Raw genomic sequence first — 144,179 nt, 5'->3', positions numbered from 1 at the left:
CTTTAACCATTACTTATAAATACAATAACCCCAACCTCAAAAACCATTGACCATGAAGGCGAAATAGAAGAGAAATTGAAAAGACATTTTAAGACGATTTATAACTCCTTAAATGACACACACTTTCATCATAGGAGAAGTCGTCATTTGAAGCCTTCAAGGACCAATATGGAATACAATCATTATGAGAATTAACATCATGGGCTTCCTTCATTAGATCATCCATTACCTCATTTATCTCTGCATTCTTGGTATAGTTTCCAAAACTATCCTCTTTGATAGGGGTGTCTTCTTGATATAAAGATTCAAAAGGAGGATTGCTTTGAACCTTGAATACTTCATAAGGCATAGATTGCAATTCCATCAAGATAGGGACATTTGTTGATATACCTTTATAGATTTCATTTTCAACCTGCTCATAGACATCTATATTATGTTTTGTGTTCTTTTGTCCCAATGATTCCTCTTCATCACACTCTTCATGAAATTTTCAAATTTCATAGTCAGGTGGCATGCATGATAAAGAATGCATGCCTGATGGTTCATCTTCTTTCACTTGGGGCTGATCTAGAAATTCAATAAAAGTCTCCATTTTTTAAGAGAAAGAATATGTCTGCAAAATTTTACCTATGGTTTCTTCTCCATTGGTTTTATCCATACAAGGTTGTCCGCTAGGTATCATACCTTTGATTTCCTCAGAAAATTTTTCATCTTCAACTGTTAGTGATGGATGAATAAGAATATCTCCTCCATATAGAAAGTCATCATCAGAAGAATTGAGATAACAAGTTGGAATAAAGACTATAGGGAATTCTTCTTCATCCCTCTCCTCTTCATCATTTTCTTGAAGCTTGGGCTACATGGAAGTCTTGAAATCATTTCTTTCTCCTTTAAGCTCCTTGTTTTTCAGGTTCATTGAAGACTTCTTCCTTGCTATGGTAATCTTCATATTGCTCATGGCATACAGGAACACAATCTTCTTTTCCTTCCTCACAAACTTCATCTTGATCTGTGTTTTGACATGTATCCTTACAAGTAGATGTGACTTCATCTTCTTCTGCATATACACACTCTAATGAGATCCTTTCATTACTTTTCTCATAGGAATTTATATTAATGAGAAAATGATTCTCATTCTCATCTTTTTGTTCAATATTTTGCAGCTTTTGAAGCAATGAAGGGTGCACCTTATCAAGATCAAGGTGTCTATTTCCATAGAAGTTTTTCAAAAACTCGATCAGTTTTGAATCATTGAGAATCTGATTTTTTTGAGAAATAGGTGCAGGGGAATGATCATTATTATGCATTTTTTATTAAAGAATACAATCACAAGCAAAAAATTGGTTCTCTCTTCTATCTTTTTCCTCAATCTTTTGCAGAGTCTGGAGTAGAGAAGGATTAATTTCATGAGGATCAAGTTTCTTTCCACTGTAGAAACTCTTCAAGAAGTTGACTTGTTCAGGACCATTAAGACTTTGATTCTTTTGAGCAACTGGTAAAGGAGAAAGATTACTTTTTTCTTCATCTTTCTTGATTGTTTTTTATTTAGGTAAAAGTTCACAAGCAAGAAAACTAATCTTCTTTCCATGCTTTTCTTCAATATCTTGCAACACTTGACATACAAAGGGATGAATCTTATCAAGAGTAAATTGCATGCCACCATAAAAGTTCATTAAGAATTCAACTTGTATGGGCTCATCATGAACTTGCTTCTTTCGATATAAATAGTCTTCATCGTCACTTTCACTGTCACTTTCCAACTTTAGTTTGTACCAAACCATTATTCTAAATTCAATCTTTCAGAAAGAGTCACCAACCTTCATTCTCAAGAAGGTACCTTACAATTTATGAGGAACAAAGCACACTAGTATTTCGCTCCCCAGCAGAGTCGCCAAATCTTGTTGGTAAATAGATTTGTCACTATGATCATTTATCTGAAACTAACCCTGTTTGCCCGATGAGCAGTGACAAACGTTCCAATAGTTGGAGAGATTGGAATAAATGCACAATCTTCCTCTGCGTTTGAGAGGGGTAGCTCCCTCGTATGATGTGGTATTTAGGATTTTGTACTTTTAACCTGTAAGTACATAAAGGAGAAAATACAAAACTAGAGAAATATGACTAACAGGAAGCCCAATGATAGACATACAGAAACCAACTAAGATGCCACAACTAATAATGATTAGAAAGGGGGTTTGAGCACAAAATAAGTATTGATATGAAATGATGAAGAAATAAAGATAACAAATCTTGACATATGAAAAGAGAAGTTATATTGACAAATCTAACAAAAGATACAAGGAAATGATTGTGTTTCATTACAACAAATACATATATTGTTGATAGTTCACGTGAGCACAAAAAGGAATTACAAATTTAATATACAAAAAATCAGTAATGACAACTTAGAAGAACATCAAGTACACACAAACTTGAAAGATTTTTTAATTGTCTTTGTGAGATTATACAATCTCAAAAACCTCTTTGTACATAGTTTAAAATCAAAATTGATTACAAGACTCTAACAATTTCTATAGAGTTTCCTCTTTGTCGAAATTTTCCTCCATACATTACAAATAGCCTTGTATTTATAGGGTTTCCAGAAAAACCAACTTGGTAACTAACTTTGGATAAGTTAATAACTAACTCTTTTTTATGCAAAAAGAGTTTAGTTAGAAACTACTTCACTTTTGCATGATTAAGGTCCACTTTGTAACCTTTAGTTACAATAAGTGACAAAAGTCACTTTTACAAAAATACAAGTTCAAACTTGTAATATCAATGAAGAACCAAGTCATGAGTTATGTTGAGGCATGTTTCCTCGTTGGCATGTGTGTTTCCAGAGCAACTGCAACTTCAACATCTCATGAAACCATTTTCTCTTCAATGCATTGATGAATGTCCATATCTTGTTGTTTGAAGCTTCTTTTTTTTTAAATTGTTATGGAAGAGGTTAAGAATGCTCTAGAATGGAGAATTTCTAACCTTCTTGACAAAAAAGAGTGGGCCCACAAGGTTAGGAAATAAGGTTAGGAATGCTCTGTATGCTTCATTTTGGAGCATTCTTAACCTTTTTTTTTTAAGTGCTCTTGAGGCTATGAAAATGAGCTAGAAATGCTCCAGAATGGAGCATCTTTAACCATTACTTAAAAATACAATAACCCCAACCTCAAAAACCATCGACCATGAAGGCGAAATAGAAGAGAAATTGAAAAGACATTTTTAGATGATTTATACCTCCTTAAATGACTTCACATATTAAAATAAATTTATTTCAAAAATAATTTAAATATTTTAAATTTAATGCTCAGTCTTGAGAAAAATGACCATATCTTCCAAACGGTAGGGAGTTAGGTCCTGAAATTTGAAACACGTGTTGATGGTAGGGAAACAGGTCAACAACATTATTTATTCCTCATCAGGAAACATATAATGAGAGATTTTAATAATTTTTGGGTGACAAACATTGAAATTTGAAAGTTTAATATATGGTAAAATATGAACTGGCTTCAGGCAAAAATTTGCCACATGACACTAAATGATGCTAAGGACATTTCTATCAAATTATTTCCCTCATTCTTGATAATTTCCAAAAGTCATCCATTTTCATATTTTGACTATCAACGACCTTGGATCACATGCTCACTGCTTATGCATAAACACATATATGGGCCTTCATTCAACATTGGGACCAATTTGAAGTTCAAATTTTAGGTATGCCAAATATGGGGGCAACAATGTTACATCCCAATTTTGCTTCTAAGTATTTTATTTTAGGTATGTTACATCCCAATTACTATGAAGTTGGATGGATCATTATTTATAATGTATTATGAAGTTAGTACATTACAAAAGATACAGATTAAGAAGTTCATTATATGTTAAAATTGAAATGCAAATATTATAATTAAAAGTTCTTATAGTGGATTTTGATGTTTCAAATGAAAGTGGACTAACTACGCGTTTGGTTGTCCAAGTCTTATTCAAGAATGAAATTTTTGGGTTCAACCTACCGAAAGAGGATGGAGAGTATCATCCAGCAGAGGAAGATAGAAAAAGGGAAAATAAATCGATATTATCTTGAGACCTTCACACACACTTAAGTTGCATTGGCCATGAGTAAGTGTCACAATCAGTTTGTTATAGGTCAATTCTGTTTTGTATGTTGTCATTGTTATACCTTAGCATTTGACATTGTGTTGGTCTTTTTCTTTGCATTAAATCTCTCCTTTGTTATTACATATAACTATAAATATCATATATATATATCAAGCACCCTTGGTCTCCTTGTGTTGTGCAACACAAGCAACGGGTTTGTGGCATCGCTTAATTACCTCATGTAAATTCTATGTGTCACGCGGTTGTATTGGGCATTAACATGTTGATCTTTTGCTGCAACAACAACCATGTTTCCAACAAGTGGTATCAAAGCTTGGTCACGAGTTCAAACCCCCCACTTGCATTGGGGGATTGTTGCAAGGTGTGTGCCCTTGGTCTCCTTGTATTGTGCAATGCAAGCAATGGGTTTGCGACATGCCTTAATTGCCTCCCATGGATTCTATGTGTCAGGTGGTTGTATCGGGCATTAATAGGTCAATCTTTTGGTGCAACAACAACCATGTTTCCAACAAGATCAACCTATTAATGACTGATACAACCACTTGACTTATAGAATCCATAGGAAGAAGTTAATCCATGTCACAAACTTGAGTGTTGTGCTACAAAATACAAGGAGACCAAAGGTGCACACCTTGCAACAATCTCCCCCACAGCGCAAGCAAGGGGTTTGAACATGTGACCAAGCTCTGATACCACTTGTTACAAGTGTGGTTGTCGTTGCACCAAAAGATCAACCTATTAATGCCTAATATAACCACTAGACTTATAGAATCCATAGGAGACAGTTAAGCCATGTCACAAACCTGAGCGTTACGTTGAACAAAACAAGGAGACCAAGGGCACACACCTTGCAACAATATATATATATATATATATATATATATATATATATATATATATATATATATATATATATATATATATATATATATATATATATATATATAATGAATACATGTATAAATATATAAATGTATATGTGTGTGTGTGTGTGTGTGTGTGTGTGTGTGTGTGAATATATATTACGAGTGAATATATGCACTCATAATATATATATGTGAATGTATATATTAATACATACATACATACATACATACATATATATATAAGTAATGTATATTTGATATTAATAAGACATTTAAAACTTGATTATTATTATTGAAGTATTTTTTTTAAATACACTAGCACTTACACCTTAACAAGGTGTAATAGTTATGCCGATAGTTTGATATAGTTTGGGTAAGTAAACTTCATTTACATTACATTTTTTTAATTATAATGTATTGAAAAATACATCCAACACATTTAGGGGAATATATATATGTATGTATTAATATATACATTCACATATATAAATACATACATATATTTACGTATTTCCTTATGTATGTGTGTGTGAATATATATTATGAGTGTAGCAATAATCAAATCATTACTAAGTCCTATGTCGGTCTCTATGTAGCAAAAATGTTTGTATAGAGTAACTTGCTTCAAAAAAATGTTTCAAAGTGTTTTGAATCCTCCTTTAGGATGCTATATAACTTTGGGTAAACATTCACAAAGGCTTTTACCTTTCTCTCTTTCCATTTCCATCCTTTACAATTTGCAGCGTAGGAGAAAGATCTTGCAAATTCGAGTATTGTTAAACTTTCTAGCTCTAGAGATCATTTGATGTAGGAATGTAAGTAGCTAGATTGGATTTGGCTTTCATCTAATGTTCTTGTTATTCAATGGAGCACTTTTTGACCAGCATTCAAATATGTGAAGGGTTGATTACAAACAACAAGGGGTATTTTTTTAAGCATATGATATGTTTCCTATGCTCCTATATCACGTTCTACTACAATTTATGTCATGAATTTTTGGTATGTTGTTAGGGTTGGGTGATCTATTTTTTGGCTTGTATATATTCTTATTAGCATATCGACACATGTCTCAGATTTTCCCTCTGCTTTTTATGCATACTTGGCAATCTATTTCAGAACAAGTGCCTAAGAGATGACAGGTTGGCAATCTATATTGGCTTTCTAAATTGAGATTATTTTAGGGTTGTGTATGTTTAACCTATCACCATTTCTTGCAGGTTCATATTGTTTATGTTGGATATTATTGGTATATGATGAACTGACATGTTGATATGATGATAATGTATGTTGTCATTGATGTCAATAAGTTCAAGTGAACCGGTATGAAGAGGTATGAGGAGATGCAGGGAACCAGTGTTAGGGTTTCACTAAGTGTGACTACCAGTTGGAATTCTCAGCTCTAGGGTTATTGGTTTGGCAATACAGCTTGTGCGATGCAACTGATGATATTCTATGGTGAGTTAGCCAAGAGATGTCAATGAGATCGAGGTGCCATGTCAACTTTGTGCACATGAAGGATTTCCTTGAGGATCTCGCATGAGAAGATCAACTGCGTGAGAAGTCTACCTTGGGAATGATCATTCTTCTTAGTGGTATGAGAAGAAAGCATGATGAGTTACTGATTCCTAGGTGCGGTGATGAATGAAAGATGCAAATTGTTCTATGATCTATTTGAAATTGTAATACTATATGCAATGTGTTTGGATGGTCAGGATTGGACCGCCTATGTTGTAAACCTAAGTTACTTAGGGTTTAGGGTTTATGCTACTGACCTAACTATTTTCTATAAGGTCGTTGATGTTTGTTATTGTAAAGTTGTTGGAAAATGTTGTGTGTGTGTATCTGAGTGATGAGATACTTGCCAGACTAGTAAGAGGAAAACTACAGAGTGTGATTGCAAAGTAGAGGAAATGAAAAGGATCTGCCTTGGCATGTAGTGTTGTTATCAGATTAGAAGTTTTACCTATTGTCTTATAATCATTTCAATAGTTGGAAAATCCCTTTACCAGGTAGCTTTAATAGGCTTATTGTAAAAACTTTAACCGGGTGACCCAAGATCATTGAGTTCTTCAAATCCTCTAGAGAGGTAACCTTTAACAGGGTATATAGCCATTCCTTAACTAGGTGATCTCTAAAAAGATCAGTTCTTAATAGAACCTTATTGTAAAGTATTTAACCAGACTAGGCTCCTAACAAGGCAAGCTTCAAAAGAGTTCAAAAGCAAGCTTGTGGGTATTCATCTCCACCGTGGTTTTTCCCATTTGGGTTTCCACGTGAAAAATTTGTGTGTTATGTGTTATGCATTTTTCACATCATGTTTATGAATTATTTGGTTGAAAGATTATGCATGCAGAGTTAATAGGTTATGGTATTACTAGTATACCACATGCATATGTTTATGGGTGAATTTGATGTCAAGTATTGATCGTATTTGAAGTATTTAGAATTATCAGTTTATGGTGTCTGATGTCTTACTATGTTTAACCGTTATTTTTGTGGTTAAGTTCAATAATGGTGACAACTAGTTGGTATTGCATGCTATAACTAAGCATATTGAGCTTAAATATCAGTTCTTGAGAGAGAAAGTTCAAATAAGGAGGTTGTACTACAACATGTTTCCAGTAAGGAGCAGCTAGCAAACATATTCACTAAGCCCTTACCGAAGACTATATTTACCTATTTGAGAGGTGAATTAGGGGTTTTTCCCCTTCATGAAGTCAACTAAAGTTGTGTGCTCTGCATCAGTCAAGTACTACAGTGACAAATCTTTCAGGATTGATGTGTTGAAGGATGTTACTCCATAGAGGGAGCAGCATAGTAGATTTTGAAAGCTTGTGCCTCCACTTTGGCATTGTTGTCAAAGGGGGAGAAGATATCTGATGTATGGGGAGAAGATATCTGATGATGAAGATACACTAGTCTATGATGTTTACAGTTGCAATGCTACACTGAGTATTGCCATCAATACCAAAGGGGGGGATTGTTGGATATTATTGGCATATGATGAACGGACATGTTGATATGATGATAATGTATGTTGTCATTGATGTCAATAAGTTCAAGTGAACTGATATGAAGAGGTAGGAGGAGATGCAGGGAACCGGTGTCAAGGTTTCACTAAGTGTGACTATCGGTTGGAAGTCTCAGCTCTAGGGTTATCGGTTTGGCAATCCAGCTTGTGCGATGAAACTGATGATATTTTGTGATGAGTTATCCAAGAGATGTGAATGAGATCGAGGTGCCACGTCAGCTTTGTGCACGTGAAGGATTTCCTTGAGGATCTCGCATGAGAAGATCGACTGTGTGAGAAGTATACCTTGAGAATGATCATTCTTCTTAGCGGTATGAGAAGAAAGCATGATGAGTTACTGATTCCCAGGTGTGGTGATGAATGAACGATGTAGATTATCATGTGATCTATTTGAAATTGTAATAATCTATGCAATGTGTTTAGACGGTCAGGATTGGACCGCCTATTTTGTAAACCTAAGATGCTTAGGGTTTAGGGTTTATGCTACCGACCTAACTATTGTCTATAAGGTCAATGATGTTTGTTGTTGTAAAGTTGTTGGAAAATGTTGTGTGTGTGTGTATTCAAGTGACGAGATACTTGCCAAACCAGTAAGAGGAAAACTGCATAGTGTGATTGCAGAGTAGAGGAAATGAAAAGGATCTACCTTGGCATGTAGTGTTGTTATTAGATTAAAATTTTTACCTATTGTCTTCTAATCATTTCAATAGTTGGAAAATCCCTTTACTAGGTAGTTTTAACAGGCTTATTGTAAAACCTTTAACTAGGTGACTCAAGATCATTGAGTTCTTCAAATCCTCTAGCGAGGTAACCTTTAACAGGGATTCAACCTTTAACAGGGTATATAGCCATCCCTTAACCGGGTGATCTCTCACAGGATTGGTTCCTAACATAACCTTATTGTAAAGTCTTTAATCGGACTACGTTCCTAATAGGATGAGCTTCAAAAGAGTTCAAAAACAAGCTTGTGGGTATTCATCCCCACCGTGGTTTTTCCCATTTGGGTTTCCACGTGAAAAATCTATGTGTTATGTGTTATGCATTTTTCATGTGATGTTTATGAATTATTTGCTTGAAAGATTATACATGCAGAGTTAATAGGTTATGGTATTACTGGTATACCACATGCATATGTTTATGGGTGAAGTTGATGTCAAGTATTGATCGTATTTGAAGTATTCAGACTTATCAGTTTATGGTGTCTGATGTCTTACTGTGTTTAACCAGTATTGCCATGGTTAGGTTAAGTAATGGTGACAACCAGTTGGTATTGCATGCTAGAACTAAGCACATTGAGCTTAAATATCATTTCTTGAGAGAGACAGTTCAGAATAAGGAGGTTGTACTACATGTTTCTAGTAAGGAGTAGTTGGCAAACATATTCACTAATCCCTTACTAAAGACTACATTTATCTATTTGAGAGGTGAATTAGGGGTTCTGCCCCTTCATGAAGTCAACTAAAGTTGTGTGCTTTGCATCAGTCAAGTACTACAGTGACAAATCTTTCAGGATTGATGTGTTGAAGGATGCTACTCCTTAGGGGGAGTAGCATAGTAGATTTTGGAAGCTTGTGCCTCCACTTTGGCATTGTTGTCAAAGGGGGAGAAGATATCTGATGATAAAGATACACTGGTCTATGATGCTTATAGTTGCAATGCTACACTGAGTATTTCCATCAATGCCAAAGGGGGAGATTGTTGGATATTATTAGCATATGATGAACCAGCATGTTGATATGATGATAATGTATGTTTTCATTGATGTCAATAAGTTCAAGTGAACCAGTATGAAGAGGTATGAGGAGATGTAGTGAACCGGTGTCAAGGTTTCACTAAGTGTGACTACCAGTTGGAAGTCTCAGCTCTAGGGTTATCGGTTTGGCAATCCAGCTTGTGCAATGCAACTGATGATATTTTGGATGAGTTAGCCAAGAGATGTGAATGAGATTGAGGTGCCACATTATCTTTGTGCACGTGAAGGATTTCCTTGAGGATCTCGCATGAGAAGATCAACTGCGTGAGAAGTCTACCTCAGGAATGATCATTCTTCTTAGCAGTATGAGAAGAAAGAGTGATGAGTTACTGATTCCTAGGTGCGGTGATGAATGAATGATGCACATTGTCATGTGATTTGTTTGAAATTGTAATACTCTATGCAATGTGTTTGGACGGTCAGGATTGGACCACCTGTGTTGTAAACCTAAGATGCTTAGGGTTTAGGGTTTATGCTACCAACCTAACTGTTGTTTATAAGGTCGATGATGTTTGTTATTGTAAAGTTGTTGGCAAATGTTGTGTGTGTGTATCCGAGTGATGAGATACTTGCTAGACCAGTAAGAGGAAAACTGTAGAGTGTGATTACAGAGTAGAGGAAATGAAAAGGATCTGTCTTGGCATATAGTGTTGTTATCAGATCAGACGTTTTACCTATTTTCTTCTAATCATTTCAATAGTTGAAAAATCCCTTTACCGGGTATCTTAATAGGCTTATTGAAAAACCTTTAACTGGGTGACTCAAGATCATTGAGTTCTTCAAATCCTCTAGTGAGGTAACCTTTAAAAGGGTTTCAACCTTTAACAAGGTATATAGCCATCCCTTAACCAGGTGATTTCTAATAGGATCGGTTCCTAACAGAACCTTATTGTAAAGTCTTTAACCAGACTAGGCTCCTAACACGGCGAGCTTCAAAAGAGTTCAAAAACAAGCTTGTGGGTATTCATCCCCACCGTGGTTTTTCTCATTTCAATTTCCACGTGAAAAATTTGTGTTATGTGTTATGCATTTTTCATGTGATGTTTATGAATTATTTGGTTGAAAGATTATGCATGCAGAGTTAATAGGTTATGGTATTACTGGTATACCACATGCATATGTTTATGGGTGAAGTTGATGTCAAGTATTGATCATATTTGAAGTATTCAGACTTATTAGTTTATGGTGTCTGATGTCTTATTGTGTTTAACCGGTATTGTCGTGGTTAAGTTCAATAATGGTGACAACCAGTGGGTGTTGCTTTAACTAGATAAGTTGTTGAGAAATTTTTTGTCTGTACTAATTCACCCACCCCCACCCTCTCAGTACCGATTGGGGTATTTGTTGTTCATCATTATTCATCAGTTTCTTCCTATTATTGTCACATGTCAATATGGATATAATCTATTCTTTCCACGGAGCTTTGTATCGACACTCTATTTTTTTCCTTCTTGTGTAAGCAAGTTCCCTCTCTACATTTTGTGTGCCTTTGGACAGGATTGATTATCTCTTCATAATCACAAGCAGAGTCTCTAGTGAATATCTCAACTGTGTTAAGCAAGCATGGATCATCTAGTAGAGATCGATATATTGCGGTATTTCTACATGATGCATCATTGTGGTATTTTCAACTAGTTGTGTGTCAGGAAGATTTTGTAAGTGTGCATGGAGGTTTTCAATGGTGGTTGGTATGTTTTCTTCTGCATTTTTTTAAATGAAAGCTGCTGCAAGTCCTTGTCTATGATGTCGCATCATAAGATTGAACATAAAATATCAAAACCTGGATGCCTCCCAAATCTTTGGTCATGAAATCTCATCAAGTGGAGTGCATACTCGTGCATCTGAACATCCCTAATTTGTGGTTGCATTGGTAGTGTAGTTCCATTTGGGAAGAGCATCGGAAATGCCATATTGAGCAACCCTTCAATATTGTATTCATTTATTAGAGATGAATCTATTTGAGGCCAATCAATAATGTTGTTTGTGTTTTCCTCAAGCTCCAATGTTTTCTTAATAAGTTATAGTTCATATAGTTTTCTTGGAAATATAGCAACAAATGATGATGTGTATGTTGTGCCAATTTTAGTTTGATCTTCATTACTGTCCATTTCATAGTTTGGATTGACTATTTCTTCATTCATTTCAATGGTACGTAGCATGTTTGAAATATCTAATTTTTCTTTAGGAATTTGTGCTAAGTATTCAATATTTATGGCAACATCATTATAATATGGGTCATATTTGACTTTGTATTGCAATGCATCTCTAACATGACTTCTATTTTCATAAAAATCGAAAAAATGTCCTTCTGTATGTACTCAAATTATGAGCACATCTAACTCTTATATTCTACATGGTTCAACACTCTTGCAATATTCTTTATGTCTTTTCATAAGCTTATGGTGTGACCACTATATTTGTATTGGCCTCCAAAAGTGTGTGTTACTTGCAATACTGGGTTGACTCTAGCAATGAGCATTTCCTCCACTTGCGATAATCTTCTCAACACAACAGGTTGCTCCCGTAGGTCCATGTTATTCAATAATGAGAATTGATGCATTTGTTGGCAATTGACACTCATCCGATGATTTCAAGAGACTTCTGGTGGTTGATTATTTGTTTAGGGTTGTCATTGATGGAAACTCTTTGTGGTGATTTAATCTGACAGTTGTGATCCAACTTAACCAGAAGATGGAGGTAACAGGTAGACAATTAACCGGTGAAACAAGGTATAACAAGGTATTTTAGTAATGCTTTGATCCAGAATGATCTCCGGTGATTACGGTATTTTCAGTGATTATTTTTCTAATCTTGATGATATGGAAGACCTTTAGGAAGCATGTGGTAATAATTTTTGTGTCCGGTGATATGTTTTATTCATGATTGAAGTTGACTTGATCTACATGTTACACTTATTGAATCCAACTTGAAGGAGATTTTTTTTGTGGTAAGACCGGATATATAAGATTGTTTTGATGATTGATTTTTCGATGTGTTGTATGTGTGATGATCCGTTTTGGTGCGATTAAGCGTAGTTTCACATGCACATTTTTCTTTCAGACCAACCGATAGCTAACTCAGACAGAGACAGAGTATTTAGCATAGCACAGACAAAGATTCAGAGCCTAACCGAAACTCATCTTCGCATAGTCAGATGCTGATTAAGAGTTCATTTCATTGTATTTACACATTGTAAACAAATTGAAAGCCAGTGAGAATTCCTTGAGGTTTGTAATCCTCTAGGCCACTTTATTGAGTAGTGAGCTCTAGGCAATGAGCCTGAATGCAAGTCCATTCCCATCTATGTAATATTTATGTACTCCTGGCCATAGTATATGATGCAGGAGCACCTAGGCTACCATCAAGCCTCTTTGAGGAAAATTTTGAATCTTTTATGTTTTGAAGTATGAAAGTTGTAATAAGGTATTGTAAGGCCATATACAATGTAATAAGACCATATGTGATGTAACAAGGTCAACAAGACCATTGGTTTGTATGTTGAGTCCTAATAGGAGTTATGTTGGCACAAATTAGCTAAATTGGCCTAATATGGGATGTATGCCTCCATAGGTCAAATATGATGTTTGATGATGTATAAGGCTCTTTGTGGTCTATTTGGACCTATTTGTGTCATTGTTAAGTCATTGAAGTCATAGGTTGGGTCTAGGATTAAAGTTAGCCAAAGTTGTCAATATTGTCAAAAAATGCTCAAAGCAACTTTTGGTGTTTAAAGGAGCAATTATGTGTTTCTTGTTCAAACCAATTCAAAAGGCAGTTATAACCAATGGTAGGCTTGAAAGGTGTTGAAAAAGGCCCTTCCCACATATTTTTGGGGGTCAATGATGAATGTAACACGAAGCAGAACAATCAAACTTTGAAATTCTACAATTTTCCTCAAATCACGACATTTGTTCTTTATGTTTCCTTATAAATTTGCATTGTAAACCTATTGGAGATTGTAGGGGCATGAATCTAGTTTTATTTTCTCTTTATCTCATAGATTTTCATTCATTTTTTGAAGACTTAATGTAATTTTGCCAAAATCTATCAAAACCCTCCCTAGGGTTAACAATGTGCAATAAGAAATGCAAACTCTCATGTTTGTTAATGAATAAGCCCCAAATTGGGTATTATTATATATATTAGTGTTTTCTTTCACGTCAAAGTTATTACAAGGTTTATATCAATAATTTTGCACGTGCCAATTGGAAACCAAGTGACTGTTTCATGTCTTAGACTGAGAATCGATAGAGGTTTGGAGTTATGACAAGGTTAAGGATGCCAAGGAGGGAATTGCAAGGGTATTGAAGCCTTAGAGGGGGGTGAAGAAGAGTCCATTGAAGTGATCCAATGGTTAGGAATTGATAAAACTCAGTGAACATGAAGGTATCCTTGACTATCACTAAGACAATGATATTGACTGAGACAAAGAACGGTGTTTTTCTTTTTTTTAACAAGTTGTTGATTGAGATGGGAACTTTGGGTGAAGTAAGAGAGTGGTAAAAATTAAACACAGTGATCATCTGTAGGGTATTTGGGACCCTTGAATGAGTATGTGTCTCAATGCATTTGACTATCCTAATCTTAAGATGACTGCCCTCATATGACAGTGATATGAATAATACCACTATTTGTGCGAACCGGTGAAGGGGTGTTAGTGTGAGAGGAATAAGGAAGGCCTAGGAGGTTCTTGTAAATCCAATGGAGTAGTTGAAATCCCCAAGGGGTGAGAAACATTTGTGAATTATTGATTGTCCTCAAGTACATGACTATCCTAAAACCAAGATTGTCCTAAGGAGCAATCCATTGATTGTAAATGAAGGGTAACCATGTTGGGCTGGTTGGGTGGGTATAGAGTCAAGAATAGGAGTTTTGTGAAGTTCTTATAGGGATTTCCAAGAGTATATGTGGTTGGAGTAGCCATTGTATGTTGGAATGGAGTTAGGAGTCTTAATTGAGCATGTACTAGGGTGAGTGACTAGTAGAAGGTCTTATGGTGTTGGAGTGTTGGAGGACTTGGGGTTTGGATTCATACATGTTGGAAAGGTCTATGTGAGCATGTTCTCGTGAGTGGATGAGGGCTAAGAAGCATGAGTGTGGTTTTGATACATATTGTACCTTGTGAGTACTAATAACCTTGTGAGGGGTCCAGTGAGGTTTTAGAGGGTTATCACCTTATTGTATAGGTGAGTTGGGAGAAAGATCTCCCCCTATTGATTGAGTTTTGTGGATGCTCTACATCAATATTTTAATAATTAAAGGAAAGGTTGATATCCCTTAGGTATAATAATATTTTTTTAGAAAATCATAAAAAAGTTAGATTATTAATGATATTATATTTCCATAATTTTTTTTTGAAAATCATAAAAAGTTAGATTATTAATGATATTAGATTTCCACAATCCTTATTGATTTATGTAATTATTTCTGGATTCATATTAGTATTCTATGGCTCTTTATTACCTGAAGAATGAAACCATGAGAATGACAGCCCAAAGATTCATATTAGTAGTCTATGGCTCCTTTATTACCTGAAGGAAGCATTGAACTTTTTAATAGGTTTTTTTGGGTCTTTCAAATAGAGAATTCTTGCTTCCTGCACAGGGCTTGAGGATGATAAGTAGGCAAAGGAGCATAGGAAAACCATGAAGCCTAAAAGAAAATCCATTTAATACAGCTGAAAAATTATAGCTTGCAGAAAATGATTCATTTCAAGAAAACGTGTCATAGGGAAAAAGGAAATCATTAAAAACAAAACCGAAAATTTTATCTCCACGTGTGTATCTGATAGCGTGGATAGCAAGCTCTATTATGTCTCTGATACCAGTGAGATGTATTTCACAGCCTTAATTTTGGTCTGCCTGTGATAGCTAGGCTTAGTTTTTAATAGTATCGAGAGGTGGTGGAGGGTGCACTCAACAGATTTAATGGATGTCAAGTGTGGGATAATTTTGCAAGGGTAAGAAGCATAAATCTGCTTAAATATTTTCAATCAATATAAACCTTGAAATTAAATTCTACCTAATTTAAAGATCAAATTGAAATCTCTCTTGAATTTATACTTCAAAATCAAGTCCCAAGAAAAGGTGGCACGACCTACTCATAAGGGAGATGGGCAATATAACAATGTGATACGCCCCCCCTTTATATCACCATGACACAATGGAATGTGGGTCACTTTTTCAACATGAGTCGATCCACAATGGTAAATAAATAAGGGTTGCATTGCAGCATAGTTCTTGTCAAATGTTGAGGCATTTGTATAAATTGGTCAAATCAGATTTTGACAAATGAATAAGATGACAATTGGTTAGTTTGGTCTGTAACATTTAGTTTTGTCAAGTGTGATATTTGAATAAATTAATTCTCTCTTAGATGTGATTTTAATTGTATTCCTCCTATATTATAAGTTAATTTGTAAGCTAAGATCCTTGACCTAGATGGGTCCATCCATTTTTTAAATCTTCTCAAAATCAAACTCCTACCTTGCTCTATTTTTTTAACCAATTAGTTTTGTTCTAATTTCTATCAATGCTAATATTAGAAGTTTTTGTTGCTTTTGAGTCACCAATACGGAAGCTATGAATGCTAACACTAGAAGTCCCTTGTTCTGGATTTCCCATTATGCCATATATATGATTCTTAAGTAGGGGTCTTGTGAGATATTATTAAGAAGACATGTTGTATGCCAAAATCAATCATTGCAAGTATGGTGCAAAATGTCATGGTTGAAACACTGAAACCAACTAAAATGAATTATCAAATTATATCTAATATTTCAAGTACAAGATATGGTAGAATGATAAACAATGTACATGATGATTTAGGGATTACTGAGTGCAATTTCAAGGAAGGCTTGACATAATATTTGATCAAGCCTACACCTTGTACACCAAGGCATTGTTAATAAAAACGTGTACAAGATAATTTACGTGCTATTGAATGCAATGACATTTCGATGAAGGTTTGGCACCATCTTTGTATCAAACCTATACCTTATCAAAAGGCATTTACAAAAATAAATAAATACAACTCATAGAATAAATAACATTGTTAATTAACAATGAAGAGAATCATGACTCTCTGGAAAAATTCACCATTCTAATTTTTTCATCATGAAATAATGACTACATCATACATGGGCCAATCTTCCATAGGTTTACTTCAAGTGAAGGAATTCTTAACTAATTATAAAGATTTATTTGTTCTAATAAATGTGGTGGGTCATAGATCAAACCAAATCAATTATCAAACTCTTATTCTTTATTGACTCTCATCAATCCACCCTATAAAGCAACATAGAAAATGATATCAATCTCAAGGTATTTATAACGTCATTCCACCAATCATAGGCATAGTCTAAATGATCCTTTTCAATTTAAAAAGTTTGACTGATGTCATTAATCCAGCCTAATTAGAACTCATCAAAAAAGCTTGGAAAAGCAATTGGATCTCTGTTCCCTTTTATCTAGCCTCCTCCCCCGAAAATAGCCTATAAAAGTACCTGGAAAACCCTAACAACCTTATTCTTCATGAGGGACTTATCGTCCTCATCATGGAACATGCCAAATCCATTGAAATTGTGCCCCCGCTTGTCGAGATTGGTATGTAGATGAAGATCCAAGACGTCTTTGACTTGGAGATGGACCTGGATGATAGTGAGGTTCCTGTTGATGACCCTGAATATGAACCTGTAGATGAAAAGGATAAGATGGTCACTCCTGAGATGCTCGACATCGAGAACCCCCCCAAATGGGCAGCTAGTAAATACAAATCCAACAACAAGTTGATCTCTAAGGTTGAACCCCTCACTAAAAAGAAAATTTTTCCAGCGAAGGATCACAACCCGAAGATTATAGACCAAGGGATTAAACTGGACATCCCTATCAATGTCCAAAAAGATAATCAGGGGAATGATGGTAGTCTGATGAATCTTGTCATGGAAGCCACCAGAAGCCAGAAGCGCTGCTAGGAATGGGTTGAGCGTGAAATTGACACCCTCAAGACGGGGATTAAGGAAATAATCGACATTTTCACTACTTCCCCTGAACCCAACAAGCTGGAAAAACTCATGCTCATGACTCAAAAACTCTCTTAGAATGTTGAGGTCATGAAATGCAACCATGAACAAAGGATTGATAAAGTGAAACAATCCATGGTTGAGATTAGGAAAAATCTCAAGAATCTAGTCGACATTAGTGAAGAAGCCATGAACAACAGCATTGAGGGGCTTGAAAAGATTAACGAGATGGTTGTTGATTACAGATCCTTCCACAGTGACTCGGTGAATGATCTTGGTGGAGATGAGGTGGCTGCTAGAGACAACAAAACCACTAGACCCAGTTTGAGAACCAGAAGCAAAAGCAGCAACGAGGGTACCTCCAGATTCATCATGGAGGAACTTGAGGAAATCAACAAGATTTCCATTCAAAAGAATAAGGATCTGGTGCTATCGCTCAACTGAGAGCTTTTCTTTTTTCGCTTGTCTGTCTATGTTTTTTGTCTCTGTTTTTGTTCGGAGTTGATCCCCTGTTTTGCTGTTGTTTCATGCCAGATTGGTTGTTGGTCGACTGTTGTAAAACTTTAGGTTTCGGGTCCTTGTAAAACCCGTTTACCCTTATCAAAAACAATTATGCTTTCATCATAGAGGATTGCTACTAAACCAAAAACCGAAATGGCGTGTATACGTATATATATTTGGTCTTGACATATTCAATTTCCTCAGTAGTTACCTTATGCACAACATAGAGTATCCATTATTTGGCTTTTACAAAGCCTCTGCTACAATCTATCCAAACCTTCTTATGCATGAAATAACAACAGTTGTACCAAAATTCAGCTAAGTGAAGGTGGGACCATGTCTGTACTATCTATCTTAGCTCTCTGGAAACAAGGAATCAAAATATATATGTACTTTGACCTATTTGACAACCTAGCCTACAAGAGAGAAAAAGAGTAACAATTGAATTCATATATTTTATCATCCTTTTACAATGCAGTTCTTGTGTGAGAAGTCCTTAAAAACCTTTTGGTCATACTAGTAAGGTGGGCTAAGTGTCAAACTGTAAAAAACTAGTGGAGTAAAGTCACGACCCATTTTATCCTAGAAAAGGACCATTGAAAATGCCACTCCAAAATGTATGAATGTAGATGCTCCACATCTATCATTTGAAGATCATCCACAAAACCTTAGGGAATTAGGATCTTCTATTCACCATTCTCAAATATAGGATCTGCCAAGTTATCTTTAAACTAACAATTATGAACAAAGAGACTTTCTGAATTGTGGACATGGCAGTCATTAACCTTGAGGATAAGCTCAGAATTAAAATTGTTTGGCCTAGAAACGCGATTTTATGATTCTTCAATATGTGAATCCTACTTAGCTACAAGGATTTTCCCCTTCTATTTAAGGACATGAATTCATAAATAAAATATACAATGAGCATGTGATTAGCACAATAGTTCTCCCCATTCAAAAAATAGAGGAATCTAACCCTTAGTGGATCCAATATTTAAGACGAGGTTAGAAGAGTTAACAATTGCAAAAGAAATGTTCTTTTCGTAACATGAAAAGGACTAGCTAGTCTTTTAAGGTCTCATTTTGTTGCTTGGATTTCACCTTCAAAGCAATTTCTAAAATCATCTTCCAATAGCAAAGAGATCTACATTATAACAATGATGCAAACAGCTCTACACTCTAACAGTGATGAAAACTAATATTTATGATGAATTTGAAATGCAGACAACTTTAAAATAGAAACTGGCTTCGGAAGATGAAGTGCAGCACTGACATTGTCAGTTGCATTTTTATAAATAACAAACTTAGCATTTATGATTAAGTTAAAAATCTAGTAACTATGGCGTTATAACCAAATCCAGCATAGAAGGAAAATACCAAGGAACCAATAATTTACCATGTTCATACAACAACCGCAAGTAACCACCAATTTACTATGTCCATAGAACCACCATAAATATCCCTTTCCAGGGGTTGAGTGATGGGATGAACACTGTGGTTCATAGAAGCACTGATATCATTTCAGGTGAGATGTCCAGATCACCATGAATTTTGTTGATCCATGTTTTGGATGCACATTACTAACATAATCGTTAACCTTAGTGGAATTAGTTTAATACTTTGTTCTACCTTCTAGACCATGATCTAAATCCTAAATTCAATGTTGAGGAATTATAGTATAAAGCAACTAAAGAGAAAGGCCATGCTCAAGTATAGAGAATTGGATGTTCATACCCTATTTTAAACCTCCCCATTTGCAATGGTAAGGGATGAAGCTCACAAAGGTTGTCAAGTAGATAGCTTACACCTACCAATTGCATTTGTTTGAAAGTTTCTAAAAACCTTTCAATAAATGTTTAATATGCATATCTTGCAATCATTGTAGTCCATGAGACTACATCTCTTTGAGGCATTCTGTCAAACAATTCACCTGTGTTGTTCATGCTTCCACACTTTACATAAAGATCTATTAGGGCAATTGTATCTACATTTGGAAAAAAAATGTATCCTTTATGCCTTGATGGATGCCCGTACCCCATTCCAAATCTCCTATTTCGGCACGGGCATGGAGGATGGTGGCAAAGGTTGTGGAATTTGGCTTGATACCTGCTAATTAAATTTGTTTAAAAGTTTCTGAAGCATTCCCAACAAATCCATTTTGTGCATAGCCTAAAATCATTGTAGTCCACGAGGACAGATCTTTTTGAGGCATTTTGTCAAACAGTTAATGTGCCATGTCTATGCATCTACATTTTGCATCCCCATATCAGCAACAAACCTTGCCTGCAAAAGGAATTAATCAGATTCAGAGGTTCAAAAAAAAAAAGTTGGAAAACGTTTATAGGAAATATAGTGATCAACACATTTTTTTTTTATTATATACTACAACTATGAAATTCTATTTGCATAAATTGTTATAAGTCATCGTTGGGTGTTGCTCAAGCTTCCAAGGTAAGGTAAAAATTCTTTTCCAAGGATAATATATACGTCTATTGGACAAAAAATGATCGTCTGTACAAGCAAATAAATCAAGACTTAAAATTGTTTTCTTCTTCTTTCTAAATAACATATTTTTCAGGCTTGAACATAAAACAACTTAAGCAAAGAAAATATTAATAAGGAAGAAAATATATAGAGACCTACATTTATTAGCAACAAATAAATATATTTGGAAGCCAAAAATAAAAGCCTACCTTTCGAACATCTACACTTTGGTTTCCAAAAGTATCATATAATGCAGGCAAAAATGAAGGTATCTGAGCCATTAGTTCCAATCCCTCTTATAGAAAGAAAGGTAAATGAATTGTTTGATCAACAGTCCACAAATTATGTAAGAGACTAGGGAAGACAACATTGGCAAGTCAAGTTGTTTGATGTGTCGTCTCTGTGGGCTTTCTTAGTTGTTTATATCTTTGGTTGCCCGGTTTTTGGCTTTCTCCTATTTGCATCGTTGTTGTCGGCCTTGTCACTTCTTTCTCAGTATTCTTGGTTATTTCAAATCCCTCTTATAGAGGTGCTCCTGTTTTCTTTTGAGGTGGAAATGGCTGGTGTTGGAGATAAACTTTCTCTTATTGAGGTGGAGCCGGATGCTACGATTGATGATGGAAGGTCCTAGTGGGAGGATAACGATGCTTTGTTTTGTGGTTGGATCGGTACTAAGACTACTTTTATGGTTGTTTTCTCTCCCTTTTTCCATATTGAGGTGGTGATCTTGGAGGGTCTCTTGTGCTCAATGTTGGTCTTGTTCAAGGTTAAGGTTTTGGAAGCCTTTATAAAACCCATGTGGGTCTCTTTCTCTCCTCTTGTCTGTTCTCATGGATCTCTATTTGAGGTTATTTACTCTCTTATGGAGGTGGAGTGGCTACAAGGGTTTTGGGTTGAGGATATTTTTAGGTTGTTGATGTGTGTGTTGCTAGTTGAAGGAGCCTATCAAAACCCTCAGGTTTTTATTTGTAGGATTTTTTGGGCGCCTCATCAAAACCCTATGTCCCAAGAGGTTCTTTCAGGACAAGTTGTTGATGTATGGGCCTTGACTAGTTTTGGGAGCCTTATAAAACCCACTCTTTCAATTTGCATGGGATCCTTGTAAAAACCACTCTCAAGGTTGATAGAGAATAAAATAACCATGCGTCTCGTGTTCTTCTCATGTACATACTAGATGCTGGTAGTTTTCAAGGGCCCAATTTCGCCAGTTTTTTGTTTTTGGTTAGGTTCAAGCTTTGTTTGTTGTGGCCTAAAGATGTTGTTATAGGTTATGGGAGTGTAGGAAAACCCTTCTTGTTGGCTAAGGGTGCTTGATAAACCCTTATTCTCTGTCTTCTAAGGTCTATTGTTTGCTGACTTAAACCGTATGTTTCGGCCAACCTGGTTTGTAATGTTTACCCTTGATATTTGGTTGGCATTTGGTTGGTTGTGGCTACTGCATTTTTTTTGTTTACGTCTTTCACAACCTTTGAGTTTTGGGATCTGGACACCCGTAAGTCCATAAGGTTCCAGGTCCTCTCTAAAACTTGTGGTTCATTGCTAGACAGTCTAGTTTATTTTTCGATCGTAGCTCTCTTTTGTAAGGCTGTCGAGGCCCCTTCAAAACTTATTTTATCCTAATCAAAAATATTGACAAGGCAAGTACCACCACGAGGAGCAACTTTTTGAGATATTATAATGCACTTAATGGATTTGTAGAAATGATTTTCATAATTACAAGGAAGTAATTGGCAGGCGTTTGTCAAATTTGGTGCAGAATCACCGTCATGGTCAAATTTGGTTTTTTGTCTTCTTTTATGTTGTTTTATGTAAATAGGGTCATTTTGGACCATTAGAGATCATATGAGATCATTTTGCGAAGTTTTAGGCCAAGAGGGTAAAAGATGTAAAAGCTGCTCAAATATTGTTAAAGTTGTAATGACAACTTTTAAAAGTTGTAGTTCAACTTTTTAATATGTTGTTAAAGGGTAGTTGTAGATTGGTTAGAGTGATAAAATATTTTTTATGGCATAAATATATCTTGTAACCATGACCCCAAAGGTTGATGAACTTTGAAATGAAGATGGGAGTCAATTTGGAGCAATTTTCCTTATGTTTTCTGGGAATATTGTTGCTATTTCATTTGGTATGGACTATATAGTGAATTTCATGATCTGAGATGTATTTGTTGATATGTGGCAATTGATCATGCAAGTACTATACACTCATTATGTATCATGCATGTACAGGAATTTTTTTTGCCATTTTTTGTTGAAAAAAAACTGACTTTGAAAAAACCCTAAAAATAGTCGACTTTGAGTGTTGCCCTAAAACTTTCTTGTTATAAGCGACTAGAAAGTAAAAGGGCATTGCAATGGTGTTGTACTGATTTATTAGATAATAACATAATATTGAATGACTGTGTTCTATGGATGTATCCCATCTTGGGTGAACCACGTTAAATCTTTGTGCTATATGTGTTATGCATTTTTCTTCATCTTTTGTTTTTGTATCTGCATATAATTGTTAATTTATATTTGCTCAAAATTTGCCTAAACCCTAGAAATTGGTATCAAAGCCATGTATTTTTGTAAATTGGCAAGGACTTTCATATTTGAGTGGGAGCAATGGAAGAAACCAAATTCAAGGTCGAGATGTTCAACGACTAGAATTACCAATTATGGAAAATGTAGATGGAGGATTACCTATATCAAAAGGATCTATGGCAGCCACTGGAAGGAAAGTCAAAGAAACTGACCATGATGTTAGATGATATTGGGATATTCTAGACATAGAGGAACTTGGAACCATTTGGTTGTGCCTTGTACCATCTGTAGCATGCAATATATCAAAAGAAACAACAACTTTAGATATAATTGTGATCCTGGCTAAACTATATGAGAAACCCTGAACTTTGAATAAGGTATTTCTTATGAAGCATTTGTTTAATATGAAAATAAGTAAGGGAGGATCTATAGAAGATCATTTAAATGAATTTAATGCAGTTACTAGCCAATTAACTTATGTAAAAGTTAACTTTGATAAAGAGGTTAGGGCTCTCTTAATTTTATATTCTTTTCCAGAAAGCTAGAATATCTTGGTTATAGATGTAAGTAACTTTGAAATTTGATGATGTTGTTGGTGTTATCCTAAGAGAGGAAATGTGATGGAAAAGCACAAGTGAGACTTCAACATCATCAAGTATTGTTTTGAATGTAGAGAACAAGGGAAGATCAAAGGAAAGAAGAAAAGGATTTGGGTGTGAGAAGTCCTAAGGGAAGTCAAAGAAAGGACGCTCTCAATTCAAAGTAAGAAAGGATTGTTGGTACTATGTAAAGCCACGACACTTAAAGAAAGATTGTTGATCTCGAAAAAATAAACAAGGAGATGTAAATGAAGATGACAATAAGGAAGCTAATGGTGAAAGTAATACTTTACAAGATTCCTTGATTCTGTGTTTAGATAATGTTAATGATTCTTGGGGATTAGATTCAGGGGCTTCATTTCATGCTACATCCCATAGAAAATATTTTCTAGATTATGTTCAAGGTGATTTTGGAAAGGTATATTTGGGTGATGATGAGCCCTAATATATTGTTGGAAAAGGAAAGATAAAGATCAAGTTGCAAAATGGAAATGACTAGTTGTTGCAGGAGGTAAGGCATGTTTCTAATTTGAGAAGAAATTTAATATCTGTAGGACAACTGGGCAGTGAAGGCTGCATAGTTGCCTTTACAGACAATGTCTGGAAGGTCACTAAAGGTGCATTAGTAGTAGCTAAAGGTGTAAAGGTAGGCACATTGTATTTCTGTACTGGTAATACTTATTCTACCTTAGCTCCTACAAAAAAATTTGTTGCAGGGACAATTGCAATAGATGTTGCAAGGACAAATTTAAAACTATGGCACCATAGACTTGGGCACATGAGTAAGAAAGGGATGAAAATCCTTCAGTCTAAAAATTTGTTGCTAGGATTGAAGCAGATTGATTTAGAATTTTGTGAAAATTGTGTTTATGGTAAACAAAAAAGAGTCAAATTTCTCAAGGTTGGGAAAGAGAAGAAGAGTGAGAAATTAGAGCTTGTGCATTCAGATGTATGGGGACCAACTCGGGTATCATCTCTTGGTGACTCTTATTATTATATTATTTTTATACATGATTCAACTAGGAAAACATGGGTATATTTCCTAAAATAGAAATTGGATGTTTTTGAAACTTTTAAGAAATGGAAAGCTTTGGTTGAGTTTGAGACATGAAAAAAGTTGAAGTGTCTCAGATTTGATACTGGAGGCAATTATTGCATTAAAAAATTTGAAGATTATTATTTTTTCAATGGAATCCCAAGGCAGAAAATAGTTCCAGAAACCCCACAAGAAATTGGTGTGTCTGAGAGAATGAATAGGACCATCATGGAGCGTACAAGGAGCATGAGATTGTATGTTGGACAGATGTTGTACATACTACTATTTATTTGATAAACAGAGGACCTTCAAATCCTTTGGATGGTGTCATTCCAGAGGAGGCATGGACTGATAAAAAGGTAAACTATTCTTTTCTCAAAACCTTTGTATGTGAAGCTTTTGTCCATGTTGATAAAGAAAACAAAACCAAGCTTGATGCTAAATCTAAAAAATGTACCTTCATTGGATATGGAATGGATGACTTTGGTTATCGGTTATGGGATTTTGAAAATAAAAAAATAATTAGAAGAAGAAATGTTATATTCAATGAGAAGGTCATGTATAAAGAAAAAATGTAGGAAAAGAAGCATGAATTGGTCAAAAACGAATATGTACCTGATGCTTAGCAAAAATATAATACCCCACAAACTCCTACAAGTGTTAGATGTCCTACGAGGTTAAGTAGACCTCCTGAAAAAAATTCTTCTTCTTTGTATTCTATTTTATTAACTAATTCTGGTGAACAAGAAAGATATAAAGTAGCAATGAAGGTGGATGCCAAAGAGCAGTGGGAGCTAGGCATGAAAGAGGAAATGGATTCAGTGATGAAGAATTAGACTTGGGACTTAGTCCCATTACCTGTAGAAAAAAGAGCCTTTCCAAATAAACAGGTTTATAGGCTGAAGGATGAGGATGGGGGATGAAAAATATATAATGACAGACTCGTGGTTAAAGGTTTTGCACAGAAAAAGGGTATATATTTTGATGAAATATTTTCTCCACTTGTAAAAATGACTTTAGTTAGAACTATTCTAAGTCTTGTGGATGCAGAAGACTTGCATCTTGAACAACTAGATATTAAAACAAATTTTCTCCACAGGGATATGAGGTCAAAGGTAAGGAGGAGTTAGTGTGCAGGTTGACGAAGAGTTTTTATGGCCTAAAGCAAGCACCCCGACAATGGTATTTAAAATTTAATAGTTCCATGGTTGAACAAGGTTACCACAAATGTCATTCTGATCATTGTGTTTATTTTAAGATATTGGATAATGGTAGTTATATTATCTAGTTACTTTATGTTGATGAAATGCTTGTTATTGGGTCCAACATGTAGCATATAAATGAACTTAAACATAAATTAACAAAGGTATTTTCTATGAAGGATTTGGGTGCAACTAAGAAAATCCTTTTTATGAGGATTTCATGGGACAAAAAAAATAGAACATTAACTTTGTCCCAAAGTGAGTATATAAAGAAGGTGTTGAAAAAATTTAACATGCAAAATGCAAAAGCAGTTGGTACACCTTTGGCTAGTCATTTCAAATTGACTAATGAGATGTGTCCAAAGACACAGGAAGAGGTAAATAAAATGTCTAACATTTCATATTCATCAATTCTTGGTAGTCTGATGTATGTGATGGTATGCACGTGGTCATATATTGCACATGCATTAGGAGTTGTGAGAAGGTACATGATCAATTTGGGAATGGAACATTGGAATGTTGTCAAATGGATTCTCAGGTATTTGAGAGGTACTTCTAGCAAGGCATTATGTTTCAAAGTATCAAATGTTTCTCTACGAGGATATGTTGACTCCAATCTGGCATGTGATATTGATACAGGGAGTACTACAGGGAATATTTTTACTATAGGCGGAATTGCAGTTAGTTGAATTTCTAGATTGCAAAAGGTTTTTTTGCTTTCAACCACAGAGATTGAGTATGTAGCTGCTACTGAAGCTAGAAAGGAGATGATTTGTTTACAATGTTTTCTAGAGGAACTGGGATAGATGCAAGAGGATAACCCATTGTATACTAATAGCCAGAGTGTCATTCATCTTGCAAAGAATTATTCTCTTCATTTGAGGACAAAACACATTCATCTCAGGGACCACATCATACGGTCTATTTTGGAGGATGTCCAGTTATGGCTTGAGAAGATTCACACAAGTGGGAATCCTGCAAATATGTTCAAGAAGGTATTCTCACAGAAGAAGTTGATTTCCTCCTCAGTTTCTCTCAGAATTCTTGAATGAATATCGTAGAATTAAGGAACAACCGATTCCATGAGTTTTATCCAGTGGGAGCTGCAAGTTTAGCAGTGTCATCCAGGATCAATCTCCAAGTGGGAGATTATTGATATGTGGTGACTAATCATGCAAGTATTGTACACTCGTTATGTATCATGCAAGTGCAAGAATTTTTTTTTTGCCATTTTTTGTTTAAAAAAATTGACTTTGAGTGTTGCCCTAAAAATTGCTTGTTATAAGCGGTTGGAATGTAAAAGGGCATTGCAATGGTTTTGTACTAATTTACTGGACAATAAGAAAATATTGGAAAATTGTGTTCTATGGATGTAGCCCAACTTGGGTGAACCACGTTAAATCTTTGTGTTATCTGTGTTATGCATTTTTCTTCATCTTTTGTTTTTGTATCTGCATATAATTGTTAATTTGTATTTTCTCTAGATCTTCCTAGAACCTAACAGTATTGAAATTGAAATCCATTTGAATCTACTTTCCATTTCCCTTGGTCTCATTAAATTTTATCTACTATTTTTCAAAGATATTGCATTTTTTGTATAGATAGGTTGAAAGATTTTTTATTTTTTTTGTGTTAACAGTTTGCAAAAATGAACGATACAGATTTGTATGGACTAATATGGATCTTAAACCAATGGGATATTATGGATACATAATTCTACTTTCTATTCTTTTGGTTTTATCAAATTTCATTAAGTTTTGCATGACTTATGCCATTTTTGGTGAGAGTAGGTCTGGGATGAAGCTAGGGTTTCCAGCAAGACAAAAAAATACATAACTTCCTTTCCCACTATTGGATCTTGATAAAAAGTGGAGAAAATATATATATATATATATGTTTTCTTCAATCTCATCGAAGTGATTGGCTTAATTATTTTTTGTGTGAAAGTTATTAATGGTTGTTATTTTCATATTACAGTATGGCAGTTTGAAAATCTAGTTCAATGAGGGTTTGATGTTATAATGTTTTGTTTTTGTTTTTATCATTGGAAGCATTGAATGTACATTAAATCAACCCAAAGGAGGATGTGACGATTATTTCGATTCATTATTTGAGTGTTTGAAATAAACTTGTGCTTGTATGGCCTTGGCCCATTGAAAGTTGTCTTCCTAGAATGAATATAAAAAGAAGTGTCATACCAATGAATAATTGCATTGTAGAATGTCACCAAAAAGGAGTTTTCTATGATCATTTATTCCTCACAAAAAAAATTTCCATGTCATTTGAGACTTACAAAGCCAATATGTTCAAGGATTCCAAGTTAGGTAAATGGTAGTGGTCTAGAGAAGAGCACCTAGTTTGCACCTATGCAGGAGTTGGTGAGAACCTCTAAATTTTTTGTGTATTTAACAAATTAGAATTTATTTCCTCTACATCAAAATCCCTTTCTCTAACCCTAAATAAGTCAAAAAAAAGCATCAAAATTAAATGTGTCAGCCTGTATGCAAAGAAAATAAAAAACCCTAAACTCAAATAATGAAAGTTGTAGAGATAAAGAGAGGCGTAGATCATAAATCATAAATCTAGAAACCAAGTTAACATTATCCAAAAATAAAGTATCAACTGGAATGAGGCAAAACATGCATATAAATTGTGAATTGATTTTTCGATGGTGGTCCTAAATCTGCAACAAACATGAGATTGCCAAAATGCAAAATGAGAGAGATTCATCTCATGATAAATTGAGCCAAAAAAAAGTACAAGCCAGCATATCCAATGCCAACTAAATTTAAGAGATCATAGAAATTGCACCTTATTTCATGTTTGTTAGAGATTGTTGGACATTTCTGTTGCTAGCTGTAGCGTCTTAAAATTGCGACACTTGAAATTTCGACTGCATTTGGGTCTTCACGATGGCGGCGCAATGTTGAACTTGAATGGAGACCCCGAAACCTGTTTGCGACACCAAAAACTGCATCTTTTTGCACCTTGGCCTGATCCCTCCTTGCACCCTACTGTCCCGGGAGGTGGGACCATGGCGCCTAGCCCCCTGGTCCTTCAGGACTAGGGTGCCCAGCGCCCTGGTCCCCCAGGACCATGGCGCCCAGCGCCCTGGTCCCTGGCCCTATTTTGGGCCCGGTCTCTTGTTGGGCATCGGGTCTTTAAGTTTGCAAATTGGAAAATAATGTTTCTAGGTCGGCCTAAGGTCGGGAAAATCAGTCTCTCAACCCTAATCGACAAGTATATAAACTACTTTTTCTCTCCTAGAAAGGGAGGAAGGGAATAAGCAAGAGCAAGACGCGGAAGCGATATTCAAACATTCAAACATTCAAGCATTCAAGCATTCCTTCAAGCAATTGAGCACTCTAAGTCTCCATTCAAGGCTAGGTGTTGCATTCAAGACAAGGATTCAACCATTGAAGAGGAGATCACTTACAACACATAACATACAACATACATTACACCTTCGCATGTAAGAATACAAACATTCTTACAACAAGGTATCAGTACTTGTTTACATTACAAACATTTACATTTATAGCATTCTCATTTCTTGGTTAATTCCAAAACCGGGGTTTGACCTAAAGGCAAACCCCTAATCCCTAACCCCCCAATCGTCCTCTCTTTTCTATGTGTAGGTTGTAGGTATGCGGCTGTAATTGAAGATCTAGAATCCTTGTGCAGAGACGAACAGATCCCCCTTCGTTTCGCGGATTTTTCGGAGCACCGTGTGCACTCCGGGAGCCATCGTCTCGTCAAATTTCGCTCAAATTCATAGAACAACATCATCTCGACATTTTACTGCTAATTCCAAGTCCGTAGCTTCATCCTGTATCCCTATCTCTGTTTACAGGCGAATCTTTCTTGCTTCTACATACATTCCTAGTTCAATCATTCCATCTACATTCTTTACAAAAGAGGGTATCATTGTTATCTCAACCCTTGAAACTCATTTAAAATCCAGTCTTGCAGTGTGTGAGATTGGATCTTGTGGGTTTCAACCCCTCTTTTGAATGTAAAGTCTCTCCTAAGTGAAAACCGTCAACCCTAGTGACCTCCCTTTTCTCTCCTTGGAGTGGGGGGGGGGGAGAACAACTAGGGTTCGATTTTTCCGCTTTACATTTTGGTGAACCCGGCGTGAACATCCTAATTCTGATTATTCATGGTTAGATCTGAAAAATTTGCTTCCTTAATTACATTTCCATGTTTGATCTTTTGCAAATTTTAGAGGTTAATTGCATAAAAACCCTAAATTTTCTTTTTAGTAATTGAGCTTGTGAAATGTTTAATTGTTAATGCTTGTTTGTGCTTTAATTCTAAAAATTAAATGGTTAAGTGTCAAAACCCTAATTTTTAAAACCTTCTTGATTCAACCTTTGACTGATAATTTCATTGATCAAAACACCTCCAAACTAGTTGTAACTTTGGATTCCGCAACAAAATCACAATATCTCTCATCCCTGAAAATTTGGAAAAAAGTTGCGAGGACCGTGTGCACCCCGAGTGCCATCGTCCCCGACATTTTTTCCGAAATTTCGGGAGCTAGATCTTACTGTATTTTTTTGCTAAAATCCAGAATTTTGGCTGATTTTATCAATTCTAACACTTTCAAAATTAAAGTCAAAGTTGGTCTAGTGATTGCTCGGATAAAGGCTTATAATCATTCAAAAATTGTTGAAATTAAAATTCATATCAAAATTGTGTTTCTTATAGTCCTAAATCTGAAAAGTGTGTTGACATTCATTCGAAATTTCAGTGCTTTATTCAAATTTTTACAATTTGTGACTTTTGAAATTAAGTGTTTAATTGCGGCAACTTTGATTTCCGCTTTCAAATTTGAATTTTGCATGAAATTGAGTCAACTTTTAAATTTCAAAGCCTACATTGCTTTCAGCATTCCCTCTAAAATCATAAAATTCAAAATTTTAGTTTCCCTCTCTTTTTCAAAATTCAAATTTTGCATTTTTCAACAATCTTGGTAGGGTTCAATTTTGAGATTGCAACTTTAATTTGGCTTATCTACAGATCGTAAAATCACTCAATTTTTTCAGATTAGCTTTAAAATCATCATAACTTTCATCCCTGAAAATTTTGAAAAAAGTTGCGAGGACTGTGTGCACTCCATTCGCCACGGTCCCTGACATTTTTTCCAAAATTTCGGGAGATTGTCCTGATTGTATTTAAGAGCTTAAATCTAGGAGATTGGCTGATTTTATTGAAATTTGCTACCTCTAAAATTCAAAATCTTCTCTCTCTCTTTAGTGCATGATTTTTACAACAATAAGCCCTACTTACACTATTCGTGTTAGACGAAGCCTTAGAATTAAGTCCTTCCAAGGTTTAATTACTGAGGAGATGGAACCTAATTTGAATGGCCTTTTTAATGAGGACATGGGTAATTCCTCTAATCCTCTTAATGATGAAGAAGCTCTCCATGAGGTTTCTGTAGAACAACTTTCGAAATTGGATAACCAATTTGATGATTTTTGACAATGGATGTCTCAAGAATACCCCGATAGTCAAGCTCTTTCATTAATTGAGGGTCTAAAACATATGGTTCAAAGTGATAAGAATGGAATTGATATTTTGCGTGGTATTGCACACAGTGTGGATTCAAATGTGATGCCTATGAAGAGTTGTGCCGAAACTTCAGGTTATACACAACCTCCTACTCAAGTCAATCATTCTATTCCTTTGACAACTCCTATTGCTAGTATACCTACTTTTACATCAAACATAATGACTACTTCAATACAAGACATTCCACCTATGATCACGAGTCATGGGGGCAATCCTTCTTCTTCAATCAACCCTCTTCCTTCATTCAATCCAACTTCTTCATTCATTCCTTCAATGAGTGTTCCTATTTCATCTCCACAAATAAACACGATGCAAGGGGGCAATTCATTTAATTATTCCATTCCTCCTTGTAGTGTTCCTCCTTTCCAATCATCTCCTATGACTAACTATCATAGTGTCCCACCACGTTACTCTCAATCAATACCTTCTTTCAATAACATAATACCTCCATCACAATCTAACACGTCTAATATGAACTCTTCGACTGAAGTGACCATTAACAATCTTGCACAAACTGTCTCTTCTTTACAACAACAAATTGCCTCTATGAATCAATCTAAGTTTAGTGTGCCCACATTTGATGTTGCGAGCCCACTTTCTCTTGACATTGTTCGAGCTATCCCCCCTAAACATGTTGAAATCCCGCATTTGGAGCTTTATAATGGTAAGGGTGATCCTCTAACACATGTTAAGACCTTTCAAACAATATGTACTGATTTTGCTTGTGACCAAAGGTTGCTTGCAAAACTGTTTACTAGAACATTAAGAGATAAAGCCCTACAATGGTATTGCTCGTTGCCTTCTTATTCTATTAATTCTTTCGAACAACTTGCAAATGCTTTTATTCAACAATTTCAAAACAATATAAGTCCTAAAGTTACTTTGATTGATTTAATGCATTGTAAACAAGGTGTTAAAGAAAAAGTGACTGATTTCATTGGTAGATATAAGCATTTGTATGCTCAAATTTCTTTTCCAGTACCTGACAATGATATTCAAAGAATCTTTATTTCTAATTTACAAAAAGATATTAGAGAAAAACTTCTGTTTTCTAAGTTTACTTCTTTCCAACAGTTGTGCGCAACTCTTCACAATTATCAACTGACTGTGAGTCAAATGGAACAAGCAAATCCTATGGCTCCGAGTGATAAGGGTGATAGTAGTCAACAACCATTTGGGAAGTTTAAACCAAACAGAGAGTCCATTAAGTTCAATGAAAACATCATCAACAACACTGTGAATGCAGCATCAGGTGTGCCTCCTATTTCTAATATTTTCAAGAAAGAAACAAAGTTTACTCCTTTGAATGAATCATTGCATAGTATTATGAACAAGTTATTGGAACAAAATGTGCTTACTCTTCCTCCTATAAGGCAAATAGATCCTGCAAAGATTAATTCACCCTATTTTGATAACAAATCATTTTGTCAATTCCATCGTCAACCTGGGCATGATACTGAAAAATGTTCTGCTTTAAAGGGTAAAATTCAAGATTTAATTGATAATAATACTATCTCTGTTCCTGGTGTGAATGATAAAGGCAACACATCGGTAGCTCCTCCTAACCAAAATCTTAAGATTTTTACTGATTTGTTACCTTCTCATACCTCTAATGTGATTGAGACTAATGATTCCTCTTTCTCACCTGATAGTCTTGTGTCTATAACTCCGAATGTGATTAACTTTGTCGAACAGTAGAAAATCCCTAAAGAACCTTCCATCACATTTGATTCTAGTGAAACTATCAGGGCACCTGATGGTCCTTTATATATAGTTGTAAAAGTCAAGAATACACCTTGCCGTGGAGTGCTTATTGATCCTTCTTGTATAGTTAATGTCATTATTGAAGAATTTCTTTTTACTTTGCAATTGAATCAAGTGATCTATGATGAAACAAATGTGGTTGTGAAACTATTTGATGCATTTTCTTCTCCTGCAATTGGTTCTATTACATTACCTATTGAGGTCCATAACAAATCCCTTGATGTGGATTTTGCTATTATTCCATCGTCCGAACAATTTCGTGTGAAGCTAGGCTATCCTTGGCTATCTTCCATGAAAGCTATTGCTTCTCCTATTCATAAGTGTTTGAAATTTCCCCATAATGGTGAAGTTGTTACTGTCAATCATAGTCTCTTTAAACCAGCTAAAAGAACTTCTAGCGTTCCTATTGATTATTTTTGGCCTAAACAATTCCAATCTCTTCCACCGTGGAGTGATCATCTTTTCAAATCTTATCAAAAGTGGAAAAAAGATATGATCCTATCTCTAAGTGAACCTAGAACACCCAAACTTGATATTCCTATCATTCTTGAGAAGGAAGTTCTTCCTTTGAAAGATAAAACTAATGTCTTTCCTCAAGAAGATTCCCAACCCATCCCTATGAATGTGACTATGCCTATATCTAATAAACTTTCTAAAAGTAGACCTATACCTCCTCGTCATGATGGACTTGGTCTTCTTCCTAAACCAAATATTCCTCCTTTATATGGAGCAGTTCCTCCTCCTTCCTCTCATAGAGAGAAGAGACCTTCCTCTTCTCCTATTATTCAACCTAAGAGACCACAACCTAAACACCCAAGTGATAAGGATGAGAACATTCCTCCTCCTCAATCCTCTCAACTTCCTACTAAGACTAGACGAAATCGTTTTGCACGTGAACGCCAATGAAAGCGTCGTCTTAGAGCTCAGGCAGCTACTTCTCAAACTTTGCAATCCCCAAAAACACCTTCAGCTAGTATTATTCCATTTTCTCCTCAGCCGAAAATTGAGCCAAAATCTCCTAAACATAAGATGCATGATGGTCTTGATCCTGTGCGAGTTAAAGATCCTATTTTTATAAATCTTGATGATGATATAGATGGAAATGTTATTCATGATGAAAATGTTACTCCTCTTTCTTCTGATAGTGAATATGAATATGTTGATGTTGATAACCATTTATCTAACGAATTTTCTAAAGCACTTATCCTAGCTCCTAGACAAGAACAACGTGGCTTGGAACATGAACATAGCCCTTGTTTGGATCTTGTGATAGCTCCATCTGCTGTGTTGGATGTTCCTCCTCTAGCGTGTTTCCTGCCTTCCCGAAATATTGATCAGCAAGATCAGGGGGTAGATGACGTGCTAGACTAGTTTCATTAGCATAGCAGACTCTCTCCTCCTCTCTTGATCTCTTTTGTTACTTCTTCTATGTGTTACTCTCATTCTTCTATTTGTTGTCCTTAGTGTTCAAAACATTGAGATCTCTTTTGGTCTCTCTCATGTTGACTCAAAAGACACATGTGTTCCCTTCTTCTAGGTGACCTTCCTTGATTGGGGAATGAAGAACAATTATGCATACATACATATGATATACATGAATTATCATACAGTATACCGACCCCGAGGAAAGTGAAGTCACCTCGTGCTTTGTGTTTTGTGTCTATTATCCTTGGGCTTATCTCACACTTGGGGGCTAAATCCTTGTGATAACGTGCTCCTTTCCCTTTTTCATTTCTTATATGTATCACTACCTTAAAGAAATCACTCCCGGTGAGGCATGTGCGATCGCTTTAACGTAGGGGGGCATACATCCCGTTCATATCTTTTCAAGATACTTGAAAGTTTCTTGGTGAACTTAGCTTTGCCTTGAAAATTTTTGATATTTTTCTTGCATGACTCAAAGTGAGGGAACCTTACTACGGACAGTCATGGTTCTCCCTCGTGATCTTCCCTTTTACTTTGTCAATTGAAGTCGTAAGATCCTTAGTCCACTGGGGGCTTGGTGTATCTTGCCTCCTTGACGTTGTGAAAGTTTTTCAATGTTGTTTCCTTGTACTTTATTGGAAGTATGGGCATATGCTTATACTCCCACTAAAGTGGGGGCTAAATGTAGCGTCTTAAAATTGCGACACTTGGAATTTCGACTAAATTTGGGTCTTCACGATGGCGGCGCAACGTTGAACTTGAATGGAGACCCCGAAACCTGTTTGCGACACCAAAAACTGCATCTTTTTGCACCTTGGTCTGATCCCTCCTTGCACCCTGCTGTCTCGGGAGGTGGGACCACGGCGCCCAGCACCTTGGTCCTTCAGGACTAGGGCACCCAGCGCCCTAGTCCCCCAGGACCATGGCGCCCAGCGCCCTGGTCCCTGGCCCTATTTTGGGCCCGGTCTCTTGTTGGGCATCGGGTCTTTAATTTTGCAAATTGGAAAATAATGTTTCTAGGTCGGCCTTAGGTTGGGAAAATCAGTCTCTCAACCCTAATTGACAAGTATATAAACTACTTTTTCTCTCCTAGAAAGGGAGGAAGGGAATAAGCAAGAGCAAGACGCGGAAGCGATATTCAAACATTCAAACATTCAAGCATTCAAGCATTCCTTCAAGCAATTGAGCATTCTAAGTCTCCATTCAAGGCTAGGTGTTGCATTCAAGACAAGGATTCAACCATTGAAGAGGAGATCACTTACAACACATAACATACAACATACATTACACCTTCGCATGTAAGAATACAAACATTCTTACAACAAGGTATCAGTACTTGTTTACATTACAAACATTTACATTTACAACATTCTCATTTCTTGGTTAATTCCAAAACTGGGGTTTGACCTAAAGGCAAACCCCTAATCCCTAACCCCCCAATCGTCCTCTCTTTTCTGTGTGTAGGTTGCAGGTATGTGGCTGTAATTGAAGATCTAGAATCCTTGTGCAGAGACGAACAAATCCCCCTTCATTTCGTGGATTTTTCGGAGGACCGTGTGCACTCCGGGCGCCATCGTCCCGTCAACTTTCGCTCAAATTTGCAGAACAGCATCGTCTCGACATTTTACTGCTAATTCCAGGTCCGTAGCTTCATCCTGTATCCCTATCTCTATTTAAAAGCGAATCTTTCTTGCTTCTACATACATTCCTAGTTCAATCATTCCATCTACATTCTTTACAAAAGAGGGTATCCTTGTTATCTCAACCCTTGAAACTCATTTAAAATCCAGTCTTGCAGTGTGTGAGATTGGATCTTGTGGGTTTCAACCCCTCTTTTGAATGTAAAGTCTCTCCTAAGTGAAAACCGTCAACCCTAGTGACCTCCCTTTTCTCTCCTTGGAGTGGGGGGGGGAGAACAACTAGGGTTCAATTTTTCCGCTTTACACTAGCATATGTTGCTGTCATTGATGTCAACATATTCTTGTGATTTTCTCTTGTGTTTGCAGATTGCGAAGATCTTATGATCCAGTTTGGAGTTTTTTTATGGGTTAGTGTAGGATCATGGGGGGCCAAAAAATGGCGATGTGAAAAAAGGAGCCTTTTCCACTCACCTAAAAACACAAAAAACCGCGTTGACTTTTTTCTTGGCCTAGGTGTCAATACACCTTGGCATGGTCAACACCTGGGCAAATCAGATATCCGATACAATTGAATATCCCATTTTTATAGGTAATTTTAAATTAAAAAATAAATTATATATTATATATAATAATATATTATATATTATATAATATTTAATATATAATATATTTTTATATAATATAATATATAATATAATATAATATATAATATAATATAATATAATATAATATTATATATTATATAACATATTATTATATTATGGCTTAAAGTACAAACTTGTGCCTCACTTTTATAAAGGAAAAGGCTAACAACAACAAAACAGTTCAACTTCAATGGCACAAAAGTGATATTTCTATTTGGTATTCGAAGATGATGTAAACTGATGAAATGTGTAAAGTTGGATGAAGTTTATGCCTATTATTTTAAAAAACATTTGAAATATATATTCTTTAAGATGACTCTCTCCTCTAGTGTTATATATAATTTTTAAATTTTTCTAATATGATTTACTATTTTTTTTTGTTTTTACGAATCAGAGTCTTCTAGAATGTTAATATAGCTACCTGTAGTATTTTGTAATTTCAATATACTAATTCTAATTGCAATTCTATAAAAAATATATGTCAACGTTCCTCATTCCGAGCTCTCAAAAGGGGTATTTTAGATTTTAAAAAATAAAAATAAATTGATGGTCTAATTCTTAGCAGAACTTGAAAGTTCTACAAATTGGGGGGCTTTTGCTAAGTAGGCTTCCATGTGGGATGCCACATAGGTAGCCTCGACTCAACTGAGTAGGTCTTGGTCGAGTACCCCAAGTGACGGGACCCTCCGCAAGTGGTCGCGTGGCGAAGCGACCACTCGCTTCCCCACCCTTTGCCTCATATATTAATAAGGTGATTTTTTAATTTTTTAAAAACAAAGAACACAAAACAATTCATGAAATCTTCAATTTTTTTCTAGGAAGTTTATTTTTTAAGGAAGGAGGCGATTTTTTGAAGGAGGTGATTTTTTCCAAAGGAGTTGATTTTTTCCTTAACCAGTATTCACTTACGATTTTAGGAAAGAAAATTTCAATACTTTGTGTAATGGGGAATTAAAGAAATAGAGAAAAAAATATGATCGTATAAGGGATGATTCAATGAAAGGTCATACAAAACGTAATCAAGAGAAACCTATTGATGTTGAAGATGATGCAACTGAAGTAGCAGAAGAAATTGTACTAGTCAAGGTAAGAATTTTTCTTTTGTCATGAGAAATTTGATGGAGATGAATGGGGATTCTCTTTTCAGTCAAATTTCATATGAACACATGGTACCTGAGAGTACAATTAAAATGCATTGCAAAAAAATGTGGAGGACTATTTTGAAAAAAAATATATGGTCGAGAGAGCACAATTATTTATTTGTAAAGTTATTCAGGAAAAGGGAAATGACTCTTGTTTTGGAGTTGTCGGGTGTCGATAATAGGAAAAGCTTAGGAGGTCATGTAAAAGAAACAATAGTTGAAAATTTGCAAGATGCATTGAACCTTATTGATATCACAAGTGGAGAAGTTGATTCAAGTGTTGAACATAGAGCGTTGATGACTACGATTTCTAGTAAGAGGTTGTCACATAAAAGACATCTTACAACAATTTATGAATTACTGCATATATCTAGAAAATCTATTCAAAGATATATTAGGAGGAGAAATATGTTAGATGAAAACATTGAAATGAATTGGGTAAATATTTGTAGACTTCCTCGAAAAGAAAAACTTTCTAAAAATGCAAGAAGATTGGCCATTGAATACTGGACCAACCAATCCTATGTTTCTTCCCATAGAAGGGACACTATACTAAATGAAGGATGAAGAGATCGACATGAAGATTTCACATCCTAAACATTTTGTAGATACAACACAAAGTGAACTATTTGAAGCATTCAAGGAAGAATTTTTAGATGTGAAAATATGTCAGAGAATGTTTGAGAAGTTGCACCCTTGCTTTGTATGCATAAATAAGGTACGTGAAACTTGTTGTTGTCAAAATCATGTTGAGTTTCATCTATACTTAGAGTCATATAAAAAAAGTATGGCAATACTTAATCCAGATATGGTCATCCCTTGAAGTACAACACAATTTTTTAAATCAATTTTATGTGATAAATCAGAAGATTTAGATGACTTCAATGTACAGTGTATAAAAAGTACATGCATTGATTGTGGAGATTTGCAAAAATTTCCATTAAAAATTGAGAATATTGATGTTTCAATGCCAGTTTTGTGGAAGAGATTTCAATATGAGACATATCAAATTAAGATAGGAGATGAATCCAAAAAATATGCATTGAAGGAGAGTGAATTTCCCTACCTTGAACTTATGAACAGATTTTATATACTATGATTTATCCACATATCCATCATTTTCATGGTGCACGATGAAAAGCTAAACAATTGCATGATTCCAAAAATTGTTTTCCACCTAGTTGTATTCTTTCAATTGTAGATTTCTCCGAGAACTATAGATTTTCCCCTCAATCGTAGATTCAAGCTCAATATTATCATTTTGATCAAGTTGCAATATTTGTGCAAGTGACCTATAGATATGCACAATTTGATGTGGATGGGGTAGAAAACTGTACTGATTCAAATGAACACATTATCATCAAGGAGGCTCATTTCTATATCAATGATGATAAGGTTCATGATAGGATCTATGTAGCTCAATGTTTTGTAATATTTTTTCAAGATCTTGCAAATCATGGGATAAATGTTTCACAACACCAGATTTGGTCGGATGGTTGTGCAGGTGAGTACATAAGTTTCAATTCATTATCATTTATATGTAAATTTGTATTTGATTTCAATTTGATAAATTTTATTTTAAATGTTCAATTGTACATGTACATGACATACAACTTTATGGAGGAAGACAATTTAAATCTGCAAAAGCCTTTAATTGGCTATCCTTGCAACATGCTAGACACAATGTTAAGTTTTTGTGTAGCTTCTTTGAAAGTGGACATGGAAAAGGATATCATGATGGAGCAGGAGCATGTGTCAAGTGTGCACTTCGCCAACATGAACTTGCAGGTACTGTTAATTTTGTTTTCAATTTGTTTGTATCTATTTCTTAATATAATTTCTTTTAAAAAGAAGTGCACATAACAACATCTCTAAGTTCTTTTATGTAGGTAATACCATAGAGAATTCAAACAAAATTGTGTAATGGTGTCAAAGTCATTTTACTAGTTGGGACATACCATACAACAAATGTTATTTTTGGGAAGTGAAAGGTAAAATATTTTTGTTCTCAAGAATTCTTAAAAAAATTCACCAGCTCTGCATTTCACTTTTATCCTAAAGTTCTTGATCTTCAAATGTGCAAATTTCATTTCATATTTGTAATAGGTATTGATCGATCTAATCTTGACAATTGTCAAACAATTGTTGGTATTAGAAGTTTACATCAAGTGATGACTATAGGACACCACAAGCCTCCATTGATTCAAGTAAGAGAAAAATCATGTTTTTGTGCTGACTATGTTGAGGACAATCCAATGAGTCAATGTGAGAATATTGTAAATGGATATGTCTCATAATGGGATATGAAAGAGTTAATCAAAATGCCTCCTTATGAAGATGATGAAAATGACATAGACATTCATGATCCTACATATTCAGCTGATTATGAATGTGTTTATGATTTAGTCATTACAAGTGTGTGTGTGCATACATGTTCTTTTATTTAGTTTTAATTTAGATCATGTAGTGACATGTTCAAATTTTATGTACATATTACTTTTATTTAAAATTTATATGGTGTCATTTGGATGTACATACATGTAGGTGATATTTTTGCTATGGTTGTGGATCCTGACAATGTGGAAGGTGTAGATTATTATCTACTAAGATGCACGAAAAAAAAATTCAAATTGCCAGAAGTAACTGTAGACAGTGATGGACAGTCATATCCAACTGGTTCAGTTGTTATAAAAGGTACCTATTATCATCAAACTAAGATAGACAAAAATGGTGTTCAATTTATTGAATGCATGCTCGGAAAAACAGTTCTACATTATAGTGACTTGGTTATAGTGACAAAGCTACAATTTGAGACATTGCCAAAAAAAGGACGTGGCAACCAAAAATGGAGGTTACCTTTTGAAGAACATGAATTTTTTTAGGAGATAATTAAAGATAGAGAGGATCTAGACTATATGTATTAGGAGCTAACTTAGGCTATCTAACTTGTTTTTGTAGCTCATACTTTTATATTGGATCATATCTTTTTTTTTTTTTTGACATGGTGAACAATGGTTTTCATATAATGTTATGCATGCTCAAGGTTGAAATGCTTTTATATTTATGATTTTATGTATTCTTGAATTACATACATATATGCTTTTACTTGTTATGCATCCTCTTCAGACATGCACTTTGGACATCCCCTTAAGACATCCTAATAGGTCCTAACTTTAGATCCCCTTATGTTAAGTATGCTAAATTATATAAATTGTTACGTATGCATGCTTGGTTGAAAATCTTTTAAATGTATTCTTTTATGTTACATCCCCTTAAGACATCCTAATAGGTCCTAATTTTAGATCCCCTTATGACCTAAGTATGCTAAATTATATATACATTGTTATTTGATTTTTCATGAGTTCACACACAAATTCAATAATAATGAGTTCGAAGAAATTGAATACTAATCTAGCATGTATTATGATCCCCTTAATACATCCTTTTTCGACTAAATTATGCACTAAATAATAAATTATAAATATTAAGGAAAGGTGTTGATGAATTAGGAGAGAGAGTGTGCGCCTAATTCCAAGTTAGGGCACATTGTAACACATAAAATAAACATGTACAACACATGAAATGACTATAAACATGTAACACATGAAATGTCTAGATAAACATGTAACATGTATTAAATGTCTAGGTATAATTTCTAAAATAAGGATACAAATGCAATGTCCACAGTTCATGTATAATACCTAAATGTCCACAACATATATAATAGAAATCGAGTGCATAATAAAAATATAATGTTCACAACATGTATAATAGAAATGTCAGATCTAAATAATAAAAGAAGCAATCATATATATAAAAATAATGAGCTATGTCATGTCCTGTCTCGATCCCCGATCTGATCCGTAGCATGCTCCAGGGGCCTACATTGTGTACACAATTTTCATGTTAAAAAAATTATATATAGTGGATCCTGATGAATGCGAAAAAAATAAGACACATCAATTTAAATAAATTTAAATATAAATTTACTTGTGTGTCCTAATGAATAGGATGACCAGGTGCTTACAAATCTTCATATCTCATAGCCATCATAATCTCCTATAATATATATTTAAAATATGTCAGTGGTAGTGAATACATAGAAACTTTATATATACAACTAAGCTAAAATCAAATTTTGGTTTCTTACCTTATTCCTCTCCTTGAATGTATGCCCGATGCTAGATATCTCCGAAGAGTGTAATGACACAACATCTAGATCGATAAAGTCATCCATAAGAAGAGATGAAAAACTTCATCACCGAACTCTTGGAGTCTGTGGTGTAGGATGCACTTTAGTATCGGGAGTTGTAGGAGGTATCAAAATATCCTCCTGCCTAGAACTACCAGGCTCTGAATCTCCTCCACCACGACTGGTACTAATTGAGGATCTATAAAGTACTTGTCCAATGAACTCAGGTAGCTATTGAGGAGTGGTCCCATGTAATGTAGAGAGATCCTGATAAGCATCCACAAGATCACTCACTAAATAGGATCTCATCTTGCATAGATGATCCTCCAGTAACTATGCGATCTCTGCAGGCAACGATAGCTCATAACAAATATATGGGCCATAAAATGGATCAGTCTCATCAATAATAGGGGTAGTACAAGAATGCAACATATATCCCCTCAGGTGATCAAAATTCATCTCATCAACCTGAGAAAAAATATTGGCAATGCTAGAATACATGCCAACACGTCCCTCCTCAGCTGCCATATCACTAGCACCACCTATGACCAAATCCAAACCTTTCGAAAAAACCCAAAGGTTCTAACCCACCATTGCCCTCTTACTAGGGGGTTGTGTATCATGGTGTCTAAATTTGTCTGTAAATCTACCCCTACCCTACCCAACATGTCGTGGAAAGTCTGTGTAATCAACATCATATCCTAGATGAAATTCTGCATACATTTGTTTGTAGAAATATTGTGGTAGTTCATCCTTCTGCGACCACCTATGATGTATCACCAACCATCTAGGATATATGAATGGTGCGAAAATAGGATCCTCATATATAGTGACCCAATATCCTCTAACCATAGCCATTTCCATGTAAAATGGGAACATGGATTTCACATTCACTACAGAAACATCTCTATCAATTGTTTTCCATTTAATCCCGCCATAGACAATGTGAGATAAATTCCTATAAAATTATTCAATGTGAGGGTCATCATATGGGTTCAAGCTCAATAATATGCATCAACTCATCTCTAATACATTCTAATTTAAACCTATTGGCCAACACATGAGTGTTATATAAAGTTTGTTGTAATTGTGCTAGAGAAAACTGCATTCTCAAAATAGTCTGAGTACGAGTAGTCACAGAATTCTCATGAGTACTCTCAGGAGTCTTAGACCTATGTGAGGTCTGCTAAGGATTAGGATACACATTGTGCTAAGAAGAAAAATGACGTGCACTACTAGAAGCCATATCTAGATGTGATGTAAATTGTATGAATGTGTGTGTGTGTGTGTGTGTGTGTGTACATTAAATTGAATTAAAAATAAGTTCATATACAATGGATGCCACAAACAAGATGAAACATTGTATAAATATGAAAGTTAAACATTTTAAACAAAATGAATCAAATGAACTGCGACCTAAAGACATTAAAACTTAAAGATTATATTGCAAAACCATTGAACCAAGAAGCGCTAAGGAGGATTTTGGTGATGATCATTGGGTTAAAGCTATGGAGGAGAAATTGGATCAAACTAAGAAGAACAACACTTGGACCCTGGTACCCCGATCGATAAACAAGAATGTCATAGGTACTAAATGGGTGTTCAGAAATAAGTTAAATGAGGATGGTGTTGTAATTCACAATAAGGCTAGATTAGTTTGCAAGGGTTATGCAAACGAAGAAGGAGAAGATTATGGTGAAACTTTTGCACCAATAGCAAGACTAGAAGGTGTCAAAACTTTACTTGCATTTGCATCCCATAAGAAGTTCAAGGTATACTAGATGGATGTTAAGTCTTCCTTTTTTAATGGGATACTAAAAGAAGAGGTTTACATAGAGCAGCCAGATGGTTGTGTTTTCATAGATGAGAAAGAGATGGTATACAGATTCCATAAGGTTTTATATGGATTAAAGAAGGTACCTAGAGCATGGTATGAAAGGATTCATACACATATGATGAAGATAGGCTTTGTAAGAACCAATGATAATAGTAACATTTATCTCAAGTCTGAAGGAGATGAAATACTCATTAGTGAAGTATTTGTTGATGACATTATATTTGGTGGTAATGATGTCATGAGCAACATTTTTGCGGATGAAATGAAGAATGCACTTGAAATGTCTTTAGTAGGGGAAATAAAAAATTTCATAGGCTTGCAGATACAACAAATAAAGAATGGTATTTTCATTACTCAATCCAAGTCGATGAAAGAGGTTTTGAATAATTTTGGCATGAGTGACTATAAACCAATTGGAACGCCAATGATTAGAGGTTGTAAATTATCCAAGGAAGATGGATCTAAGTCTATTGATGAAAAGGAATACAAGTCAATGATTGGAAAATTACACTATGTTGTTCACAATAGCTTGGATATTGCACATGCAGTTGGTATAGTTGCTAGATTCCAAAAGAATCGAAACGAAGCACATCTGATAGAAACCAAGAGAATTTTTAGATATTTGAAAGGTATAGTTGACTATGAGTTATGGTATCCATATGGAGGAAATGTTGACTTGAAGGTGTACACAGAAGCTGATTAGGAAGAAAATGTTGATGACCAAAAAAGTACTACTGGTGGAGCATTCTTTCTAGGAGGAAGGCTTGTTTCATGGAGTAGTAAGAAGTAGAGTTGTACTTCACAATCTACTGTTGAAGTTGAGTATGTTGCAACATACATGAATTGCACATAGGCTATTTGGATGAGGCACATTCTGGAAAGTTTTAAGATGAAAATCTTAGAAGCTATAAAGATTTTATGTGATAATACAAGTGCCATAAATATTTCTAAGAATCCGATTTTGCATGCTTGCACCAAGCACATTGAATTGAAGTATCATTTCTTGAGCGAAAAAGTTCAAAGCAAAGATGCTATCTTAGATCATGTTTCTACCAAGGAGCAGCTTGTAGATATTTTTACCAAACCTCTACCTAAGACTACATTTGAATGTCTTAGAAGACAACTAGGGGTTGTACCCCTTCATGAGGTTAGTTGAGGATGATGCTGATTGCATCAATCCCTGAATTACTTGCATAATTTTACATGGATTGATGTAGAAGTGGATGTATTCCATAGGGAGAGAATCAAGTTAAAGTATGTTGTTGATGCATAGTGAAAATTTGCAATTACATATTTTACTTTCATTTTGGCATTGTCGTCAAAGGGGGAGAAGAATTATGTGATTAGGAGAAGAATTATGCGATTGATAAGGTGAACCGGTGACAAGATGATGACAGACAGAGCATGGTGAATACTTGGTATGTAAACTAGGATTTCTATTCACTAATCATGGCAGCAATCAGAGGCATTGATATTTGTATTGCCATCAATACCAAAGGGGGAGATTGTTGGCATTTTGCAAAAAGATTGCATTAATGATATGTTGTCATTGATGTCAATTGAACCGGTAATGGTATTTGTGATATAGCTAATATTGTTGTTATTATTCCTATTGTCTTGTAACCATTAGGATGAACTTTATGGAAGATTTTATAAATTGATATGTATCTTTGTGAGTTGAACTGGTAAACTAGTGTATAAAGTTAAACCCTTTCTATGTTATGTAACTGGTAAACCCTAATCGATCAAGTTTGTTGGTTTAAGATTTGATGATGAGCGGTAATGATGGTGACACATGTGGTAATTGTATGAAGATAAGTTCAAATTATTTTGGCGCATTTGATTGTCTATGGAAGGAGAAAAGTGGATTGCATCTAATGCAAAGCGCGTGATGAGTTACAAGTCCGATGAAGTGGTGATCAAGGAGTGGTTGAGGTTTTCTTGATTGATGTGAAGAGATTGTTATGAAATCTAACGGTCATGCTTGTACCAACTTTCTTGTAATCTTGATGATAAGAGAATTAGGTTTTTGTTGTGTTACCAACCTAACTAATTTGTATTTAAGGCTGATGGAGTTTTTTTATTTTGGTATTGGCAAAAGTTGGTAGAAATCAGTTGAGTGTGTGGTTGCCTAATCAGAGAATGAATCTGCAGTTTGAGTAAAGGCAAATTGAAGCTTGAAAGGGATTTGATCAAGAAAATGTAGTGCTATTCAAATATATCAAGAAAAATTTGTTGTTTTCTAACAATCACAACAGAACTGAAATCCCCTAACCGGGTAAGCTCTAACAAGCTTGGTTACTTCTTAGATCCTCTAACAAGGTGATCCATTAGCTTGGATCCTCAAATCCTCTACCAAGGTTACTCCTAACAAGGTATTTTTCTTTTCATCAAGGCATTGTGTAAATCCCTTAATTGGGTGATTCCTAACAGGATCAGTTCTTAACATGACTTGTTGTAAAAGCTTTAACAGGCTTGGCTCTTTACAGGGATAACTTCAAAAGAGTTTAGATAGCTATCTTGTGAGTCTCATCTCACCATGGTTTTTACCTATTTGGGTTTTCCACGTATAAATATTTTTGTCATGTGGTGAATGCTTTTATGGTTATGATCTTATTTGTTGATTTGATTAACTACTTAACTATTCTGATAAGGCATGATAACTGGAAGCATTCAGAAGTTGAATATGTTGACATATGATTAAGCATTTGGATGTTTACAAGATTGAAGTTTTTTTCCGTTAAGTTTCTATAACAGTCAACCGGTAATCTTATGAGTATTGATCTTGACAGAGTTATTTTATTGATAAGTATACTTTGAGTATTTGAGTTTGAGTTTGGGAGTTTGTATCAGTTTTTCAGTTTACTGATTCACACCCCCCCACTCTCAGTAATCTACCAAATACTTATTCTTTCATCATACCTTCAATTTTAAATTAAAAAATAAATTATATATTATATAATATATAATAATATATTATATATTTAATAATATGTAATATATAATATAATATATAATATAATATAATATTATATATTATATAATATGTAATATATAAAATATTATTATAGTATATTATATATTATATAATATATAATATATAATATAATATAATGTTATTTTAAAATAATTTAACTATAAAAATCGAACATCAGATATCCGATTTTCTGAGACAATAAAAGTGGATTGTGAAAGCCCATGGATTATTTTTCACCCACGAGTTGTGCGGATTCTATCAAATTCAATATCTGGTTGGACCTAATATCCGATTTCGTGACCCAAATTTGCAAAAAAATCCAATATACAGTAGGACTTTTATTGTTTATCATCATTTTCATTCAAATTTTTGTATTTTTTTAAATGTTTATTTGTCTTTTCATTCAAAATATGTTTTTTTCATGAAAACTAAGTTTTTAAAAATCAAATACAAAATTGTTCAAATTTGTTAAGAAAATTTAATTGTTTACATTCAATTAGGTTAGAAATGGGGGATAACAATGAAAACATTGATCAACCACAACCGCAACAACCAAACCCTCCTGCACAAAACCCTCCTTTGCCAACCCCCCCCCACTTCAGGATTTAATTACACAAAATTTGAACCAATTGATGGGGATTGCAAATGTCTATCGTAGGATCCTTGGCCTGAACCCAATGTTTGATCCCCTCATGTCCATCATAAAGACTATAGAAACTGTCACTAAGGAGCACAATGCCGCTCTTTTGTGGCGAGATTCTATGAGGGAACAATATGCTAATGGCTTGTCCTATAATGAGATCAAGGATCTTGAGATATCCAAAGATGCTATCATTGCATTGTTTGTGAATCCCCGCATTGGTAAACCTGTAGACCCCCAAAAAATAAAAGTTTCTATTAAATGGTGCACAAATGATGATATTGTGAAAAACTTTTGGGATCATTGGTGAATGGTTTTTGATAAACCACCCAACAACAATCTTTATGTCCCCTTCTACTTCATCAAAAAAATTGTGTTGAGTTTATTTTAGGAATACATGTGAACTAGTTTGACATCCAACCTTTCCAGGGTGTGGGTTTAGGTATGCCTAAAAATAGACCTAGGGTAGTTAGAGTAGTCCAGGGCTCATATGTCTCCCCTTTCCTATTGATCCCCCACCTCCAGTGCAGCATCCAAATATCATTTGTGAGGCGGCATCACAGACCATATCGACTATTCACTCTTTGAGTATTCTTTTGGTTTCTCTGGCTAGGGCAGTAACTCAGCCTCCTTTTGATGGTAGAAGTGCATCTAGTGGTCCTAACACATCCTCCTCGACTCCACACATTTGCATGCCCCATAGTTATGTCATGTGTGGGCACCTATGCTTGGGTCTTATCGGACAACCTGTTGATCCCCCTGCGCATACTACAGATTATGAGGTGAATGAGATACATGATGCACCAGATGTTATGACAGGGACTGGATGATACCCTAGAGAGTCCTCGCATGCTAAAGGCGAGGAGGCACCTTCATCATACAATGATGATGTAGTGTTAAGATTTGTATTTTCACAGTTCATTCTATATTTTAAGTTTTTCTCTTAAAAACCAGTAAGAAGATAGTAAGAAGAGATTTGTAAAATTTTGTAACCGGTATGTAGAGTTTGAGAGTAAAACTGGTGAACCGGTATGAAGGGTTAAACATGTCTATGTAATGTAACCTGTAAACCCTAACCTGTTGCTAAACCCTAACCGATCAAGTTTGTTTGTTTATTACCTATTGAGTGGAAATAATGGAGACACGTGTGATCATTGTATAAGGATAAGTTCAAATCGATTTAGCGCATTTGTTTGATTTCTTGGAAAGGAGCAAAGTTAATTGCATCTAATGCACAACGCGTGATGAGTTGCACCAATGGAGCGGTGATCATGGAGCGGTTGGAATTGTCTTGAAGAATGTGAGGAGATTGTTATGATTTCTAATTGTCTAGATTGTACTGACTTTTTTGTAATCTTAATGATGAGAATTAGGTTTTTGCTTATGTTACCGACCTAATTGTTTGTGTATTTAAGGTTGATGAAGTTATTTGTAAAAGTGTTGGAAAAGTTGAAAAAATTGGTAGAAACTTGTGAGTGTGTAGTTTCCTAATTGGTGGATGGATCTGTACTTTAAGTAAGGACAGATTGAAGCCTAAGAAGGATTTGATCAAGCAAATGTAGTGCTATTCAGACAAATCAACAAAAACTGTTGTTTTCTAACAATTACAACAGAAGTGGAATCTCGTAATCGGGTAATCTCTAACAAGGTGGTCCATTAGCTTGGATTATTAAATCCTCCAGCGAGGTTACTCTTAACAAGGTATTATGCTTTTTGATGAGTTGAGACTTTGTCATATTTTGATCCTCAAAACTCTTGAGTTTTTGTCATATTTTGGTTTGCATAGTAGTAGTGATGTATTTAAGGTTGACTATATGTATTCCATATGTTAAGCCTGAACTTATTAAATCATGTTTTATCTTTGCCAGTTTATTCCTGCAGCTATGCCATTTATTCTTGCAACCATGTGGTTTGTTCTTGTTGGAATGCGGATTATTTAGGGCAATATCATATGTGAAATTAATAGATGTGCTGATTAAATAAAATGCGTATGTATGTTCTTGTATGTTATTTCTTTTGTAGTTCAAATAATAAATGATGCTCCGGTGGACATTTGCCTATCCCGCCTGATGAAGGGAAGGATACGCAAGAGATAACTGAAGATCAAACCATAGAAGAGCTGAGCAAGTGTAAGGGATGACATAAGCGGAGCAATCAAGTGACACTACCAATGTCTAACTTTAGTGGGCATTGAATTTGTAAATACCGCCACATCATGTAATGAATGTGGTTCGGTTTAGATCCACATTTCCTATAGCATAACTCCAATTACCTCCTTTCTAAGTCAATCATCCGCCTCTTTTTCTCGATGTGACTTGTGTTGTCTATGGTAGTTGATTCCTTTTTAATAATAAGCTCTTCTTCTTCTCAGGGGTTAGACAGAAGGGAGAAGAATAGAGAAAAGGATTTTTTATAAGCATTCTTGAGTTTCTTTTCATATTAAACTATGTAATCACTTTCAAAAAGCAATGATTAAAATTAGGTTATTTTGATCTGTTAAGAGTTATTTTCGGGAAGCCTGGTATCACTCATCCAAGGGGGCCCACTTGGTGAGTGATCTTGTGTGTTCATTAAAATTAGTTTTCTTTCGTTACCTGTAGTAGAAGTTCTTGCGTTGATTGTTCTTGCAGCCACTAGAAACAGATCCACTGATTGTTCCTACAGCCAAGCCAGAATAGAGTAATTTCTGTTTATCAGCATTTGAATTTATCTAGCATTTCTTTTATGAATTTATGTAGAAGTTTTCCTGTAGCCTTTCCATAGTTTCCATTCTTATTTACATTTTCCTCATAATGTTAGTTGTTGCAGTAATGTAGAATAACTGTTGTAGGAACTTAGTGCATGTATAGTGCAGACCCATTTCAAGTATTACATCCCTGGGTTGACAATCAAATGAACACTAGCTATGGAAATAATGACTTTACCAAAAGAATGTCCAAACTTCGGGTTGAGAATTCAATTAGAGTTATTATTCTTATTGTGGGGGTGAACATTTTTGGAGTCGTTGCTGGGGATGGTGTCAAACTAAGAACCTATTATGGTTATTATCTTTTCCATTTTTAGTTAATTGTTTTTTTGTTATACCTGATTGTTCGAAAAATTTCATGAATCTGCATGCATAGGCGAAGAAGAGATGTCCGAGGTAGATTTCTGTCCAGTCATCCTAATCATGCAGAACATAATTTCCTAAATATAAATCCTTTTGCTAAACTTTACCAAACCCCAGAGAATTTGAACCATCCCGAATCTGAATTTCCAGAAGGTAGTCTTCAGTTCCTCTTTGGAGCTCAAGAAGAAGAATTTCATATAGTAACAACCCTCACAATTCCAATACAAGTGAACCCACCTCTTGGTGGAAATAATCCACCCCCATCACCACTAGACCCAACATTTGAGCTCCCCATATCTGATCAACATGATAATTCTAATCTCAAGAACATTCCAGCATCTTCCCTTCCTAAATTCTATGGATTGGTGACAAAGGATCCAGACACATTTTTGTTTGAGTTTGATGTTCTCTGTAGGAGTTTTGACTATACTACAGATGCCCATAGACTCAAAATATTTCCTGCAACCTTAAAGGAATCATCTTTAAGATGGTTCATGAGCTTGGGTAGTAGCACAATCAATACATGGGATGAGATGAAACAATTGTTTCTTGCAAAATACAAAGATTATTGTAGAGGCATTGATCGTCATGGGGATGATATATTTAGAATGACACAGAAAGAAGATGAGAGTCTTGAAGATTATCTGGAGAGGTTCCTATTTAGTGTCAAAAAGTCCAAACATAGTACTCTCAATGAAGGTTCCCTCAAGTTGATATTTTTGAGGGGAATCAGTGATGAATGCACTAATTCTTTGGATATTATAGGAGGAGGTGACATTACACAGTCCACTTGGGCTGAAATAGGACAAATTTGTAAGAAGTATTCCAGATCCACTTCTAATAAGAACAGGTGTTTCAAGCCAGAAGCACCATCATCAACATCTGGTACTAGAGTTTCTAGATTGGAACTTAGCCATTTATTGAAGGACTTTAAGGAGGAAATTTTAAATAATATGGCTACTCAGTTGGATATACTTTCAGCTAAGAAGAAGCATGAAGAAGCTGATGCATTTCTTGCAAAATTTTGCCCTCATTGTAGACAATGAAAGAAGGATTGCAGATGTAAAATGGTTGCAAATGTGGAGGTTCCTAACTTCAAGCCAATACAAGGTGAGGATGAGAAAGTCTTATATGTTGCTCAGAGAAGGCCAAATTTCCAAAGACAATGTATGCCTCCGGATCCACTTTCTTTTTCTGGTTATAGTGGAAATTTTTATGTACCAAATAACCAATGGCAACCACCATATGCTCAAAATTTTGGTAATTATCAAAACTGGTATGGTTCTCAAGGCCAAGGACAACATTTTGCTAATCAAATGCCACAGTGGCAATAGCCACAAGGAAACTAGTACCCACCTCAGGGCCAAGGAAGTCAGTTTCAAGGGAATTGGCAACCTACTTCTCAATGGAGGGGGAGTTAGCCATGGACTGCCCAATCTTCTAGTTATCAGTAGCCTATTCAGTAGCCCCAGCCTCCTGCACTATGATGAGTACTAAGAGCGGGGGTGAATTAGTATGCCAAAAATACCGTAAACAAACTTTTAAACAATTTAGCAGATAACCGGTGCAGAAGATTCACTAATAAACCGGTTCAGATAAATGCAAACCAAATAGAAAACAAAGCATTCACCCACAAGAGCACAATCACCATAACACAAGATATTTGATGTGGAAACCCAAATGGGAAAAACCACAGTGAACAGAAACTTACAAATTACTATCTACAGAATAGTAACCAGACCGGTTAAGGTTAGACCGGTTAAGGTCATACAATGGTCTTCACTAGAACAAATCCTATTAGGAATCTAGATCTATGTTAGGAGATAAGTCCCGTTAAAGACTACCCATTAGAGGATTTAAGATCCATAGTTGTGAACCACCTTGTTAGAGGATTTACAAAGGCTTTGTTGAGCCTACCTGGTTAAGGGCTCTAGACTTGTCGAAGATGTGAGTAATCAACAAGTGAATGATCTAGATGCTAGCACAGTATGCTTAATTAGATCCTTGACAGCTCCTTGTTAATACATTTTAGCATTACTTTAGTCTTCTATATCTCCACCCTCTATCTCTTCACACAGACCTAATCTTCTCTTCAATGATCGCACATAACCTTTTCTATTCTATATCTCATACATGCAAACCCTAGACATGATATCCTTATAAAAGAATCTGATTTCATGTCAGTCCAATAGGATTAGACTACAAGTTCTTAGGTTCAATGCATCTAGACACATTTGGTAACATGACACAAAAAACACCGCCAAAGTGTTGGTGGATGATAACTCATCACACATTACAGTAATACCTGTTGGTAACTCATCATATATATATACCATTTAATATAATATACCGATTACCGGTTGTCAAAAATGAAGACTGGTAGAATGTAGTGCTCTGATCAAAAGTTAACTACCACTTGTTTCGTTTGTACCGCTTGAGATCCTTGAACTAGTTGGGATCCTCATACCACTTGGGGTCTTCATACCGCTTGTGGTCTTCATACAATCTATGACTGGTAAACCATTTTCTGCAAAATACCGATAGTCTAAAGACTATACATTTCAATAATATACAATACCGGATGGAACAATTAATGGTTGAGCATAACTCATACATCAAGAAAGTGTGTGTCCATCAATGATAATCAAAAGATCATCAAAATGCCAACAATATCCCCCTTTGGCATTGATGACAACAATTAGGAAAATTTTGACATCTAAGTGTTTTTACAACAATAACAAAAAAGATGCTATAATCAAAATTACTCCCCCTAAGCATATATACTCCTACCTTTGCAAAAAGTACAAGTGCATGAAATGGTAACATTCACCAAAATTTTAATGTACACTACTCCCCCTTTGCCAACAATGACAAAGTAATGCAGAGTAACCCCTTTTTCCTTATACAATAAAATAGAGTAGATGTTTATGACAATAAGGAATGAAATTTCTCAAAAATAGATTTAAAGTTCTGCACAAAAGTTTCCATGTCCAATGTCCATGACTCAAGTAATGAGGTAGCAACCTCACTTTCAGTCTTCATCTAGAATGCCAGTTCTTCCATTGCATCGATGGTACTCATCTCTAGAGTTACCGTGATAGCTTCCAGGTTGAAAAAACATTTCTGAAGAACCTGTAGTTTTGGCAATAGGAGAAGTTGAAGCTCCTGTAAATCTTGAGTCTGGTTCTTGATCTCTTAGTCCATCTTGGTAGTCTGATACTGAAAATGATGAATGGTTTGTCCATAGGCAGTGAATAAATCATAGGGCATCTTGAAGTTGTTGATATATGCCTGTAACTCTGATTGGAGTTGAGCTTTTTGTTTGAGCACATCTTCACAAAACAAATGGGGTTGGCAGATTTTACTTAGAAGTAATTTACCCTCACCCATATAAACATTGATATCATTCTGTTGCTTCAGTATTTGTGTCCTGAGTTCATTCATTTTCTTGAATAAGGCAACATTGAGTGCCTTTTCATGGTTCTTCTTTGCAGTTGCTTGAGCAACATCTTCCAAGCATTGTACCTTGTCCTCCACTACGGTACAAAGAAGTTTGAGCTTGGATAGAGAGGAATTGGTACCGGGGAGGTTAGTACCAGGAATTAGACTGGTAAGGGTGTCAACAATAGTTTGTATGACATCCTGTTCTTTCTTCCTCCGCAATTCTTCCAGTCTCTCCTATGCAAGTTTGATGCTTTGTAGCAACTCAGACTCATCTGTTGATTGAGTTAGACATGCAAGAGTTAGATCAATAGGACTGGTGGTATCAACCTATTTGGTTTGATCACCAGTTGCCTTAGGAGTCTACCCTCCTTCTTTTGTCTTGATCTCCACTTGTTTTCTCTTCTCTGCTTCCTTCTCCTCTTCCACTCTTTTCTTTTCTTCTTCTTTCTTCTTTTTCTCCTCTTCTTGTTTCTTCTCCATTTATTCCTTCTTCTTATCCTCTTCCTGCTTTTTCTTCTCTTCCTCCTTCTTGCTTTCTTCTTCCTTCCTCTTGTCTTCTTCTTTCTTCTTCTCTTCTTCTTTTCTCTTATCTTCTTCTTTCTTCTTCTCTTCTTCTTTTCTCTTTTCTTCTTCTTTCTTTTTCTCTTCCTCTTTTTCTTTCTCTGCTTTCTCTTTGTCCTATTTCTCTTTCTTAGCTTGTTTTTTGTCAGGAGTGACATCCTCAATATCTAATGCATCAACACCAATAGGATCAATTTTTTTTGTCACTCTTTCACCTTGACTGTCAAATACCTCATCCGGTTTGCCTGAGGATAGGTCAAGTTCTTGTTCAACCTTCCTAGTGGATTTAACTACTCGATGTATTTCAACAACAACTTTAACATGTATATGTGTATCCTTTTCTACTTCAAAAGTTTTACCTTCTAGTAGCCTAAGTCATCTCCTTCTCATGAAGAAGATGCCTTTGTTCTTATCCATAATCTCAAATAACTTAGAATTTGAAGCATCAGGAAAGTATTGTGCAAAAATTTTCTCCCTCATCTCTTGTTCTCTTTCAATGGCAATGTGCCATTTATTATCCAAAGAATTATATAAAGAATTTGGAGTAAAATATTTAATCTCAGAAGGTGACCGATTATTAATACATAAATATTTAATGACCTCCTTTTCTACTTCCTCTTTCTCACTATCATTGAAATCATCAAAATGTTCCTTTAAATCATCAAACAATTTCCTCCTAATATCCTTTATTGTCCTTTGACAATGTGTCATTGGCTTATAAGAGGTAATATCTATATTTATCAGTGCAGATGTTGATGGTACATTACTAGTAGACTTCATCTTTTTGCTTGATTGCTTTGGCTTCTTTGTTTTACTCTACGGTTCAGTGTCCTTTGACTCTGGTGAGTGATTCCTGGATTTCCGCTTCCTTTCGAATACTTTTTTCAGAATAGTCTCAGGTTTCTTTTTAGCTAGTGACCACTTGGTCACTTTCGGACTGGCAGATGTAACTGGTGCAGATACCAATGGCACTGCTTTGCCTTTTTTCTTCTTTGGTTCTTCAATCAGTGTAACCCTCTCCAAGTAGGTACCGGTTCTTTTCTTCTTTGCATTCAATGGTGAGGCAAGTAGGGTAGAGGCATACCTTATCAATATGTCATTCACCATTTCATATCCCATAGGGCCAACTACTTCCTTTCTGGGTTCCACCACTTCCATTATGCAACCATCTATCCTTATTGTGAAGCAGATGTCATCTTCATACTTCTTCACTATATCATCAGATATCCTCATTCTCTGGTTCATCTTCTGCTTGAATTCATCAAAGTACTTATCTAGAACCTCAGGATACGCATTTCCCACTGCTTGTAGACTCTCCTTAATCTGTCTGGAAACTAGTAGGTTAGTAGACCATTGAAAATCACCTACTCTAGGGAAATAACCTTGAAAATAGAAGAATAGACTGACCAGAAGTTGGACAAACCTGAACCTCAATGAATTGTCTTGTTTGAAGGACTTTAGATTCAACAATAATTGTTTCTGTAAACAGGTACATAGGTCAAATTTAGTATCCTCCTTGATCATCCTGTAAGCAACACTCACCATAGCAGTAGGGACAAAATTCATTCTGCTAGCATAAAATATCTTGTAACGAATCACCATGCAAGCATTTACCAGATCATCAAAAATGGTGTTGATGGTCATTGTCCATTGGTCACTCACAGAACTGGTGAGCTCTGTCATTTTGGTTTTGGTGACCTTCTGTAGAGCTGGTGCTTCTCCAACATTGCAGAATCTGGTGATGGCATGAATCGCTTCCGATGTGATGTCATGGGTCCACTCGAGATACATCTTGTCACCATGCACTCTGCTGAGGATGATGCAAATATGTTCTTTTGTAAACTCTTCCAAAAAGTATACCGCATTGTGTAGTTTCATCTTCTCAAGGAAGCTATACTCTGGTTTGATCTTCTTGTCATCTCCACAAAACAAACTTAGCTAGGAGTGAATGACTAGGGATCCTAGGTCTTCCAACTTACAGTCTATATACCCTAAAATATCTCCCTCAAAAATAACTCTAACGAGAATTTGAGATAGGGCATTGTATCTCATTTTCTTTTGAAGAAATTCAGGTGTATCTACAAGTGCACTAGAACTAGAATGCAATGTAGAAGCCATAACTGAATGATAAGAAATAATTTCAGAAAATACCTTCACAATCTGAAATTTAGGTTTTCCAATATCACGCACAGTACACCACTTCGGTTGCTAGTTCACCACTTAGAGCTCTTCACTGATTGCTTGAAGATGGTTGCAAGATTTTGCACAAGATTCTGTCAAATGCTAAACAAATCACTCTGGTTGCTCTACTCTTAAAAAATTCTTCTTTCGAAAACAGATAAGTAAAAATGATGACGAAAATCCCTTTTAAACAAACTCTCACCGACCATAATAAATGCATCACCGCTAGGGTACAAACCCTAATTTTACATTTTATTGCTTCAGTTCTTCTTCTGTCTAACAGGTAACATATACCGGTAAGGGTCTTTACCGATATAAATCAGGGGTTCAAAATATTTCACTGATATGCTCCCCCTAATCTTTTTTGAAGCTCAATTTGTTGGTTCAAAGACTTCCACACTAGGTGTAGAAGTAGGTTCATCCTGTGACTCTCTTTCTGATTCCTTTTTCCAAGTTTTGTTCATTTCCACTTGAATGGTTTCAACATCAATCTTCCCTTCTAGAGTGATTGGTATATCATCCGATAGGTTCTTTCTCAGTCTGCATGTTCTGGTAGTGTGTCCCAGTTTATTGTAATGATAACATACCATTCCAGGTGTTCTCCATGGTCTGTTATTCATACTTCCATTATTCCTTTTGCATGTTGCAGCAGTGTGACCACTACCACAATACATCATACAAGTTGCTTTCCAACTAGTTGCCACTTGATAACCAGTTGACCGATGGTCATAGGTATTGTACTAGTTGGGATTTCGATTCACAGGAAGTTCCAGAATAACTCCTTGAGTCCTTGGAGGATATCTCCTGGTGTTGTGCAAAACTGACCTACATTCAAATGCTCTATGCCCAAACTTGTTGCATGCATAACAATTTCCATTGAATCTATTAGATCTAGGCATATTATTTTAAAAATAAGGAAAATTGTTGTAGGCCTTGCTTCTACACACATTGGCAGTATGTCCTTCTTTGGGGCAATTAAAGCAAACAGGTTTAAATTTTTGCTTACCTTTATCCTTGGATGTCGGTTTCTTCTTTGGTGTTTCATCTTTTGTTCCAGAGGTCTCACCTTCCTCATACCCAGAGAAACCAAGTCTAGTGGTATCCTCTATTGGCTTTGCTGATTCCAGCTTTTTCTCTAGCTTAGCAACACTCTGATTGAATTTGGCAAGTATTTCCTTTGACTCAATAAGTTCCTTTGAAATAGCAGCATTGGACTCCATCAAGGTTGCATTCTTAGAGATAGCCATGTTTAGTTCACCTTGCATTTCTTCTTTTTCCACTTTACTCTCTGGAGATGAGCGATAAGGGTACTAATTTCTTGCTTCAGCTTGTAGATCTCATGATCATTGTGTTTTACCAAATCTTCAGCTTTCCTTTTGTTCTCAAGCTCCCGACTCATTTTGATAGTCAGTCCTTCCAACTCCCTTCTCATATTGACTTTAGATTCATTCAGTTTTTCAACTTCTTCAACTAGGGCATCTATGTCGGCTTCATCAGAAGAGCTATTTTCAGTGAGTTCCATCAGTTTCTCAGCATGCTCTCTTCTCTTGGCCAAAGAGGCTTTATACTTGACTTTGAGTTCATCATAGGCTCTCTCAGTCTGAGTGAGATGATTAGTAAGTTCCCTCACATTGTATTCCCCCATATCTCCTTCCAAGTGGTTAGACTTATAGAAAGGTTGGCTTTGATACCAATTGATGAATACTAAGAGGGGGTGTGAATTAGTATGCCAAAAAATACTGTAAACAAACTTTTAAATAGTTTAGTGGATAACTGGTGTAGTAGATTCACTAATAAACCGGTTAAGATAAATGCAAACCAAATAGAAAACAAAGCATTCACCCACAAGAGCACAATCACCATAACACAAGATATTTGATGTGAAAACCCAAATGGGAAAATCCACGGTGAGCAGAAACTCACAAGTAACTATCTACAGAATAGTAACCAGACAGTTAAGGTTAGAAAATGTTCTTCACTAGAACAGATCCCGTTAGGAATCTACATCTCTGTTAGGAGATAAGTCATGTTAAAGACTACCCGTTAGAGGATTTAAGATCCATAGTTGTGAACCACCTTGTTAGAGGATTTACAAAGGCTTTGCTGAGCCTACCTGGTTAAGGGCTCTAGACTTGTCAAAGATGTGAGTAATCAACAAGTGAATGATCTAGATGCTAGCACAGGTTTGCTTAATTAGATCCTTGATAGCTCCTTGTTAATGCGTTTCAACATTACTTCAGTCTTCTATATCTCCACACTCTATCTCTTCACATAGACCTAATCTTCTCTTCAATGATCGCACATAACCTTTTCTATTCTATATCTCATACATGCAAACCCTAGACATGATGTCCTTATAAAGGAGTTTGATTTCATGTCTGTCCAATAGGATTAGACTACAAGTTCCTAGGTTCAGTGCATCTAGACACATTTGGTAACACGACACAAAAAACACCACCAAAGTCTCAGTGGATGATAACTCATCACACATTACAGTAATACCGGTTGGTAACTCATCATAGATATATACCGGTTAATATAATATATTGATTACCTGTTGTCAAAAAAGAAGACTGGTAGAACATAGTGTTCCGATCAAAAGTTAGCTACCGCTTGGTTCCTTCGTACTACTTGAGATCCTCGAACCACTTGGGATCCTCATACTGCTCGGGGTCTTCATACCGCTTGTAGTCTTCATACAATCTGTGACCGGTAAACCATTTTCTACAAAATACCGATAGTCTAAAGAATATATATTTCAATCATACACAATACCGGTTGGAACAATTACCAGTTGAGCATAACTCATACATCAAGAAAGTGTGTGTCCATCAATGACAATCAAAATGTCATCAAAATGCCAACACACTAATGCCTCCTCCTGCAACCACTGTTGTCCCACCTAAACCAATGCAGTTGCCTACTCAACCAATATCAAATCCTAATATTAAATCTAAGCAACAACAACAAGCTTATTCAGCTGATCTTAATCAATACCCAACCTATTCTCTATCTCTAAGTGACATTCATCTCCGATCTGGTACAACTCTGCCTAATCCATCTCCTCCAGTTATCACTGAGGTACAACAAGAACAAGAAATATCTAATCCAATAGATACAATACCTTAGAAGTAGATATTACCACCATTTCCCCAGAGATTACAAGAAAAGGAAGTTCCCACAGAACAAGAGCAAGGCTTTGATATTATAGATCAACTGAAGCATGGTTGTGTTAAAATACCATTGTTGCAGGCAATAAAAGATGTTCCTATATATGGTAAGGCACTGAGAGAAGCTTGCCTAAAAAAACCTAGCAGGAAGAAGAAGGATCCACAAACAGTGCATGCTATGGGTCAACTAGTAGATATTATGTTAGGCAAGGTTGCAATTCCAAAATATTTTGATCCAGGTAGTCCTATTGTAGGTATAGTCATTAATGGAAGCTAGAAAAGAAATGTTTTAATTGATCGAGGGGTATCCATTAATGTGATGACAATAGAAGTAATGAAATAACTTGAAATCAATAGTCTAAGGCTTACACCCACCGTTCTACAGCTTGCTGATAGCTCTATAGTGAGACCTGATGGTATGATTGAAGATGTAGTGGTTATTTTGGATTCCTAGGAATACCCTGCAGACTTTATGATTCTATCTTTAAAGGCAACACGAGGATATCTAGTGATTTTGGGAAGACCTTGGCTTGCCACAACTGATGCATATATTGGATGTAGATCAGGAGATATGACTATTTTAGATGGGAACTCTACAAAAACATTAGCCTTGTATTCTCCTGCACAACCCCAACTTGATCAACAACAAGCCATTTGGCCTATTTTGGGAGAAGAATCTTAGGGAGTTGACTCTATTATTTATAAAATTCTGATAAATGAGTTAATACAAGAACAACAATTGTAGGAGTTGGTACCAAATATTGCAGGTTTGGACTTTCCTTCATCCACTGAGATATTGCATACTATGTTGCCGCATGAAGTCTCTTCTTCTCATTTTTATGATATGAACCAGATTGATCTTACTGTCAATATAGAAGTTGAGTTGAATAAAAGTTTGAATATCAATAGAGATCTTTCTGATACTCAAAAGGAGGCCCTTGTGGACTTGCTGAAATGTCATAAAAATGCTTTTGCATGGGATTACAAGGATATGCATGAGATAGATCCAATAGTTTGCACCCACCATATCTATATAAAAGAAGAATGTTTCCCACTTAGACAGCCTCAAAGAAGAATCAATCTTGTATTAAAAGAGATAGTTAAAGAAGAATTGCAGAAGTTGTTAAGGCCGAGTTTATCTATCCTATCTTTGATAGTCAATGGGTATCACCTTTGGTCATAGTCCCTAAGAAAGGAGGAAAATGGAGGGTATGTGTTGATTATAGAGCCCTGAACTTAGCAACAAGAAAAGATCATTTTCCATTACCATTTGTGGATCAGGTATTGGATTCTTTGGCTGGTAAAAGATTTTTTTCATCTTGATGGATTTGGTGGTTACAATCAGATTTAGATAGCCCTGGAGGATCAAGAAAAGACAACATTTACTTGTCCTTGGGGCACATATGCATATTTTGTTCTTCATTCTGGGTTGTGTAATGCTCTAGCCACTTTTCAAAGAGCAGTGATCGATATCTTTTCTGATATTTCTCAAGACATCATGGAAATGTATATGGATGACTTTACAACTTATGGTTTTGAATTTGAACAAGCATTACGAAACCTAGAAAAAGTTTTTCTGTGATGTGAGGACTATAGTTTGTCATTAAATAGTGACAAATGCTTCATCATGATGCAAGAAGGGTTAGTCCTTGGTCATCATATCTTTGTAAAAGGAATACAGGTGGATCCATCAAAGATTGAAGTCATTTAGCATATCAATGCCCCTGTGAATCAAAAAGATGTAAGAAGTTTCCCTGGTCATGCTGGATACTACAGAAGGTTTATCAAAGATTTCAATAAAATTGCAAGTCCCTTATATTCCCTGCTTACCAAAGATATGGAATTTAAATGGACCTCAGCATGCAATGAAGCTTTCTTGAAGATTAAGCATTCTCTAACTCAAGCGCCAATTCTTAAAGGTCCAAATTGGTCTTTACCATTTCAAATTCATATAGATGCATCTGATTATGCAATAGGAGCAGTATTGGGACAAAATATTGACAAATTGGAAAATGCGATCTACTATATTAGCAAGAACTTATAGGGACCTGAGTTGAATTACACAGTCACTGAAAAGGAAATGTTAGTTGTTATATATGCACTCAACAAATTCAGGCTCTATATCACAGGATATCTCATATTTGTGCATACAAATCATACTGCAATCAGATATCTCATGAATAAGCCTTCAATTACTAGCAGATTGGCTCACTGGTAATTGTTGATGCAGGAATTTGATATCACTCTTGTTGACAAATGAGGGAAGTCTAATGTGGTTGCAGACTATCTTTCAAGACTTCAGTTACAAGAAGATTCTACAGTGATAGATGATGCTTTTCCAGATGAACATTTATTCCTTATACAAGATCACACTCCCTAGTATGTTGATATTGCCAACTATTTAGCTGATGCTAAAATGTCAATTCATTTCTCTCCTAAGGAAAGAAGGTTGTTAGTTGAAAAAAGTTTTAACTTCTCATGGATTACTGATTGTTTGTTTTATACTAGGCTAGATCAAGTCATGAGAAGATGTGTAAGGGAAGATGAAACATATGATATCATGTATGCATGTCATGATGAGCCATGTGGAGGACATTTTACTGCCAAAAGAACAACACTCAAAATACTAAATACAAGGTACTATTGGCCCACATTACACAAGGATGCAACACAGTATACAAGGAAATGTGACAGATGCCAGCGAATGGGAAGACCTTTAAAATCAGATGAGATGTCGTTATATCCATAAATATCAATTACACCATTTGATAAATGGGGATTAGATTTTGTTTGTCCAATTGATCCACCTTCTAATGGCAAATCCTACATTTTGGTATGTACAGATTATGTAACAAAATGGGTGGAATCTCATGCCATGACACATGCAAGAGATAATAAGGTGGTTGAGTTTCTTTATGAAGAGATATTTACAAGATATGGAGTACCAAGAGAAATATCAGACCAGGGCCCCCAATTTACTTCAACATTTATTGCAGCTTTGGTAAATGAATATAATATAAGGCATAAAAAGTCTATTCCATATCATCCACAAGCTAATGGGTAGGTAGAAGTTACAAATAGGGAGCTTGAGGCTATTTTTACCAAAACAACATCTGTTCATAAATAACACTGGTCTCATAGGCTTTCATAAGCAATTTGGGCATACAGAACGACTTGGAAAACACCAATTGGTTTTACACCTTTTGAGATGGTTTATGGAAAAACAACAATGATGCCTATTGAATTTGAGCATAAAACTCCAAGGACAACTTTGCAATTATATATGACATTATCTGAAGCACAAAAAGAACATATTCAACAATTGAATGCTTTGGACGAATGGAAGAAAATGGTTGTCCAATAGACAAAACTGATCCAAAATCAAAGATCAAAGTGGCATGATAAATTTATCAAAGAGAAGAAATTCAAAGCCGGTGATTGGGCACTATTGTATGACTCCAAATATAAAGATTCTATGGGAAAGATGCAAACCAAGTGGTTAGGTCCATATGAGATAGAAGAAGTTTTCAATAATGGAGTTGTTCATTTGACCATAATTGACCCTGTTCGATTTAAGCTTTTAGTGAATGGTCATCGACTGCATTTGTATCATAAGTCAACCACTAAAGAGGAGTTCCTACAACAATTTGACCAAAAGGGTGAAACAAAAGATCCTACAGCAACTAACAAAGTTCCTGCGACAACTAACAAGGTTCCTGCAGCAACCGATCAGCTTCCTATTGCAATTGAGAAAAGTAATAAAGGTAAGGTTCCTGCAGCCACTATAGTGAACATGCTTGCCACTTCATAATTTTTCTCGCATCATTTCACAATAAATATTTCCATGTCATATGGGAATATTCTTCTCCATAAATAAAATTCCATCCATGTCATTCCATCCCACTTTCTTGTTTGTCATTTCACTTCATTTCGCCATCATTTTCGTACGACTACAGGTATGTACATATTATATTTTATTTTAATTACGCATTTATTATTTCATTATGATTATGCCTATTTAAATCCATGTACACTCCCTGAAATCTCATCAGCTTGTGTGGACATGTGCTAGGTTAAGTTGGTGGGGGTGCTTTATGGTTCAGTTTCCAAAGTTATTGATTATTCATCCTTTTCGGATTGATTGCCATCATTGTTTTAACAAGTTATTATTTCACGCAAGGAAATAATAAATTCTGCCACTGAAATTGAGATATGTATGGAATTTTCAATTTAGCAAGTCTGTCAGATATTTTGGTCCTCTGTTTCTCAGCTGTAGAGTGTTCTATACTAACAGAGTAAGAGATGGGTGGTGATCTAATCTGCCATGAGCCAACAATTCATGAGGTGTTGTTGCAGGATGCTCTTTGTGAGCATTATTTTAGACACCATGGCTGGTTGGATTACTTTTTGAAAATCAAAGACTTTAACGAATAAATTGCTGCAGAATTTATGCATTCCTTCAATGAAGGAGAAGCTACAGTTAAATGTTTAAGGGTTATTGCTACGGAGTAGTGCATAGTAGAAGTAACAGGGTTGCCGTAGGAAGGGGAACTATTTCTAGAATCAAAGGATGCAAGGAGTGCCAGGGAAGAGTTCACAATTCCCATAGATGGACCTCTAACGGTGGACAAGCAAGGAACTAGAAGGGTTTCCCTACCCGCAGAGTGACCTCAGGTAGCTTTGTATGTCATGAAATACATTACTTGTGAAGGGAGATATTCAAATCTACATTCACCACATATTAAATTACTTAGTCATTTGTGGCATGGTCGAAGGGTGAATGTCCCTAATTTTCTATACCACCTGAATTCTACAAGTGCTAAAGAAATGCGGAAGAATAGAAATCGCTCTGTCAGCCATCATGGTTTGGTGAAATTGCTTGTAGAACATTCTCTTAGAGATGTTTCACAGATGGAATGGGGGGTATTTGAGGATATATTGCACTTTAGGGTGGAGGATGCTTCCATTGCAGAGAATTCACCAGTTGAAGAAGTAAATATTGCAGAACCCTCTTCTCCCGTAGTTGTTGCACAGGATGATTTTCTTGTTGCCGAAGGAGTTGCAGTTATTATGGAGGAAGAGATGGTAGAAGCAAATGTGGAGCAACCCTCTACTTCTCTTCAAAGAGAGTCACCAATCGCTAAGAGAAAAGGGAAGGAGTTGAAAATAAATGAAACAGATGAAGAACCTTTGGCTTAGCCACATGCAACTCAAATTTCTCCTACAGCCAAGAGGCGTAGGTCAAAAAGAAAAACTCCTGCAGCAACTAAAACCATTCCTGCAGCCACTCCAAAGGCTTATGTGAGAAGAACACGGAGTAGGACATAGAAGGCCTATCCAGCAGGTGATTCGATAGAGGTTATTGCAGTGGAAACATCGGAAGAAGGAAGCCCTACAAATATTGAAATGCAAGAAGAAGGAAGCCCTGCGAATGTTGAAATCTAGGTAGAAGTTGATGAAGATAGACTGTCAAATCTTGCTTTTGTGGCACAACAACTTGAGGAAGATATTGAAGAAAATGCACAACAACTTGAGGAAACTGTTGGAGATATTTAACAGCTAGATGAAGAAATTGTTGGAGAGATTCCACTACAGTTTGAGGAAAATGTTGGAGAGATACCAGTACAAATTGAGGAATTTATTGAAGAGATCCCACGGCCTAAGGTAACACCTATTAGACCTCCTTCATCCCTAAGTAGTTTATCTATTGCTTTAACATTTTATAGACAATGGGAAATAGAGAGGGATAGATTGCAAGGGATTATTGATAAACAACAAAAATAAATTTAAAAGAGGGATAACAAAATTGAGGAATTAGAGGCTAAGGTTGAAATAATTGCTGGTATGGTCCTGAGTTGATCCAATGTAGGGCACCTCCAAGGGTTTATGTTGTGAATTTGAAGGAGAGGTATTTAAATTTCAAATTAAACCACTTTGTTAGGGACCTTAGCCCCTCTTTAGAAACCCTTGAAGAATTCTTTTATGCTTACTAGACTTCTCCAACAGCTGTAAAGAATTTGCTATGTGAATTTTATTTGCATAACTATGTTGTACCCTCAGACAGTGAGTGGAACCCTTTATTATATATTGGAGATATCCATATCAAAGCTTTAATGTCATGGATCCAAAATGAGATTAGCATGGGGGCACAAGCCAGGGCATATAAAGATTTAGAGTTTGACTATACATTGTCATTGAGGAGGGAAGCAAAAGAACCAAGAGTTATTTATTATGAATGGCAGAAATTATTGGAAAGAGATGATGTTAGGAAATTAGTGCTTCCAATGACTACTAGGCATATGAGCATTTAGTTCAAACTGATAGGGAAACTGCAATAGAAGGGTTAACTCAGTGCTAGAATAACTTACCAGAAAAGTTGAAGCAGGGAGAACCTTATTCACTGCTAAATTTTTGGGCAGCTATGCAAAGAGCCCCCAGATATATACAACTAGGTAGAGAGAAGACCAACAACTGGCTACCACTAATCTTTTAGCCTCCTATTCTTATGTGGCCACTATTGGGATGTTAGCCTATGGATCATCCCTATGATGCAGTTACAGAAGAATCAGCCAGATGGACCAGGCTGGAAAAGATGAAAGGATTCTATTGGAATTTGGCTTTAGGAGGAACAGGTCAGGGAACTATTGGTGATTTGAGAATTAGTGCAAGAGTCAAAAAATTTTAGCAAGCTCTTAAAGTTGGGGGGCATGATGAGTTGAGACTTTGTCATATTTTTATCCTCATAAATCTTGAGTTTTTTTCATCTTTTGGTTTGCATAGTAGTAGAGATGTATTGAAAGTTGACTATATGTATTCCATATATTAAGCCTGGACTTATTAAATCATGTTTTATCTTTCCAAGTTTATTCCTGCAGCCATGCCATTTATTCTTGCAGCCATGTGATTTGTTCTTGTTGCCATGTAGATTATTTAGGGCAATATCATATGTGAAAATAATAGATATGTTGATTAAATAAAATGTGTATGTATGTTCTTGTATGTTATTTCTTTTGTAGCGCAGATAATAAATGATGTTGTGGTGGACATTTTCCTATCACGCCTAATGAAGGGAAGGATACACAAGAGATAACTGAAGATCAAACCATAGAAGAGCTAAGAAAGCGTAAGGGATGACATAAGCAGAGCAATCAAGTGACACTACCAATGTCTAACTTTAGTGGGTATTGAATTTGTAAATACCGCCACAACATGTAATGATTGTGGTTCAGTTTAGATCCACATTTCTTGCAACATAACTCCAGTTATGTCCTTTCTCAGTCAATCATCCGCCTCTTTTTCTCGGCGTGACTTGTGTTGTCTATGGTAGTTGATTTCTTTTTAATAATAAGCTCTTCTTCTTCTCAGGGGTTAGACAAAAGGGAGAAGAATAAAGCAAAGGATTTTTTATAAGCATTCTTGAGTTTCTTTTCATATTAAACTATGTAATCACTTTCAGAAAGTAATGAGTAAAATTATGTTATTTTGATCTGTTAAGAGTTGTTTTCGAGAATCCTGGTATCACTCATCCAAGGGGGCCCACTTGGTGAGTGATCGTGTATGTTCGTTAAAATTAGTTTTCTTTCCTTAGCTGCGGTAGAACTTCTTGTGTTGACTATTCCTGCAACCATTGGAAACAGATCCACTGACTATTTCTACAGCCAAGCCAGAACAAAGTAATTTCTATTTATCTGCATTTGAATTTATCCAACATTGCTTTTATGAATTTATGCATAAGTTTTCTTGTAGCCTTTACATAGTTTCCATTCTTGTTTACCTTTTCCACATAATGTTAGTTGTTGCAGTAATGCAGAAAAACTATTGTAGGAACTTAGTGCATATATAGTGCAGACCCATTTCAAGTATTACATCCTTGGGTTGACAATCAAATGAACACTAGCTATGGAAATAGTGACTTTACCAAATGAATGTCCAAACTTCGGGTTGAGACTTCAATTAGAGTTATTATTCTTGTTGTTGGGGTCAACACTTTTCATCAAGGCATACTTGTAAATTCCTTAACTGGGTGATTCTTGAAGAGGAATTAGTTCTTAACATGACTTATTGTAAAGCTCTGACAGACTTTGGCTCCTAACAAGGCAAACTTCAGAAGAGTTCAGATAGCTATCTTTGTGAGTCCCATCTCACCGTCATTTTCACCTATTTGGGTTTTCCACCATATAAATGTTTGTGTCAAGTGGTGAATACTTTCGTGGATGTGATGTTACGTGATTAGATTAATTTCTAATGAAGCATTGAAGGTTATGTTTAAGCATTGTTGATTTACATAAAGGTTTAAGTTGTTTTAATGTTAATTTGATATAGCTACCAAACCAGTTAATGACAAGTATTCTTATGACTATTGATTTTGATTGAGAACATTTTACTTTGTGAGATTGAATTTGAGTTTGGGAACTCTGTATCAGTTTTTTAATATACTGATTCACCCCCCCTCTCAGTATTCTACCGGATACTTATTCTTTCATCATACCATCATACATGTCTACTTGGCATGTATATTTTGTATATAGACATACATTTTATTTGATTTGGTGTTTATGTGATATTTGTGTATGGACATACACTTGTAATCATTTGACATTTTCATATATACAGAAGTTGATATTTGATCATATAAATTGTTGCTCATGTGTGCATGGTGTTATCATTTTAAACTTTAATCTTCAATCCAATAATTAACAATGGTTAATAATGGTTATTTAATGATCAATACAATTCATTTCATTTCATCATAAGTGTTTTTTTTATAATCTTCATATTATATATAATTCATTTCATCTGAATCGTAAGTGTTAAAATTGGTTGCCTTCGGCAACTTCACCAAATTTAATGACCTTCTTGATCATCAAGACTCCACAAGGTCAAATTTGAAAGAAAGTGTTTTGATGGATTCTCAATTTAAATAAGGTGAAATATAATCATTTTTTATGTAATAAAGTCATCTAGACCAATATTTGTTATTTCTAGTCATAGGTTACTCATATTGTAAAATTGCTTAAGATTGTTTTTCTTGTCATGATCTCGTTCTGCTCATCATGATCTCGTTTTTCTCATTGTGATCATGAAGTGTCAGTTCTGACATGTCCAGTTAGTCATTCTTACCCTATGCATGCTCCTATTTCCCCCCCCTCCGCACTGGGTTGAATTCTCGGGGTCATACCCTACCGGCATCATCCCTTGAGCACCGTAAGTGCTAAAAAATGTCAAAGTTTAATAGGCCCTAGCTAGGAATATATGGCACCTTTAAATGATCTATTTGAACCTACAAGGCCACAAGAGGGGTCCCTACAAAATCCTATCTTGGTTTTTCTAGATTCCCTACAGTTTTATTAGGGCAACATTTTTTAGTTGGTGAAAAAATTGTCAGTCTCATTCAATCAAATGTTGTCACGTGCCCAATTTCTCGTTTTGATCATCGTGATCATGAACCATTGGTTCTGACATGTCCAGTTAGGCATTATTACCCTATGTATTCTCCTATTTTATCCCCCCACTCGGTCGAACACTCAGGGTCATACCCTACTAGCATCGTCCCTTGAGCACCCTAAGTGCTAAAAATTGTCAAACTTTGACGGGCCCTAACTTAGAATTTGTGGTACCTGTGAATGATCCATTTGAACCTACAAGGACAAGAGAGGGGTCCCTACAAAAGCCTATCTTGTTTTTCCAAGATTCCCTACAGTTTTATTAGGGCAACATTTTTTCAGTTGGCAAAAAAATCGTCAGTCTCATTCAATCAAATGTTGTCGTGTGGCCAATTTATTGTTCTACTCATCATGATCATGAACCGTTGGTTCCAACATGTCTAGCTATGAATTATTACCATATTCATTTTCCTATTCCCCCCCCCCACTTGGTCAAACACTCAGGGTCATACCTTACCAGAGTCATCCCTTCAGCACCCTAAGGGCTAAAAATTGTCAAACTTTGATGGGTCCTAACTTGGAATCTATGGTACCTACAAACCATATATTTGGACCTACAAGGCCATGAGAGGGTTCCCTATAAAATCCTATCTTGGTTTTTCACTCATTCAATCAAATGTTGTCATGTGGCCAATTTATCATTTTGCTCGTTGTGATCACGAACCATCGGTTCTGACATGTCCATATAGGCATTATTACCCTAATCATTCTCCTATTTCTTCCCCACCCCACTCAGTTGAATGCTCAAGGTCATACCCTACCAATGTCATCCCTTGAGCACCCTAAGTGCTAACAATTTTCAAACTTTGATGGGCCCTAACTCGGAATCCATGACACTTGCGAATGATCTATTTGAACCTATGGGGCCATGAGAGGGGTTCCTACAAAATCCTATCTTGGTTTTTCAAGTTTCCCTATAGTTGTATTAGGGCAGCATTTTTTCAGTTGGCGAAAAAATCATCAATCTCATTCAATGAAAAAATATAGATAAACAAGCATTATACTATAGACACATAATGATCATCAATATTTCCATGTATTGTATACACATAATTACCTTTACACTTGCATGTGACATCCATGGGCGAATATGCAAGCATGATTTTTCATAATTATCAATACAACTACACCAATGTAATCATGTACATATAGATTGTATATCATCAATATAACTAAACCAATTTGCTCATGGACATCATATATCATCATAACAAAGTTGCATCAATTCAAATCTATAAACAAATACAACATCCCACTTCATCTGCATCAGACATCCTTATGTCCTAAGAGAAAATCTTACATAGAGCAATGCCTACATATAAATAAAGACCAAAATAAACAAACTTTTAATGCGGAATGAATGTGCTACAAGAAACAAATTATAACACTTAATACAAATTATTTTGTCAAATTATAAATAAATCAATTGAAACATTTTTAAGATGTACAAGATTGTATAATTGTGAAACTTACCAGTTTCTCTATAAAGTCTATAAGCATAACTGGTCCAGGGGTACCTCTTCAACAAGCAAATCATGGATCTAATGATGAAGATTAGGATCCTTGAGTCATTGTGAATGTCTTTTGTTTTTGAACTTTTCATGTATTCAACAAGGACCCCACCATGTAAACCATTGTCACAAATTAGGCAACTTGATAAGCTAATTTGGACAATTTGGTGTATAGGGGTATATTGTTGTTTGTTTTGGTGTTTTATAGGATTTTAGGGTCACTAGGTGATGTTTGGTTGATCCAAGTTGTGTGGATCCCAAACTTGTGGTGTTTGCCAGCTTTTGTGAAAAAATGCAACTTTTGAAAGCAAAAGTGCAACTTTCCAAAGTTCAGTTGATGTAAGCCTCTCAAAAGCTCCAACCTCCTCAAAATTAGGTTGGAAACCATTGGAGAAGTATATAAGCCTTGTGGACATGATTCCCAAGGTTAGAATTGTTGTGGATTGAAATTTGAAGGCAATAAAACACTAAAAATTGAGTTTTTCTAGAAATTATGAATTTGCAGAGGTTGTACGTTCTTGTATGGATTGAATTTGACAAAATAACTCATGGAGTAGATGGAGGGTTGAATCACCGAAAAGCAAGGGTTTGGCTAGGGTTTTGACCAAAAATGGCCATATCTTGCATTCTTTCCATCTAGAAGTTTCTTCCTTTGGTGGAGTGTAGGATTGGTCAATTTATTTTAGGTTTTTCATGGGATTTTATAGGGAATACTTGTTTATGAGGAGAATGAGATAAATCTAGGTAGGCATCTCCATGTGACTACTTTAGGCAAAATTAGGACAGTCCCCCTAAAATATTGTAGCGGTAGATTCCAAGCATGAAACCCTGGAATTAGAGTTTATTTACCATCCCCCACATTCTCATGAAGTTGGTTTTTTAGTTGGGAATCTAAAAAAGGGTGTTTCTTTGTAAATTAGGCCTAATCGCCCTAATTAGGTCTCTAGGCTTCTAAGGGGTTCAAACCACTAGAGTGTAGATCTTGCCAAACCACTTTGGGGATGAATGTAACTCTATAAAGGGTATTTGGAATGATAAATATTTTATTATGGTATGTGCAATATTTTGGATTTAAGGTCAAGATACTCGCTAAATAGGGCTACTAGCCAGAGGGGTAGGTTTCCAAAGGAGGTATAAGGCATTGAAGCCTAAACCTAAAACTAATGTTTGGAACCATCTTTAGGAGTCATGAATTGACCAATTCCAAATCCCCCAAGAGAAAGAGTCATGGAGAGGTGTGTTGGAGGTGTTGAGACCTTTTACTCAATTTGAGTAAGGGCTAGCCCAGTGGATTGTGAGTAGTTCTATCCTTAAGGTGTGGAGTTCTTCCTTGTAAGATCCTTGTGGTCATTTAAAGGGTCAAACAAAACTAAACCTATTGGACTTGACCCTAGGTGTGAGAAGGGATCTACATCAAGTGGTATCAGAGCTTAGGAGTGTCCTTTGGATAGAAGGAGAACACAAGATGTCAGAGGAAGAGGGATCCCAAGATGTCACATCAAAGATGATCAATGCTGAGTTGAATGTTCTGGTGAAGAAGCAGATTGCAAAAACTAGAGCAGTCAGGGTTGAGAATTAGGCCTTGAGAGATGAAATGGACTGGTTCAAGGACAGAGTGGAGAGGGGAGAGAGAAACTTTGGAGATGTTGAAGAAGGGGATGAAGAGGAGATCCCTAGGCAGGAAGAAATAGAGGTTCATGTAGACCAAAGACCCCTAATGAATGTCCTCAAGTCCATGGAAAGAAGAACAATGGATGTGAAGTTGGATCTGCCAGTGTTTGTAGGAAAGATGGAGCCTGATACAGTGATGGAGTGGATAGACTCCTTGGACAATTTCTTTGAGAGTGAAGACATACTAGAGAACCAAAGGGTGAAGATGGCCCAATCCAAAATGAAAGAGGTTGCACTAACTTGGTGGACTTCCATCCAAGATGAGAGGGTGAAAGAGGGAAAGAGAAAAGTAGCTACTTGGAAGAAGATGATTGCTTTTGTGAAGGAAGCCTATGTTCCAATGGACTATAATGTCCAATTACATAAGAGAAGACAGAACTTGAAGCAGAAGGAGATGGACATGAGTTCCTAAATAGAGGAGTTCATGAAGTTCTGTGTGAGGACTAGGGTAAAGGAGCCTGAAGATGAAAAAGTGGCAAGAGATCTCAATGGACTGAGATTTGCCATCCAAAAATATTTGAATCTCCACACCCCGAAGATAGTCCAAAAATGTTTTCAGTTGACTCTTAAGGTGGAGGAGAAGCTAAAGAGAAGGCAGGAACAAAATAGAAGAGGAAAAGGGAGATAGCAAAGAGGGGGAAGATGCCCTTTCAGAGGTAGAGGAAATGGTTTTGGATAGAAAGGTGAGTCTAATAATGAAGGCATTAGAGGAGAGATCAATTACAACCAACGAGCAAGCTACAATAAAAGAGGGAACTTTAGGAGTAGAAGACAATCCTATAGAGGAAGATCCCAAGGAAGAGGACCTCCTAGATGCTACAATTGCAACCAAGAAGGGCACATGGCCAATAGGTGTCTAGAGAAGGCTACAAGCTCCATGGGAGAAAGGAGGAGCAATTTGGTGCAAGAATCTGATTTCCAAAGTGTGGCAAGTGCAAACACCTATCAAAGTGTAAATGCTCCTAATAGCTATGGCTACCCTGAAAGAGGAGAGGCTCTAATGATGAGGAGAGAAGTGACCAACATGAAGGTACCTGATAAGGATCCCTCACAAAGAAAGTCTCTTTTCAAAACTACGTGCAAGGCAGGAGGAAACGTATGCAAGGTCTTGATAGACTTCAGGTCTACTGAAAATTTTGTGTCACTTGAAATGGTAGAGAAGCTTAAGTTGAGAAGGTTGCCACTTCCTTACCCCTACAAAGTCTCATGACTCACCCAAGGTCAGCAAGAAGTGGTAGAAGAGCAGGGCTGGGTAGAGTTTCATATTGTATCATACAAGGATAGATTTCTATTTGATGTAGCCAAGATAGATTGATGTCATCTCTTGTTTGGAAGACCATGGTAGTTTGACTTGAAGGCTCATCATGATGGAGTTAGAAACACCTATTCAATTACCAAGGATGGTAAGGTGATAGAAATTTTACCTCTGATATAGGAAGAGATGGAACCAATGGGGAAAGATGCCAAAGTGTTGATGGTAGAAGGAAAGCAGTTCATGAAGGAGATTGCAGAGAAGGTGCAGTTTTCTATGCCCTCATTCCCAATTACAAGCTGACAAAGAAGGAGCGGTTTGCAGAGAGGAAGGAAGAAGGACAAAAGCACATAGACCCTGCAGTCAAGCAGTTACTTGACAAGTACAAAGGTATCATCTCATATGGAAGTCCAATATCCCTGCCACTGGTAAGAGACATTAGTCATTGCATATATTTGATCCCTGGGTCTACCCTACCAAAAAAAGAAGTATACAAGCTTACTCTAGATCAGAATGCAGAGATGGCAAGACAAATTGAGGAGTTGATAGAATCAAGGCTAAATGGCAAAATTTTAAGCCCATGTGCAATACCAGCTATCCTTGCACCCAGGAAAGAAGGCACTTGGAGGCTTTGCATAGACTCAAGGGCTATAAATAAGATAACCATAAGGTATAGGTTTCCAAGCCCTAGGATAGAGGATTTACTTGATTGCTTGGGAAATGCAAAATATTTCACCAAAATGGATCTAAAAAGTGGATACCATCATATTAGAATATGGCCACGGGATGAATGGAAAAAAACTTTTAAAACCAATGAGGGGAATATGAGTGGAAAGTCATACCATTTGGGTTGTCTAATGGCCCTAGCACCTTTATGAGGTTGATGAATGAGGTCTTGGTGGAGTTCATAGGCAATTTTGTAATAGTATACCTAGATGATATCTTGATCTTTAGCCATGCAAGGGAAGAGAACCTCAAACATTTAGATATGGTCCTCAAAAGATTACATGAAGAGTAGCTAATGATAAATTTGGATAAGTGTTTGTTCATGTAGGAGGAGATCATTTACTTGGGTTTTTTAATCTCACAAGGTGAGTCAAGAATGGACCAAGAGAAGGTAAGTGCTATTCTATCTTGGCCAACACCTAAAACCATGAATGATGTCTAGAGTTTCCATGGTTTAGCAAATTTTTATAGGAAGTTTATACGGGGATTTTGTCATATTTGTGCACCAATGCTTGACACCATAAAAGGAGGACAAAAGTGCAAGATCAGTTGGACCAAGGAGGAAGATGACTCATTTGAAACTTTGAAGAAGAAAGTTGTAGAACAACCAGTCCTTGCCCTACTAGATTTCAACAAGATATTTCAGTTGGAATGTTATTCAAGCCACATGGCTATTGGGGCAGTGCTCAGTCAGGAAGGAAGGCCAATTGCCTTTTTTTAGTGAAAAAATAAATGATGCCAAGAGGAGACACTCATCCTATGATTTGGAGATGTATGCTTTGGTTCAGTCATTGAAGAAATGGAGGCACTATTTATTGCCTAAAGATTTTATATTTTACACTGATAATCAGGCACTCAGTTTCACAAACAATCAAGAGAAGTTAAACCATAGGCACATGAAGTGGGTAGAGACCCTACAAGACTTCACCTTCACCCTCAAGCACAAAAAGGAGGTCAAGAAGAAAGTTGCAGATGCCTTGAGCAAGAGGGTCTTAACCACCAACCAAATCAAGATGGAAAGTGTTGGCATTGACTCCTTGAAGAACATGTACGATGCTGATGAAGATTTTGGAGAAATCTACAAGGTATGTGAGTCTTTTGGTGAGAGGTATCATGTTGAATTTTTTGAATTTCTGATACAAGATGGATTTCTATTCAAGGGTGGACACTTATGTATTCCTAAGTGTTCTATGAGACTAAATATCATTAGGGAGAAGAATTGTGGAGCAATGGTAGGTCATTTTGGCCTTGACAAGACCCTTGATCTTGTGAAAAGACACTACTACTGGCCTAAGTTATAGGCAGATGTCAAGAGGTTTGTAGAAACATGTGTAATCTATTAGAAAGCCAAAGAGAAATCCACCAATGCAGGTTTGTATCAACCTTTACCCATTCCTTCTAGGCCACGGGAAAGCATAAGCATGGATTTTGTATTGGGACTGCCTAGGATAAGGAAGGGGTTTGACAATGTTTTTGTAGTGGTGGACAGATTTAGCAAAATGGCTCAGTTCTTTCCATGTAAAACCTCTTGTGATGCCTCATATGTTGCAGACTTGTTTTTCAAAGAGATAGTCTGGATACATGGGTTGCCTCTAAATATAGTTTCAAATAGGGATGTGAAGTTCATAGGTCATTTTTGGAGGACCCTTTGGAAGAAGTTGGGAACCAACCTAGATTTCTCATTAGCCTACCATCCCCAAATGGATAGGAAAATTGAAGTTGTCAATAGGTCCTTGGGGAACCTATTAAGATGTTTGACAAGAAATCATGGAGAAAAATGGGACAATATACTATCATAGGCAGAGTTCTCATACAATGACACCATAAATAGAAGCACTGGGAAGTCTCCTTTCCAAATTGTGTATGGAATCCACCCAAGGGGTATATTAGAGTTAAGGGATTCTCCCAAGGAAGAGCCTATTAGTGCAGATGGTGAAGCTTTTGCATCAGCCATCAAGGAGGTACATGACCAAGTGAAGTCTCATCTCCAACAATCTGTAGAGAAGTACAAGGCTTATGTTGACAAGAAAAAGGGGGATGTGCAATTCGGTGTTGGGGACTTAGTATGGGTACATTTTAAGGAGAGACTCTCAAAAGGTAAGCACACCAAGCTCATGTAGAGGAAGATTGGACCATGTCATATTTTGAAGAAATGTGGGCAGAATGCTTATGAAATCCAACTTCCTCCTGATCTTGGATTGTCACCCATTTTCAATTTGTGTGATCTTACACCTTTCAAAGGAAATGGTAATGAAGAGGAGGAACCAATACCAATACAGGGTGCAGCAGATAATGATATTCCAAAGCATGATTCACCAAAATTGATAAAGCTTCTAGACACTAGAGTCACAAAGAAGATAAGGAACAAGGAGTACATAGAGTATTTGATGGCTTGGCAGGGAAAACCAGACTCTAAAGTAGTTTGGATGATAGACAAACAAATTTCAAACCATGGTGCAGACCTCCAAACTATGATCTCAAGTGGGCTTGAGATCTTTTCTTCTGGGGAGTATGGTGCAGGGGTACCTCTTCAATAAGCCAATCATGGATATGATGAAAAAGGTTAGGATCCTTGATTCATTGTGAATGTATTCTTTTTGTGAACTTTTCATGTATTCAATAAGGACCCCACCATGTAAACCATTGTCACAAATTAGGTAACTTGATAAGCCAATTTGGATAATTTGGTGTATAGGGGTAGATTGTAGTTTCTTTTGGTGTTTTATTTGATTATAGGGTGTGTAGGTGATTTTTGGTTGATCCAAGTTGTGTGGATCACCAACTTGTTGTGTTTGCCAACTTTTGTGGAAAAATGCAACTTTTGAAAGCAAAAGTGCAACTTTTCAAAGTTCGGTTGATGTAAGCCTCTCAATGGCTCCAACCTATTCAAAATTAGGTTGGAAACCATTGGAGAATTATATAAGCCTTGTGGACATTATTCCCAAGGTTAGAGTTGTTGTGGATTGAAATTTGAAGGCAATAAAATATTAAAAATTGAGTTTTTCCCAAAATTTTTGAATTTGCAAAGGTTGTGTGTCCTTGTACGGATTGAATTTGACAAAATCACTCATGGTGTAGATGGAGAGTTGAATCACCTATGTTTTAGTGGTGGTATGGGGTCTTGATCTTTTGTGAGTAGGGATAACTCTTCAATTTTCTGAATGTAACCTGGAAAGCAAGGGTTTGGCTAGGGTTTTGACCAAAAATGGCCATATCTTGCATTTCTTCCATCTAGAAGTTTCTTCCTTTGGTGGAGTGCAGAATTAGTCAATTTATTCTAGGGTTTTCATGGTATTTTGTAGGGAATAATTGATTGTGATGAAAATGAGATAAATCTAGGTAGGCATCTCCATGTGACTACCTTAAGAAAAAATAGGGCAATCGCCCTAAAATCTTGTAGCGATGGATTCCAGGCATACAACCCTTTAATTAGAGATTATTTATCATCCCCCACATGCTCATGAAGTTTTTTTTGCAATTAGGAATCTAAAAAAGGGTGTTTCTTTGTAAAATAGGCCTAATCGGCCTAATTAGGTCTCTACGCTTCTAAGGGGTTTAGACCATTAGAGTGCAGATATTACCAAACCATTTTGGGAATGAATGTAACTCCATAAAGGGTATCTGGAATGATAAATATTTTATAAGGGTATGTGCAATATTTTGGAGTTAAAGTCAAGATACTCACTAAATAGGGCTATTAGCTAGAGGGGTAGGTTTTCAAAGGAGGTATAAGGCATTGAAGCCTAAACATAAAACTAATGTTTGGAACAGTCTTTAGGATTCATGAATTGACCAATTCCAAATCTCTTAAGAGCAAGAGACATGGAGGGGTGTGTTGGAAGTGTTGAGGCCTATTACTCAATTTAAGTAAGGGCTAGTCTAGTGGATTGTGAGTAGTTCTATCCTTAAGGTGTGGAGTTCTTCCTTGTAGGATCCTTGTGGTCATTTGAAGGGTCAAAAAAAACAAACCTATTGGACTTGTCCTTAGGTGTGAGAAAGGCTCTACATCAATAACTTTGAAGAAAGACGCATGTTGATTAAAGCCCTTCTCGTTGTATTTCTCTTCATGGTTGAATACGATGGTAGATATTGTCATTTCTAAATGGAAATACATTCACTTGACCTAGTGTGTGAAAGTTTACAATATTTAATCACATTGACAAAGTGGGGGACTTAGTGTTTACACACAAAATTTAATCTCATTAATGCACACAAAGCATACGGTGTTGTGTTTGGCTATAAATTTATGCAATTCTTGAAAAGAAAACTTTAAAAGTAGCTGAATATTGATAACCCCAAGGAAAATGTACCATCACCAAGAGTAAAAGTCAATGATGAATGATCTAGCATGAACCTGTATTTTTAAGAATTGTTAGTCTACACATAAAATGCATGCATGATCATAAAGGCTTTATGATAATCACTTCAACTGAAATGCATGATAATAAATGAAAAGGTGGGATTTATATACCATAAAAATATGCCCCTTTGAATTATATCAAGAGAACCCACTATGTTTATGCAAAAATCATAATGCGATAGTGTTGTATATCATCAAAAATACCTGCATAAGCATAAAGGTTTTGCGATAATTATATCATCAAAAATTGCAAATCTCATCAAATGCATGATAATAAGCCGTGTTGCCAAAATACGTCCCTTCAAATTATATCGAGTGGACTTGCTATGTGCATGCAAAAACTGTGTTGCGAAAAAAATGTTCATCAATAGACTTGCATTTGGAACACATCCTTAATATACACATAACAAACTTGAACATTAAGGTTTTATGTCATTGTTTGAAATGAAATACATGATAAAAAAATAAGGCACCATTAAAGACCTATTACTCAATTATGTCTGAAGAGTCATCTCTTTGCTTAAGAGTATACAGTATTGCTTCATGATCAACAATAATCCCTGTCCATAGGTCTTTGGTCTTTGGTTTTCCTTGATGCTTAACAAACTTGACATTTGTAGCTATAATAAGGTGTGAATACATGAGAATGGTTTTGTGTCTCTCATAGTCTTCAAATGCAGGTATGTCATTCTTTCTAATCATGTATGCTCGCAACCAAGTTCCTGTTGGCATTCTTGATGTTTATGTTGTGATTGTCATTGATGGACACACACTTGCATTGAGATCTCCTTTATATGTATAAGCTTAAGCTCAACCAGAATATGTTCCAACCGGTATGTTGTATAATAGTCTTTAGACTATTGGTGTTTTGCAGAATATGTTTCCCGGTCTGAAGTGGTTCATGGATCCCAAGCGGTATGAGGGATTAAAGCGGCATAACACATTTTTACCAGTCTTCATTTTTGTCAAACCGACAACCGGCATTTTTCTTGAACCAGCATATTGTATGAACCAGTAATACTCTATGATTAGTTACCAACCGGCATTTTGTGATGAGTTACCATCCACCGATTGTTTGATGGTGCCGACATGTTAACGGTGATTTTTGTGTCATGTTACCAGATATGTCTAGATGCATTGAACCTAGGAAATTGTATTATAATCCTATTCGACCGACATGAAATTAGATTCCTTTATAAGGACATCATGTCTAGGGTTTTAGGTTGTTGTTGTTGAGGTTGATGTTGTTGCTAGGGTTCAAGGTGGTTGAGGAGTTAGAGAAAGTATGAATGTGTGGAAGACTGAAGTAATGCTATAATGCATTAGGATCGAGCTATCAAGGATCTAACCAAGAAATCTATGCTATCTGATAGATCATATACTTGTTGATTACTCACCTCTTTGACAAGTCTGAAGCCCTTAACTGGGTAGGCTTAGAGTAGCCTTTGTAAATCCTCTAACAAGGTGGTTCACATCTGTGGATCTAAAAATCCTCTAGCAAGGTATTCTTTAATCGAACTTATCTCCTAACAGAGATTGAGATTCCTAACAAGATCTGTTCTGGTGAAGAACATTGTAAGACCTTAACCGGTTTGGTTTCTATTCTACAGATAGTTATTTGTGAGTTCCATCTCACTATGGTTTTTCCCATTTGGGTTTCCACGTCAAAAGATCTTGTGTTATGGTGTTTGTGCTTCTGTGGGTGAATGCATTATTTGCTTTTTGGTTTTCATATGTGCTAATTGGTTTGTCTACTAAACTGATTTACTAGTTTACTATTAGTCTTGCAAAGTGTTTAAGTACAAAGATTTTTGGCATACTAATTCACCCCCCCTCTTAGTATTCATCAATTGGTATCAGAGCCTACCTTTCTATAAGTTTAACCACTTGGAAAGAGATATGGGGGAATACACATTGAGGGAACTTACTCATCAGCTCACTTAGTCTGAGCAAGCCTATGATGAACTTATGGCTAAATATAAGGTCTCTCAGGCAAAAAGGAGAGAACATGTTGAAAAGCTGATGGAGCTGTCTAAAAATAGTTCTTCAGATGAAGCAAACATGGAAGCCCTAATTGTAGAAGTAAATAAGTTGAATGAATCAAACTCCAACCTGAGAAAGGAGTTGGAAGGACTAACTATCCGGATGTGTCAAGAGCTTGAGAATCAGAGGAAAGTTGAAGATCTAGTGAAGGACAAAGATCATGAGATCTCCAAGTTGAAACAAGAGATTAGTGCACTAACTGCTCAACTCCATGCAAGCAAAGTTGAAAAGGAAGACATGTAAGGTGAATTGAATAGTGCCATCTCTGAGAATGAAAACCTAATGGAAACAAATGATGCTATTTCCAAAGAACTCTTTGAGTCAGAGGAAATACTTGCTAAGTTCAACAAGAGCACTGTCAAGTTAGAGAAAAAGCTTGAATATGCCAAACCTGTCAAGAATACTGATGGACTTGGCTATTCCGGTCACGAGGAAGGTGAGACCTCTAGTAAAAATGTTGGAGCATCAAAGAAACAACTGACATCAAAGGATAAAGGTAAGAAAAAGTTTAAACTTGTTTGCTTTAACTGTCTTAAAGAAGGACATACTGCTAATGTGTGTAGAAGTAAGGCTTACAACAATTTTCCTTATTTTCTAAATGATAAGCCTAGATCCTATAGATTCAATGGTAACTACTATGCATGCAACAAGTTTGGGAATAGAGAATCTGAATGCAGGTCTGTTATGAATAAAATTGGAAGATATCCTCTGAGGACCCAAGGAGTTGGTCATGAACCTTTTATGAACCGGAATCACAACCGGTTTAATACCTTCAATCATCAGCTAAGAAGCGGTGGCTATCAAGCGGCTACTGGATGGAGAGAAAACTGTTGGATTTTTCATGGTCATGGTCACACTGTTGCAACATGTAGAAGGAAGAATGGAAATATGAACAATGGACCTTGGAGAGCACCTGGAATGATTTGCTATCATTGCAATAAACTGGGTCATGCAGCAAGATTTTGCAGAAGCAAAAAGAGAATATTGGATGATATATCGGTCACTCCGGAAGGAGAAATTGATGTTCAAATAGTTCAAGCAAATATGAAAAAAATCTGGAAGAAGAAACCAGTGGTGTTACAAGAGGAACCGATTTCTGCACCTAGTGTGGAAATTACAGAACCGGCAAACTAAGCCTCAGAAAAGCTTAGGGGGAGAAAACAGCAAAATGCTTTCGAACCCTCGGTTTACATCGGTAAAAGACCTTAACCGGTGTGTGTTGCTTGTCATTTGGCAGAAGACCAGAAACAGTAAAAAGGAAAATTAGGGTTTAAACCCTAATAGTGGAGCATTAATGACGGTAGGTGAGGAATATGTTAAAAAGCATTTTTCAAATCATTTCTCACTATTAGTTTTCGAGTGAAGAAATTTTTTTCAAAGAGCAGAGCAATGACAAAGTGATTTGTGCTGAGATTTTGAGAAATTGAGAAACCGTGAAGGAGATTCAAATTCAAACTTCAAATGGACAAGTGAAGAATGCAAAGCGGTGATTCTGCAACCAATGGAGTGTGAGGTGAAGGAAAATCTGAAAGCCCTAAATTCACATTTTTCAAAAGGTATTTCTCGAGTTCTTAAGTTTCTATCATGGCTTCCGCATCTCATACCAGTTCTAGTGCATCTATCGAGCCTGCAAGTTTTATTCAATGCAAGTCCAAGTATAATGCCCTATCTCAAGTTCCGGTTGGTGTGATAGTAGAAGAGGGAATCTCTGATTATATTGATTGTAAACTCAAAGACCTAGGGTCTCTAGCTATCCATACCTAGCTAGGTTTGTTTTATGGACAAGATAAGATGATCAAACCGGAGTATAATATTCTGGAGAAGAAGAAACTCCATAATGTTGTTTACTTCCTGGAGGATTTCATAGAGGATCATATAAGAATCATTTTGAGAAGAGTCCATGGTGACAAGATGTACCTGGAGAGAACGCATGATATTATGTTGCAGGCAATTCATGTCGTCACTGATTTTTGCAATACAGGGGAAGTGCCAGCCCTAAGGACGGTTAGCAAAAATGAAATGTCCAAGCTCACCGGTTCAGTGAGCGACTCACGAGGTATGACCATCAATTCTATCAAGGATGATCTGGTGAAATATGCATGTATGGTGATTGGATACCGGTTTTTCTCATCCAGCAGAATTAACTCTGTATCTGCTGCAGCAGTAAATGCTGCTTATCGGATGATAAAGGAGGATGCATCATTTGACCTATGTACTGGTATGCAGAGGCAACTCCTATTGAACTTGAAATCAATCAAACAAGATAATGCACTAAGGTTCAAGTTTGGACAACTATTGGTTGGGTTGTTCTTTTACTTTCAAGGATACTTCCCAGGAGTGGGAGACATTCAATGGTCTATGGATCAACTAGTTACCAAACAGATAAAAGAAAGCTTGCAAGTAGTAGGAACCGGTTACCCTAAAGTTCTGAACATGTATTTTGATGAGTTCAGATGGAAAATGAGCCAAAGAATGAGAATATCAGGTGACATCATCAAGACATATGAAGACGATATTTGTTTCACCATCACGGTAGACCAATGCATAATGGAAGCTGTTGAGCCTAGAGTGGAAGAAGTGGAGCCAATGGGCTATGAGGTGATGTATGACATACTGGAAGGGTATGCCTCTACCCGTATTGCCTCACCGATTGATCCAAAGGCAAAGAGAATGGGCACCTACCTAGAAAGGATAGCACTGGTTGAGGAGCCACGAGCAAAGAAAGGAAAAGAGCCTTTAGTGAAGAAGGGAAAAGAAGTGCTATCTGCATCTGTACCGGTTACTACAACGAGTCCAAAAGTGACCAAATGGTCATCGGCCAAAAAGAAACCGGAAGCAGCACCGGCTAAAGTCTTTGAGAGGAAAAGGAAGACAAAAAGAAATTCACTGGACTCAGAGGAAACTGTGTCTGAGGAGCAGCCCAAGAAGGCGAGACATACAAGAAAGAAGACAAAGAATGAACCAGCATTATCTGCACCAGTAAATATAGATATCTCCTCCTATAAACCTTTGACACATTGTCAAAGAATAATAAAGAATATTAGGAGAAAATTGCTACATGATTTAGTAGATTAGTTTGATGACTTTAGTGGTGAAGAAAGAGAAGAGGTAGAATAGGAGATTATCAAATATTTGTTTACCTATGACAAGTCACCCTCAGAGATTAAATCTCATACACTGGATTCTTTATACAAGTTACTAGATAATAGATGGCGCATTGCCATAGAAAAGGAACAGGAAATTAGGGAGAAAGTTTTTGCATAATACTTTCCCGACCTATCAAATTCTAAATTATTTGATGTCATTGACCAAAATAAAGGACTCTTCTTCACTAGAAGAAGAAGACTCTGGCTGTTAGAAGGAAGAGTTGATGATGTTGAAAAGGACACTCATCAGCATATGGTAACTGTTGTCCAGTCTCACAAAGTGTGTATAGCCAACCGACAAGCTGAGAAGGAACCAGTTATATCCAAACCAGACGAAGTATTTGATGATGAAGGAAATCCGGTTGATGAATTGGTTGACACTATTGATGTCAATTCCCTGGATGTAGAAGATGTTACTCAGGAAACACCATATGAGGCAATAGGACAGGAGCAACAGGCTGAACAAGTTGATAAGTAGGCCAAGGACAAATAGGAAGCGGCAAAGGAACAGGCAGAGTAGAGGAAGAAAAATGATAAAGAAGAGAAGAAGAAGAAAGATGAAGAAGAGAAGAAGAAAAATGATGAAGAGGAGCAGAGGAAGAAAGATGAAGAAGAGAAGAAGAAAAAGGATGAAGAAGAGAAAAAGACACAAGAAGATGCAAGGAAGAAGAAAGAGGAAGAGGAGAAAAGAAAAGAAGATGAAAGGAAAAAGAAAGAAGAAGAGGACAAGGAACACGAAAAGAAGAAGGAAGCAGAGAGGAAGAAGAAGGAAGAGGAAGACAAGGTAGAAGAGAAGAGGAGAGAAGCAGAGAAGGAGAAAGCTGAAAAGGACAAGAAAGGAGAAGTGGTAAAGAGCACCCAGATGGAGACTCCGAAGGCAACTAGTAGTCAGGCCAAACTGGCTGACCTCACCAGTCCTATCAACCTCCAGTCTGCAAGTGAAACAGAGCTGATGTAGAACATCAAAGCTACCCAAGAATGGCTTGAAAACATATGGAGGAAGAAGGAGCAGGATGTAATTCAAGTGGTTGTGGACACTCTTACCAGTTTGATACCCGGTACTAACCTTCTGAGCACTGAATCATCACTAGCCAAACTTAAGCTCCTATGCACAGTTGTGGATGATCAGGTGCAGAGCCTAGAAGAGGCAGCAGAGGCAAATGTCAAGAAAGAGCATCAAAAAGCTCTTAATATAGCTTTGGTGAAAAATTTGAATAAGCTCCGGTCGGAACTGCAAAAAGAACAAAAGGATATAAGAGATGCTCTAGATGAGGGGAATCTACTACTCAGCAAGATCTGCCAACCCCATCTATTCTATGATGATGTGATAGCTCAAAAGCAAAAGATTCAAACAGACTTACAGTCCTACATGAGCACATTAAAGCCACCTTATGACTCCTTGACAACTTATGGGCAATCCGTTCATCGGTTTCACATCCAGTCAGCAAAAATGGAGCAAGAGATCAGCACCCGGTCTAGAGATTTGTAGGAGCTTCAACTGGTTCTACTCCCACGTCTACAAATTCTTCAGAAGTGCTATCTGAATCTAGATGCCTTAACAGTTACATAGGAGATGAGCACAATTGATGCCATGGAAGAACAGGTCTCCCAGATGGAGACAGAAAAAGAAGTAGCCACCTCCCTACTTGAGTCCTGGTCTTTATCAATGAAACAATTCTTGCAGGACTTCAAATTTGTTTTTGACAAGTATTACTCCTTATTGTCATAAACTTTTATTATTTTAATATCAAATGAAAATAGGGTTGTTTAGCTGTACTTTTTCATTGTTGGCAAAGGGGGAGAAGAATTCTATTTGGGAGAAGTATCTGGTAATCAAAATTTTGATATATGCTTTGAATATCTCTATATGCAAAATTGTTATACATTGTATTGTTAAAGGGATAGTGTATATGCTTAGGGGGAGTAATTTTGCTAATGGCATGATTTTGTTGTAAAACACTTAGATGTCAAAATTTTATTTTCCTAAGTGTTGCCTTCAATGCCAAAGGGGGAGATTGTTGGCATTCTTTGTGTTTATGTTGTGATTGTCATTGATGGACACACACTTGCATTGAGATCTCCTTTATATGTATAAGCTTAAGCTCAACTAGAATATGTTCCAACCGGTATGTTGTATAATAGTCTTTAGACTATTGGTGTTTTGCAAAATATGTTTCTTGGTCTGAAGCGGTTCGTGGATCCCAAGCGGTACGAGGGATTAAAGTGGCATAACACATTTTTACCACTCTTCATTTTTGTCAAACCGGCAACTGGCATTTTGCTTGAACCGGCATATTGTATGAACCGGTAATATTCTATGATGAGTTACCAAACGACATTTTGTGATGAGTTACCATCCACCAATTGTTTGATGGTGCCAACACATTAACGGTGCTTTTTGTGTCGTGTTACCAAATATGTCTAGATGCATTGAACCTAGGAAATTATATTGTAATCCTATTGGACCGACATGAAATCAAATTCCTTTATAAGGACATCATGTCTACGGTTTTAGGTTGTTGTTGTTGAGGTTGGTGTTGTTGCTAGGGTTCAAGGTGGTTGAGGAGTTAAAGAAAGTATGAATGTGTGGAAGACTGAAGTAATGTTGTAATGCATTAGGATCTAGCTATCAAGGATCTAACCAAGCAATCTGTGCTATCTGATAGATCATATACTTGTTGATTACTCACCTCTTTGACAAGTCTGAAGCCCTTAACTGGGTAGGCTTATAGTAGCCTTTGTAAATCCTCTAACAAGGTGGTTCACATCTGTGGATCTAAAAATCCTCTAGCAAGGTAGTCTTTAATCAGACTTATCTCCTAATAGAGATTGAGATTCCTAATAGGATCTGTTCTGGTAAAGAACATTGTAAGACCTTAACCGGTTTGGTTTCTATTCTACAGATAGTTACTTGTGATTTCCATCTCATCGTGGTTTTTCCCATTTGGGTTTCCACGTCAAAATCTCTTGTGTTATGGTGTTTGTGCTTCTGTGGGTGAATGCATTATTTGCTATTTGGTTTGCATATGTGCTAACTAGTTTGTCTGCTAAATTGATTTACCAATTTACTATTAGTCTTGTAGAGTGTTTAAGTACAAAGATTTTTGGCATACTAATTCACCCCCCCTCTTAGTATTCATTAGTTCCCACAACAACAAATGAACCTGTAGGATATGTGAACCCATCATCATCTGTCACTGGTTGTGTTAGCTTATGTTTTCCTTGTACACATCATGCCAACCAATATTTTGATCTCTTTTCATTCCCTTGCATTGCAACAAATACAAAAATATGTCTTGGTTGTACAAGATCTGATAGACGGTCATACTCAAGTGAACTTTCCATGTCATCGTTTGACAAGGATATTGTTTGAGATAAAGGAGGTAGATATTGTGGAACCCACATATCAACCCACTCACTTGACTCGCACTAATCCCAATCACACTGAACACAACTCTGACAAAAACAAGCCAACGTTCATGTCCAAATGATCCATGTACTTACATCTAAGCTGATAAATGAATGTATCTTTGAAGATTCTTTAATTGTTTGACAATCCAATTTGTATCCCATTATGCCCTCCTCAAACAGCCAAAAGAATTTGGTCATTGCTGAATCAAGAGTACCTCCATGTGACAATGTTGAACTACACCAATCAACAATAGAACATGCATCAGAGAAATTTGCACCTCAAATCCTTAATTGCTCCTTAACTAGAGCTCTCTTCAAACATACACCTACTCCATCATGTTCCCCCTTCCCATGCCCTACCTCAGAAAAACACCAAATATGAGATATATGCATCTCTACATGCATTCAACTCAACCAAGAAAACATACTGGCATTATTGTATTGACCTGTACAGTTATCTGACCATATGACATGTCGATCAATTACAATATCTTTCTCATGCAAGAACTCAAAAAAATTCTTGAATGAATGTTGCACATACTCGCAAGAGTGTGATCTATCATCACTCATATAAAAATGGCACTCCCTAGTTATCTTCATGTTCTATTCTGTACTATCAGGAGCATGTCTACATGTAATGTGAAAAAAAAAACAATCTAGATTGAATTGTAGTACTGAGACTGCACCCCATTCTGTGGTTGCAATGTATAGCTCTTTGCAAATTCAACCATCGATATAATAGTGGCAAACAGGAAAGAGTTCTTACACATCTTGAGTTGTTGATCCAACCACTAAAACCTATGGCTATTCCTTGCATACTTGTAGAAAATATTTTCCTTAAAAATCCAAAATAAAATAAGCAACACTCACTTCTCTTGAGACTAATTTGCATCTACAACCTTCACCTCCACACTTCAAAGTATTTTTCATTGTCTCATATATTCTTTTCTCAACATAATTATTTCTAAGCTCGTGTTCGTTGCCCTCATGAAAACATGAAACAAACTTTGACAACTCACCACATTGTGAGCACTTCTCATTCAAACAAACATTTCTATAGAAATAGCAGTCACCATCTCTAGGGCATAAAAATATATCTTGCAAGTCTCTTGATGATCTCAGAAATAGCATTGCACCACACTCTTGAACCATATCATTAGTATGCATCGTAGAACGAATATGGCATAAATGTTCATGTTAAATTGAAAAATCCACATGGTACTTGCAACAACAAGTATTATGAATATTAAAAGGTACACAATAAAATGGCTTCAAAGATTCAAAGGCCCTTTGTGATATTTGCAAACTTGGATGTACTGCACAAAAATAATTGCACAACACTATTTGGCTTGATTCCAAGAAATGTTTGGGATTCAGTGCGCGGTCTCAGTTGTCGATTCTTAAGTTTAAAATGTCCTCTACATTGGGTGATACTCTAGAATTAGAGTGCCAAAATTTTTGAATCTCCTCCTTCACATTGTCAGTCAACTTTCTATCAACACATGGAAGCCTCCCACCAAAAGCCCATGTATCATTGAGAGAATCAAATAGATTTTTGGCAATAATAGAATTTCTCTCCATCTTCTTGTTCATACAAATCTTCAATTTTTTTAGCCATGGCCTAATATTTATCATCTTTATCAATTGAACAAAAAGTTGGCATTGTTCGGTCAATGTCTTATTACTAAAATGTTGGTCAAAAAGTTGTGAAGCCCACAATCAAATGGTTCTTGTTGACCTCTTTCCTTCAAGATTCACAATAATGTTCTCATCAATTTCAAGTAACCATTTTGGGGTTCTTGAAGGTCTTGGATTTGGAAATTTTCTTTCATCCATGAGAGGGTCTTCATTTTTGAAGTAATTAGGTGTTACATATTGTTCACTTGGTTGAGTAATTACACCTTCAATGTCAAAGTTTTCCACATTTTCACCTCCAATGTCAAAATTTTCCACATGTTCACCTCTTATGTCAAAATTTAATACATTTTCACCTCCAATGTAAAAAAATTTCATATTTACACCAAAATTATGGGAACCTTCATTGTCAACTCCCAAATTTTCACTTTCCATTCTCACGTCATGTTGAGTATTTTTATTATCACTTTCAACATTTTCAACATGTTCAACATTTTCACTTTCAAAATCTACATTTTCATTTTCAATAACTTATTCAACTTTTTCAAATTCAATTTCCTCTTCACTTGAAGTAACATTAGCAATATTTAACATACCTTGTCTTCTCCTCCTATGACCTTCTCTATCTCTTTCTCTATACACTTTAATTTGGTCATTTGAAAGATTTATTTTGCATTTAGACTTCCAACGACTACTACTCCCCATTTACCTCTACAAAGATGCTCCTAAATGATTGACAATGTAAGATTTGACTTTAAGAATCTCTCAAAAGCACAAACTTGTCTCAACCTATCTAAAAACTTGTAATTGTCAAAAAAAACTAGAATGTGAATAATGTGGGTTGTTGGAATCCACAAAATATCCCACAAGGCTCTTTTTTATTTACAAAAATCAGATATTTGATTTTAATGCAGAAATTTGGGGTCCCAAAAATAATTCTCATTGCCACCTTTTTTTTATTGTTGCCACATTAATGACAGTGGCTGAAATTGGATATCTGAAAATATCAGACATTCGAATTCATTACTCATATTTTAGAGAGAGAGATATTAGGGGAGAGAGGGAGGAGGGGGTAGGGGGAGAGAGAGATTAGTGGACAAAGAGAGAGATTAGGGGAGAGAGGGGGGAGGAGGTAGGGGGAGAGAGAGATTAGAGGACAAAAGGGGGAGGGAGTAGGGGGAGAGAGAGATTAGGGGACAGAGAGAGAGAGAGATTAGGGGAGAGAGGGGGAGGGGAGAGAGATTAGGGGGAGAGGGAGAGAGGGAGAGAGGGAGAGAGGGAGAGAGAGAGATTAGGGGAGAGGGGTCATATGAACCCTTAGGATCCATAACGACCCAATATGGTGTCATAAGGGGTCATATTGTGTCCTAAGGGGTCATATGGTGTCTTAAAGGGGTCATATGACACAATATGACACCTTAGGACACAATATGACCTATAACTACAAAATTTGGTGTCACAAGGGGTCATATTGTGTCCTAAGAGGTTGAAGGACACAATATGACCCCTTACAATATCATAGGACCCATAACGACCCAATATAGTGTCATAAGGGGTCATATGTTGTCCTTAGGGGGTATATGGTATCCCATGACCCCTTAGGACACCATACAACCCCCAACAACACCATATGGTGTCATAAGGGGTCATATGATCCATAACAACACCGTATAAAATCAGAAAGGGCCATATTGTGTCCTAAGGGGTCATATGGTGTCTTAAAGGGTTCATATGACATAATATGACCCCTTAGGACATAATATGACCCATAAAGACACAATTTGGTGTCCTAAGGGGTCGTAGGACATAATATGACCCTTTAGGACACCATAGGACCCATAACAACCCAATATGGTGTCATAAGGGGTCATATGTTCTCCTTAGGGGTCATATGGTATCCCATGACCCCTTAAGACACCATACAACCCCTAACGATACCATATGGTGTCATAAGGGGTCATAAGGGGTCATATGAGCCATAATGACACTGTATAGAGTTGTAAAGGGTCATATTATGTCCTAAGGGGTTATATGGTGTCTTAAATGGGTCATATGACACAATATGACCCCTTAGGACACAATTGTTATTATTTACTAAGTTGTCATTAGTTTTTATGTCCAAAATCATCCTATATACTCTAGTCGGTTAAAACTACCAAAATATTCAGTTGGTAAGCACTAAAGTAGTCAGTTACAGAAGAAAGGAGTCACAAAGTTAAGTATACACTGAGTTTTCTACCGAGTAACGTTCTATGTCTACCGAGAAGCAAAGAAGGTATACCGAGTAATTTGAACCGAGTAGAAATGTGTTACCAGATTCAATGAACTTAGACACATATGTGGAAATGTGTTACAAGAATCGAGGAACAGGGAACCGTTATCACATAGTAAATTGCACTTCAAGATTTTGTATGATTTTGAGGAAGTTTATCTAATGAAATAATTTCTATGTTTATTCATTCGATGAATCTTGTTTGTAAGATCGAAGCATGAATAGATCACCATCCCAGAAATCTATTTATACAAAGTTATTTGAGAATCAAAATGAGAGACATGTGTAATAGAAGAGTTAAACAAGAAAATCATAAGAGGACACATTGAGTTGTGACTGCTATGACAGACAGAGATATTCAGAGGTCACCAAGAAAGTCTTCAGAGAACAGTTTAAGGGACAGAGTAAATAGAAGGGTTTACTGAGTTGATTTATCAATTACTGAGGTATGCTATGAGAAAGGTAATTTCATATTGAGCACATAAGAATCTGCTATAACATTTCAAATGTAAAGATGCAGATATTTATAAAGATTTTATTGAATCATTTGAGTTATAATAGAAACCTTTAACAGGGTAAAAGACTCTAACAAAGTCTATAAATTGTAAAGCCTTTAACCAGGTGTAGCATTTTTTATAAGTGGTGTAAAAATCCTTTAGCAAGGTAGATCTAAAGATCTTGATACTCCTAATAGGGTAAGCTATCACAAATAGCTAAACATGTAGCTCTAATCAAGCAACCTTTATTATTGCAGTAGTGAAGTTGTGGGTGCCATCCCCACTGCAATTTTTCTCTCTAACAAAGAGTTTCTGCATAACCAAAATATTTGTGTTATGGAGTGAAATGTGTACGATTGTTATTTCTATAATTATGTGTTAGCTTTATATTATGAGATTAGTAGTTTACATTTTATGTTTATCAGTAAGATTGTTTTTTGAAGAAAAGTTTTGAAGTACTAATTCACCCCTCCCCTCTTAGTACATTAGCTTTCATTGTTGGACCTAACAACAATATGACCCATAACAACACAATTTGGTGTCGTAAGGGGTCATATTGTGTCCTAAAGGGTCTTAGGACACAATATGACCCCTTAGGATACCATAGGACCCATAACAACCCAATATGGTGTCATAAGGGGTCATATGTTGTCCTTAGGGGGTATACGGTATCCCATGACCGCTTAGGACACCATACGACACCATATGGTGTCATAAGGGGTCATAAAGGGTCTTATGACCCATAACAACACCGTATAGAATCATAAAGGGCTATATTGTGTCATAGGGAGTCATATGGTATCTTAAAGGGTTCATATGACATAATATGACCCCTTAGGACATAATATGACCCATAACGACACAATTTGGTGTCTTAATGGGTCGTAGGATATATTATGACCCCTTAGGTCATCATAGGACCCATAAAGACCTAATATGGTGTCATAAGGGGTCATATGTTGTCCTTAGGGGTCATATGGTATCCCATGACCCCTTAGGATACCATACGACCCCTAACGGCACCATATGGTGTCATAAGGGGTCATAAGGGGTCATATGACCCATAATGACATCGTATAGAGCCGTAAAAGGGTCATATTGTGTCCTAAGGGGTCATATGGTGTCTTAAAGGGGTCATATGACATAATATGACCCCTTAGGACATAATATAACCCATAATGACACAATCTAGTGTCATTAGGGGTCATATGGTATCCTAAGGGGTCATAGGACACAATATGACCCCTTAGGACACCATAGTACCCATAACAACCCAATATGGTGTCATAAGGGGTCATATGTTGTCCTTAGGGGTCATATGGTATCCAATTACCCCTTAGGACATCATACGACCCCTAACGACACCATATGGTGTCATAAGGGGTTATAAGGGGTCATACAACCCATAATGACACCGTATAGAGTCCTAAAGGGTCACATTGTGTCCTAAGGGGTCATATGACACAATATGACCCCTTAGGACACAATATGACCCATAACAACACAAATTCATGTCGTAAGGGACCATAAGGTGTCATAAGGGGTTGTAGGACATAGTATGACCCCTTAGGATACCATAGGACCCATAACGACCCAATATGGTGTCAAAAGGGGTCATGTGTTGTTTTTAGGGGGTACATGGTATCTCATGACCCTTTAGGACACCATACGACCTCTAACAACACCATATGGTGTCATAAGGGGTCATAAGGCCCATAACGACACCGCATAGAATCATAAAGGGCCATATTGTGTCCTAAGCAGTCATATGGTGTCTTAAAGGGTTCATATGACACAATATGACCCCTCAGAACATAATATGGCCCATAACAACACAATTTGGTGTCCTAAGGGGTTGTAGGACATAATATGACCCATTAGGACACCATAGGACCCATAATGACCCAATATGGTGTCATAAGGGGCCATATGTTGTCCTTAGGGGTCATATGGAATCCCATGACCCATTAGGACACCATACGACCCCTAATGACACCATATGGTGTCATAAGAGGTCATATGACATATAACGACATAGTATAGAGTCATAAAGGGTCCTATTGTATCCTAAGGCATCATATAGTGTCTTAAAGGGGTCATATCATATAATATGACCCTTTGGGACATAATATGACCCATAACGATATAATTTGGTGTCATAAGGGGTCATATAGTGTCCTAAGGGTTTGTAGGACACAATATGACTGCTTAGGACACCATAGGACCCATAACGACCCAATATGGTTTCATAAGGGGTCATATGTTTTTTGTAGGGGTCATCCGTGTTAGACACAATCTACCATTGAGAGGGGGGTGAATAAGTGGTTCTCAAACTTTTTCCTTTAACTGTCCTATGTGAGTATGATGGTTATCAGGTCTAACTCAATGCAGACTTACCAATTAGAGGGGAGACCAATACAAATGCAATCACACACAAAGTGACATCACATAGCACCAGCATATATGAGAAAAAATGAAGATGGAAAAAACCATCGTGAGAAATGTTGCTGGAGACTACTGCTACAATCTAGCCTCACAATGAATCTTCGATTACAATTTTTAGCACACCAACCCAAGGAGCACCAAACCCTAATTTTAGGACACCAACCCCTGATTTAGGGCACAAACCCAAGGAGCTACAACCCCTGCACCGAGATCCAACTTAGTGAATACAAAACATAATCATTTACAAGTTAATAGCCTTGTGTCAAATGGATTTTGTAACTCTTCTCCAAATCTCTCTACTGGATCTTCTATCTAGTTCACTTTTGGTTCTCTCTCTCTCACACTCTCATTGTTGGTTCTATCTCTCTCACCCTCTCACCACTGCAACCTTATCTCTTGTTGCAACCTTATTAGTTCAACCTCTTCTCCTTCTCTAAAGGTTCTCTCTATCAGTTGTCTCTCCTAGTTGCCTCTTCTCTCAACTGCTTTGTTTCTCTCCACCGATACTGTCTTTTGTCGATTCTTTGATTGTCTACTCTACACTCTTCTGCAACTCTTCACGGTCATTTTGATCAGCATCGGTTTCCTCCTCTGTCGAACTCAATGGCTGACTACAGGTTGCCTCACTATTGCCGGTTGAACTCTTCAACCAGTATCTCACTCACACACACTCAGTCTCTTTTCTGATACTCATTGAGTATTTCACTAATTCTCTCTCATACGCAACAACAACAATCTCTCCTTCAGCAACACAAATAATATCTTTGGCTCGCATACATATAGTCAATTTTTTCTGCCAACATGTGAGTTTCAACTTTATACCATTAGGGTTTCTTCCATTGATAGTGAGGCATATCAAATTTGATATGATCTTGTTCTATATGAAAATAGGCAGCCTACAAGCAATCAAACATTACCTACCATACCTTCTACTCTCTAAGGCACGTTTTCTAAACTTAGCAAACACGAACAGTCAATTGGTGAGGCACAAGATCAATCACCATAAATGGTTCTGCAGGTTGCATTACCAACCTCATTCTATACCTAGACACTCTGTATCAATCACCTTAGTTCAACCTTCCTTGAGTCGCACACCTTTGTAATGCCTTTGCAACAAATCCCATGATTTACGGGGTCTACAATTAATATTGACCAACTCTGCAACAACCTCGTTGGTTGACACTCCATCTACCACTACATGCATGTCTGCCACATTGACTCCACATGGAATCTTTGTCGATATCCACCTTAGCTTGGACCTCTATGGCGGTTCAAACAGGATCACCAACCAAACACTCAACCGGTCCTTCTTTTCTTCCAGTTCACTAACCCTGTCGGTATCTCACACTTTACCAGTTACCCTTCATGTATGCACTTTGATGATCTATCGGTGGAACACCTTAACCAGTCACCAAACATGTTTATCCATAGCATGCTTATTCTCATTAGATAGGAGCACATCAGTTAGCCTCTTTTCTCTCTTACCGATTCCCTTGCTCACTGGTAGCCATCTCGATGACACCAAGTTATCAACCTTTGACTAATACCATCTAAGGCATCTGCATACCGGTTGCACTCTCTATCTACAATTTCTCTACTTTGCCTTCTTCATCATTAAACCAGACATCATCTCAGTCAGTTTGTCAAAGTGACAAACCCATCACTCATCACTTGGTGACTGCATCTCTATCTGGTGGGAGTCCTATTGTTCTGCATCCACACAACATAGTGGTGACCACTACATCCTTCTCCTCTTTTGTTGATATAATCTAGGTAACATTCCGCCTATTCATCACAAACAACAACTCAAGCAACTTTCTCATCCTTCTTGTACACTGGTCACAAGCTTGACAGTTGACAACCACTCACTTGATTGATTTGTCTTCTCCATGTCAACACATCACTTACCAGTTGACATGCTCTCCTTGTTGGTGACAGACTTTAACACAAAGTGATATCAAAGATATCTCATCCTTTATGTATCCATGACAGTGTTTCCCATACATATCCTATATCAGTAGCCCTTCTATACCCCTTCTATACTGGTTGACATCATTGACACTATTTCTGGTATGCATCAATGATAACACTCCTCATCTGTGAGGCCCTACCTCGACTCAGTCTAGCATTTCAGTGATTTTTATGTTGAGACTATTATGGTTGCTTTATTTTTATACATTATGGATTTGGAACTTATATGATTTCATGATTTCGAAAACATTGATATATATTGATGCTTCATTTCTATGCATGATTCTAGAATAGGATTACTTTGTGATGGTGTATGTCATTGTTGGAATTGCAGGACTTTACTATGATGTTAGAAATAGGATGCATGTTTATGTATGGAACAAAATTATGTGGATTATGATAAATGCTTATGTGGATTTATTTGGATATGAGATATATTGATTTCTTTAAATGTAAATTTGTATGCGAAGTGTTTGATGTGTATTCTTATTCATGTGTTTTATATTATATGAGGTTATTTGGAATTACTAATGTGTAATTGAGATGCGCAGGAAAATTATCCTTGTGACCATGGAAACATTATGGAGAACCAAACCTAGACCTATGTACGTTCGTAAAACTAGGGTTTGTCTATTTGGAAAGACAACACCCCGTTTGTATAGTATTTTATTTGTAAAAGTGGATGTTGCATGTGTGTTAGATTGAATTTATTTATTTGTGTAAATCCAACAAGAGACAAGATTTCATGTATAATTTTGTAAAAGTATTTTTATTGTGTCACTTGACACATGTGTTGATTTATGTTTTTTTTTTAAATTGTCTCTTGGAGGGAGTTATTTAACCATAGCTTTTTCAATTAATTTAATGTGATTCCATATTTGCCTTGGGAAGAGAATCTTTGGGGTGGTCAAGAGAATCTTCAGGGTAGTGAACTTAAGTTTGACCCGAAAATTAACTTGAAAGGGGTTTAAAAGGGGTTAAATGGACACCTAGGGGTAGTTTAAAAGTGTTTCCTAAAGCCCATAAGGTATACCTAAGGGTTAGGAGTAATTTTAGGCATGTACCAACTCCCATGTGACCATTTCGACACCCTAAAAAGTGGGTTTCCTGAGTTGAGGGAAAATTGAAAATTAGAAGGCATCACCTAAGTTGTTAACTTTAATTTTTGATAAGAGATCCCTTTGGATCTTTTTCTGACTTTTCTTTTTTCAATTTTAGAAACCTGTGAGAACCCTCACTGAGGTCTTCTTAAGCAAGAATGAGAGATTTTGCGGGTAATCACCCACTCTCCATTTTTGGAGACAATGCAGTTTTTGAAAAGAACAGTTCTGGTATAGGATTTTGGCTAAGTGTAGTGAAACACAGAATTTTTGGAATTGGGCTGCTCATCCTCAACTAATCTAGCATACCTTTGGGTAGTTGAAGGTTGGTTAAATTTCTCTTTGTATTGTTTTTATATTGCATGTTATGTTGAAAAGATTTGCTTGTGTGAGAAGGCTAGTTTCTTGTATTTTTACCTTGTGAAAATTTATTTTGTGTTCTACATTTTACTCTTGTGTACATTCTGTGTTTTGGGGAGTAACCAAGGCCTCCTACTCTTGGGAGAGAGGATGGTCTTGTGGGTGGTAGAAGTTTGACAGCCCTCGAGTGAGAGACTCTCGTTATGAGAGTGATCTCAAGGGATATTTATGTGACCCTTGCTGCATGGCTTGCTTATGCATTTGGGGGTCATAAGGCATGAATGCCTTGGGGGGCATAAGGATGCAGAGTTATTGTACTTATGAGTTATTTTTGTTGCCATGAGGTGGCTTTGTGTTTTACTAGACTTGCAGTCTCCTCAGGGTATTTGGTCCACTACCACCCGTGTAAAGACATCACATTTTGTGGTGCAGTGTAGCCTTGGTTGGGAATATGTTTGTGATTGTTTTCCATTGTTTGTTGTGTTTGCATGTGTGTTACCTGTCTAGGGCTTGGTTCTCCAAGCTCGGGGGTGGCTACTAGTTAGCCTAGGCTGGGACGTGAGCACTCCATGGTCATAGCTTTTGATTTATTGCAGGTTGTTGGAAGAAAAGATTAGGACAAGTAGATGAGGCTGGAGTTATTTGTTGCAGAAATATATTTGGAAGTGTATTTATTATTTTCCTCATTTATTAGAAATGAGAGACCTATTTGTAAAGTGATGATAATGTCTTGGAAACATGTTTTAAAGAAATGTAATATTTATTTATTCTATACTGCAAAAAAGAAATGAGTATTTATGTTTTTAGTTTTCTATATTTCTGAAGAATAACATTTGTTGTGTATAGGATATTTTGAAAAGTAAGAAATTTATTCATCCCCTTTATGCATTTAAAACATAATATTAGAAAAGAAATGAAATAGCTTTGCATGCATGTAGTAGGCTAGAAATAAAATCTAAAATTTAGATCCGTACATGGAGGTGCAAATTTAGTTATTTAATTTGTCATTTTGTTTATTGCAGAAAATAAAATAAAATTTTATTGTAGCCATTTCTAAAGTTTTATTTTAATAATTTCTAGGTTTACAAAGTTGCTGTTTAAACTTATTTACTTTTGTAAATTTTAATTACTTGCAGAAAATAAGTCTAGGAATGAAATAAAGTATCTGATTTTGATTTGTAATTTTAGCTGCAAGACATTTAAATCTAAAAGAAATATACCCATTTATTTAAATCTAAAGAATTTAACTATTCTATTAAAAATGTTTCAAAATAATAACATCAACATATGTTTTTAGAATTTGCCTTGATGCAATATATATATATATATATATATATATATATATATACATATATATGTATATATATATACATATATATATATATAGATAGATAGATATATATATACATATATGTATACATGCATATATATATATATATATATGTATATACATATATATATATATATATATATATATATGTATTATACAAATAAGTATATATGTTTTTTTTTTAAAAGAGTTCATTTAATCATATATATTTGCATATAAATTTATTTATATATATATATATTTATATTTTTAATACATTTTAACTAAACAAAAAAAAATATTATTTAAAACCTTTAAAATATATATATATATATAAAGCTAGGGTTCAGGCCGAGCCACTATCCTAAACACAGTGGTTGATGGGGGGGGGGGGGGGGGGGGGGGCAGAACCACTGTGGTTAGCACAGTGGACGGCCCGGGGACTGCCACTATGGCTTCACACAGTGGACGGTCCGAGAGCCGCCACTATGGGCGACCATAGTGGTTCGACCGCCATTGTGGTTTCCCACAGTGAGCGGCGCCCACTGCTGCCACCTTCCCCAAAGAACCTTCCGCCGAACCTCCATTCATGGCCGCCACTCATCTACTTTGGCCCTACAACAAACAAACAAACAAAAGAATACGAACCCTAACCTAGTATGGGTTAGGGTATTCAAAAAAAAAAATATAAAGGCATTTTAAAAATGAAAAGAATAAAAAGGGTTTTCTTTATATTAATAAAGAAATTGGGGTTTCCATGGATATTATAATAATGGAAAAATATATATACATCTAGTTTTATATATATATATATATATATATATATAGAGAGAGAGAGAGAGAGAGAGAGAGAGAGAGAGAGAGAGAGTTAAAATAATATGAGCGAATTGGGTAAATCGTAGTAATATTTGTTTAAGGAAAAATATATATAATTTAATTATATATATTAAAGAATTTTTATAATTTATTATATATATTAATGTGTATTTTAATTTAGACATTTAATAATAATGTTGTTTAAGGGTAAATGGTAGATCTAATATTTTATTAGGTGGTTATTGTTAAACATAAGGGTCTGAAACAAAAGGATGTTTTTAGATTTTATTACTATTTTGGAGTTTATACTAAATATAGGTTTATGAGATTAAACCTTAAAGGACGAATATCATTATGAATTTAATTAACCCTTTAGTCGGTTAAAATTAATCATATTTTTATTAATGACAGACATTTGTAAACAAAGTGCTAGGACTAATTTAATTAGTTCATTAAAGCATTTATTGATTACTGAAGATTAATAATACCTTCGCCAATTATTTTAGAGAATTGTGATTTAATTAATCTACTGACTAAATTTGATGAGGTAATATATAATCCCTTTTAGTTTCCGCATTTAATTTTTAATTATTTATGTTTACTTAAGTCAATGGTTTAAGTTAACTCAAACATAGTTAAGACAAAACTTGCTAGTGCATTTCATATTTGCAAAATTTAAATGTTTTAAGTTGCGAATTTAAAAAAAAAATTTATCCCGTTCGTGCCCAAAAGTTTGGGCATGACATTTTGGTATTAGAGCAAGGTTTCCAACACTAGGAACCTTTCTCCATTACGTTTCACTTTAATTAATTTTCTATGATATTTAAATTTAATTAAATAAATATTTTTTAAAAAAATTAGTGATCTAATTTATTTTATTTTTTTTCTCATAAGGATGCCTCCGACTACGCGACAAGCTCACAAGCGTGGAAGGGGTCCTAGGCGTGTACGCATGGCACGCGAAGAGGTAGATAGGGAGGAATCAGTTCTGGAAGAGAACCCAGAGGCTCCTCCCGAATAGCCAGTTGACCCAAACCAAAACATATTAGAAGCACTCCAAAACCTGATTGGTATAGTCCAGGATAGGTTTCCAGCCGAGGATCATCATGTTGAAAATCAGAACTCAGAACTCAGAAAGTCATAGATCGACAGATAGGGAACGGAGTAGGAGTCCACCTCCTATTCCCGCAGAGAGTCAAGGTGGGAATGAGCCAGAGTTTGTGCACCTACCAAGACCATCTCCAATGGTAGAGCCAGTGTATTATGAGAGAGCTCATTGGGAGCCAGGGGATCTTATCAGGGAGGTTATGCACCTCCAGCCACCATCTTTTGGGGGATCTACCAATGGGGTAGAAGCTGAGGCTTGGCTATTGAGCCTTGATAGGTGCTTTGCATTACGCTCTTATGAGAGCAATCTAAAGGCACATGTAGCAGTCCACCTATTGAGAGGGATGGCCTCCACCTAGTGGAGACAGGAGGAATACAAGTGTGGTTTAGTTGCTGATACTCTCACATGGGAGATCTTTATAGAGAGGTTCAAGGAGAGGTACTTGTAGAAGCATTACAGACAGCATAGGATAGATGAGTTTCATGACCTCTAGCAGAAGGATCTCTCAGTGATCCAGTATGAGAGCAAATTATTTGAGCTATTGCCATACGTGGACTACCTAAAGGATGAGAAACTTCTTGTCAACCATTTCATCAGAGGGCTGAATGCCGACATAGCAGGACTAGTGAGGATGTCTACTCCAGGTAGCCTTCGGGTTGTCATGGAGAAGGCACTGATAGCAGAGGAGATTCAGGTTAGACCACAGGATACTAGGGATCGGTTCCAGAACTGAAACCCTACACCCCAAACATACGGATTTCAGAAACCCCATTGGAAGGGAAATAATAGAAACACACAGGGGTTCTCCAAACCCCCTCCACAATAGTCACAATAGAACTAGAGGCAAAAGCCTCCACAGTATCAGCAGGGCACAAAGCCCAAGCAGTGGAAGTCTCAAGGTCACAGGCGAGATCAAAGAGCTCAGGTTCCTTACACACCTTCGGTGAGGACTCAGTAGTCCTCCAAGGGTGGGTACAATGGATCTAGCAGGACAGGGGGATAGGCTTTCTCTAGGCCTAAGGGTGCCCAGTTTCAGGCACGTGGTGCTTGCTTTACATGTGGAGTCATTGGGCATATGGAAAGGGATTGTCCTCAGGGTCAGGTGGCAGGGAATCAGTGGATGGCTGCATCAGAGCCTACAGTTGGGGATATTGGTAGGTCCCATAGAGTCTTCACAACAATGGACAACCGCTAGACTGAGCACTAGGCCACAATCATTGAGGTTGTAGGTATGATCAGAGGTAACATTGTATCTATATTATTTTATTCAGGAGCTACTAACTCCTTTATATCTCCACTGGTTGTGGAGCATTGCAGGCTAGTGGCAACTAGATAGGGTGTCAGTTGGGAAGTGGAGTTAGCTTCAGGGGCTAGAGTGTTAGTGGAATCAGAGGTTAGGGTGTGTCAGCTTTAGATTGGCAATACCACCACCTTAGTAGACCTTAGAGTTACTCCACCTAGATCTTATGGTATCATACATGGCATGGATTGGCTTTATGCCCACAGAGCCAAGATGGATTGCCACCGGAAGGAAATCGAGTGTGACGATGATAATGGTTCGCCCATAGTAATCACAGGGATTCAAAGACCCATGTCTCTTCATATGATTTCCGCAATGTAGCTTAAGTGGAGCATGCGAAAGGGATGTCAATTATTTGCCATCACTATCAGTGATAGAGGCGAAGAGGATGAAAAGGAAACATCGATTGATGACCATCCTATCCTTAAGGAATATGCAGACATTTTTCCTTTAGAGCTACCTGGGATGCCACCCCGTAGAGAGATTGACTTTCATATTGACCTTGTACCAGGAGCTGAGCTAGTTTCCAGAGCACCTTATAGGATGACCACAAATGAGATTAATGATCTCAAGATGTAGCTTGAGGAACTACTAGAGAAGGGCCACATTCATCCTAGTGTATCCCCTTGGGGTGCACTAGTCATCTTCGTGAAGAAGAAGGACGGATCTCTCCGATTATGCATGCATTATCATCAGTTGAACAAAGTAACCATCAAGAACTGATATCCTTTGCCCAGAATTGATGATTTATTCAACCAACTTCAGGGTGCCAAATTATTTTCCAAAATTGATCTGAAGTCAGGATACCATCAGTCGAGAATAGTGGAAAGTGATATCCACAAGACTGTATTTCACACTAGATATGGCCACTATGAGTTCACCGTGGTTCCATTTTGTCTTAGGAATGCTCCAGCTATTTTCATGAGCCTCATGAATGGGGTATTCCACATATTTCTGGACCACTCTGTGATTGTGTTCCTCGATGATATATTGATATATTCTCATAATGAGAAAGAGCATGAGGAGCACTTGAGACAAATTTTGCAGTGTTTGAGGGACAATCAGTTGTTTGGCAATTTGTCAAAGTGTGCTTTCTTTCGATCAGAGGTCAAGTACCTTGGGCACATTATTTTCGGGGATGGGATCTCAGTACACCCATCCAAGATCAGAGCTATTATGGATTGGTCAGCGCCAACTAGTGTGACAGAGGTCAGGAGCTTCATGGGCTTAGCAAATTATTACCAACGCTTTGTAGAGGGATTCTCCAGAGTTGCACATCCTATTACTTCTCTTTAGCGTAAAGAGAAGAAATTTGAGTGGACAGAGAAGTACGATAGGGCCTTTCAAGAACTAAAAAAGGAACTTACTAGCGCACCTATCCTTGTAGTACCAGATCCCTTAGCTGACTTCATGGTTTGCACAGATGCTTCCCTAGAGGGTTTAGGAGCAGTCCTTATGCAGGATGGTAGGGCTATAGCTTTTGAGTCTAGGAAACTTAAGACTCACGAGCTTAATTACCCTACTCATGACCTTGAGCTTGCAGTAGTAGTGCATGCACTTGTGAGGTGGAGACACTTCCTTTTGGGTCATCACTTTGAGCTTCATTCAGACCATCAGAGTCTTCAATACATATTCACTCAGCCAAACCTTAATGCTCGACAGAGGAGATGGATGGAGTTCTTGTGCGAGTATGACTTTGACGTTCACTACATCAAAGGGAAAGAAAACGTAGTTGCAGATGCCTTGAGTAGGAGATGTCATGAGGTATACACCATATCAATGGGTATGGATTTGAGAGACCATATACTACAGCAGTTGCTAGAGGATGGATGGTATTCAAAGGTTTGTCAAGTGATACAATCCCAAGAAACTCTAGAAGCGAAATATGTGGATTATTCTTTGGAGTCCGATGGACTATTACGTCATAGAGGGCACATCTATGTACCTTTTTGTGAGGGATTGCAAGATTTCATTGTCATAGAGGCTCATAAAGCTCCTTATGCAGCACACCCCAGAGTTAAGAAGATGCATGCTGAATTGAGACAGTTATATTATTGGCCAAGAATGCGACAGCTCATTGCTAAGTTAGTAGCCCGATGCCTCGAGTGTCAGAGAGCCAAGGCAGAGCACCACCATCCAGGTGGGTTGCTCCAGTCTCATGCTATACCAAAGTGGAAGTGGGATACTATATCTGTGGATTTCATCATTGGTCTTCCTCTATCATCTCACCACCATGATGCCATCTTGGTGACAGTTGACAAGTTGACCAAAGTGGCCCACTTTTCACTAGTTCGGACTACCTTCATAGCACCAGTAGTAGCATGTGTTCTTGCGAGACATTGTCAGACTTCATGGCGTTCCACGCAAGATTATTTCTGACAGGGATTCCCTCTTCACTTCTTCCTTTTGGAAGGGATTACAGGCAGCTATGGGCACTAAGCTCAACTTCAGTACAACCTATCATTCGTAAACGGATGGTCAGACAGAGAGGGTTAACTAGGTGTTAGAGGATATGCTTCGCATGTACATCATGGATCATCAGACCAGATGGGAGGAGTACCTTCCCTTAGTGGAGTTTGCCTATAACAATGGGCATCACACTTCTTTGGGGATGCCACCCTATCAAGCATTATACGGCAGGCCTTGTAGGACACCGTTGAGTTGGGACAGTATAGATGACAGAGTTGCTATTGGTCCTGAGATAGTTTGGGATATGGAACAGTAGGTGGATTTGATTAGGCAGTGTCTTAGAGAGGCACATGATAGACAGAAGAAGTATGCAGATGCGAAGAGGATAGACCGTAGCTACTTGGTTGGAGATAGAGTCTTCTTGAGAGTGCGACCGTATAAGTGTCCAATCCGTTATGAAAAGGGTTCTAAGCTCACACCTCGCTTTGTAGGACCATTTGTGATCCTTGAGAGGATAGGACCAGTTGCCTACCATTTAGCATTGCCACCTAGCCTATCACGCATCCACGATATGTTTCATGTATCAGTTTTGAGCAAGTATATCTATGATGAGTCTCATATTTTAGATTGGGATACCTTGCAGCTGGAGTTGGATGGGTAGCTAGCTTTGGAGCCCATTTGCATTTTGGCACGCCAGACGCTGGCCCTTCGAGGTTGAGAGCTAGACCAGGTTAGGGTCCAGTGGGATTGCTATGATGAGGTTACGACTTCATGGGAGGATGCAACATGTATGAGATCTGAGTACCCCCATCTTTTTGATGAACTCCAGGAGGAAGTTCATGCCTAGAGGGGGAGGGTGTGAGGCCCTACCCCAACTGAGTCTAGCATTTCAGTGATTTTTATGTTGAGACTATTATGGTTGCTTTATTTTTATACATTATGGATTTGGAACTTATATGATTTCATGATTAGGATAACATTGATATATATCGATGCTTCATTTCTATGCATGATTCTAGAATAGGATTACTTTGTGATGATATATGTCATTGTTGGAATTGCAGAACTTTACTATGATGTTAGAAATAGGATGCATGTTTATGTATGGAACAAAATTATGTGGATTATGATAAATGCTTATGTGGATTTATTTGGATATGAGATATATTGATTTGTTTAAATGTAAATTTGTATGTGAAGTGTTTGATGTGTATTCTTATTCATGTGTTTTATATTATATGAGGTTATTTGGAATTACTAATGTGTAATTCAGATGTGCGGGAAAATTATCCATGTGACCATGGAAACATTATGGAGAACCAAACCTAGACCTATGTACATTCGTAAAACCAGGGTTTGTCTATTTGGAGAGACAACACCCGGTTTGTATAGTATTTTATTTGTAAAAGTGGATGTTGCATGTGTGTTAGATTGAATTTATTTATTTGTGTAAATCCAACAAGAGACAAGATTTCATGTATAATTTTGTAAAAGTATTTTTATTGTGTCACTTGACACGTGTTGATTTATGTTTTCGTTTTTTTTTAAATTGTCTCTTGGAGGGAGTTGTTTAACCATATCTTTTTCAATTAATTTAATGTGATTCCATATTTGCCTTGGGAAGAGAATCTTTGGGGTGGTCAACTTAAGTTTGACCCGAAAATTAACTTCAGAGGGGTTTAAAAGGGGTTAAATGGACACCTAGGGGTAGTTTAAAAGTGTTTCCTAAAGCTCATAAGGTATACCTAAGGGTTAGGAGTAATTTTAGGCATGTACCAACTCCCATTTGACCATTTAGACACCCTAAAAAGTGGGTTTCCTTATTTGAGCGAAAATTGAAAATTAGAAGGCATCACCTAAGTTATTAACTTTCCTCTTTGATGAGAGATCCCTTTGGATCTTTTTCTGACTTTTTCTTTTTCAATTTTAGAAACCTGTGAGAACTCTCACTGAGGCCTTCTTAGGAAAGAATGAGAGATTTTGTGAGTAATCACCCACTCTCCATTTTTGGAGACAATGCAGTTTTTGAAAAGAACAATTTTGGTATAGGATTTTGGCTAAGTGTAATAAAGCAAGGAATTTTTGGAATTGGGCTGCTCATCCTCAACTAATCTAGCATACCTTTGGGTAGTTGAAGGTTGGTTAAATTTCTCTTTGTATTGTTTTTATATTGCATGTTATGTTGAAAAGATTTGCTTGTGTGAGAAGGCTAGTTTCTTGTATTTTTACCTTGTGAAAATTTATTTTGTGTTCTACATTTTACTCTTGTGTGCATTCTGTGTTTTGGGGAGTAACCAAGGCCTCCTACTCTATGGAGAGAGGATGGTCTTGTGGGTGGTAGAAGTTTGACAGCCCTCTAGTGAGAGACTCTCGTTATGACAGTGATCTCAAGGGATATTTATGTGACCCTTGCTGCATGACTTGTTTATGCGTTTGGAGGTCATAAGGAGGGAAATAAGGCATGAATGCCTTGGGGGGCATAAGGATGCGGGGTTATTGTACTTATGAGTTATTTTTGTTTCCATGAGGTGGCTTTGTGTTTTACCAGACTTGCAGTCTCCTCAGGGTATTTGGTCCACTACCACCCGTGTAAAGACATCACATTGTGCGGTGCAGTGTAGCCTTGGTTGGGAATATGTTTGTGATTGTTTTCCATTGTTTGTTGTGTTTGCATGTGTGTTACCTATCTAGGGCTTGGTTCTCCAAGCTCGGGGGTGGCTACTAGTTAGCCTAGGCTGGGAGGTGAGCACTCCATGGTCATAGATTTTGATTTATTGCAGGTTGTTGGAAGAAAAGATTAGGACAAGTAGATGGGGCTGGAGTTATTTGTTGCAGAAATGTATTTGGAAGTGTATTTATTATTTTCCTCATTTATTAGAAATGAGAGACCTATTTGTAAAGTGACGATAATGTCTTGGAAATATGTTTTAAAGAAATGTAATATTTATTTATGCTATACTGTAGAAAAGAAATGAGTATTTCTGGTTTTAGTTTTCTATATTTCTGAAGAACATTTGTTGTGTATAGGATATTTTGAAAAGTAAGAAATTTATTCATCCCCTTTATGCATTTAAAACATAATATTAGAAAAGAAATGAAATAGCTTTGCATGCATGTAGTAGGCTGGAAATAAAATCTAAAATTTAGATCTATACACAGAGGTGCAAATTTAGTTATTTAATTTGTCATTTTGTTTATTGCAGAAAATAAAATAAAATTTTATTGTAGCCATTTCTAAAGTTTTATTTTAATAATTTCTAGATTTACAAAGTTGTTGTTTAAACTTATTTACTTCTATAAATTTTAATTACTTGCAGAAAATAAGTCTGTGAATGAAATAAACTATCTGATTTTGATTTTTAATTTTAGCTGCAAGACATTTAAATCTAAAAGAAATACACCCATTTATTTAAATCTTAAGAATTTAACTATTCTGTTAAAAATGTTTCAAAATAATAACATCAACATATGTTTTCAGAATTTGCCTTGATGCAATATATATATATATATATATATATATATATATATATATATATATAAAATACATTTTAACTAAACAAAAAAAAAAAATTATTTAAAACTTTTAAAAAATATATATATATAGAAAGCTAGGGTTCGGACCGAGCAACTGTGCTAAACACAGTGGTCGGCCGCCACTGTGGGCCACCACAGTGGTTCGACTGCCACTGTGGTTTCCCACAGTGAGCGGCGCCCACCGCCACCACCTTCCCCAAAGAATCCTCCGCTAGCCACCGCTCGTCTACTTTGGCCCTGCAAAAAACAAACAAAAGAATACGAACCCTAACCCAGTATGGGTTAGGGTATTCAAAAAAAAAAAATATAAAGGCATTTTAAAAATGAAAAGAATAAAAATGGTTTTCTTTATATTAATAAAGAAATTAGGGTTTCCATGGATATTATAATAATGGAAAAATATATATACATCTAGTTATATATATATATATATATATATATATATATATATAGAGAGAGAGAGAGAGAGAGAGAGAGAGAGAGAGAGAGAGAGAGAGAGAGAGAGAGAGAGTTAAAATAATATGAGGGAATTGGGTAAATCGTAGTAATATTTGTTTAAGGAAAAATATATATAATTTAATTATATATATTAAAGAATATTTATAATTCATTATATATATTAATTTGTATTTTAATTTAGACATTTAATAATAATGTTGTTTAAGGGCAAATGGTAGATCTAATATTTTATTAGGTGGTTATTGTTAAACATAAGGGTATGAAACAAAAGGATGTTTTTAGATTTTATTACTATTTTGGAGTTGATACTAAATATAGGTTTATGAGATTAAACCTTAAAGGATGAATATCGTTATGAATTTAATTAACCCTTTAGTCGGTTAAAATTAATCATATTTTTATTAGTGACAGACTGTTAGGTCCCGGGGACAACTGAGAGGGGGGGGGGGTGAATCAGTTGTCTAAAAATTTAAACCAAAAGCAACTTAATCAATTACTATTTTAATACTGGTGAGACAGTCAGTTATACCGGTGGATAGATTTAACAGATAAACGCAATTCCGGTGAAGATTAATGCATGAAATCAAAACATAAAATCATCCACAACACGTGACACCAATAATTGTATGTGGAAACCCTGTAAGGGGAAAAACCATGGTGGGAAACCTTACCCACAATCAGATGATACTACTGCAGATAGTAAGTGTACATAAATGGGGTCGACACAGGCAGAAAGGCCAAGTGCCTAGAGCTCACTGCTCAAACACAAATGGGAGTCACACTGACTACAGTTGGATGGTTAAATCCAATAAGAATGTACTACTTAAAATAGCATCTTCATATGCTAGATTCAGTACCAGTGTAATGCTAATATGCCTTCACAGAAACCTAACTTGACCTTCAAATGATGTCTTCGTGTATAGCTCTGCTTAATCTCGCATATTCCTTCAAAATATACCTTCATCACATTCCACATTTGATCTTACAATTAAGATCTTACATTTATACCATAACCTAAGACCAATTTTAGTAGGTCGGCCCTACAAGATATTACAATAAAATTTTTTACAAACAATATAATATCCGATGCAATAACCGATTGAACATGTCAGCTTAATGCATTTACAACATTAATTAATCATCTCCATAGTGTGCCATGCCGATCTGGAAAAGATAAACCTGTCGGTGTAACCCTGGATAACCCTGGACCTATTTGCCGGTAAAATCAAATATGCAAATATGAATATACTAATAATCAAATCTCCAAGATAAGATGTCCACATGATGTCTTCTACATTACCAAGTGTCTTCCATGCCATTCTAAGTGTCAGTGACCATTATACCCTACCGGTGTACCATATATCAGTAACTGTGCAATAGTTACTTGCTTGCCGGTGAATGTTTGCTAGATCTCCAAAGTGCTTTTAGTAGGTGTTGACATCAATGACAAAACCATTCCAAAATACCAACAATCTCCCCCTTTGGCATTGATGGCAACACAAGATGGAAAAACCATCAAAGTGCCAAAATAGAAATGCCAAGTACCAAAAACCAACAATCTCCAAATTAAAATCTCTCCTAAATAACAATCTCTCCCCCTGGGAGCGACATACCAATCTTTCCTCAAAAGATAATGTGTTTTTCCATGGATATCTCTCCCCCTTTGACATCAAATGCCAAAGTTACAACATACCAATTGTTACATACAAAATACCAACCAAATTTACTATATCAACTACTCCCCCTGAGAAGTAGCTTCCTCATCAAAGCTAGAGTAAGAATATATCTCTGTTAATTCTGTTGGTTGATGACAGACATCAACTCTCTAAGTGTCTACCGGTGGGGGTATGACCCCAAGCTATTCTCTGAGATACTAAAAAGTCTCCTTAGGCAAAGGTTTAGTGAAAATATCTGCAAGTTGTTCTTTAGCATTCACATAAACTAGTTGTATTTCTTTTGCTTCAACTTTTTCCCTTAGAAAATTTAATTTGACAGAAACATGTTTTGTTTTAGAATGTAATACTGGATTCTTAGATATATCAATTGCTGCAGTGTTGTAACAATAGATAGTTATAGGTTCCTTGCATTTTACCTTCAAGTCTTTCAACATTTGTTTAAGCTAAAGTACCTGTGTACAGTTAGTTGCTACTGCAACATATTCTGATTTTGTTGTTGATAAAGATGTACAACTCTATTTCTTGCTCAACCAAGAAACTAATCTATTTCCAAGAAAAAATGCTCCTCCAGTGGTGCTTTTTCTATGATCAATGTCTCCTACCCAATTTGCATCTGTGTATGCACATAGATCAAAATTTTCATCTCTAGGATACCATAATCCAAGATTTGGGGTGCCTTGTAAGTACCAAAAAATCCTTTTTATTGCTGATTCATGATTTTCTCTAGGATTACTTTGAAATCTTGAAACAATACATATTGCATTCATAATATTAGGTCTAGTTTGTGTCAAATACAGTAAACCTCCTATCATAGATTTGTACCTAGTTGGATTCATAGGTGTAGATTCATCCCTTTGTGATAATTTGTCATTTGTTCTCATAGGTGTGCTTACCGATTTAGAGTTCTCCATTCCAAATTTCTTAAGTAGCTCTTTTAAGTATTTTGATTGACTCAAAAATATACCTTTTTCAGTCTATGATATCTGCAATCCTAAAAAGAATCTTACTTCACCAATCATAGACATTTCAAGTTCTTGCTGCATTTTGTTAGAAAAGTTTTTACACAATCCATCTTCTCCCCAAATACTATATCATCAACAAAAACTTCAATTGCCAAGATGTCATCATTAGTCATTTTATAGTATAAGTTACTATCAGCATTACCTTTAGAAAAACCAATTTTGAAAAGATACTTATCCAATCTTGCATACCAAGCTCTTGGAGCTCGCTTCAATCCATATAAAGCTTTCCTTAACTTGCAAACCATATCTTTGTGATCTGTCAAAGAAAATCCATCAGGTTGTTCAATGTAAACTTCCTCCTCAAGATCTCCATTCATAAATGCACATTTGATATCCATCTAATATACTTTGTAGTTCTTATGTGCTACAAAAGCCAAAAATAATCTAACTGCCTCAATTCTAGCTACCGGTGCAAAGGTTTCATTATAGTCAATTCCTTCTTTCTAAGAATATCCCTTACACACTAGTCTTGCTTTATTTCTGATAACCTTACCATCTTCATTAAGTTTGTTTCTGAATACCCATTTGGTTCCAATTACATTTTTATCTTTAGGCCAGGGAACTAATGTCCAAGTATTGTTTTTCTCAATTTGTTCTAATTCTTCTACCATAGCTTTAGTCTAATGCTTATCTTCACATGCCTCATTAATTGATGATGGTTCAATTTGAGAAATAAGACATACCTCTTCATTTGTCAATCTTCCTCTTGTCATAACTCCTTTATGCTTGTTTCCAATTATCTGATCTTCAGAATGATTCAGTCTTACATATCGGGGTGTCTTTGTTTGTTGTTGTTCTTCAGTCACAGTGGAATTTTCAGATGATCCCGGTGTAACTAGATCTTCACATTGTACTGGTGTAGGTTAATTTATTAGAATTTCTGTTGCCGGTTTAGAATCTATGTACCTTGAAGTTCCTCTGAATTGTTCATCAATCTTCACATTTGTACTCTCAATAGTTTTCTGCAATCTCTTGTTAAAACATCTATATGCTTTACTCTTAGATGAATAACCAAGAAATATACCTTCATCGCTTCTAGGATCAAATTTTCCAATATACTCATCTCTTCTAATGTAACATTTACTTCCAAATATTCTGAAATACTTAAGAGTGGGAGTAATACCAAACCATAGTTCATGAGGGGTCTTACCAGTTTCACCTTTGATGTGAACTTTGTTAAATGTATAGACCACTGTGCTTACTACTTCTCTCCAATATACATGTGGTAAGTTTTCTTCAGATAACATACTTCTAGCTGCATCCAAGATAGTTCTGTTTTTCCTTTCAACAACTCCATTTTGTTGTGGTGTCCGAGGTGCTGATAGTTGTCTTCTAATTCCATTCACTTCATAGAATGCATTAAACTCCTTAGATGTGAATTATCCTCCTTGTTCTAACCTTAAACATTTTATTTTCTTACCGGTTTTATTTTCAACCATTGCTTTGAATAGTTTGAACTTTCCAAGTGCTTCTGATTTTTCTCTGAGAAAAGTAACCCCGCACATTCTAGAATAGTCATCAATGATTAGCATGAAATATCTATCACCTTGTAGGCTTTTAGTTCTAGCTGGACCACATAAATCAGTGTGAATTAAATCAAGAGCATTATTTGATTTTTTAGGAATACTATTGAAACTAGCTCTAGCTTGTTTTCCAAATTGACATTCCTTACAAATTGTGTTCTGAGGTTTGACAATTTTAGGTAAATCTCTAACTGCCTTAGTAGTACTAATCTTTACCATGCAATCAAAGTTTACATGACAAAGTCTCTTATGCCATAACCAACTTTCATCTATATGTGCAATTAAGCATGCCTTTTCACTGTTATTCAAATGAAAGATATTACCCCTAGTCTGGTTACCGGTTGCAATTTCTAAACCAGTTCTATTCATGATTTTGCATTTTCCATTCTTAAATTGTAACTGAAATCCTTTCTCAACTAATTGACCAACACTCAAAAGATTATGCTTTAGACCTTCAACATAGTAGACATTGTCAGTGTTATGCTTACCATTAAGAGATATTAAACCCTTACCTTTGATCTGACAAGCTTTGTCATCTCCAAATCTTACTAAACTACCATTGTATTCTTGAAAGTTCAATAATTTTCCTTTGTCTCTTGTCATATGATGTGAGCATCTAGAATCAATTATCCATTCATCCTTTACCTCAATTTTAGCTGCCAGGGCCTATTCTACTAGTTGCACTGCAGGTGCCGGTTGATCTTATCTTATAGCAACAAAAACCCATCCATTGTTTGTCAAATCTTCATTAGAATAATCAGTCACTCCTTCATCAACTACATAACAAGATTTGTCCTTATTTTTCTTGAATCTGTATCTCTGATATTTAGGGTTAGGCTTGTATGTCCTTCTAGCTTCTTCTCTTAGTCTAGCATGTCTATCAGGGCATCTTGAAGCCATATGACCAGTCTTATTGCATTTAAAACATTTAAAAGGTGCTTTACCTTCATACTTACTTCCAACTGGACCTTTAGGCATTTTTGTTGCAAATAGTGCTTCAAGTTCTTCAAGTTCTTTCCTACTTTCGTCAAGTTCTCTTGCATAAAGGGCTTTCCAATCAGATTTGTCAGATGATGATGTAGATGATGTTGATGCTTTGAAAGCTAAATCTGTCTTTATAGTAGCTACAAGACCAAATTCCTCAATTTCAAAGGCTAAAAGTTTTCCAATCAATGTATCCCTAGTTACTGATGTGTTAGGCATTGTTCTTAATTCATTTATTGCAGTAACCTTCATTTTGTATGCCGGTGGCAATCCTCTTAAAACTTTTGAAACAATTTCATCCCCACTTAAGGTTCCTCCACAACATTTAATACCCAAAACAATTTCATTTACTCTTTCCATAAAAGCAGAAATCCTTTCATCTTCTTCCATTTTCAGATGTTCATACCTGACTCGGAAGCTTTCAAGTTTTGCAATTTTGACTATGGAATCTCCTTCATTCAGTGTTTCCAAATGATCCCAAATAGATTTAGCAGTAGACCTATCTGATAGTCCAATGATTTGCTGATCTGATAATGCGCTCAAAAGTGCTTCTCTTGCTTTGCAATCATTTTCCTCATCTTTTGTCAAGTTAGCTAGAGCAGGCTGACCAGGTACAGCAGCAGTATAACCATTCTTTGTAACTTCCTAGATATCTTTTCCAATGCAATTCAAATGTGTCTCGATTCTGATCTTTCATATCCCATAGTTGGTTCCATCAAGTTTAGGACTGTCCTTCCTGAAATAATTAGTAGACATTGGATCTCCTAAAGTTGTTAAACTTCTGCAAAAGAGGACTTAGCTCTGATACCAATTGTTAGGTCCCGAGGACAACTGAGAGGGGGGGGGGTGAATCAGTTGTCTAAAACTTTAAACCAAAAACAACTTAATCAATTACTGTTTTAATACCAGTGAGATAGTCTATTATACCGGTGGACATATTTAACAGATAAATGCAATTCCGGTGAAGATTAATGCATGAAATCAAAACATAAAATCATCCACAACACATGACACCAGTAATTGTACGTGGAAACCCTCTAAGGGGAAAAACCACGGTGGGAAACCTTACCCACAATCATATGATACTAGTGCAGATAGTAAGTGTACATAAATGGGGTCTACACATGCAAAAAGGCCAAGCGCCTAGAGCTCACTGCTCAAACACAAATGGGAGTCACACTGACTACAGTTGGATGGTTAAATCCAATAAGAATGTACTGCTTAAAATAGCATCTTCATATGCTAGATTCAGTACCGTTGTAATGCTAATATGCCCTCACAAAAACCTAACTTCACCTTCAACTGATGTCTTCATGTATAGCTCTGCTTAATCTCGCACATTCCTTCAAAATATACCTTCTTCACATTCCACACTTGATCTTACAATTACGATCTTACATTTATACCATAACCTAAGACCAATTTTAGTAGGTCGGCCCTACAAGATATTATAATAAAAACATTTTACAAATAATATAATATTCGATGCAATAACCGATTGAACATGTCGGCTTAATGGATTTACAACATTAATTAATCATCTCCATAGCATGCCATGTTGATCTGGAAAAGATAAACCTGTCGGTGTAACCCTAGATAACCCTGGACCTATTTGCCGGTAAAAGAAAATATGCAAGTATGAATATACTAACAATCAAATCTCCAAGATAAGATGTCCACATGATGTCTTCTACGTTACCAAGTGTCTTCCATGCCATTCCAAGTGCCAGTGACCATTATATCTTGTCAGTGTACCATATACCAGTAATTGTGAAATAGTTGCTTGCCAGTGAATGTTTGCTAGATCTCCAAAGTGCTTTTAGTAGGTGTTGACATCATTGACAAAACCATACCAGAATACCAACATAGACATTTATAAACAAAGTGCTAGGACTAATTTAATTAGTTCCTTAAAGCATTTATTGATTACTAAAGATTAATAATACCTTCGCCAATTATTTTAGAGAATTGTGATTAAATTAATCTATTGACTAAATTTGATGAGGTAATAAATAATCCCTTTTAGTTTCCACATTTAATTTTTAATTATTTACATTTACTTAAGTCAGTGGTTTAAGTTAACTCAGACATAGTTAAGACAAAACTTGCTAGTGCATTTCATATTTACAAAATTTAAATGTTTTAAGTTGCAAATTTTTTAAAAAAATTTATCTCGTTCGTGACCAAAAGTTTGGGCATGACATCATCAATCTCCCATACTGGTTGACATCAATGACAACACAATACAAACAATCTCCCCCTTAGGCATTGATGTCAACACATTTAGTATCCAACATACTACAAAATCTTTCTCCCCCTTTGACAAAAATGGAAAAGGTCACTGTCAGGGTCTCTCACCTCCTTGTATTTACCAGTCACTATCAGATATTTTTCTCCCCTTTTCCTCTATATCGGATGCATCTCTTGTTTTGATTCCAAATGGTACAAATTCTCAAGTTATAGCTCTTGAGATGGAGAGCTCAACTATCATTTGACACCAATTGCTCAACCACAAAGTGTATATACAAACCAAAAGCATTTGCATATACAAGTCTGAGACCAACTGAAGGCACATGTGTCAGTGAACAAAACTTACCTGTCAGTCCGACTGCATCATCTCCCCTTTGATATGAAAAAGTTATTTTGACCCCAATTAGCTGATATTAAGTGTTGAATCTAACATTGATACCAATTGTAACTTCTTTGATACCAACTGTATGTTCTCCTGTGCAGGTAACTCTCACTTTTTGCAGACAACTCTTTCGGTGATCCTGTTGTGATTTCAATTTGATAGACTAAAATATTTCACAACCCTGGAGATTTCCAAAGACACAAACATACCGGTGTAGCTATAGACACTTACACACCCTCTGTGTCCAGCAAGTCTGATACTAGTCAGAAAACATGGTTTTCAAGTCCCCTGAGTCATACATCTTAGGTCCACACTATTGATCAGGTCCAAAACCAGAGCTCTAATCAGCTCTATATCCCAGTTGAGCTTTGCATATGTGATCATCTGATGATCTTTTAGCTCCATCATATCCACCACAACCTATGACTGGATCTTCATAATTCCATACAATGTCATCATCATTCCATGAATCAAACTTATTAGCCCAAAAAACATGTATGCCTGCATGATCAACAACTGGGCCAACATATGTCATTAAGGTCTTCATCAACATCACCTAAGAAATAACTTCTCATTCCATGTTATCAGGGCTAATGCAATGATCTCTAAGCTTATTGTCTTACATAGCCTGTAAGTACTTGTTAGCATTCATGTTGGTAACATCTTTCACATACCGGTTTCCTGTACCAATCCATCATCACTACCAAAGCACCTTCCTATGACTCCTAACATTGTGTCACCATGTATCTGATTTCAATTGTTAATCTCCATCCATTGACATGTGTAGTAGTGATCCAACTCCAATCTGTAGGTGTGTAGCCAAGGCAACCACTACACACACTTATGTTCTCATTTCCATCCTTCATATCGGCAACATCTTGTCCTTCCAAGTGCCCTTCTTCACTGAGGGGGTGAATGATAGAGTCAATATGTTACCCCTTGAGGTCCTGCATCTCCTTTAGGCCTTAGGAGATATCACATGTGCATTGAATGCATAGTGCTAGTCCATGGTTGCATCCTCTTGCTTCTTCCTCCATACCTACTTGGTTTCATTCTTCCTCAAATATTCAGACTTGGGAGCAGGTCTTACCTTCTTCTGCTGATGAGTCATTTCATTTTTGGACTCTACATGACAACTGGAAATAGTGCTATAGTAGCGCACAACATCCATCCCAACTTCATGATTGGGGAATCTCTTAACATACTGGTTTGGCCATCTTCTTCTGGTCATGTTGTTGTTACTAGTAGCCAAAACTGGTGGACATCTTGATCCTGCAGGGACATTTTTCCTTTGGTTCCATGCAGGCCTCTAACTTCGGTATGCTTTGTATCCACTTATATGCAGAGCATAGTTGCTATACTGGTCTCCATATTACTGCAAGTTCCTCTTCCTCCATTCAAACTCTCTATGGCCAATTCCATTGCAGTTATGACAAACATTATTTGCACAATCAGGAGAGGGGGTATGCATGTATCTACTCCTGGATACATTTTTCTCATATGCATGATATCTATGAGATCCTATATTATTCCTTCTAGATCTCTTTCTACATTCTTCTACCCTATGGCCATGACCATTACATGTAAAGCAATAACCAGAGAAGGAAGGTTTATAACTTACAAACTTGTTTTGTCATGCATGTGGAGATATTATCGGTCTGGCATCTCCATTTCTCCTTCTCTTAGGATGGATCCTGGGTTATCCATTATTTTCATTTCCTCCATCTGGTCCTTTCATCTTCCACACTTGTCTTGATAGGTGGGCGCCAACATTTCTTTGTCTTCTACCAGTAGGAGGTCTTATTTGTTGTCTTCCCCATTTTCCCTTTTTCTTTGGGATTTGCATTGTTCCTCCTTCTTGAAACACCGGTCTTCATTCTTGTTTACCAATCTTCATCGGTTGTGGTTAGATCAACCTTCATCTGGGGAGTATTTCAGACAGTGAAGGTCTGCCCCTTGTTTTCTCCATTTGAGAAGACAAATAGAATGTCGTTGTGGGAGGCATTCTTATTGGTGGAGCATTCACCAACACCATTTCCTAGTCCTTCAGTGTCCTTGGCATGCTTTTACTTTTTTAACATTTTATCCAAGGCATCACTGCTGCCCTCAAATTGTATTCTTACCTTGAGCTCATCCTGACACTTCTCAAGGTCATTTCGGAGAATCTCTATTTCTACAAGCAATTGTTGATAATATTTCTTTTACTTCTAGCTCAAAGGCTAGATCACTACACTTGAACTCCTTGGTGTCTCCTTATTGAAACTTTAACTCTGAGATACATTTCTCAGATTCTTTAAGGCATTTTATCAATCAGTTATTGTACGTTAGGAAATAGGAAATCATCACAAGCAATATAAAAATACTGAGTAATCATTAGCTCAATCACAAAAAGCATTCATTGCAATGAATCTATCCTAAACAACACTCAATAGAGACATAAAATAAAAACATTCAAAACTAATGATTGTGCAAACCAGATGCAGACTTGAATGCTCCTTCATGCGGCTCCATTGTTCTTCTTTCCTCTTCAAATGGTTGGATTGTGGATCTCACCTACAAGTGCACACACACAATTGAAAGCAAGATGGACATTGATTATTGATCAAGAGTACTAGAAGCATAAATTCGATAGCATAATTATTTTTCAAGGGTTATCAGCCAAGATTGAAGAAATTCATCCAATTTATAGAAGAATTGGAGAGATGAAAAGATTAGCATGATTCAATTCAAATGGAAATTGCAAATCAATTATGTCAATTATGACAAATTATGCACTTTCTATGCACATTTTGTTGATTGATAATTTATGACAAATTATGACAACTTCTATGTCAAAAATTGATTGATTGTCAATTATGACAAATTTATGACAAATTGACATGTCATTTCCATGAATTTAGGAGAGAAATAGAAGGAAATTGAAATTAGGAATTAGAAAATTAAGAAATATTGAAATTGAAGAAAATCAGAAAGTAGGAATTAGTGAATTAATTAATAATTTTTCATTTATTAATCAATTCACAAAGAGGAATAATTAGCCAATTAAATGAAGATTTAATTGTAATGAGAAGACTTAGGATAAATAAGTAATTTATTAATCCTAAAGGAAGAAAATGATAAGCAAGGTTAAATGATGAAATCACGAAACCCTAGAAGGTGAATTAGCAATGCGAGGATGACAATTAGGTCTTGATTGAAGATAATTAATGTCGATCATGATTTTGATTTAACAAAGGACCAATGTGATAAATGATTTGATTGATAAATGCGCCAATTGATGAGGAACAATGACAAATTGATCCAAATTGACATAATTGAGACAGACAATGATCGATAGCGAAATGATCGCAAAATGACAAAATTGACAAGAGGACAAGGATTGATGACAAAATAGATCGCAAGATGACAAGATTGAAAATGACCACGATCGATGACAAATCAATCACAAAATGACAAGATCGAACATGACAACGACTGATGACAAATCGATCACAAAATGACAAGATTGACAAGAGGAAAAAACCCTAATTAGGATTGACGATGTCCAAAATGATAAGACTGATGATAAGATTGATAAGAGGACAAAACCCTAATTAGGATTGACGATGTCCAAAATGATAACAAATTAGCACGCACATTGATGCGATAGGATAAAATCGATCAAAATCATGATTGGATAGTGTTGTCGACAAGACCAAATTTGAAAGCGAGATAGAATGAAGAATGTAGAAGAATGACTCGATGTTCGCAAATGATACAAACCAAGTGCGTGACATAGGAGAAATGTTAATGCGACACAAAAACCTAAAATGAGGCAATGCGCAAATGTTAAAGTATGACTCCGCAAGCATTGACCATTTTTAGGTGTCTACAGTTATGCTCCATTATAGCAGCATTCTTGAACAACTTGTATCCATTTCTTACTCTGTTGAGTTCTTCAAGTGCATTCACAAGCTCTCCTTCAAGATCAACTTCTACTTCCTCTTCTTCTTCACCTTCACTATCACTGTCAAACATATCTTTTCAGTAGGAGTGATCTACATGATCATTCTCATATGTGTGCCTCTCATCTTTTGATTCTTGAGACATGAAGAGGTGGGTTCCTTCTTCATTAATGTTGTGACTGCTAGCAGATTTACCTTCATCATCTACAAATACATGAGGTGCATTTCTCATTTTATCTTCACAAGATTTTTGTCGATCTACATCTATCCACCTGTGAGGAGATATCACTGGATATACCACTGAGTATTGCCTTCATTGTTGCTTCATTGCATTAGTTTCTTCTTTCTGCATCTTAATCGGTGGGAGGACAGACTTTACCAGGGTAGCCATTTACAACAGACATCCAGACATCATACCCTAGAGAGGATAAGTGAACTTTCATTCTACAAATCCAAATGGAATAGTTAGACCCATTAAACATCAAAGCTGGGATTGACACTAAATAGACCATTGTGTCCTTAAGCCAAAATCTACCCAAGATGGAGAAAGCTCATCTAACTAGGAACCTAGGCTTTGATACCAATTGTTAGACACAATGTACCAGTAAGAGGGGGGTGAATCAATGGTTCTGAAACTTTTCCCTTTAACTGTCCTATGTGAGTATACCAGTTATCAAATCTAACTCAATGCAGACTCACCAATTAGAGGGGAGACCAACACAAATGCAATCACACACAAAAGGATATCACATAACACTAGGCATATACAAGGAAAACCCAAGAAGGGAAAAACCTCAAAGAGAAATGTTGTTGGAGACTACTGCTCCAATCCAGCCTCACAATGAATCTCTGATTATAATGTTTAGGGCACCAACCCCTTATTTAAGGGCACCAACCCCAGGAACATCAACCCTTGATTTAGGGAACCAACCCAAGGAGCTACAACCTGTGCACCGATCTCCAACTCAATGAATATAAAACATAATCATTTACAAGTTAATAGCCTTGTTACAAATGGATTTTGTAACTCTTCTTCAAATCTCTCTACTGGATCTTCTATCCAGTTCACTGTCGGTTCTCTCTCTCTCTCCCTATCACTCCTTCTCTAATGGTTCTCTTTGTAGATTCTCTTTGTTGTTTGCCTCTTCTCTCAACTACTTTTTTTCTCTCCATTAGTACTATCTTTTGTCGATTCTTTGCTTGTCTACTATGCACTCAATTGCAACTCTTCATTGTCGGTTTGGTCACCACTAATTTCCCTTTCTGTCAGAATCAATGGCTGACTACCGGTTGCCTCACCATTGCCAGTTGAACTCTTCAACCAATTTCTCACTCACACACACTCAATCTCTTTTCTGATACTCATTGAGTAATTGACTGATTTTCTCTCACATGCAACAACAACAATCTCTCCTTCAGCAGCACAAACAATTTCTTTAGCCCGCATACATATAGCCAAATTTTCTTGCCAAGACATGAGTTTAAACTTGGTGCCATTAAGGTTTCTTCCACTAATCACAAGGCATTTATGAACTAATTTAATCTCATTCTGTACAAAGATAGGCAGCCTGCAAGCAATCAGACATTACCGACAATATCTTCTACCTTCCAAGGCACGTTTGCTAAACTTAGCAAACATAGACAGCTAGTCATCAAGGCATAATATCAATCACCATAAATGGTTATATAGATTGTATTACCAACCTCATTCTGCACCTGAACACTCAGCATCAATCAACTTAGTTTGACCTTCCTCAAGCCACACACCTATGCAGTGCCTCTTGGTGCAGGAGCACCCAAGGGTTGAAATGCCCTTAACCAATTTTGGCTTGTGAGACCTTCTAGTGGTCATATAAATACATAAGGACTGACTCTAGCCTATTTGTATGGTTGTCTAATTGCAATTTAAAAAATTTCTCTTATCGGCTAGACCTACCCTCGATTGGCAAGTCTTACCCTGCTGAGTTTGCCAGAGTTTGGAGTGGTTGTATCGGGTATTGAAAGAAGCGGTTTCATGTTACCCCGATGATTAACTCGACCTGTATTTGGACAGTGATCACGGATGATCCAATGGCTATCGCTATATCGCGATGGGAAGATAATTGCAAGATAATCCTCACAACTTGGCGACAAAGCAAGTGCAAAAAGAGGCGAGTTAACGACCTTGTAGGTTGAAGGTGGATCAATGGTGGTCGCTATACCGCAATCGAGAGATGCATGAAAGTTATTCCCCATGACTTGGTGACCAAGTGGTGGGACCCAGTAAGAGAGCAGCTCAGGTGAGTTAATGGGTGAGAAAGTCCAGGATGATCGAATGATTGTCTCTATACCGCATGATGAAGATACTCACTAGTTGTCCCTTGTGACATAGCAACAAGTGAGGTGGCAGTCTAGTGGCAGGTCAAGTGGCGCCCAGCTAGATGTGCAGACAAACCAAGAAGTAACACCATGGCCAAAGAGAGAGTAGTTTAGCTGAGATAAAGATCGAGAAGATCAAGGAAGATTGGATGATCAGGATGTCATCGACTACCAGAGGAGTCATCTACTCATTCATTAGGAGATCAGAGCAACGCATTTATGGTCTTACCAATGGTCGAAGGAGTAGAGACCATCTGTGGGTGTGCACTCGAACCAAAGTCCAAAAGGTAAACACTTGGACACTAAAGATGGTCTGGTCGGTGTTTATGAATATGAACTGACCTGACTTCTTGGTGCATGTGGGATATTGTGTTTCTCATGAATACAGACCATCACAGATGGTTAAACTTAAAACTGTTGGTGAAGTTGCAAATGGAAACCATTGGTAACGAGATTTATCTTGTCCAATAGGAGGAGTTCAATAGAGGATGTATGTATAAAAAGACCTAACAGGCATCTATAAGAGGCTAATGGTTAATCGTGAATGTTTGATCATGGATCATTTATCGTTGTTTGTCAATTGCCTTGGAGGACACATTTTGTTTTTTCTGAAATGCAATAAAGAAGTCCATTTTCTGGTTTTCAATTAGAGTTTCATTTTTGTTCATTTCATGTAAGATGTTAATGTAATTGTTTCATTTCTCTATTATATGAGTTGTTGGTTTGAACCCGTGAATAAATTAGAGATCTATAAATAAAGCTTTCCTTTTCAGTTTTTGTTCCTTGTTTGCAATAATCAAATGGCTCTAACTTGAAACTCCAGAAGATCCTTGGAGATTGTCAAGCAAAGCCAACACTGTACAGTAGGTTTTCATTTGAGAGAGACCAGGAAATGGCAATCGCCATTTCTACATACTAAGCCTAGGCGAGCTTGGTGATAGTCCGGCTAGGTATTAGTAATTTGAAGGAGATAACTTGTAGGGGAAGGAAACTACTGAGAAGTAGAAAAGATCCAGAAGGCTACAAGTCTGAAAATGAGACATTGTGTAACCATAGGAAAAATTTTGCTAAACCAAACAAGATGTGTGGTTTTACAAAAAGAGAGTGAATGTGTGTGTGTCCTAAACCCCTGTAAGGATTTAGTGAACAAGCTTACTTTGTGAGCCTGAGGAAGGTGAGATAAACAGATAAATGGTAGGGAAGACGTGGAACCCGAAAAGAGATAGAAGCAAACCATCAGAGAAACCAAATTGATGGAAAACTAGGTTGCCTCCCTATCATATTGGTATCAAAGCAAGGTAAGACTTGGGAAGAAAGTAGTTGATGTCATGCACTGAATCAGTAGGAGAAAATAGGCTCAGAATGGTGACCAATGTAGAGTTAGCCAAGAAGGTAGAAGATCAGGAGGAAGAGAATAGACTCCTGAAAGAAATATTGCTACAATTGGAGAGCAAACTAGACACAATTGAGGATAAAACTGAGAAGGTAACAATCTAGGTCAATGAAGGGAAGGGTATAGAATCAGTGGTAGAGGATAGGATACCTGCCCTAGACCCTATCCTACCTAAAGAACCTTTCCTTAAAGAAATTAAAGCCTTAGGAGGAAAATCCCTAGAAGGAGTGCCACTTTTTTATGGGAAAATGGAGCCTGAAGTAGTTATGGAATGGATTGAAGGACTGGAGAATCACTTTGAGTGTGATGGAATTAGTGAATCCCAAAAGGTGAAGTTAGCTAAGTCTAGATTGAGAGAAGCAACCTTGAATTAGTAGAAATTTATCCAAGAAGAAAGGCAAAAAGAGGGTAAGAACCAAATAGCCAGTTGGAACAGAATGGTAGCCAAGGTGAGGGAAGCCTATATCCCTAAAGATTATGAGATCCAACTACACAAAAGGAGACAAAACCTAAGATAAAGAGACTTGGATGTGAGCAGCTACACTGAGGAATTTCAAAAATTGTGTCTGAGATCCAAGGTGGTAGAGGATGAGAGCATCAAGGTAGCCAGATACTTGAATGGCTGAGATAGAATATTCAAGAGGAGTTAAGTTTTTTATGTACTAACACTATGCATAAGTGCTATCAATTGGCACTGAAGGTGGAGGAAAAGAGTAAAAAAAAGAAAGAACAAAGCAATGGAGGAAGAGGCAAAGGAAAAGATGGTAGAGGCCAAATAGGCAGTTTTGGTGGAAGAGGAATAGATCAAAGGTCCCAAGGAGATTCCAAAATTATAGAGAAAAGTGAGGATTCACATAGAAAGAGAAGCTATAGAGGAAGGGGATCATCTAGTGACCCAGGAAGAGGTAGATCTAGTGGACCAGGAATAGGGTCCTAATTCTCCACCATAAAGTGTTACAATTGCCAAAAGTTGGGTCACCTTGCCTATAGATGTCAAGAGAAATACTCTTCATCTCAAGGAAGCAAAAGAAGAGTGAAATATGCACAAGAAGAAGCAAAAAGTAGCAAGACACAAGGTGTGATCTTAGCTCCTGAAGATGGAGAAAATTTAATGATGAGAAGAGCTTTGATTAAGGAGCCAATCAAAGAAGAATCAACTCAAAGAAGAGCTTTGTTTAGAATCAAAAGTAAGGTCCTTGGTAAGGGTTGTAGAGTGGTGATAGACTCAGGGTCTACTGACAACATTATGTCAGAAGAAGTAGTAAGTAAACTGAAGTTCAAAAGAATTCCACATAGTAATCCATATAGGTTTACTTGGATCAACAAGGAGCAGCATGTGGTAGTGAATGAACAAACATGGGTTGAGTTCAACATAGGTAGTTATAAGGATAAAGTCTTGTGTGACATCCTACCTATGGATGCTTGCCATCTACTTCCTAGAAGACCATGGCAGTTTGACAAAAAGGCCATTCACAACGGAGAGAAGAACTCTTATTCTTTTCAAAAGGATGGAGTTACATACCATATTCAGTCCCTAAGTGATGAAGGAGAGAGCAGCAAAACTAAAGGCCCAAATGCGTTACTGGTAGGTGAAAAGGAGTTCATTAACACTCTCAAGGAAGGAGAAGGAGTGGGGTTTTCTCTTATAGTGAAAACAAAGGAAGAAAAGCAAGAAAAGAAGGTTCAAATACCTCATGAAGTGTAGCAGATAATAGACAATTTCAAAGCAATCATAAGTGATGGAGCACCAGCAACCTTACCACCTATCAGAGCCATAAGCCATTAGATTGATTTCATTCTAGGAGAATCATTACCCAAAAAAGTAGCCTATAAGATGACTCTTGAACAAAACAAGGAAGTGGCTAGACAAGTCCAAAAATTGTTGGACCAAGGATTGATAAAAAAGAGCATAAGTCCTTGTGTCATACCTACAGTGTTAGCACCCAAGAAAGGAGGAACATGGAGGCTATGCACAGACTCAAGAGCTATAAATAGAATCACTATTAGGTAAAAATTTCCTATCACAAGAATTGAAGACTTGATGGATTGCTTAGGAGGTGCAAAGTACTTGACTAAGATTGATCTCAAGAGTGGATACCACCAGATCGGGATAAAAGAAGGTCATGAATGGAAAACAACCTTCAAAATCAATGAAGGACTTTATGAGTGGCTTGTTATACCATTCAGTCTTAGTAATGCTCCCAGTACATTCATGAGACTCATGAATGAAGTGATGAAAGATATTATTGGTAAATTTTTTGTTGTATACCTAGATGATATCTTGATTTTCAGTAGAATTAAAGAGGAACATCTAGAGCATCGCAATATTGTATTGCAAAAATTGTATGATGAGAAACTAACAATAAACTTGGAGAAGTGTGAGTTTATGAAGCAGGAACTTGTCTATCTTGGATTTGTAGTTTCAGGAGGAGATTTGAAGATGGACACATCAAAGGTGGAAGCCATCACAAATTGGGCAACACCAAAGACATCAAGTGAAGTAAGAACTTTTCATGATTTGGAATAGTTCTAAAGGAAGTTTATCAGAGGGTTCAGTGAGATTTGTGCACCCATGCTGGATACCATCAAAGGAGGAGTTAAGAAAAAGTTTCAGTAGACCAATGTAGCTAACAAAAGGTTTGAGCTTTTGAAACAAAAGGTAGCTACACAACCGGTCCTCATTCTTCCTAGTTTTGATAAGTTGTTCACAATTAAATGTGATGCAAGTAATATAGTAGTTGGTGTTGTTTTCAGTCAAGAGAATAAACCTGTAGATTTCTTTAGTGAGAAGCTCAATGATGCCAAGAATAAGTATTCATCCTATGATCTCGAGTTGTATGCTCTTGTCCAAGCTCTTACGAAGTGGAGGCACTACTTGTTACCTAAGGAATTTGTTCTTTACACATATAATCAAGCTTTAATTTTTCTGAATTCACAAGATAAGTTGAGTCATAGGCACGTTAAATGGGTTCAGTATTTGCAGTCATATACTTTTTCTATTAAGAATAAGAAAGGCCAGTGTAATAAACTAGTAGGTGATTTGAGTAGAAGGCTACTAACAGTGCAAGAAGTGCAGATTCAGAGTATTTTAGTTGATAACTTCAAGGATTTGTACCCCAATGATGAAGATTTTGCAGCCATTTACAAGGTTTGTCAAGAATTTCATAATCACTTTCATAGTGAATATGCTGACTTTACTTTGCAGAATGGTTTGTTGGTTAAAGGTGGATAGTTGTGTGTTCCCAAAGGATCTATGAGGGAAAATCTAATCCAAGAAAAGCACAATGGATGTTTGAGTGGTCATTTTGGCCTAAATAAGACATTGGAACTTGTGCAAAGGTATGTTGAGCAATGTATGGTTTGTCAGAAAGCTAAAGGTACAAATACTAGTGTTGGTCATTATCAGCCATTACCTATTCCTACAAGGCCATGGGAATGTGTAAGTATGGATTTTGTGGTTGGATTACCCAAAACAAAGCTTGGTTGTGATAGCATTTTTGTTGTTGTTGACAAATTTAGTAAGATGGCACATTTTGTTCCTTGTAAAACTACCCATGATGCTAGTCACATTGCACACTATTTTTTCCAGGAGGTTATAAGAATCCATGGTTTTCTGGTTAGTATTGTTTCAGATAGAGATGTCAAATTCCTTGGACATTTTTGGAAAACTCTTTGGAAAAGACTGGGAACTAACTTGTCTTTTGGTTCAGCCTATCATCCCCAAATAGATGGTCAAAAAGAGGTGGTCAATAGGACACTTGGAAACCTTTAAAGGTGTTTGACAAAAGAATATGGACAAAGTTGGGATCAGGTTCTTCACTAGGCAGAGTTTGCCTACAATGACAGTGTTAACAGATCTACTGGGAAGAGTCCTTTTGAGATAGTGTATGGTATGCACCCATGAGGTGTTATTCAATTACAAGATCTTGGTAATCTATCGCACATAAGTGGTCAAGATGTTGATGTTGCTCAATCTATGAAGGGGGTTCATGACCAAGATAGGCGAGCTCTCCAAGATTCTTCACAAAAAGTTAAAGCCTGAGTTGATACCACCTGGAGAGATGTGCAATTTTCAGTTTGAGATTTGGTGATGGTACATTTGAACAAGGCGCGACTTCAAAAAGGGGTTCCCAGCAAGGTACAAATGAGGAGAATAGGACCTTGTAAAGTTTTAGCCAAGTATGGCTCTAATGCCTATAAGATTTATTTGCCATCTGATATTGATTTGTCTCCATTTTTCAATGTCCTAGATTTGGTTGTCTACAAGGGACAAATTCCCAAGGAGGATGCATGAGTTTTAGATGTTCAATAGTCACTTCCTGACCTGCCATTACTTTCTCCTTCCATGCCTCGGGATGAGAAAGTGTTAGATTCTCGTGTTCTCAAGAAGACTAGACAACAGGTCTGCATGGAACATTTGGTCAAGTGGATGCATAAACCTAATTCTGAAGCGACCTGCGTCCCTAAATCAGACTTTGTTAAGTCGAGAATTGATCTTTCCTTGCTATCGAGCATAGTCCCTTGACTTCTTTATTTTGGGGGAAGTATGGTGTAGGAGCACCTAAGGGTTGAAATGTCCTTAACCAATTTTGGCTTGTGAGACCTTCTAGTGGTCATGTAAATGTTGGTATTTTGGTATGGTTTTGTCATTGATGTCAACACCTACTGAATACAAGAACTTTGAAGATCCAGCAACATTCATTGGCAAGCAAGTAAACTGTGCAACAGTTACTGGTACATGGTTCACCGGCAGGATATATTGTTCACTGGTATCTGGAATGATATGGAATACACTTGGTAATGTTGAAGACATCGTGTGGACACTTTGTTTTGAAAAATTAATCATTGGTATATTCACATTTGCATATTTGCTTTTACCGACAAATAGGTCCAGGTTATCTAGGGTTACACCGGTAGGTTTATCTTTTCCAGATCAGCATGGCACGCTATGGAAATGATTTATTAGTGTTGTAAATGCATCAAGACGACATGTTTAATTGGTTATTGCATCAAATATTATATTGTATGTAAAATGTTTTTATTGTAATATCTTGTAGAGTTGACCTACTAAAATTGGTCTTAGGGTATGGTATAAATGTAAGATCTTATTTGTAAGATCAAGTGTGGAATGCGAAAAAGAATTGAGTGAAGGTATATGCGAGATCAAGAAGGGATATACATGAAAGACATCATTTGAAGGTGAAGCTAGGTTTTTGTAAAAGCATATCAGCATTACACCGGTACTGAATCCAACATATGAAGATGTTATTTTGTGTAGTACATTCTTATTGGATTTAACCATCCAACTGTAATCAGTGTGACTCCCATTTTGTGATTGAGCAGTGAGCTCTAGGCTGTTGGCCTTTCTGCATGTATAGACCCCATTTATGTACACTTACTATCTGTAGTAGTATCATCTGAATGTGGGTAAGGTTTCCCACTATGGTTTTTCCGCTTACAAGGTTTCCACGTACAAATATTGGTGTTATGTGTTGTGGATGACTTTATGTTTATGTTTCATACATTAATCCTTACCGGTATAGAAATTTACTGTTAACACTGTCTACCGACATACTTAACTGGTTTACCGGTATTAATTATTAAGTTGGTTAATTAGTTTTTGGTTTGAATTTATTAGACAACTGATTCACCCCCCCCCTCCCAGTTGTCTCTGGGACCTAAGAATTGGTATCAGAGCTTAGTCCTCTTTTGCAGAAGTTTAACAACTTGAGGAGATCCAATGTCTACTAATTATTTCAGGAAGGACATTCCTAAACTTGATGGAACCAACTATGGGATATGGAAGATCAAAATGGAGACACATATGAATTGCATTGGTAAAGACATCAGGGAAGTTACTAAGAATGGTTATACTACTACTGTAGCTGGTCAGACTACTCCAACTACCTTAGCTAAAGATGAAGAAAATGACTGCAAAGCAAGAGAAGCACTTTTGAGTGCATTATCAGATCAACAAATCATGGGATTATCAGATAGGTCTATTGCTAAAGCTATTTGGGATCATTTGGAAACACTGAATGAAGGAGATTCCACAGTCAAAATTGCAAAACTTGAAAGCTTTCGAGTGAGGTATGAACATCTGAAAATGGAAGAAGATGAAAGGGTTTTTGCTTTTATGGAAAGAGTAAATGAAATTGTTTTGGGTATTAAATGTTGTGGAGGAACCTTGAGTGAGGATGAAATTGTTTCAAAAATCTTAAGAGGTTTGCCACTGGCATATAAAATGAAGGTTACTTCTATAAATGAGTTGAGAACAATGCCTAATACATCAGTAATTAGGGATACATTGATTGGAAAACTTTCAGCCTTTGAAATTGAAGAATTTGGTCCTATTGCTACTATAAAAACTGATTTGGCCTTTAAAGCATCAACATCATCTGCTCCATCATTTGACAAATCAGACTGGAGAACCTTTTATGCAAGAGAGCTTGAAGAATCCAGAAAGGAGAATGAAGAGCTTGAAGAACTTGAAGCACTATTTGCAAGGAAAATTCCAAAAGGTCCAATTGGAAGTAAGTATGAAGGTAAAACACCCTTTAAATGTTTTAACTGCAAGAAGATTGGTCATATGGCTTCAAGATGCCCTGATAGACATGCTAGACTAAGAGAAGAAGCTAGAGGAACATACAAGCCTAATCCTGAATATCAGAGATACAAATTTAAAAAGAACAAAGATAAATCTTGTTACATTGCTGATGAAGGTGTGACTGATGATTCTGATGAGGATCCAACAGATAATGGATGGGTTTTTGTTGCTATAAAAAAAGATCAACCAGCACCTGCTGCTCAACTGGTAGAACAAGCCCTAGCAGCTAAAGTTGAAGCAAAGGATGAATGGATCATTGACTCCGGATGCTCACATCATATGACTGGAGACAAAGGTAAATTCTTGAACTTTCAAGAATACAATGGAGGTTTAGTAAGATTTGGAGATGACAAAGCCTGTTCAATCAAAGGTAAGGGTTCAATATCTCTTGATGGTAAGCATAACACTGACAATGTCTACTATGTTGAAGGATTAAAACATAATCTTTTAAGTGTTGGTCAATTAGTTGAGAAGGGATTTCAGTTACAATTTAAAAATGGAAAATGCAAAATCACGAATAGAACTAGTTTGGAAATTGCAACCGGTAATCAGACTAGAGGCAATATCTTTCATTTGAATAATAGTGAAAAGGCATGCTTAATTGCACATATAGATGTGTAAAGCGGAAAATCGCGGTCGAACCCTAGTTGGTCTCCCCTCTTCTAGCTCCGAGGAGAGAGAAGGGAGGTTTGCTAGGATTCGATGGGTTTTCACTTAGGGGGAAGACTTTACATTCAAAAGAGGGGTTGAAACTCATAAGATCCAATCCCACACAATGTAAGATTGGATGCTAAATGAATTTCAAGGGTTTGGAAAGAAAAGCTACCCTCTTTTGTAAAGAATGTTGATTAAGGAAATTAAGCTAAGAATGCATAGAAAGTCATAAAGATTCGCTTATAAACTGAGTTCGGGTTATAGGATGAAGCTGCGGACCTGGAATTAGCAGTAGAATGTCGATACGGCGCTGTCCTGCAAATTTGAGAAAAAGTTGTTGGGATGATGGCGCCTGGCGCCACGGTCCTCCGAAAAATCCGCGAAACGAAGGGGGATCGGTTCGTCTCTGCACAAGGATTCCAGATCTTCAATCTCAGCCGCGTACCTGCAACCTACACACAGAAAAGCGGAGACGATTGGGGGGTTAGGGATTAGGGGTTTGCCTTTTGGTCAAACCCCGATTTTGGAATTAACCAAGAAATGAGCAAGTGCTGTAAATGTAAATGACTGTAATGTAAAACAAGTACTAATACCTTGTTCTAAGGATGTTTGTATCCTTATGTGCAAAGGTTTAGATGTTGTATGTTGTAGTATGTAGCATGTAATAAGTGATCTCCTCTTCAATGGTTGAATCCTTGACTTGAATGCAACACTTAGCCTTGAATGGAGACTTGGAATGATCAATTGCTTGAATGCTTGAATGCTTGAGTATAGTTTCCACGCCTTTTCCATCATGTATGTGTTATCTCCCAAATGAGAGAGAAAAATGTAGTTTATATACTTGTCAATTAGGGCTAATAGACTGATTGTCCCGACCTTAGGCCGACCAGGGAAGTATATTTCCAAATTGCAATCAAAAAGACCCGATATCACTTAGGAAACCGGGCCCAAAATAGGACCCAGGGACCAGGGCGCTGGGCGCCATGGTCTTGGAGGACCAGGGCACTGGGCACCCTGGTCCTGAGGGACCAGGGCGCTGGGCGCTCTGGTCCCACCTCCCGAGGTAGCAGGGTGCAAGGAGGTTCAGGCCAGGGTGCATGAAAAATGCAGTTTTCAGTGTCGTGAGCAAGTTTTGGGGTCTCCATTCAGGTTGCGTGTTGCGTCGCCATCGTGAAGACCGAAATGCAGTCGAAATTGCAAGTGTCGCAATTTTAGGACGCTACATTTAGCCCCCACTTTAGCGGGAGTATGTATGCTCATACTTCTGGTAAAGTACAAGGAAACAATCATTGAAAGACTTTCACCACATCAAGGAGGCAAGATACACCAAGCCCCCAGTGGACTAAGGATCTTACAACTTCGATTGACAAAGTAAAAGGGAAGATCACGAGGGAGAACCATGACTGTCAGTAGTAAGGTTCCCTCACTATGAGTCATGCAAAAGAAATACCAAAAATTTTCAGGACAAAGCTAAGTTCGCCAAGAAATTTTCAAGTATCGTGGACGAATAGACAGGGTGTATGCCCCCCTACGTTAAAGCGATCGCACACGCCTCAACGGGGGTGATTGTTTTAATGTAGTGATACACATAGGAAATGAGAAAGGAAAGGAGCACGTTATCACAAAGATTTAGCCCCCAAGTATGAGATAAACCCAAGGATAATAGACACAAAACACAAAGCACGAGGTGACTTCGCTTTCCTTGGGGTCAGTATGCTGTATGATAAGTCATGTATATATCATATGTATGTATGCATAATTGTTCTTCATTCCCCAATCAAGGAAGGGCACCTAGAAGAAGGGAACACATGTGTCTTTTGAGTCAACATGAGAGAGACCAAAGAGATCTCAATGCTTTGCATCGTCCTCAAGTAGACAACACTAAGGACGACAAATAGAAGAATGAGAATAACATATAGAAGAAGTAACAAAAGAGAGGGGGAGAGAATCTGCCATGCTAATGTAACTAGTCTAGCATGTCATCTACCCCCTGATCTTGCTGATCAATGTTTCGGGAAGGCAGGGAACACGCTAGAGGAGGAACATCCAGCACAACAGATGGAGCTATCACAAGATCCAAACAAGGGCTATGTTCATGTTCCGAGCCACACTGTTCTTGTCTAGGAGCTAGGATAAGTGCTTTAGAAAATTCATTAGATAAATGGTTGTCAACATCAACAAGTTCATATTCACTATCAGAAGCAAGAGGAGTAACATTTTCATCATGAATAACATTTTCATCTATATCATCATCAAGATTTATAAAAATAGGATCTTTAACTCGCACAGGATCAAGACCATCATGCATCTTATGTTTAGGAGATTTAGGCTCAATATCCGGCTGAGGCGAAAATGGAATAATGCTTGTTGAAGGTGTTTTTGGAGATTGTAAATTTTGAGAAGCGGCTGCTTGAGCCCTAAGACGACATTTTCGTCGGCGTTCGCGTGCAGAACGATTACGTCTAGTCTTAGTAGGAAGTGTAGAAGATTGAGGAGGAGGAATGTTCTCATCCTTAGCACTTGGGTGTTTAGGTTGTGGTCTCTTAGGCTGGATAATAGGAGAAGAAGAAGGTCTCTTCTCTCTATAAAAGGCAGGAGGAGGAACTACTCCATATAAAGGAGGAATTTTTGGTTTAGGGAGAAGACCAAGCCCATCATGACGAGGAGGTATAGGTCTACTTTTAGAAGGTTTATCAGGCATAGACATAGTCACATCCATGGGGACGGGTTGGGAATCTTCTTGGGAAAAGACATTAGTTTTGTCCTTCAAAGGAAGAATTTCCTTCTCAAGAATGATAGGAATGTCAAGTTTAGGTGTTCTAGGTTCACTTAGAGATAGGATCATATCTGTTTTCCACTTTTGATAAGATTTAAAAAGATGATCACTTCGTGGAGGAAGAGATTGGAATTGTTTAGGCCAAAAGTAGTCAATAGGAACACTAGAGGTTCTTTCAGCTGATTTAAAGAGACTATGATTGACAGTAACAACTTCACCATTATGGGGAAATTTTAAACACTTGTGAATAGGAGAAGCAATAGCCTTCATGGAAGATAGCCAAGGATAGCCAAGCTTCACACGAAATTGTTCAGAAGAAGGAATAATAGCAAAGTTCACATCAAGGGATTTGTTATGGACCTCAATGGGCAATGTAATAGAACCAATTGCAGGAGAAGAAAATGCATCAAATAATTTCACAACCACATCTGTTTTGTCATAGATCACTTGATTCAATTGCAAAGTAAAAAGAAATTCTTCAGTAACAACATTAATCATGCACGAAGGATCAATAAGCACTCCACGGCAAGGCATATTCTTGACTTTTGCAACTATGTATAAAGGACCATCAGGTGCTCTAATGGTTTCACTAGAATCAAATGTGATGGAAGGTTCTTTAGGGATTTCTTGCTGCTCTACAAAGTTAATCACATTCGGAGCCATAGACACAAGACCATCAGATGAAAGAGAGGAATCATTAGCCTCAAATGCATTAGAGGTATGAGAGGTATGAGAAGGTAATGGATCAGTAAAAATCTGAAGATTTTGGTTAGGAGGAGCTACAGATGTGTTGCCTTTATCATTCACTCCAGAAACAGAAATAGTATTATTATCAATCAAATCTTGAATTTTACCCTTTAAAGAAAAACATTTTTCAGTATCATGCCCAGGCTGACGATGAAAATGACAAAAAGCTTTGTGATCAAAATAAGGTGAAGTAATCTTTGCAGGATCAATTTGTCGTACAGGAGGAAGAGTAAGCACATTTTGTCCTAATAACTTATTCATAATATCATGCAATGAATCATTCAAAGGAGTATACTTTCTTTCTTTCCTGAAAAATTTAGAAATAGGAGGCACACCTGATGCTGCATTCACATTGTTGTTGATGATGTTTTCATTGAATTTGATGGAATCTCTGTTCGGTTTAATCTTCCCAAATGGTTGTTGACTGCTATCACCCTTATCACTCGGAGCCATAGGATGTGATTGTTCCATTTGACTCACAGTCAGTTGATAATTGTGAAGAGTGGCACACAACTGTTGGAAAGAAGTAAACTCAGAAAACAGAAGTTTGTCTCGAATATCTTTTTGTAAATTAGAAATAAAGATTCTTTGAATATCATTATCAGGCACTGTAAAAGAAATTTGAGCATACAAATGCTTATATCTACCAATGAAATCAGTCACTTTTTCTTTAACACCTTGTTTACAATGCATTAAATCAATCAAAGTAACTTTAGGACTTATATTGTTTTGAAATTGTTGAATGAAAGCATTTGCAAGTTGTTCAAAAGAAGTAATAGAATAAGAAGGCAACGAGCAATACCATTGTAGGGCTTTGTCTCTTAATGTTCTAGTGAACAGTTTTGCAAGCAACCTTTGGTCATAAGCAAAATCAGTACAAATTGTTTGAAAAGTCTTAACATGTGTTAGAGGATCTCCTTTACCATTATAGAGCTCCAAATGCGGGATTTCAACATGTTTAGGAGGAATAGCTCGAACAATATCAAGAGAAAGTGGGCTCGCAACATCAAATGTACGCACACTAAACTTAGATTGATTCATAGAGGCAATTTGTTGCTATAAAGAAGAGACAGTTTGTGCAAGATTATTAATGGTAGCTTCAGTCGAAGAGTTCATATTAGGTGTGTTAGATTGAGATGGAGGTGTTATGTTATTGAAAGAAGGTAGAGAGTAAGGTAGTGGGACCCTATGATAGTCAACCATAGGGGATGATTGGATAGGAGGAACACTACAAGGAGGAATGGAATGGTTAAATGAATTGCCCCCTTGCGTCATGTTCATTTGTGAAGATGTAATAGGAACATTCATTGGAGGAATGTATGAAGAAGTCGGATTGAATGAAGGAATAGGGTTAATTGAAGAAGGAGGATTGCCCCCATGACTAGTGATCACAGGAGGAATGTCTTGTATAGAAGTAGCCATGATGTTTGATGTAAAGGTAGGTATGCTAGCAATAGGAGTGGTCAAAGGAATAGAATGATTGACTTGTGTAGGAGGTTGTGTATAACCTAAAGATTCAGCACAACTCTTCATAGGCATCACATTCGAATCCACAATGTGTGCGATACCACGTAAAACATCAATTCCATTCTTATCACTTTGAAGCATGCATTTTAGACCCTCAATTAAAGGAAGAGCTTGACTATCGGGATACTCATGAGACATCCATTGGTGAAAATCATCAAATTGGTTATCCAATTTGGAAAGTTGTTCAACGGAAACTTCATGGGGAGCTTCTTCATCATTCGGAGGATTAGAGGAATTACCCATGTCCTCGTTAAAAAGGCTACTCAAATTAGGTTCCATCTCCTCGGTAGTTAAACCTCGGAAGGACTTAATTCTACGGCTTCGTCTAACGGGAATAGTGTAAGTAGGGCTTATTGTTGTAAAACTCATGCACTAGAGAGAAAGAGAAAATTTTGAATTTAGAGGTAGCAATTTTCAGTAAAAATAGCCAATCTTCCAGATTTAAGCTGTTAAATGCAATCACAACAGTCTCCCGAAATTTTGGAAAAAATGTTCGGGACCGTGGCGCTCGGAGTGCAACACGGTCCTTGCAACTTTTTTCAAAATTTGCAGGGATGAAAGGTATGATGATTTTAGAGCTAATCTGAAAAAATTGAGTGATTTTACGATTTGTAGATAGGCCAAATTAAAGTTGCAATCTCAAAATTGAACCCTATCAAGATTGTCGAAAAATGCAAAATTTTGAATTTTGAAAACGAGAGGGAAACTGAAATTTTGAATTTTATGATTTTAGAGGGAATGTCAAAAGTAGTGCAAATTTTGAAAATTAAAAATTGACTCAATTTCACGCAGAATTCAATTTTGAAAGCGGAAATCAAGGTTGTTGTAATTAAGCACTTAATTTCAAAAGTCACAAAATGCAAGAATTTGAATAAAGCACTGAAATTTTGAATGAGTGCAAACACACTTTTCAGATTTAGGACAGTAAGAACATAATTGTGACACAAAATTTCAATTTCGACAATTTTTGAATGATTAGGAGCCTTAAACCAAGCAATCACAAGACCAACTTTGACTGTAATTTTGAAGATGTTATAATTGATAAAATCAGCCAAAATTCTGAATTTTAGCAGAAAAACACAGTAAGATCTTGCTCCCAAAATTTTGGAAAAAATGTCGGGGACGATGGCGCTCGGAGTGCAACACGGTCCTCGCAACTTTTTTCCAAATTTTCAGGGATGAAAGATATTGTGATTTTATTGCGAAATCCCAAGTTACAGCTGATTTGGAGATGTTTTGATCAGTGAAATTGTCGGACAAAGGTTGAATCAAGAGGGTTTCAAAAATTAGGGTTTTGACTTTTAACCACTTAATTTTCAAAATTAAAGCACAGACATGAATTGATAATTTGTAATAGAAAGGCAGATCTGAAACAAGCATTAATAGTTAAACATTTCGCAAGTTCAATGTTCAAAAAGAAAATTTAGGGTTTTTATGCAATTACCTCTAAAATTTTGCAAAAGATCAAACATGGAAATGTAACCAACTTTTCAGATCTAAGCATGAAAAAATCAGAAAGGATGTTCACGTCGGGTTCACCAAAATGTAAAGCGGAAAATCGCGGTCGAACCCTAGTTGGTCTCCCCTCTTCTAGCTCCGAGGAGAGAGAAGGGAGGTTCGCTAGGATTCGATGGGTTTTCACTTAGGGGGAAGACTTTACATTCAAAAGAGGGGTTGAAACTCATAAGATCCAATCCCACACAATGTAAGATTGGATGCTAAATGAATTTCAAGGGTTTGGAAAGCAAAGCTACCCTCTTTTGTAAAGAATGTTGATTAAGGAAATTAAGCTAAGAATGCATAGAAAGTCATAAAGATTCGCTTATAAACTGAGTTCGGGTTATAGGATGAAGCTGCGAACCTGGAATTAGCAGTAGAATGTCGATACGGCACTGTCCTGCAAATTTGAGAAAAAGTTGTCGGGACGATGGCGCCCGGCGCCACGGTCCTCCGAAAAATCCGCGAAACGAAGGGGGATCGGTTCGTCTCTGCACAAGGATTCCAGATCTTCAATCTCAGCCGCGTACCTGCAACCTACACACAGAAAAGCGGAGACGATTGGGGGGTTAGGGATTAGGGGTTTGCCTTTTGGTCAAACCCCGATTTTGGAATTAACCAAGAAATGAGCAAGTGCTGTAAATGTAAATGACTGTAATGTAAAACAAGTACTAATACCTTGTTCTAAGGATGTTTGTATCCTTATGTGCAAAGGTTTAGATGTTGTATGTTGTAGTATGTAGCATGTAATAAGTGATCTCCTCTTCAATGGTTGAATCCTTGACTTGAATGCAACACTTAGCCTTGAATGGAGACTTGGAATGATCAATTGCTTGAATGCTTGAATGCTTGAATGCTTGAGTATAGTTTCCACGCCTTTTCCATCATGTATGTGTTATCTCCCAAATGAGAGAGAAAAATGTAGTTTATATACTTGTCAATTAGGGCTGATAGACTGATTGTCCCGACCTTAGGCCGACCAGGGAAGTATATTTCCAAATTGCAATAAAAAAGACCCGATATCACTTAGGAAACCGGGCCCAAAATAGGACCCAGGGACCAGGGCGCTGGGCACCATGGTCCTGGAGGACCAGGGCGCTGGGCGCCCTGGTCCTGAGGGACCAGGGCGCTGGGCGCTCTGGTCCCACCTCCCGGGGCAGCAGGGTGCAAGGAGGTTCAGGCCAGGGTGCATGAAAAATGCAGTTTTCAGTGTCGTGAGCAAGTTTTGGGGTCTCCATTCAGGTTGCGTGTTGCGTTGCCATCGTGAAGACCGAAATGCAGTCGAAATTGCAAGTGTCGCAATTTTAGGACGCTACAAGATGAAATTTGGTTATCGCATAACAGACTATGTCATGTAAATTTTGATTGCATGGTAAAAATAATACTTCTAAGGCAGTTAGAGATCTACCTAAAATTGTGAAACCTTAGAATACAATTTGCAAGGAATGTCAATTTGGAAAACAAGTTAGAGCTAGTTTCAAAAGTATTCTAGAAAAATCCAATAATGCTCTTGATTTAATTCACACTGATTTATGTGGTCTAGCTAGAACTAGAAGCTTGCAAGGTGATAGATATTTCATGTTAATTATTGATGATTATTCTAGAATGTGTTGGGTTACTTTTCTCAGAGAGAAATCAGAAGCACTTGGAAAGTTCAAACTATTCAAAGCAATGGTTGAAAATGAAACCGGTAAGAAAATCAAATGTTTAAGATCAGATCAAGGAGGAGAATTCACATCTAAGGACTTTAATATATTTTGTGAAGTGAATGGAATCAGAAGACAATTATCAGCACCTCAGACACCATAGCAGAATGGAGTTGTTGAAAGGAAAAATAGAACTATCTTGGATGCAGCTAGAAGTATGTTATCAAAAGCAAATCTACCACATGTGTATTGGAGAGAGGCAGTTAGCACTACTATCTATACGTTCAACAAAGTTCACATCAAAGGTGAAACCGGTAAGACCCCTCATGAACTATGGTTTGGTAACACTCCTACTCTTAAGTATTTCAGAATTTTTGGAAGTAAATGTTATATTAGAAGAGATGAGTATATTGGAAAATTTGATCCTAAAAGTGATGAAGGAATATTTCCTTGTTATTCATCTAAGAGCAAGGCATATAGATGTTTTAATAAGAGATTGTAGAAAATTGTTGAAAGTACAAATGTAAAGATTGATGAACAATTCAGAGGAACTTCAAGATATATAGACTCTAAACTGGCAACAGAAATTGTGAAAAATGAACCTATACTGAATCCATTGGTACAAAATGAAGATCTAGTTACTCCGGTATCATCAGAAGATTCCACAGTAATTGAAGAACAACAGAAAACTAAGACACCCTGGTATGTAAGATTGAATCATTCTGAAGATCAGATAATTGGAAACAAATTTAAGAGAGTTATAACAAGAGGAAGATTGGCAAATGAAGAGGTATGTCTTATTTCTCAAATTGAACCATCATCTATCAATGAGGCATGTGAAGATAAATTTTGGATTAAAGCTATGGAAGAAGAATTAGGACAAATTGAGAAAAATAATACTTGGACATTAGTTCCCCAGCCTAAAGATAAAAATGTAATTGGAACTAAATGGGTATTTAGAAACAAAATTAATGAAGATGGTAAGGTTGTCAGAAATAAAGCAAGACTAGTGTGTAAGGGATATTCTCAGAAAGAAGGAGTTGATTACAATGAAACCTTTGCACTGGTAGCCAGAATTGAGGCAGTTAGATTATTCTTGGCTTTTGCAGCTCACAAGGATTACAAAGTTTATCAAATGGATATTAAATGTGCATTTTTGAATGGAGATCTTGAAGAAGTATATATTGAACAACCTGATGGACTTTCTTTAATAGATGAGAATGATATGGTTTGCAGGTTAAGAAAAGCTCTATATGGATTGAAACAAGCCCCAAGAGCTTGGTATGCAAGGTTGGATAAATATCTTTGGAAGATTGGTTTTACTAAAGGAAATGCAGATAGCAATTTATACTACAAAATAACTAATGATGACATCTTGATTATTGAAGTATTTGTTGATGATATAATCTTTGGAGGAGAAGATGGATTATGTAAGGAATTTTCTCTTGAAATGCAGCAAGAATTTGAAATGTCTATGATTGGAGAAATAAAATTCTTTTTAGGTTTGCAGATTTCTCAGACTGATAAAGGTATATTTTTGAGTCAATCCAAGTACTTGAAAGAATTACTAAAGAAATTTGGGATGGAGAACTTTAAACCAGTAAGCACACCTATGACTACAAATGACAAATTATCTCAAAGGGATGAATCTACACCTGTTAATCCAACTAGATACAAATCTATGATAGGAGGATTACTATATTTGACACAAACTAGGCCTGATATTATGAATGCAGTATGTATTGTTTCTAGATTTCAGAGTAATCCTAGGGAAAATCATGAATTAGCAGTAAAAAGGATTTTCCAGTACTTACAAGGCACAACAAACCTTGGATTATGGTATCCTAGAGATGAAAATTTGGAACTATGTGCATACACAGATGCAAATTGGGCAGGAGATGTGGATTATAGATAGAGCACCACTGGAGGAGCATTCTTTCTTGGAAAGAGATTAGTTTCTTGGTTGAGTAAGAAACAGAGTTGTACATCTTTATCAACAGCAGAATCAAAATATGTTGCAGCAGCAACTAACTATACACAGGTACTATGGCTTAAGCAAATGTTGAAATACATAAAGGTAAAATGCAAGGAACCCATTACTGTATACTGTGATAACACTGCAGCAATTGATATATCTAAGAATCCGGTATTACATTCTAAAAATAAACATGTTTCTATCAAATTGAATTTTCTAAGGGAAAAAGTTGAAGAAAAGGAGATAAAACTAGTTTATGTGAATACTAAAGAACAACTTGTAGATATTTTCACAAAACCTTTGCCTAAGGACACTTTTGAGTATCTCAGAGATCAGCTTGGAGTCATACCACCACTGGTAGAGACTTAGACAGTTGATGATTGTCATCAATCGACAGAATTAAAAAGACAAATCTTTATTCCGGTATTTGATGAGGAAGCTACTTCTCAGGGGGAGTAGTTGGTATTTTGTATGAACTTGACTTTGGCATTTGATGTCAAAGGGGGAGAGATATCTATGGAAAAACACATGTTGCTCCTAGGGGGAGAAATGGAGATTGTTGTTTTTGTATTTGGCATTTCTGTTTTGCCATTTTGATGGTTTTTCCATCTTTTGTTGCCATCAATGCCAAAGGGAGAGATTGTTGGTATTTTGGTATGGTTTTGTCATTGATGTCAACACCTACTGAATACAAGCACTTTGAAGATCCAACAACATTCATTGGCAAGCAAGTAAACTGTGCAACAGTTACTGGTACATGGTTCACCAGTAGGATATATTGTTCATCGGTACCTGGAATGATATGGAAGACACTTGGTAATGCCAAAGACATCATGTGGACACTTTGTTTTGAAAAATTAATCATTGGTATATTCATATTTGCATATTTGCTTTTACCGGCAAATAGGTCCAGGTTACCTAGGGTTACACCGACAGGTTTATCTTTTCCAAATTAGCATGGGATGCTATGGAAATGATTTATTAGTGTTGTAAATGCATCAAGCTGACATGTTTAATCAGTTATTGCATCGGATATTATATTGTATGTAAAATGTTTTTATTGTAATATCTTGTAGAGCTGACCTACTAAAATTGGTCTTAGGGTATGGTATAAATGTAAGATCTTATTTGTAAGATCAAGTGTGGAATGCAAAAAATAATTGAGTGAAGGTATATGCAAGATCAAGCAGGGATATACATGAAGACATCATTCGAAGGTGAAGCTAGGTTTTTGTAAAAGCATATCAACATTACATCGGTACTGAATCCAGCATATGAAGATGTTATTTTGTGCAATACATTCTTATTGGATTTAACCATCCAACAGTATCCAGTGTGACTCCCATTTTGTGATTGAGCAGTGAGCTCTAGGCTATTGGCCTTTCTACATGTGCAGACCCCATTTATGTACACTTACTATCTGCAGTAGTATCATCTAATTGTGGGTAAGGTTTCCCACCATGGTTTTTCCCCTCACAGGGTTTCCACGTACAAATATTGGTGTTATGTGTTGTGGATGACTTTATGTTTATGTTTCATGCATTAATCCTTACCGGTATAGCAATTTACTAACACTGTCTACCGGCATACTTAACTGGTTTACCAGTATTAAGCATTAAGTTGGTTAATTAGTTTTTGGTTTGAATTTATTAGACAACTGATTCACCCCCCCCCTCTCATTTGTCTCTGGGACCTAACAATAAATACATAACAACTAGCTCTAGTCCATTTGTATGGTTGTTTAATTGTAGTTTTTAAAATTTCTCTTATCAGCAAGACCTACCCCCATCGGCAAGTCTTACCCCGATGAGTTCGCCAGAGCTTGGAGTGGTTGTATCGAGTATCAGAAGGAGTGGTTTCACTTTACTCTGATGATTAACTTGGCCTATATTCAGATGGTGATCATGGATGATCCAATGACTATCGCTATACCGCGATGGGAAGATGATCGCCAGATAATCCTCATGACTTAGCGGCAAAGCATGTGCAAAAAGAGGC

This window comes from Cryptomeria japonica, unplaced genomic scaffold, assembly GCF_030272615.1.
Source record: "Cryptomeria japonica unplaced genomic scaffold, Sugi_1.0 HiC_scaffold_17, whole genome shotgun sequence".
NCBI classification, from domain to species: Eukaryota; Viridiplantae; Streptophyta; class Pinopsida; order Cupressales; family Cupressaceae; genus Cryptomeria; species Cryptomeria japonica.
The sequence above is the reverse complement of the archived record's forward strand: the minus strand, read 5'-3'. Positions refer to the sequence as shown.